The 144,179-nt window shown below is 42.5% G+C and overlaps 1 protein-coding gene across 2 annotated transcripts; it reads left to right on the plus strand.

The window, feature by feature from the left end:
• The first annotated feature begins 18,987 nt into the window (after positions 1-18,987).
• mrpl3 (mitochondrial ribosomal protein L3) lies at positions 18,988-96,129 on the plus strand. Of its 2 annotated transcripts, none has more exons than XM_068001841.1 (10): positions 18,988-19,081; positions 23,326-23,504; positions 36,287-36,378; positions 37,074-37,172; positions 44,722-44,821; positions 46,628-46,688; positions 61,264-61,375; positions 62,854-62,931; positions 64,048-64,125; positions 95,188-96,129. In XM_068001841.1, exons 2-10 carry the CDS (start codon positions 23,339-23,341, stop codon positions 95,335-95,337), a joined length of 936 nt encoding a protein of 311 aa, XP_067857942.1. In that variant the 5' UTR covers positions 18,988-19,081; positions 23,326-23,338; the 3' UTR covers positions 95,338-96,129. The 2 variants fall into 2 exon arrangements, with proteins under 2 accessions (XP_067857942.1, XP_067857941.1); XM_068001840.1 differs by lacking the exon at positions 18,988-19,081 and adding an exon at positions 19,273-19,413.
• Positions 96,130-144,179: the final 48,050 nt, after the last annotated feature.

Here is a 144,179-nt window from a genome sequence, read left to right on the forward strand (position 1 = left end):
ATTGAAATTTTATTATAGGAACATAGGGAGCTAAGAATAGGAGTAGGCCATTTAGCCCCTCAAGCCTGTTCCGCCATTCAATGAGATCATGGTTGATCTGTACCTAACTCCATGTACCCACCTTAGCCCCATATCCCTTAATACCTTTGGTTAACAAAAATCTATCAATCTCAGATTTAAAATTAACAATTGAGCTCACATCAACTGCCGTTTACAGAACTGTGTTCCAAACTTTTACCACCCTTTGCATGTAGAAGCATTTCCTAACTTCACTCCGGCAAGTCCTGGTTCTATTTTTTAAGCTATGTTCCCTGGTCCTAGTATTCAAGTATAGGAGACCTCTAAAAGCAGGTACATATGCATCAGCTGCCAGAAGCAATAATCCAGCAACTAACCTGTAAGTCCTGCATGCTCCCTTTAAATAGTGCTGATGGGGGGTGTCCTCCATGCCTTTTAAGACCTGTTCAGCTGCGTGAGGTTAAGACCGTGCGTTGGCTGGAGCATTGATTTCCAAAATCGTATCTGTCCCTTTAAACCAGCGTTGCACACTGATCTAACGCATATTCTCCTTACTTTACATGGTTACATGGTTTACCGGCATTCGTTATCTCCGCTAGAAGTGTGCGCACGCATTCCGGGTGCCATTTTGTATCCTTTGAAGGCCTCGTAGTGCCTACAAAACGGGCGCTACACGGCCCAATTTATAGCCTGAAATCTTTGCAGTTCATTTGGGGCAAACAATGCCACATGGGTGTAATCAATAAGCCCCCGCAACCTGGAGAATCTGGTCATTCTGAAAAATTTGATAGTCCTCTCAATCATCTATCTGGGAGCATTATCCAATTGTATAAATTTATCTGTGCTGGCAAAGAGGGCATTGGTGACTTGCCTTACAGAGGTGTGCAAATCAAATTGGCTGATGTGAGAAAAGTCTCCTGCAACTCACTGGAATGAGCCTGTGGCATTAAAGTCAAGATCTGTGGTCACTTTCTCTGCCACGGTCAGAGCTATGCGTGCTGTGAACTTTGGTTGCAGACCTGGCTGCAGCAAACTTCATGACTGAAGCGCAGCCTCCTTAAACGTAGCTGCTCGGGAAATTGCGCCTGGGTCCATATATCCTGATGGATGGTAATGTCAGGATGGTCTAACTCTCCTCTGGTGCAACCTGATTACTTTGGATTTCCATACAGCTTCCTGCTGATCCTCTTCCTCCAGCATATCATGTAAAGTGCGGTTCACATTGGAAGCCCATTGTGCAGCCCTTCGATCCGAGCTCAGTAATTGCCCTGAAATATAATGCTTCCAAAAGTGCTGTAGGGTAAAGCTTTCTGAATATGAGTGAAACATTTTTTCCAAAACCTGAAGTAAGTCCCAAGATATGGCCAAAATCTTTCACAAGCATTCTCAGTTAAGCAGTGTTCCTTTAACTATCAGCTATTTGTCCCCAAATTTACTCGGCCATTCAGAAACTCCACTGGGACCCAGATACGCAGGATTCCGGCCTTACACATGAATTTCCAGGGGCCTTGTTTCAGGGTGCAGCTTCTGCCCACTCCAAACGAGGCCACTCATGTAGAGGGATCTTGGCCAAAGATGAGAACTTCGTATGGTGGGAATTCCCGCTTCCTCGGCCACATTGGGAACTCGGCTTATGTTTGGAGGCTGGTGAGGTGGCGATAACTGGGGCAATAGAGAAGGCTTTAAACTAAATAGAGGAGGGGAGGGCTCAGGTGGGGCGAAGTTTAGATTGATAATGAGAAAAGACAAGGAAGTAGTACAGGAAAGTGATGGGGGTAATGATAAACAGAGTGTGTCAGGAAGGGACAGAGTGTACAAACATAAGAGTGCACGAGCAAATGGGGCCGGGGTAGGAAAGAATGGTAAAAAGAAAAAATTAAAGGTTCTTTATCTGAATGTGCGCAGCATTTGTAATAAGATAGATGAATTGACGGCACAAATAGAAACAAATGGGTATGATCTCGTGGCCATTACAGAGACGTGGCTGCAAGGTGACCAAGGTTGGGAGCTAAATATTTAGGGTTATTTGACATTTTGGAAGGATAGGAAAAAGGTAAAGGTGGTGGGGTAGTTCTGTTAATAAAGGATGAAATTGATATAATAGTGAGAAATGATCTTGGCTCAGAAGATCAAGATGTCGAATCATTTTGGGTGGAGGTAAGAAATAGCAAGGGAAAGAAATCACGGGTGGGAGTAGTATACAGGCCCCCTAATAGTAGCAACACTGTAGGGCAAAATATAAATCAGGAAATAAGAGGGGCTTGTAAAAAAGGTAATGCAATAATCATGGGCGATTTTAACTTTCACATAGACTGGACAAATCAAATTGGCAAAAATAGCCCCGAGGAGGAGTTCATAGTGTATTAGGGACTGTTTCTTAGACCAATATGTCAGGGAACCAACCAGGGAACAGACCATTTTGGATCTGGTAATGGGTAACGAAACAGGATTAATTAATGATCTCAAAGTAAAGGATCCCTTGGGAAGCAGTGATCATAACATGATAGAATTTCACATCCAGTTTGAGAGCAAGGATCTTGGGTCTGAAACCTAGTGTATTAAACTTAAATACGGGCAATTATAAAGGAATGAGGGCGGAATTGGCTAAAGTGGACTGGGTAAACAGATTAGATGGTATGATGGTGGAAAAGCAGTGTCAAACATTTAAAAAGATATTTTATGACTCGCAACAAAAATATATCCCTGTGAGGAGGAAAGACTCCACAAAAAGGGTGAACCAACCATGGCTAACTAAGGAAGACAAGGATGGTATCAGGTTAAAAGAAAAAGCATACAACATGGCAAAGATTACTGGTAAGTCCGAAGATTGGGAAAACTTTAAAAACCAGCAAAGGATGACTAAAAGAATAATAAAGAGGGAGAAAATAAATGATGAGAGTAAACTAGCAAGAAATATAAAAACTGACAGTAAAAGCTTCTATAAATATATAAAAAGGAAGAGGGTAGCTAAAGTAAACATTGGTCCCTTAGTGGATGAGACTGGGGAAATAATAATGGAAAACAAGGAAATGGCAGAGGAATTGAACAGATATTTTGGGGCCGATTTTTGGACGGCCGAGCAGGTGCATTGGGGGCGGGGGGGGGCTTGTAAAATGGGGGAATCCCGTAGCGGGTTCGAAGCCCGGCTCCAACCCGCCTACTTCCGGGTTCCCCAATGACACGTTTGGCTGCGCGCGCAGCTCCCGCATACGGGACTCCCACCTGCAATTAAAGCCGGCGGGATGACAATTTACATAGTTATTTAGATAGTTGAGGTCCTTGACAGACCTCACTGACTGGAGATTTTGGCAGGGGTGCAATTATCAAGTATCCTCAGCGTGTTTCCCGTGCTATGGGAAACACTCCCTGTTGAAGCAGACGTGTTTCAGCCAGCAGCCAGTGGGAGATGCAAAGGATTCTTTGACAGCTGGGGGGAAAACTTCATTTATTGCAGCAGGGCACCCTGTCATTGGGGAACCCGGAAGTAGGCGGGTTGGAGCCGGGCTTCGAACCCGCTACGGGATTCCCCCATTTTACAAGCCCCCCCCCGCCCCCAATGCACCTGCTCGGCCGTCCAAAAATCGGCCCCAAAATATCTGTTCAATTCCTCTGCCATTTCCTTGTTTTCCATTATTATTTGGCTGCAACACCTTTTGTCTTTCCACTCAAAATTATTAATTTATACCCTAAACTCTGCTGTGCATACACATTTGCCTACTTTGCAGACCCCCTCAAACTCACACCGTCAGGATGGGGGGCACCTAGTGCAAAGGAAGATGGTAGTGGTTGTTGGAGGCCAATCATCTCAGCCCCAGGGCATTGCTGCAGGAGTTCCTCAGGGCAGTGTCCTAGGCCCAACCATCTTCAGCTGCTTCATCAATGACCTTCCCTCCATCATAAGGTCAGAAATGGGGATGTTCGCTGATGACTGCACAGTGTTCAGTTCCATTCGCAACCCCTCAGATAATGAAGCAGTCCGAGCCTGCATGCAGCAAGACCTGGACAACATCCAGGCTTGGGCTCATAAGTGGCAAGTAACATTCGCGCCAGATAAGTGCCAGGCAATGACCATCTCCAACAAGAGAGAGTCTAACCACCTCCCCTTGATATTCAACGGCATTACCATCGCCGAATCCCCCACCATCAACATCCTGGGGGTCACCATTGACCAGAAACTTAACTGGACCAGCCATATAAATACTGTGGCTACGAGAGCAGGTCAGAGGCTGGGTATTCTGCGGCGAGTGACTCACCTCCTGACTCCCCAAAGCCTTTCCACCATCTACAAGGCACAAGTCAGGAGTGTGATGGAATACTCTCCACTTGCCTGGATGAGTGCAGCTCCAACAACACTCAAGAAGCTCGACACCATCCAAGATAAAGCAGCCCGCTTGATTGGCACCCCATCCACCACCCTAAACATTCACTCCCTTCACCACCGGCGCACTGTGGCTGCAGTGTGTACCATCCACAGGATGCACTGCAGCAACGCGCCAAGGCTTCTTCGACAGCACCTCCCAAACCCGCGACCTCTACCACCTAGAAGGACAAGGGCAGCAGGCGCATGGGAACAACACCACCTGCACGTTCCCCTCCAAGTCACACACCATCCCGACTTGGAAATATATCGCCGTTCCTTCATTGTCGCTGGGTCAAAATCCTGGAACTCCCTTCCTAACAGCACTGTGGGAGAACCGTCACCACACGGACTGCAGCGGTTCAAGAAGGCGGCTCACCACCACCTTCTCGAGGGCAATTAGGGATGGGCAATAAATGCCGGCCTCGCCAGCAACGCCCACATCCCGTGAACGAATAAAAAAAAAAAAAAAAGCTGCATTCATCACTTCATCCGAGGGCGAGCAACATGACCAGCCTCGCCAGGCACGCCGTCCACCTCCGCCACGTGGAGTTCCACAACACAGTGATGCGCCACACGCACCTGCGCAACAGCACAGAGGGCAGCAACAGAGAGAACGGCGTCGCAGGAGGCAGTACCCTCGCACAGGGTCTACAGACTGAGGCTCAGCTTCCTGGACCTCTCTGAGGAGCAGTGCATACGGAGGCTCAGAGTCAGTTGCCAGATAGTCGCGGACATCTGCAGTCTCCTTCATGCCGAGCTGGTCCCGGCTGGCCCGAGCAGCATCATCTTACTTGTCGCTGTCAAAGTCACTTCTGCCCTCAACTTCTTTGCCTCCGGATTCTTCCAGGATACCACCGGGGATATCGCTGGTGTCTCTTAGTCATCTGCCCACAAGTGCATAAGGCAGGTCACCGAAGGCTTGTTTTGCAGGGTCTCGCACTATATCAACTTTCCCATGGATGATCTCAGCCAGACGGAGAGGGCAGTGGGATTCCAAAAAATAGTTGTGCAACTACACCTAGAGTGACCCAATGGGTGGCATCAAGTGTGGGTGTTCATGGCTGGCTTTGGAGGGAACAGGTTTGATGGGAAGAATTGCCTACTCTTATTGCATATTTTTGTGTGTTCTCTCTTCTGCTTAACTTAATTAATTTTATGCTATTGCACACGTGCCCTATGGGAGACTGGCTTAGTGCTAATACAATCGCATGCCTGTACAGCCCAGTCGAAATAAATTTTGCATAAATATTTATTCAGAAAGAACATTTTAATTAAAATTTATGATTACAGTATATAACTACAATATCATCAGTCATGCAGCTTACAGTCTTGGGAGACAATGGAGGGCACAGAGTGACAACAATGAATCTTAAATTTTAATGATTAAAAAGACTTTAAAATGAAAAATCTGAAGTGAAGTACATTAAAGGATAACTAATATAACATAATACCACAGCTCTTTTTTTTTTGATCAGAGAATGTAATTTGCTTTGTGTTACACTGAAAATGACAGGGCCCTGTCCCTGTGGTGCAGTACCTATGTAGAGGATGCTGTGGGGCAGAGAATGCTCTGCAGAAATGGCATGACAATTGGAAAAAATACAACTTTGAAAGCATATCTGCTGTTCTTGACCAACTAAGAAATCCATAATTACTGGAAAAACAGATTACATAAACCAATGCAAAATGATACACAAGCTATTATAACGCAAGTGATTTAGAATATTTAACAAGAATATAGACAATTGGGTAGAAATTGGTTATAGTCTGTTTTCGGCACACTAAGAGCCCAAGGCCAGCCCGAAATTGGTCCTCGAGCCTCATTCTCATTATTTGGGTGAGCTGCCGCCACCTGATGCGCCTCCACAGGCAGCTCGCCCCTTTTCTAAACATGAACATTGAGCCGCTTGCCTTGCTGGCAGCGGTCCAAACACAGGCGCAGATTAGACGTAGTCTGTCCCACTGTTAAATTGGTCATCGATGTGCCCATTTTATGCCCGGGAAATGTGCACAATGCATACCAATTTTTACCCCAATGGTCTGGATTTTCCTTCATTGTACCGCCCCAAATTGGGTGGCATAGCAGTGGAAAATGTGGGAAAATTAGCCAGGGAAACCACCGCCTCTTTCTTGTCCTGATCTGAACTTTTCTCCCCCAGCTCCAGCAGAGAAAGCTACCGGTCACCCCTTCACTGTCCTGCTTACATATATATGATTTTAAAATTCTCAACCTGGTTTTCAAATCCCTCCATAGCCTCACCCCTCCCTTTTTCTGCAACCTTTCTGCCCTGAATTCCTGGCGAGACTAATTATAATATAGTGGCCGTTCTGTTGGTTGGCTCTGAGGCCTCCGATTGGACGCAGTCGTGACCCAGGAAATTGCTGCGCTGCTGCAAGCCTAAAAGGCCCATATCTGCTTAAAGGGCCTAGTGCACCTCGGGGCTTTGGGAGGATCTCTGGAGGCAATGCAATTTGTTGCGGCAAGATTATTGTCGGAAGTCTCGAACTTGCTGCGAAAAGTCAGAGAGCACTTTTGTTCATTTCATTCTGTCAGCAATACCAATTCAGTGATTTTAAGTGCCAAAGAGGAAGATTGGCTGAATTGATCCAACTCTCTGGAAGACATCACCATGTCGAACAGAAGGGCTCCCTGGTTGCACAAGAGTGCGCTGCTTTGATGGTGAGACAATTAAACAGCAACTGCAGGAAGTGGAGCAAAGTAGGGATGCCCTGTTTCCCCACCATAGAAGGAAGGCACTTAAGACTGTGGCATTTAGCATAGTCAGAAATGTAATTACCTCACCAAGAGGGGAAAGTAAGTGTGAAGCATTACGTATATAAAGCTGCTTGTGACCTCCTTGACAACAGCCTAGTGTATCCTATCACAAAATGTAATATCCTCCTTCAAGTTGGATAATGTATGTCCACGGAGTCTCCCGTCCACTTAGCAATATCTCCCCGATCAAAACCTACATGCCCTCCGCACACCTTCCTTAGAAAGATCTAATGCATGAAAGAACATTAATAAGCAGCAACTGCTACCTCACTGCAATTACTTACAAATGCATTGGTAGATGACTCAGTAAATGTCTCCCAATTCTGCTGTCGGAATGAAAGGCACATATATTTCTGCGGAAGAAGACAGCCTTTAACAGAAGACAGGCCACCACAGCTGGAGGAGGACCTGCTACAATCCTGGAAGTCTCCATTGTATCCCTGTCATGTGGATAATGCTGCTGGAGTTTATGGCCTCAGCCACCTCTTGCCATGCTCTGCATGTCACAGTCTTAAGTGTCGTCCCTTCATGGTGGGGAAACAGGACAACCCTCCTTTTCTCCACTTCCTGCAACAGCTGCAGTTTGAGGGAAGGGCTATAAGAGCGGCGGGGACAGAACTTGAGAGAGGTGGCAGGAGATGGTGAAGTAGGTGGGAAAGTCCTTACTGGGAGTTTGTAGTCCTTTTACATTCCCTTCCAAACTTAGTAATTATCACAGACTCTCTGATGATATTCCCTGGAAGATGAAAGTGATGATATAGGTAGATGAGTATGCCTTACGTTAATTCTGCATTTGTTCTGTTGTGACTGTACCTCTTTATGTCTTTACAGGAACATCATGGCAAGCAGACACCGGACGCTCCACAGAACCTGCAGGAAGCATCTGGCAATTCCAGCCCAGTTACAACCACCCGAGGCGGAATATAGAGAGCATGAGGGGAGCATTGAGATGGAATCACTGGACACAGGAGAGAGGAGGAGCAAGAGGTGTAGGGGGAAGAAGAAGAGGAAGTCTCTCTCATCAGAAGAGGAGAGCGCCTCCTTCAACTGCTGCACAGTGGACCCAGAACTCAATAGTCCTGTTTTCAAAACAAGAATGCTTTCAGAACATTATAGACTGTTGCAGTCATTGGGTGATGTGCCTTGCAACTTCCACAACATGGCAACAAATATAGAGGAGTCCACATCTCGCACATATGGTGTCATGGTGCATAGAATAGAAAGCATGCAGCTATGTTTGGATCGCAATTTCAGGACCATCTGTTACACAGCCTCTCACAGCTGAGGTTTTATTGTCAGTCTTAGGTTCTCTTGTGAATGCTCAGTCTGCTACAATACAGGCCTTCAGCTATACTGTGGCCTTCTCAATGGACAGGCTACAGAAGTAGTTGCTCATACCAGTAGGGAAATAGTGACCATCTTGCTCAATGTCATTTCTGCAATGGGGTCTGACAGGCCTCAGATCAGCAAGAAGAGTGACAGAGTGGCCAGGAGAAAAGACAGGCTGGAATAGTCAATGGACGTTGATGCTTTTTCTCTAGATGGCTCCAGCTATCAGCCTAGCTCCACTTGACTGCATTGGAGCCTGAAAGCAAGCAGGGCCAAGCAGTCCCCGCAGTGGCGGATGAGGTGCAGTCTGGTGTGTGAGCTCACAGAGTTCAAGAGCCATCTGGAGTCTCGGAGCCTGACTCTTGCACACAGCTGCCATCCTCCTGCCCTGCTCCTGCCTCAGGGGAGCGAGTTAGATGAAGCACCCGACTAGTTAGCTACACACAAAAGACATCCATTGTTAGAAAGGAGTTGTACTGTGGTGGAAACAATTAGTTTAATAGTAATAATTTGGCTATCTGTGTGTAAAGTCCTTTTGATGTTACTGGGAGTTGAGGCTTTTGCAGTAGGTGGAATGGAGGTAACAGGGACTATAGATAGATTCTGTGCAGGCAATTTGGTATAAAAACCCCAAAGCGTAACAGGGAATTAAAAAGTAATGACTGGAAATTTCTTTGGAGCTGCTCCCGTTCCGCTGGACTGCCGGTGAAATTATGGTGGCGTAGCGGGAGCAGCTCTGAGAAAATTCCCAGCCAATAATTCTCCCCATAATAGATTATGTGCTGCCACTAAGAGAAAGGAGTTTTCAAATGTAAAGAAAAATAATTAATTCCCAAGAGGCAGATAGAGATTAAGTTCCAATAAAATTGAGTAAATGTCCCTTTCTTTTTAGATGAAAAAAATCCAGTGCCCATGTTGTGTTTCTGGCTGGGGTGGAAATCACCTCGTACAAGAGGTAGGTATCCAGTAACATAAGTCAGAGTCAATGTCGTCTCCTACACTAGCTTCGATTGCCTAAATGGGCTGGATGGGAATTTTCCAGATTTTTTCCCCCAATTGGCCTGGGTTTTTATCTGTTTTTTAAAATGTTCCTGTCCAACACTTTCGTATGTTTGCATGTTGATTATACTTTCCAAAATGTTGGAAAATGCACTATATAAAGTCTCTAAAATCAATATTTTCTAGGAGGTATGCCTCCAGAACCCCCCCCCCACCTCCTCCCCTCCCCACCACAAGAAGGAAACTCTTGTGCCTTCAACATTTGTATTCTCCTTAAGGCTCTTGTGTAGTTAGGTTTTTGTTTCCTCCAGTAAAGGGAAAAAATAACAGCAGTTTAAATCATAAGCTTGTGTCCCATTGCATGCTCAGTGTAATTAGTTATTTTCAATTGCCATTGGTTTATATTTAGGGATATTTTTGAGTTGTCAGCTTTTTGGTGGCTGCCAGCTTTTCTGAAGCTGTTGGTCAGATTTTGCTAGTTTACTAGTTTGTTAGACAATACAAGACATTGACAAGCAAACCTGTCCAGCTTATTACTTGTATGTTACAATATAGGGCTGCATTTTTGCAGACATGTACTAGAGTATTCCTTTGATCTGGTAAAAACAGAAGTCTACAAGGGTGAACCTGAATTACAGCTTTTGAACAGAAATCAGCCAGCCTTCCTGGCACTCTCTTTACGTGCAATAGTCACTTCACCAACAGCAGATGTAGATGACTGCTGTCTCCTATTGGAAACTGCCATCTGCTGCCAACATAATCAACTTGTTTTACACACATCCCACGCATCTGCTGCTTGAACAATCCTGAAGAGAAAGACATTAAAATACCACAGACTGCGCCAGCATACACATGAAGTTTCACTTTGATAACAGCCTAACTGGGGTGTTTAAGAGTTAAATGATGTAGGGAAAACTTGGCTTCAAAGTAACCATAGCCTAACAGTCAAAGAAATGTTTTTCCTTAGGAAGAACACCAGAAAGCAGTCAGGAAATTACAGCTATACACTTGCCACTGTGTCAAATCCCAGAGAAGGTTTGATTCTTGCATCACTCATGCATACCTCTTAACACATTAGTTTAGAGTGGCATTATGATACTGTCTGTAGAGATGTTCTTGCCTCGAATGATTTCATTTCCATTGCCTTTGGGGAGTGGAAGTAATTTATTTTTTATTCACGCATGGGATGTGGACATCGCTGGCAAGGCCAGCATTTATTGTCCATCCCTAATTGCACTTGAGAAGGTGGTCATGAGCCGCCTTCTTGAACCGTTGCAGTCCGTGTGGTGAAGGTTCTCCCATAGTGCTGTTAGGTAGGGAGTTCCAGGATTTTGACCCAGCAACGATGAAGGAACGGCGATATATTTCCAAGTCAGGATGGTGTGTGACTTGGAGGAGAACGTGCAGTTGGTGGTGTTCCCATGTGTCTGCTGCCGTTGTCCTTCTAGGTGGTAGAGATCGCTGGTTTATGAGGTGCTGTCGAAGAAGCCTTGGCGAATTGCTGCAGTGCATCTTGTAGATGGTACACACTGCAGCCACTGTGCGCCAGTGGTGAAGGGAGTGAATGGTTAAGGTGGTGGATGGGGTGCCAATCAAGCGGGCTGCTTTGTCCTGGATGGTGACGAGCTTCTTGAGTGTTGTTGGAGCTGCACTCATCCAGGCAAGTGGAGAGTATTCCATCATACTCCTGACTTGTGCCTTGTAGATGGTGGAAAGGCTTTGGGGAGTCAGGAGGTGAGTCACTCACTGCAGAATACCCAGCTTCTCCCCAGCTCTTGTAGCCACAGTATTTATGTGGCTGGTCCAATTAAGTTTCTGGTCAATGGTGACCCCCAGGATGTTGATGATGGGGGGTTCAGTGATGGTAATGCCATTGAATGTCAAGTGGAGGTGGTTAGACTCTCTCTTGTTGGAGATGGTCACTGCCTGGCAGTTATCTGGCGTGAATGTTACTTGCCACTTATCAGCCCAAATCTGAATGTTAGCCAGGTCTTGCTGCATGCGGGCATGGACTGCTTCAGTATCTGAGGGGTTGCAAATGGAACTGAACACTGTGCAATCATCAGCGAACATCCCCACTTCTGACCTTATGATGGAGGGAAGGTCATTGATGAAGCAGCTGAAGATGGTTGGGCCAAGGTCACTGCCCTGAAGAACTCCTGCAGTGATGTCCTGGAGCTAAGATGATTGGCCTCCAACAACCATTACCATCTTCCTTTGTGCCATGTATGACTCCAGCCAATGGAGAGTTCTCCCCCTGATTCCCATTGATTTCAATTTTACTAGGGCTCCTTGATGCCGCACTTGGTCAAATGTTGCCTTGACTCTCACCTTACCTCTGGAATTCAGCTCTTTTGTCCATGTTTGGACCGAGGCTGTAATGAAGTCTGGAGCCGAGTGGTTCTGGCGGAACCCAAACTGAGCATCGGTGAGCAGGTTATTGGTGAGTAAGTGCCGCTTGATAGCACTGTCCATGACACCTTCCATCACTTTGCTGATGATTGAGAGTAGACTGATGGGGTGGTAATTGGCTGGATTGAATTTGTCCTGCTTTTTGTGGACAGGACATACCTGGGCAATTTTCCACATTGTCGGGTAGATGCCAGTGTTGTAGCTGTACTGGAACAGCTTGGCCAGAGGAGCAGCTAATTCTGGAGCACAAGTCTTCAGCACTACAGCCGGGATGTTGTCGGGGCCCGTAGCCTTTGCTGTATCCAGTGCACTCAGCCGTTTCTTGATATCACATGGAGTGAATTGAATTGACTGAAGACTGGCTTCATGAAGTGATGGTGGGGATCTCGGGAGGAGGCCGAGGTGGATCATCCACTCGGCACTTTTGGCTGCAGATGGTTGCAAATGCTTCAGCCTTTCTTTTGCACTCACGTGCTGGGCTCTGCCATCAAATGATGGGGTGGGGTAAATTACAACAAGAATGTTTTTGAATACTTGAATACTTCAAAAAAAATTAAATGCAGTACCCCTGAATGATTTATTTTGGAGCAGGAGAAACATCGAAATCCATTGTAGCGTCAGTTTTTAAAAAAATAAAAATTCATTTCCTGTTTCAAAAAGCATTCCATTGCAAGCAAAATCTGAAGTGACCTCAGTGACAAACAAACGAAGACCAATTAGTATGGAACAGGTAGTGAAGTATCATGGGAGCTGGTAGTGGGAAATCACAGAACTGGCACTATGAAATTGACAGTGAGATACCATGAATGGGTAATGAGAAACCATGGGACTTGCAGTTAGATATCATGGAACTGATGATGAAACAGTGAGGATAATCATTTTACAACTTCGAGAGGTACCCTGTGTATTGGAACTTGGCTTTCCCTGACATTGCTAGTCAATCAACAACAAGATTTAAATACTGGTAAATATAAATATTTTTGTATCTCACAATTAAAAAAACAGGTTTGTGCATGAAAATGTGCAGCAAAAATTGATATATAATTGTAAACTGATTGCTTTGTAGATTTCTTTATGTACACTGTGTTAGATATTATCACACATGGGCCCAATGGGCCCATAAGTTATGTTGCTTGAGTCCTCATTGAATCATTTTACATTCTAGATTTTCTGATATGGATACAATTTAAACCAAAATGGTTGTCTGCAGATGTGGGTGTGAGGGTCTGGGGTGAGTGGGCACAGAGCATTTGTCATGCAGCATGAACTGCCTGGGCATCCCTGCATAGGTCTTCATCTTCTTCACATCTGCACTAGCGGTGAAGATTATCATTGTCCTCAACTTTTATTCTACAGAGTCCTTCTAAGAATTGGTAGGAGGCATCACAGGAGTCAGCCACTTTGCAGTGCACTGCTTCATTAAGGACAAGACTTGGATTTCTACAGCACATCTTAGAAATGTCTCAAAATATTTTGTATACAATTAATGACTTTGAAGTTCAATGACTGTTGTTATCTAGGCAAAAGTGGCAGCCATTTTGCGCATGGTAAGTTCCCAAAAACAGCTTGAAAGAGCAGTTGATCCATTTTGTGCTGGTGTTGGGTGAGAAAGGAATTTGTCCAGGACACTGGGGGGACTCCCTGCTCTTCTTTGAAAAATGCCATGTGATCTTTAAAGTCTAACTGAACAGGCAGATATGACCTTGGTTTAACATCCCATCTGAAGGATGGCACTTCCAACAAGGTAGCACTCCTACAAAACTGAGTGGGGTGCAAGTCCACAACCTTCTGACTCAGAGATGAAAGTGCCATCAAATAGATAACTGAAGCCTTGTTTCACCACTTACATACACTTCAGCAATGATTAGCAGAAGCGGCAAATATTTACCAAATTGGCTCCCTGAGGGACAGGACATTATCGACATTACGTATGTAGCCATTCATATGCCAACCAAGAATCCTTTGTGACCACTGCCAGAAAATATTGCCTGTCAATGCACAGTTCTCGGGGCACTAGATAGCTTAATTCCGAGACATGTTAGAACTCTTTGAAGGAGAAGGAAAGATGGATGGCAGGCTTCTTGAAGGCAGAGGTAAATTTGTGGGATTCCATGCTGTTGGTGGAGCCTTCCTTGCAGGGGACAAGGATTGCAAAATCGTTTGAGAAGTACCTGCGATTTTCCATCCATTTCTGTGATTCCCACCAGCTGTGTGTGAAGTCCCACCAGCAGTATGGATCTCACAAAATTTACCCCATAGAATATATAATGCAACCGTGGCTGATTACACCTCTACACAACTTTCTATACTGAATAGGGAAAAGATTCAGCAAGCACATAGATGAACTGGTACCGTGATTGAGGGTACTAAATTAATACTTTAGATGTTTGCACTGATCAAAATGGCTTGCAATATGCCACAGAGAAGGGCAACAAAATTATAACAGTTTGATCCATTTGCACAATATTGTTGTGGATAGAATACGGAGCACCAGCAAGCAACTGAAGACTAGGAGGACTTTTCTGGACCTACCACCATTTCCTCACAGTAGTGGACTTTGAGTCATATGATCTATAATTTACTTTCATGCAGCTTGCCTCTGGGATATGCTTATAGCATGCCCTGCCAAATGGAAAAGCTCCTTCCATTTCTCTAGAGTCTGCAAGAATCTGTAAAGCCAGACTGGTGAAAAACACTTTATGAATTCTATGCTGAGTTTTCTTCTTAGTTTTGTGGGTTCCACAGCTGGATTCAGAATTTTTTCATCATTTATACCAGTTAAGTGGCCTGTTAGCTGCTTTTAAATGAGAAAGGCTTATTGGTGCATTGTGATTGACTGGTGTTCTGTAATAGAATTGTACGGCAGAGAAAAAGACCTTGTGGCTCATCATTCCTATTCCAGCTCTCTGAAGGAGCTTTCCATTCAGTCCCATTCCCCTGCTTTTTCCCCAAACCTTTAAACTTATCCATATCCCTTTTAAAAGCTATTATGGATTCTGCTCACACCACTGTTTCTGGTGGGGCATTCCATGTCTTAACAACCCCCTATGTAAAAAAAAAAATTGCCTGACCTCTCCCTTTGTTCCCTTGGTGATGATCTGATTAAATTTATGCCCTCTAGTTACTGATTCACCAACAAATGAAAATAGTTTTTCCTTACTTACCTTCTTTGTTCTAATGAAAATAGCCCCATTTTCCCTAGTTGCTCATAACAAAAACCTCTTAATCCCTGGTATTCATCTCAGTAAATCTCTTCTGTTTTCTCTCTGCCTTATTGGACGCAATATTATAACTGCGGCCTAATCAATGATTTGTGTATGTTTAGCGTTACCTCTTTGCTGTTGTAATCTATGTCTGTTCTTGCTTATTGTGTTGGATGAAATCTGCTGCAGCCAAATCATAATATCTGTTGCTACGATCTCTGACCCCGTGATGACCCCTGACCCCAACCCCCCTCGATGACTGAATACCCCTGATGACTGACCCCCCCCACAATCTGAGACTTACCCGATCACGTCCACTTCCTGGCTCTTCTCCCGTCCGACTGAGACCAGCCTGTCCGGGAAATCCGTACTTCTGGGTATCCAGTAAGGAATTCCACGCCCCCCCCACCACTCCATCCCCTTCCTGGCTCCAGACTAAAATCATGCCCATTAAGTTTGCTTTTGAATATGTCTTCAGTTTTACTTTAACTATACCTGAATCTCATGGTCAGCCAGTATTAGCAGCACTACTGAAACAGATTACTGTAAAAAGGCAGCTATGGTAACAAGTGGAAAAAAGGAGATTACAAGTCGATTTTCTGAAACTCAATGGGCTTGATTTTAGCCCGGAGCTGGGAAGGGGCGGGAAGGTGGAATTTCTGACAGAAAACCCGGAAGTACTGATTTCCCGGACCTCCTTACGATTTTGATGTAAGGACGTCGTTTTTTTCTTTTTTGCCGGTTCCAGCCGGCAGGTCAGCCTGATTGACAGGCTGGTCTCAGTCGGATGGGAGAAGAGCCAGGAAGTGGACGTGATCAGTAAGTGTTAGATGTGGGGGGGTGCGGGGGAGGTGGGCAGGGAGCACCGGGGGAAGTCGAGGGGGGGGGTCAGTCATTGGAAGTGTCAGTAATGGGGGGGGGAGGGTTGTCAGCCTCCTTAAAAGCTTTTAATGCCCGATCCACCTCCTAAGAGCGGTTTGGTTGTTCACTCCTCGTCCCGCCCCCGTGAAAACCAGAAATGGGTGGGTTGGAGGAGGGTTGGGGGCATGTTATAGATTTTTGCAATTGTTACTGCCCATCCGCCCCCCCGCCCCCAACTCACCCATTTTTCCAGGCTAAAATCATGCCCTAGGAGTCTCTTGAGATTCTGAATCTTTCAAAGTTCTGAATTAAATGTTTTGCATTAAATGAGTAAATGAACTTACTCAGGGATTGCTGCAAAATAAGAAATTATCCTTTATCAATATGTAATGATATTTTGTAAAATTAGAAACTCATGCCAATCTTTATTGCAGATAGGAATGGAAACCATCTTCCTTTTTAGAAACTGCAATGGACCATCATTAATCAAAGGGCTAAACAGAAGCTAAATAGACCAACCATTTTTATTGCAAAGACAATGACCTAGTTACCATTAAAAATAATACATATAACATATAAAGGTTTACACTCCAGATTACATTTTGATTGTTTATAGCCCATAAATGCTGATTTTTAACGTATCAAAGACTTCTGTTAAGATGGTAAACTACTCTTGGGTTATATGCAACATTCAATAGGACTCAATGATTTACAGGGAAATAAACCACACAGAAATGCTGGCCACAAATATCCAAAACGTGCAAGATTGTTACATAGGTTTGATGGGTAGCTTATTTTTCGATGAACTTCTATGAAGTATTTTGTTTATGTATGTCACATAATTTGTGGAAGTGGCAGATATTCTGTTGGTTTAAAACAAATACATTAAAAAAAAACTTTTGATAACATTTACTGTTACAGAGGCTAATAGGATCAAATGTGGCCACTTGAAACAGTCTTAGTCTAAGCAGAAGGAGACCATGGTGAGAATGAAATGAGAGAGATAGACAAGAGCCAGAAAGACAAGCAAATGGCAAATAGTCATTTACTACTACTATATTTGAAATTTGTTTTTCTAGTTTAACATTCTGCTGCTGGAAGTTGTTGGGTGTGTGTTGCAGCTGCTGTCCTTCTATGCACCACTTTTAGTGCACTGATTAATGCTTTTGCATCAAACTCTTGTGTGCATTATTTTAACAAAATCATTGATTTAACATTAAACATTTAACATTAAATTATTGAATCCATCACCCCCAACATCCACTCTCCTCCCCATAGCACCTTCCCATGCTAGCGCAGGAGTTGCAACATCTGCCCTTTCACCTCCTCCCTTCCCACCATCTAGGGCCCCAAACACTCTTTCCAGGTGAAACAGCGGTTTACTTGTACTTCTTTCAATTTAGTTTACTGTATTCGCTGCTCACAATGCAGCCTCCTCTAAATTAGGGAGACCAAACGCGGATTGGGTGATCACTTTGCTGAACACCTCCGCTCAGTCCACAAGCGTGATCCTGACCTGCCGGTCGCTTGCCCGTCCCACTCCCACTCTGACCTCTCTGTCCTCAGCGTCTTACACTGTTTCAATGAAGCTCAATGGAAGCTCAAGGAACAGCACCTCATCTTTCGTTTAGGCACTTTACAACCTTCCAGGCTTAACATTGATTTCAATAACTTCAGACCATAACCACTGCTCCCATTTTTTTTGTGGGACTGTGGCTGCTGGTAATGGTTCTGATGTTGCCATTTACGGCTCCTCTGGGCCCATCATTTGTTTCTTAACTTGTCCCATTACCACCCTCCTTGCTTTGCACTATCATCACTTTTGTCATTTAATCACTCTTGCCCTCTACCCTATCACAACCTTCCCTTTTGTTCTTTCCTCCCCCCTTCCTGGCTTTGTATTTGTTTAAAAACTGTTAACTCTTTACTATCTTCCAGTTCTGATAAAAGATCTTTGACCTGAAACATTAACTTTATTTCTTTCTCCACAAATGCTGCCTGACTTGCTGAGCTTTTCCAGCATTTTCTGTTTTTATTTTATATTAAATTATTTCAATTAGGTTAGTTCAAAATGTTCCCACATCTAGGGAAAGTATTGTCCGCTGTTTCCAAAAAAGGAATTAACTAATGTCAGAAATTCTCGTATCTGATGATGCAAACACCTTTGAAAGCAGCCCTGGCAAAAAAAATGAACAGGTACTTTCTCAGCATTGGCAAGTTAATTAGATAGATAAGAAAATGGTGGTTGAGTGATTCCTCTTTTTGACCTTCTTTGTCAAGCTACTGGAGAAAGAATTGGCGAATGGTCTTTTCTCCAATGATTTCTCTGGTATACCTGAGTAATACTTTGAGAAATGGGTAATGTCACTCTAAAGGAGTAATATTTTGACTTTGCATTGCTGGCTGGAAGCCTCACCTGCTGCTATCTATATATAGGTAAAAAAAGATAACACATGTAATGCGTGCAGCTATTGGACTATTAGCATAACATCACTACTAGGTGACTAAATGGAATCTATTCTAAGGGACAGGTTGTATATGTACTTATATACTAATAATTTTAAAATGCCAGCATAGATTTAGAAGGGAAATATCCTGTTGGACAAACACCCTTGACATCTTGAGGATACCACAGATAATGCAAATATCTATGGCCTGTGATATAGTTTATTTGAATTTTCAGAAAACTTTTTTAAAAATTCCACTGCACAAAGTAGTTTTAAATGCATTAGAAAGAGAATACAGCATCCTGGACTAGTGTTGATTGCCTCAGGGGGTCGAAGAGAAATTTCCCAGATTTTATCCCCGAATTGACCATCTATTATTTAATGAAGTTTTTTGCCTCATGATGGTTCAGGCATTAGGTCTGTGTGGGGCAGGCTCCATGGACCAGATGGCCTTTTCCTGCTCTTCATTTCCGTGCGTGATATGTTGGCAGAAACCTTTTATTCAATAAATGACGCAGACAGCAAAGCCTCTTTAAATATTACAGAGCTAAGTTTAAGGGAAAGACATCAAAAAAGACGCATTTTAAAAGCTCAAAAAAGAGGGAATCTCATTCCCAATGAGTAGCAATTATTCGGTGGAGCTCTGCTGATGGCCCTTGTGTGACCAGACCTGCAGGTATTTAATCTTTTTCATCTCTTTTGATCCTTTGGAGTTCTCGGAAATGAAGTGTTTACTTTGTGTATAAACGTCATAAATAAATAAATAAATATATGGACCTGGTTTACATTTCTCCGAAAGAAATAGGGAACGAAGGCTGGGGGGGGGGGAGAGAGTTGAGCGGGGGACCGGATGTTTGCGGGGGACACTGAGAGCGGTTGGACAAACGGCGATCGCTCGAGACCCGGGGACATGGCGGCGGCGGCGGCGGCGAGAGGCCGGGTGATGGGGGAGAGGCTGCTGCAGCTACAGGGGATCAATATACTCGGGAGAAGAGCCGGGCCTCAAAGGTTTGATCGCGATCAAGCGTGTGCTTGTTGTTAATATTGCGGCAGGACGTTTCGTGGGGCCGGGTCACACAGCCGCCTGCAGGTTTGAGCTGCAGGGAGTGAAACGAGTGAGAAAATCCGGGAGCAGGTCCGTGAGGGGGGTTTGTGCCAAAGCGATTGTCGGGAGGGAGGGAAGGCTCCGGCTTTCACCGACCTATCCTTTGAGTACCCTGGAGAGATTGTCGTTCCCGTGCTTGAGAAACCTCTTTGCCCAAGACCCTGACACGGGGACCTGGGTTAAACAGTTAAGGAGTGAGACTGGAGCCCGACACTTGGACTTGGATGCCTGGAACATTAAGGCACATGGCAGGCCTGTAGGTCCTTGCACCCCCCCAGAATACAGATACCAGCTCTGTAGTGGATGAGGAATCTCAACCTTGGGGCTGACAGACAGCTACCGGAAGGTGTTAACTTTGAGGCTGAGTATGAGAACACCGCCCCGGCTCATAGATCCAGTGTTCGGTGTCTCTGGTAACTGAGGTGCAGAGAGCTGTTGCTGCTGCTTCTCACCTTCAATTGGTGGAATCACCGTTCAGCGGAGTGTGGCCATGCGTAGTCAGAGAGTGGCAGCACACTCATTTTTAGTGAGTTACACAGCTTGGGAGGAGTTCCTGGACCAGCTATCTGTCTAGAATGGGCTCAAATCCATTCTTGTCAGTTGTCCAGTGATCAGATTAGTGACAGTGCTGCTTGGGTGGAGGTAAGTTAGTTCTCTGTAGGGTCAAAATAGCTCCAAGTTTTTGCATCTGGCGGTGCGGTTTTTGGAGCCAAATCGATCCTTTGTGGCAAACTTGTTAATATGATACCTGAGACAGGCAGGTTCATAGTACTTCAGGGCTCTGTTGATGATTTGAGTAGCCAGCATGGCTAATTGATGGGACCTAGAGGGATGTCATTGGTTTTGGAATTCTACCCACCTGACACCAGGAGGTAATCCTGCAGTTAAAAGCCCTAATGCGTAGGGTGGCCCTAGCTAGACAAACAGTGGAAGCTTATCAGTGATCTAACACTTCACTATTACTCTACCTTCCTATTCTCCTGCTGCCATCCCAGGCTTGAATCCCTCTTGAATAAGCTCACAGCTTCCCTGTCTCTCCCAGCATTCTCTGAAGGACCCATTGAGGCACTCATTGCTGACTCCTTATGACCAGCAACCCCAACTGCTCCATTCTCTTTTGCTGACCACCTTGCCTAACGGATTCCATCTTCACTCCCTCAAGTCCAAGCAGCACAGACCTGAATCTATTTGTCACACAACTGGTTGAACTGTTCTTTACCAGATCTGCGTGAATCACATCAAGCACTACCAGGCCCTCTTCACTATTCCAGGATCATCCTAGAATGTAAAGATAACTCCATAATTCTTCTTCATTACCAACTGTCTGCTTAAATCTCTCTTTCCCGCCACCCCCCTTCCTGCTCCACCCTCACCTTCAACAACAGGTGCAATGAGCTCTTGGACTTCTTTGTCACTAAGATTGAGACCATCCTTTCAGCTGCCTCTGCCGAGTCCCTCCCTTGCCCACCGAGCCAAACTTCCCCTAAGGTTCCCCCCTAGCCCTGAACCTGCAACTTTCTCTAGTTTCTCTCCTATCTCTCCTCATGCCCTTTCCGGGCTTATCATGTCCATGAGGCCCATCTCCTGCTCTCTCAACCCTATTCCCACTAAACTGCTGACCACCAGACTTCCCTTCGTGGCCCCCATGCTAGCTGACATTGTAAATATTTCCCTCTCCTCAGGCACTGTCTTCATCCCTTTCAAAACAGCCATCATCACCCCACTCCTCAAAAAAAAACTTGACACCTTCTGTCCTTGCTAGCGACTGACCCATCTTTAACCTCCGTTTCCTCTCCAAAGTCCTTAAACCTGTTTTGCCTCACACATGTTCATCTTTCGCACAACTCCACTTTTGAACCTCTCTAATCAGGTTTCCAGTCCGAGCACAACACTAAAAAACAGCCCTTATCAGTTACAAATGACATCCTTTGTGACTGTGATTATGGTGCACTATACCTCCTCATCCTTCTCGACCTCTCTGCAGCTTTTGACACGGTAGACCACACCATTCTCTTCCAATGCCTGTCCGTTGACCAGCTGAGTGAGACTGCCCTCACTTGGTTTCACTCTTATCCAGTCATAGCCAGAAAATCTCCTGCAGCGGCTCCTCTTCCAACCCCTGTCTGTTACCTCTCGAGTCCCCCAAGGATTCATCCTTGAACCCTTCCTATTCCTTATCTACTTGCTGCCCCTTGACAACATCATCTGAAGACATGGTGTCAGGTTCCACATGTACGCTGACGACACCCAGTTCTACCCCTCCACAGCCTCTCTCGACCCCTCCACAGCCTCCGTGTTGTCATGCTGCTTGTCCGATATCCAATCCTGGATGAGCCGCAATTTCCTCCAAATAAACGTTGGAAAGATCGAAGCAATTGTTTTCAGCACCCATACAAACTCTGTTCCCTTGCCACCAATTCCATGCCCCTCCCCGGCCATTCTCTCAGCCTAAATAGCTCATCCAAAACTCTGCTGCCCATATCCTAACTCGCACCAAGTCCCGTTCACCCATCGCCCCTGTGGTCACTGACCTACATTGGCTTCCGGTCCGGCAATACCTCGATTTTAAAATTCTTATCCTTGATCTCAAATCCCTCCATGGCCTCGTCCCTCCCTATCTCTAACCTCCTCCAGCCCTAAAATCTTCCGAGATCCCTGCTCTCCTATTCTTGCCTCTTGCGCGTCCCCAATTTTAATCACTCCATCGTCGGCAGCTATGCCTTCAACTGCCTAGGCCCTAAGCTCTGAAATTCCCTTCCTAAACCTCTCTACCTCTCTCTCCTTTAAAATGCTCCTTAAAACCTACTACTTTGACCAAGCTTTTGGTTACCTGTCCCAACATCTCCTTATGTTGCTCGGTGTCAAATTTTGTTTAATAATGCTCCTGTGAAGCGCCCTGGGACGTTTTACTATGTTAAAAGTGCTATATAAATGCAAGTCGTTGTTGGAAACTAGACTGTTCTCAACCTCAGTGTCCTATTTGACTCCCAGCTGAGCTTCCGGCCTCATATCTTCTCCATCACAAAGACCGTCTACTTCCACCTCCGTAACATTGCCTGGCTCCATCCCTGCCTCGGCCCATCTTCTGCTGAAGCTGTCATCCAAGTTTTGGCTTGGTGTCAATTTTTGACTGGTTATGATTCTGTGAAGCACCTTGGGGCGTTTTCGTCTATTAAAGATGCTAAAGTTGTGTCATTTTTCTGATTCACCCCGGCTCTACTCACGGTTCCATGCATCTCTACCCCTTCTGCAGGCCTGGGCTTCCAAAGTACTACACTTGCTTCTTCAAACCAGAGTTGCATGAGTTTTCCAACTCGTCTTTCCAAAGCCCCTGGCCTGCCTGCTCTGTTTTCTTTTGGTCTGCCTGCTGTATTCCTGCAGGCCTGGTGGGAGTGTGTAATTACACTGTGACAAGTTTATATAAATTCCATTATAAATCTGGACATAGGAATATATAATGAAAAAAGTTGACAGGAAGTCCCTGCATATGTAAGATTTTTAATATTTATAGATGCATAATATGGGGTTATTAAGTAGATACCAGGGAGCACAGTCAAGGTTAGAACTTAATCTTTTGGTTCAGCTATTAGCAAACCACTTGAAATTCACATTTATTTATGAAATCAGCTCAATCCATCAGTAGCAACCTCTCAACTTGCTCCCACATATTCATCGCTTATAAGGAAAGGTCGTGTGGTATTAGTAATATTTCTTTAAAAATTAGTAATATTTCTTCTGTTTTCAACACAATTTATTATACTTTAAATTGTATGAGTAAAATTGCATTCATTATTGCCCTGTTTTTGATCTGCTAGGAGTCCATTATTAATGTTTGTCAGAACAAACACAGAGAGCACTTGGTGGCATGAGCATCTCTCTGAAGAAAACTTTCATTATTTAAGAAAATTGGTTCCTGAAGAGTATAAATCTTTGACAACTAGCAAACTTTGTCCGCTAAAAGATGAGCCGTGGCCCAGGTTACCTTGGGAGCCAGGTTAGTCAAAATTACATCCAACTTTGTAAGAAACTAGTGTAAATATCTTCTGTCTGTGTATATTTTTTAAAAGGTATCTTTAAAATTTAGATTTAAGAATAAACTTCTCTATATCTTCACCATTAATAAAAGAACTCCAGGGTCAAGAACTTCAAATGTCCAATACTTATTCCTAGATGTGTTTTATATGTTGTCTTGTTTTAAATGTTTTTTTGAACAGTTTCTTGAGGACATTTTAGGCAATCATTTTTTTGTGGAATAAGATGTTGAACCAGATGTGTTCTCAGTTATGAATCTTCATAGTGATGGTGTGTTTGGTCTGTTCACAGACTGTTCAGGAGACTTTATTTTAACTGACAAAAGGTGACCAAGAGTGTATCTGGTTCACTCAGTAAATGGTGTAGTCAATAGTCCTTAAAATGAATTATTTTAAGAATGTAACAAAACATTCCCAAGCTGCTATATATAACAGAGCGTTGAGCTGTGCTTCCAAGTTATTTAAATTGCTACACTAAAAGCTGTACGGTACAGCAGTGCACATCCAAGATACTCTAAAAGCCAATGTGTGTATCGCAATGGTATAAAAGATCTGTGACTTTTTCATTGGATAGAGGAGCATCAGTTGGCTCATGTGTAGGTTTGTAGATCATAAAAATCTGCATGAAGGTATGACTTGTCCACCTGCCTTGCCAATACATCACCTGTTAGAATGTATGTTGTACAACATTAGTAAAGTCAAACCATTACACCCAGTTACTTAAACTGCTGTACCTTAAATGCCATACAACACAGGACACTGATGCAGGCTAGGTGTTGTAAACGTTCAAACTGCAAATTATACAGTTAGAAATAAGAACATTAGAAATATTAGCAGGAGTAGGCCGTACAGCCCCTCGAACCTGCTCCGCCCTTCAGTAAGATCATGGTTGATCTTCGACCTCAACTCCTCTTTCCCGCCCTATCCCCATATCCCTTGAATTTCTTAGAGTCCAAAAATCTATCGATCTCAGTGACTCAGTCTCCACAGCCCTCTAGGGTAGAGAATTCCAAATATTCATAACCCTCTGAGTGAAGAAATTCCTCCTCTTCTCAGTCCTAAATGGCTGACCCCTTATCCTGAGACTATGTTTTTTTTTATTCGTTCACGGGATGTGGGCGTCGCTGGCGAGGCCAGCATTTATTGCCCATCCCTAATTGCCCTCGAGAAGGTGGTGGTGAGCCGCCTTCTTGAACCGCTGCAGTCCGTGTGGTGACGGTTCTCCCACAGTGCTGTTAGGAAGGGAATTCCAGGATTTTGACCCAGCGACGATGAAGGAACGGCGATATATTTCCAAGTCAGGATGGTGTGTGACTTGGAGGGGAACGTGCAGGTGGTGTTGTTCCCATGTGCCTGCTGCTCTTGTCCTTCTAGGTGGTAGAGGTCGCGGGTTTGGGAGGTGCTGTCGAAGAAGCCTTGGCGAGTTGCTGCAGTGCATCCTGTGGATGGTACACACTGCAGCCACAGTGCGCCGGTGGTGAAGGGAGTGAATGTTTAGGGTGATGGATGGGGTGCCAATCAAGCGGGCTGCTTTATCTTGGATGGTGTCGAGCTTCTTGAGTGTTGTTGGAGCTGCACTCATCCAGGCAAGTGGAGAGTATTCCATCACACTCCTGACTTGTGCCTTGTAGATGGTGGAAAGGCTTTGGGGAGTCAGGAGGTGAGTCACTCGCCGCAGAACACCCAGCCTCTGACCTGCTCTCGTAGCCACAGTATTTATATGGCTGGTCCAGTTCAGTTTCTGGTCAATGGTGACCCCCAGGATGTTGATGGTGGGGGATTCGGCGATGGTAATGCCGTTGAATGTCAAGGGGAGGTGGTTAGACTTTCTCTTGTTGGAGATGGTCATTGCCTGGCACTTATCTGGCGCGAATGTTACTTGCCACTTATGAGCCCAAGCCTGGATGTTGTCCAGGTCTTGCTGCATGCAGGCTCGGACTGCTTCATTATCTGAGGGGTTGCGAATGGAACTGAACACTGTGCAGTCATCAGCGAACATCCCCATTTCTGACCTTATGATGGAGGGAAGGTCATTGATGAAGCAGCTGAAGATGTTTGGGCCTAGGATACTGCCCTGAGGAACTCCTGCAGCAATGCCCTGGGGCTGAGATGATTGGCCTCCAACAACCACTACCATCTTCCTTTGTGCGAGGTATGACTCCAGCCACTGGAGAGTTTTCCCCCTGATTCCCATGGACTTCAATTTTACTAGGGCTCCTTGGTGCCACACTCGGTCAAATGCTGCATTGATGTCAAGGGCAGTCACTCTCACCTCACCTCTGGAATTCAGCTCTTTTGTCCATGTTTGGACCAAGGCTGTAATGAGGTCTGGAGCCGAGTGGTCCTGGCGGAACGCAAACTGAGCATCGGTGAGCAGGTTATTGGTGAGTAAGTGCCGCTTGATAGCACTGTCGATGACACCTTCCATCACTTTGCTGATGATTGAGAGTAGACTGATGGGGCGGTAATTGGCCGGATTGGATTTGTCCTGCTTTTTGTGGACAGGACATACCTGGGCAATTTTCCACATTGTCGGGTAGATGCCAGTGTTGTAGCTGTACTGGAACAACTTGGCTAGAGGCGCAGCTAGTTCTGGAGCACAAGTCTTCAGCACTACAGCTGGGATGTTGTCGGGGCCCATAGCCTTTGCTGTATCCAGTGCACTCAGCCGTTTCTTGATATCACGTGGAGTGAATCGAATTGGCTGAAGACTGGCTTCCGTGATGGTGGGGATATCGGGAGGAGGCTGAGATGGATTATCCACTTGGCACTTCTGGCTGAAGATGTCCTATGTCCCCTAGTTCTAGACTCTACAGCCAGGGGAAACAGCATCTACCCTCTCAAGCCATCTTAGAATCTTAAATGTTTCAATGAGATTACCTCTCAGTCTTCTAAACTCCAGAGAGTATAGGCCCATTCTACTCAACCTCTCTTCATGGGACAACCCTCTCATCCCAGGAATCAATCCATTGAACCTTTGTTGCACCGCCTCTAAGGCAAATATATCCTTCCTTAGAGAAGGAGACCAAAACTGTACACCATATTCCAGGCGTGGTCTCACCAAAGCCCTGTACAGTTGCAGCAAGAGTTCCTTACTCTTATACTCCAACCCCCTTACAATAAAGGCCAACAAACCATTTGCCTTCCTAATTACTTGCTGTACCTGCATGTTAACTTTGTGTTTCGTGTATAAGGACACCCAAATGTTGAGATTTGACGATTTTCACAATTTAAATGTCTAGTGACAGTATTTTTTTTATTCGTTTATGTGATGTGGGAGTCGCTGGCGAGGCCGGCATTTATTGCCCATCCCTAATTGCCCTTGAGAAGGTGGTGGTGAGCCGCCTTCAAGAACCGCTGCAGTCCATGTGGTGAAGGTTCTCCCACAGTGCTGTTAGGTAGGGAGTTCCAGGATTTTGACCCAGCAACATGAAGGAACGGCGATATATTTACAAGTCGGGATGGTGTGTGACTTGGAGGGGAACATGCAGGAGGTGTTGTTCCCATGTGCCTGCTGCCCTTGTCCTTCTAGGTGGTAGAGGTCGCAGGTTTGGGAGGTGCTGTCGAAGAAGCCTTGGCGAGTTGCTGCAGTGCATCCTGTGGATGGTACACACTGCAGCCACAGTGCGCTGGTGGTGAAGGGAGTGAATGTTTAGAGTGGAGGATGGGGTGCCACTCAAGTGGGCTGCTTTGTCCTGGATGGTGTCGAGCTTCTTGAGTGTTGTTGGAGCTGTACTCGTCCAAGCAAGTGGAGAGTATTCCATCACACTCCTGACTTGTGCCTTGTAGATGGTGGAAAGGCTTTGGAGAGTCAGGAGGTGAGTCACTTGCTGCAGAGTACCCAGCCTCTGACCTGCTCTTGTAGCCACAGTATTTATATGGCTGGTCCAGATAAGTTTCTGGTCAATGGTGACCCCCTGGATGTTGATGGTGGGGAATTCGGCAATGGTAATGCCATTGAATGTCATGGGGAGGTGGTTAGACCCTCTCTTGTTGGAGATGGTCATTGCCTGGCACTTGTGTGGCGCGAATGTTACTTGCCACTTATCAGCTCAAGCCTGGATATTGTCCAGGTCTTGCTGCATGCGGGCTTGGACTGCTTCATTATCTGAGGGGTTGCGAATGGAACTGAACACTGTGCAATCATCAGCGAACATCCCCATTTCTGACCTTATGATGGAGGGAAGGTCATTGATGAAGCAGCTGAAGATGGTTGGGCCTAGGACACTGCCCTGAGGAACTCCTGCAGCAATGCCCTGGGGCTGAGATGATTGTCCTCCAACAACCACTACCATCTTCCTTTGTGCGAGGTATGACTCCAGCCACTGGAGAGTTTTCCCCCTGATTCCCATTGACTTCAATTTTACTAGGGCTCCTTGGTGCCACACTTGGTCAAATGCTGCCTTGATGTCAAGGCCAGTCACTTTCAACTCACCTCTGGAATTCAGCTCTTTTGTCCATGTTTGGACCAAGGCTGTAATGAGGTCTGGCTCCGAGTGGTCCTGGCGGAACCGAAACTGAGCATCGGTGAGTAAGTGCCGCTTGATAGCAGTGTCGACGACACCTTCCATCACTTTGCTGATGATTGAGGGTAGACTGATGGGGTGATAATTGGCCGGATTGGATTTGTCTTGGACATTTTAATATATCTATATATTTTTTAAAAATTGCATCTGTATACTGTCACCTTTTTGTGTTCATCCCTTTTTGGAGAACTCATTCGTCCAGAGAAATCACATGGCTGCAAAATCTTTTCCAAGAGGCGATTGATCTGTGAGAACCACCAACAATAATTTGCATTTATATAACGCCATTTACATAGAAAAATGTCCCAAGGTGTTTCACAAAAGTGTAATCTGACAGAAAAAGAAGCCAAGTCAAAGAAAGATATTAGGAAGAGTTACCAAGAGTCTGATCAACGAGATGGGTATTAAGAAGTCTTAAATTCGGAAAGGGAAATGGAAAGGCGGAGGGAATTCCAGAGTGGGCCTAGGCAGCTAAAGGCACGGTACCAATGGTGGCAAAGGGAGGTAGGATGCACAAGGCCAGAGTAAGAAGAGCGGAGAGTTTTGAGGGGTCAGTTGTAGGATTTGGAGGCGATTACAGGGATAGGAGGTGGAAGTAGGCGGTCTTGGTGATGGAGCTGCAATGTGATCGGAAGCTCATCTTAGGGTCAAATAGGACACCAAGGTTGCGAATGGCCTGGTTCAGCCACAGGCAGTGGCCAGGGCTGGAGTTGGTGACTAGGGAACGGAGTTTATGGCGGGACCAAAGACAATGGCTTCGGTCTTCCCAATATTTAGTTGGAGGAAATTTTTGCTCATCCAGTACTGGATGTAGGACAAGCAGTGTGACAAATGAGAGACAGTGGAGGGGTTGAGAGAGGTGGTGGTGGTGAGGTAGAGCTGGGTGTCATCAACGTACATGCAGAACTTGATGTGTTTTCGGCTGATGTCACCGAGGGGCAGCATGTAGATAAGAAATAGGAGAGGGCCAATGATAGATCCCTGGGGAACTCCAGAGGTAACGATGCGGGGGTGGGAAGAGAAGCCACTGCAGGTGATTCTCTGGCTACGACTGGATAGATAAGAATGGAATCAGGCGGGCGCTGTCCCACCCTGCTGGACGACGGAGGAGAGGCATTGGTGGAAGATGGTGCGGTCAAACATGTGAAAGGCTGCAGATAGATTGAGAAGGATGAGGAGGGATAGTTTACCACTGTCACAGCCACATAGGATGTTATTTGTGACCTTGATGAGGTTAGTTTCAGTACTGTGGCAGGGGCGGAAACCCGATTTTGGAGGGATCAAACATGGAGTTGCAGGGATTTGGGAGGCGACAACACGTTCAGGGACTTTGAAGAGGAAAGGGAGGTCGTAGAAGGGGCGTCAGTTTGCGAGGACCGAGGGATCAAGAGTGGGTTTTTGAGAAGGGGGATGAAGCCGGCAGATTTGAGGGGGAAGGGGAACAGTACCTGAGGAGAGAGAACTATTAACAGTATCAGCTAACGTGGGGGCCAGGAAGGGAAGTTGGGTGGTCAGCAGTTTGGTGGGAATAGAGTCGAGGGAGCAGGAAGTGGGTCTCATGGTCAAGATGAGCTCGGAGAGGGCATATGGGGAGATAGGAGAGAAAAATGCGAGTTCAGGGCTTGGGCGGGGGGATCTTTCGGGGAAGTTTGGCTTGGTGGGCATGGAGAAGGGAGGGAAGCGGCAAAGGTAGCTGAATGGATGGTCTCAATCTTAGTGACAAAGAAGTCCATGAGCTCCTCGCACTTGTTGGAGGTGAGGATGGAGGAGGCAGTGGAGAAGGGTTTAAGAAGACGGTTTGTGGTGAAGAGAACCCGGGGGTTTTCTTTGCATTCCAGGATGATCCTGGAATAGTGAGCAGTTTTGGCAGAGGAGAGCAGGATCTGATAGTGCTTTATGTGGTCCAGCCAGATCTGGCGATGAATGGCTAAACCAATTGTCTACCATAAACAGTCAAGTCTGCGTTCCTTGGACTTAAGGGAGTGGAGACGAGGGCCATACCAGGGGGAGAGAGAATAGATTGCTGAGATTGTGAACAGCCCGAGACATTGGCTGGGGAGGGGATGGAGTTGGTATCAATAGTATGGAGTTTGTAGGGGGGGGAACCGAAGACAATGGCTTCTCCCTTTCCAGTATTTAGCTGGAGGAAACTGTGGCACATCCAAAACTGGATGTTGGAGAAACAGTTTGACAGCACAGAGACGGTGGAGGGCCCAAAAGAGGTGGTGAAGTAGAGTTGGGTACCATCAGTGTACGTCTGGAATTTGATTTCATATCTGGGTGATGTCACCAAGGGGAAGCATGAAGAGGAGGGGGTCGAGGATAGATCCTTGGAGGAATCCAGGGGAACAAAGAGAAACCAGTGTTAGAAATGCTCTAGGTGTGAGTGCTCCAGTGCCACTGAGTTGAACAATGGAGGAGAGGTGTTGAGTAGGATGATGTGGTCAACCGTGTCAACGAGGATGAGGAGGGATAGTTCATCACCGTCACAGAGAATGTCATTTGTGAGTTTGGTTCAGGCTGTTTTGGTGCTGTGGCAGGGGTAGAAAGCTGTTTGGAGAGATTCTAACATATAGTGCGGGAAAGACGAGTACGTATTTGGTAGATGATGAGATGTATGAGAACTTTGGAGAGAAAAAGGAGGTTGGAGATGGGATGGTATTTTGCACAGGTCAACTCACTTTTGACACGGGGAACCAGTAGAGCCTGGAGTTGATGGGAGTGCAGGACTTTTTGTGGGTGAGGGTACTGGCAGCAGCGTGTTGATTGAGTTGAAGTTTGTAGAGTAGGGAGGCCAGTGAGGAAAAATCATGCCTTGAGGCGATGGTGTGAACTAGGGTTTTGGTACTTGGTGTTGAGGGGAATAGGTGGAATGTGCAGTTAAGTAAAGCCTTTAATTCATAAAAGAGGTTTTTAAGAGGCGAGGGCCAGATTGGGACACAGCTGGAATTGTAACAAGATATTTCTAGTGTAACATCTTTGTGCACAATGCAGAACAGTTTATTTCAGAAGGTGTGGAAGGGGAATACTCTGCATGCAACTTTGTATTGTTGGGTTTAAACATTTTTATTTGCAATATTTCACTGGATTCCCCCAGCTATTTCAAGAATAAAAAGAAACCTACAGTCAGCGTTATATTATGGTTGCTGTTTCCCAAATGTTCCCCTACTTTTAGGTTGCTTACTTGCTCTGTTTCATTACTTAGAATCAGGTCAAGCAACATGCAAATTGAGAAAAGGACCCTGAACACAAATTCCACTTTCTCACTACAAATGTTTACCCTATCCCAATCTATTTTTTGGATAATAAATCTACAATTATGACCCCATTGTTAATATATGCCCCATTAATTTATTACAAGTTTCATCCTTAATTTACTTTCCATTTTTGGTTAGTCTATAATATACTCCCATTAATGTAACCAGTCCCTTGCTATTCCTTGGCTCAATCCCAAAAGATTCGCTTTGGTTCTCTTCTATTTAAATTCCTGTGTTGTGATATTGTCTCAAATTAATCCTGCTGCCCACTGTCTTCCTTCTCTGCTTCTCCTCCCCCTGTCTTCCTTCCCTATTCCTTCTGAAAGTTTTATAACCCAGAATGTTTAATTGCCAATTCTGACCCACCCACAGACATATTTCAGTTATGCTGTTATTACATGATTTTCTATTTTAATCAATGATTCTAGTTCCCCAATTTTATTATACTCTGATTAATACACATAGCTGTTAATTTTGATTTTCTTGATTTTGGCTATTTTGCCTTCACATATCCTGATTTTGTTTTCTTCTTTACTACTTTGTCCTGCTTAACCTCTTTCAATCTTTCCACCACCTCATTACCTGTACACCTAGAGCTTTCTTTTCCTTCCAACCTGCCTATACTGTGGCTCCTTTCCCCTGCCCACTGCCATACTAGTTAAAACGCCCTCTTCACAACTCTAAATAAAATAATTCTAGTGAAGATATTAGTCTTGGTTTTGTTCAGTTGTAGGTTTCCCTTCTGTTCAGCTATTCAAGAACTGGCCCCAATGTCAGAAATTAGATTTTAAAAAAATAACTAAATTATTTATCATTTGGTTGTTTATTAGATAATCTACAGCTTTTTTTGTTGACTTCGGGCTGATGATGGTGGCAGATACCTTTAATCAACCCACAGGTACTCTAATCCAAATGAAGTATCTTGTATTGTAATTTAGGAAATTAAATTTGGATCGGTTAGTGGGATTATATTATCCTAGTGCCATATGGTGTCATGAGCCACAATTCTAATGCAAAGAAGCCTGTGCATTTAAAAGTGCTAAATAGTTTTATTTTAAAAAACTAATCGATTGTCAACTTGATTATCCATTTTGCCTGCTAATTTTGTGTTAATTTTATAGTGGCAGGACTTGCTTTCAAGAATTATTTTGGGGGTGAGGATAGGAGAGGAGAGGAATGTTTGATACGGTTGCACATAAAAAAACAGTCAAAACAGTGCTGGAGCTTCAATGAACTGCCAACAGTGGTAGTTACGACCTGATATCGTTATCGTTGAGGGGGAGGTGGGGAAGGAGCGTCCTGAAATCACGCGGTTGGGGTGGGCAACCTGAAATTGTGGGGGGCCTCAAAAGTTGAAGGGTGAGTGGGGAATGGGGCGGGGGGGGGTGGGGAAGAGATGCAGAATGGGGGCTGGGAGGTTAAGGGATCGGGGGGATGGGGTGGAGAGAGAGGCGCGGAATGGGGCACGGTGGTGGGAGGGAGAGAGGGGTGGGGGGGGGGAAGAGAGGGGTGGGGGGGGGAAGAGAGGCGGGGGGGTGGGGGGGGGGAGAGAGGTGGGGGGTGGGGAGGGAGAGAGGCGCGGGGTGGGGGGTGGGGGGGGGAGAGAGGCGCGGGGTGGGGGGTGGGGGGGGGAGAGAGGCGCGGGGTGGGGGGTGGGGGGGGGAGAGAGGCGCGGGGTGGGGGGTGGGGAGGGAGAGAGGTGGGGGGTGGGGGGTGGTGGGGGGGAGCGGGGCGCGGGGGGGGGGAGAGAGGCGCGCGGGGGGGAGAGAGGCGCGCGGGGGGGAGAGAGGCGCGGGGGGGAGAGAGAGGCGCGGAGTGGGGGCCGGGGTGGGGGCCGGGGTGGGGGGGGGAGAGAGGCGCGGAGTGGGGGCCGGGGTGGGGGGGGAGAGAGGCGCGGAGTGGGGGCCGGGGTGGGGGGGGGGGAAGAGAGGCGCGGAGTGGGGGCCGGGGTGGGGGGGGGGGAAGAGAGGCGCGGAGTGGGGGCCGGGGTGGGGGGGGGGGGGAGAGAGGCGCGGAGTGGGGGCCGGGGTGGGGGGGGAAGAGAGGCGCGGAGTGGGGGCCGGGGTGGGGGGGAAGAGAGGCGCGGAGTGGGGGCCGGGGTGGGGGGGGGGGGGAGAGCGGCGCGGAGTGGGGGCCGGGGTGGGGGGGGGGGGAGAGCGGCGCGGAGTGGGGGCCGGGGTGGGGGGGGGGGGAAAGAGGCGCGGAGTGGGGGCCGGGGTGGGGGGGGGGTGGAGAGGAAAGAGGCGCGGTGTGGGGGTAGGGGGGAGAGGAAAGGGGCGCGGAGTGTGGGGTGGGGGTGGGGGGGGGGGAGGAGAGGAAAGAGGCGCGGAGTGGGGGCCGGGGTGGGAGTGGGGGAGAGGAAAGAGGCGTGGCGTGGGGGCTGTGGTGGGAGTGGGGGAGAGGAAAGAGGCGTGGCGTGGGGGCTGTGGTGGGGGGGGGGGAAAAGAGAGGAGAGAGGCGCGGAGTGGGGGCCTTGGTGCGGGGGGGGGGGGAAGAGAGGAGAGAGGCGCGGTGGGGGGGGGGGTAGAGAGAGGAGAGAGGCGCGGGGGGGGTAGAGAGAGGAGAGAGGCGCGGGGTGGGGGCCGGGGTGGGCCGGGAGTGGAGAGAGGCGCGGGGTGGGGGCCGGGAGTGGAGAGAGGCGCGGGGTGGGGGGCGTGGAGTGGGTGCCTGGTGGGGTGGGGTGGGGGGAGAGGGGTGGGGACCGGGGGTAGTGGGGGCATGAGAACATCACGTGATCATGCCTCCAACCAGACTTGGCAACCCTACTCCACCAGTACATCAGGTACTGATGTGCTGCTAACAGCCCCCCACCAGCCTCCCAGCACATCAAACATTAGCAGCTGCAGCACATGGAGGGAGGGGGTCCCAGACACGGGTCTGCAAGATTTTAATTCACCCCAATTTGGCTGGGATCTCAGGCTCTCCGGCCCTACAGCAGCCACCTCGCCCTGTGCAGGCTGCCAGCGTAGCGGATCTCAGAATCAGGACATTCCTCCCTGAGTGGAAAAGGACCCCGGGGATGGCAATGAATTGGGAAACCCAACAAAGAGAAATGAACTGAAATCACATCCTGCTGGTAGGCTCCATAATTAGGCACGATCCCAGGTGACGGCGAAAAAAGAAGGAACGCTGCAGAAGATACAGCCAATCCCGCGATATTTGGATCATCTGGTTTACTGTACATACAATGACCATTTTGAAAATAGGGGCACCTGCAAATAAAGGACACCTGATGTAAGTCCCTTAGGTGTCTCTAATTTATAGGATTCACTACTGTTAAAGTCATACGCACTCATTATTGTTAAAGTGATGCACAGTATAAAGTAGTAAGGACGTGTAAGCAAATAAAGCTGACGAGTGGACAGGAGAAACGTAGAGCAGATGCTGGCCTATTCTGTAATAATGTTGTATAAGAATTGTACAAAATCTAAGTAATTGCACAAAATATGTGCTCTCGTAATATCTCTAATGGAGATATTGTGTTGGTTCTTACAGGAAATAGTAAAGTGCTCCATGCACCCTTGAGTATATTCAAGACTGAGATTGATAGATTTTCGGGCACTAAGGGGATCAAAGGATATGGGGATAGGGCGGGAAAGTGGAGTTGAGGTAGAAGATCAGCCATGATCTTATTGAATGGCGGAGCAGGCTCAAGGGGCCGTATTGCCTACTCCTGCTCCTCCTTCTTATGCCCTTCATAGTTTATGTGGTAGAAATGGATTCTCAACACAAAATAAAAATATATTTTGTTGTGTAAACAGAACTTATGGTGGGTACCTATACCATACAGCATTCTACATAAGGAAAATCATCTATAGCTAGTCAATCCAGTGGTGTGTGGCCTGTCCAGTGGGACATGATTAGTGTCTTGCCTAGCAATCTGTTGCTGCTTCCCTCCTCATTTCTAATAGGTCTCTTCTTGCCATATTTCCAATCTGCTGACTTCCCACCACCACAATCTCTCCACGCAGCAGTATGAACAATGCAGGAATTAAGGGAGGAAATATTTTAGCAATAATGGTAGAGTGGTCCAAACAGAAGAGAAAGAAAGGAGAGTAGGCAGAAGAGAAAGTGAGGAGAGGAAAGAGAAAATGTGAAGGAATGGCAAAGGAGAGAAGGATAAGCAGAAGAGTGTGAGAAGTGAAAGAGGACAGCAGGAATGTTGATTGAGCTTTGCAGATTTTCTTTTTGGTGAACTTGGCAATGTTTATAAGAACATAAGAAATAGGAGCAGGAGTAGGCCAATCGGCCCCTCGAGCCTGCTCCGCCATTCAATAAGATCATGGCTGATCTGATCCTAACCTCAAATCTAAATTCATGTCCAATTTCCTGCCCGCTCCCCGTAACCCCTAATTCCCTTTACTTCTAGGAAACTGTCGATTTCTGTTTTAAATTTATTTAATGATTGTAGGTAGTTGGGTGAAGAAGGCTGAGAATTAATTGGTAGGATCCTACCTGAAAATGTTTGAAATCATCTGAACGAGTTTTAATTAATTTATGTATTACCCAACCGATTAGTGTCTGAATCTTTAGTGACCAATGATTGAGAAATGTGTTATTTTATGGTTTTTAAGGGACACCTGAGAGATAATTTTACAAAATTGAGCTCCTGGTGGGGAGCCTTGGGAATGTTGGTACATGGTCCCACAATTTTCCATCGATTACTATTACAGATAAAATGATATGGGAAGTGTGTGTCAAAATGTCTGATGTAGTCCTGGTGGTCAAGGCACTCCTGTAGGAACACTATTTTATAAAATTACTCCTTTTAATAAAATCTATGCTTATCATGTTAAGGGTCATGGTATATCATTGTTACAGTGCTTTAATTTTATCTTTACACAATAAAAGAATTGCCCAAGTAATTGTCTGGCGTGGTTCTGTAAAGCAGATAAAGAAATTGTGAATAAGTGATTTCCCTGGTTAAAAGTGAATCATGCCTATCTTTCTCCCTTTTTGAAGGTACTCGTAGGGTCGGACTTGTTGCAGTGAAGCTAGGGATGATGCCTTTGTGGACCAAGGCGGGTGACAAACATGCAGTCACGTTACTTCAGGTAAAAGTATGGCATGAAAATAAGTTCCATTTTTAATCATAAAGCCAGTTTGGCTTTTGTGGTTTTGGAAGAAGAGGGTAGGGCATGTTAATAGGAATGGAGTATTGAAGCATAAATGGTTACAGAGCAATACTGTTCAATGTATAGACCGTTTGTCTCTCTAATGATCATTATAGGAAAAAAAATTGACATTTGCACAAATGTACTGCTTGGGTAAGCTGAAATTGTTTTTAAAAAATAGCTTCTGCTGCCTTTTCCTGTTCTTTTGATGGTAATTATGCCCAACCCCAGTTCATCCTCTTGTGTTTTTTTTATTGATGATTTCTAAGTCACCACTTTTGAAAAAAAGTGTAATGTGAGCATATGACCTTTTCATACAACACCTAGCTGTGAAAAGTACTGAACAATATAGTTATAGATTTTGTCCTTTCAAACTTGGGTTGAATCTGGAAAAAAACATTTTGCACTGTAACTTTACTCCAGTGTTGTAATGTGGTTTATAGTCTCTCGCAGGTGGTGGTAATAATTTGAAGTGATGAATTAAATGTATCACACGAAGCATAATGCACAATATTAATTCATATTGGACTACATGTGACTATTTTCACTATATAGTGAATTGGGACTAATAAATAAGTAAACCTAGTGACTACTACTATCAATAAAATTAATAACTTCATGTGTTTTTTTTCTAGGTGCAAGATTGCCATATTGTATCATGTACTCCTAAAGAGCAATATGATGGGAAGAAGCCTGCGCTGGTAGTGGGTGGAAAGAATACATCTTTGTTTAATGTAAGTAAGTGTTTATATGTATGCTTTATTATTTGGCTTGATTCATTAACAATTGAACCAATAAAATATTTATGTAAATATGCTAGGGTAGATTGCAAATTGTTTTAAGTATCTTCAGTTTATTTCTCCATTGCAGTGGTTTGCTAAGAAAATGCAGCTCACCCAAGCCTTTCTAAACCAAAAAATTGTTCCTTTTGGATCCAGCTTGTATTTTGAAGATGGCATTCTTTAACAATGCAAGTCCTGTGAGGAGCTTGTGCCAAAAAGGTTTTCATGCTCCGTGTTTGCTATCCATAAAATCATTTGTGTTGCAGGTATGCCAAATTTTTGTGAAAGTTTTTGCGGATAAGATGGATGTAGTGATCCAAACAATACAGCAAGAAAACAAACCACAGTGTATTATATATGCAAAAAATCCAAACAAATATGCCACAAAAACTGCAAATGTTGAAATTATTAATTTGAAAGTTACCCACCACTTGACATAGATGCTCCCATGTTCATGTAACAGTTCTGATCCAGAAGATCCAATAAGTATCAGGAATTACAGGTATCTGAAAAGATATGCTGGGTAGAGCTGATACCCACAGAAGCCGGCCTTTCCAACAGGATCTGAGGCAGGAGCTCACCGCAATACTAATGAGAGCCCCAAATTCTCTTTCAAAGGGAAGAGAAGACACCATATGGAAAAGGAAAGGGAAACCTTAAATGCTGGGTCTTATAAAAGGGATGTCCAAACAAGGCAAAAGATGTTTTTTCTAATTTAGCAATCAGGCTGAGGTGACAACACTCGGTGCTCCCGACCTATTCTAAATGTTTCCATAGGAAGTGCATGTTTGAAAACTGGTTTTGCCTTTTAAAAAATAAAATATTTTGTTGTTAGTGATAACAACATGCATTTATGTAGGAAACATTCCATGGCACTTTAAGGGGGAAGGATTCGGCGAGGGGTAGAAATATAGATAAAATAAACAAAGGAACAGACAATGAGCTAGAATGCAAGAGTTAGGGGTGACCGAAGGCTTGGTCAAATAGATGATTTTTATAGGCAGAGAGTTGTGCGGAGAAGCAGAGTGGACTGGAAAGAGATTTCCAGAGAGTACAGTTGAAGTGACTGAAGGAAGGGGTGATTCATAAAAAGCTGGAGTCAGAGGGCTGAAAGGTGCTGGGGGGGATGCAAGTTTGCCGAGAGGGTGGGGTGGGGCTGTCAAGGTATTTAAAGACACAGATGAGGATTTTAAATTCATTGTAGGTCAGCGAGGACTGGAGTGATGGGCAAATGGGAGTTGGTGTAGGATGGTGTATGCACAGCTGCATTTTGAATGAATTGGAATTTATAGAGGGTGGGAAGGCTGACATTGGAGAAATCCAGTCCAAAGCCGATAAAGTCATGGATAAGGGTTTCAGCGGCAGTGGGGTGAGTTAGAGGCGGAGACAGACGATGTTGTGGAAGTAAGTGCTTTTGATGATGTATGGGTTTTGGTGTTTGAAGCTTGGCTTAGGGTCCAAAAGGATACCAAGGTTTCACATGGCCTGGTTCAGTTTGAGCAAATGACTGAGGAGGGGGAATTGAGTTAGTGGCAAGGGAGTGTGGTTTATAGTGGGGAAGAAAAATCATTGGCCTTGGTTTTCCGCATTTTCAGTTGGAGGATATTCTGACTCATCCATGCCTTAATGTCAATCAAGCAGTCTGACAGTACAGAAGTAGTCATAGAGTCAAGGGAAGTGGAGAGATGGAGCTGGGTGTCATTAAGTACATATGGATGGTAATCCAGTGTCTGTGGAGGATGTCACTGAGCATGTAAATAAAGAAGAGAAGGGGGCCATGGATAGATTCTTGAGACACTTGGGAGATGATGTGCTGACTGCATTTGGACAGGTGTGGAACCGTGCAAAGTCAGTCCACAGAGCTGGACAACAGACAAGAGGCAATAGAGGAGGATGACGTGGTCTACCATATCAGATGTTGCAGAGAAATAGAGGAGATTTGATTACTACAGTGTACTTAGATTATTGGACTTCCTTGCTAACTATTCAGTGAATGAAGCAGCTAGCTAGGATATGTATGGAATCATGTCTTAAAAAATTAGTTGGTTTAGTAATGTCTGCTATAAATATATATGATAGCTGCAATTAAGAAGTTAAATGTTTAGTCCAACAAAAAAACTATTTGAAATTGAATCAGGTGATGTCTTGCATCAAGCTCTGTTAACATTCTATGATGTGCCCATTTCTTTTAAAAGTAGCGGAGATTTTCCTGGGTCTGCACTCGGACGCAATGGATGGCCTGGGCACAATGAATATTGGAAAGTTGGGCAGGTTAGAGCATATGTCTGTAAAGGAATCCACCTGACTTTCCTTCCATTAATTTAAATGGAAAGAAAATTGAGCAGGTTCCTTTAAAGAAGTGTGCTCTGATTTGCCCAATTTTCTGATATGCGTTGTGCCCAGGTGATCCAATGCGCCAGGGCACAGACCCAGGAAAATCTCCCTTTATAAGTTACCATAGTAAAATCAAGTATTTTCCAATTTACCTGCCCCTCTTTTTTGGAGGGAGGGAGTTGATGTGGTCAACACCCTCAATGCACGAAAATTTTCCCATAATACTAAATGGGCAATGTAAGGTATGTTTTGTAATTGATTGAAAAACATGTTGTGCACATGTAGACACTAGGCACTGTTTCATGCAAAATTAGACTCATTTTTGCCAGCAGCTTGAGTTATGGTTTCTTCATTATGAACGATTTGCTGTTAAGAAATATTGAAAATTCAGTACAGTTTTAGCTTATGTGCTATCTTTTAGACTGAAAATCCTGTTGTATCCTGAGTTTAAAATGTTACTTTACTGTAGTGTATTTCAGTATACTACAGTGATACATAAGTATTTTCTCATACATAATAGCTGCTGTACATTACCACTTTGAAATTGTTATAGAAATTATTAAAATTATGACATCTTTTTAAAATGGTTCATCAAGTAGCTCGAGGAAGTCTGTGATTCCCAGTTGAATGTGAGCAGTTAGCATCCAGATGACCTGTAATGGATTGAAAATGGGTTCTGGATTGGCCAAATTAATGGAAATAGCTCCATAATCTGTCTTAAGTAAGATGTAGTGAATTGTCACTCCTCAATCAATAAAACATTTTAAATGCCTTTGCTTCTGTTTCACAGTGATCAATTCATATTCTATGTGTTTTTTAATTTGGTTTTGCAGTAAGATCTTTGAGGGGCGTGGACGTAGACGTAGCAGTTACATAAACATGTGAAGAGGACATAAGGAATCTGCAAAGGGACATAGGTTAAGTGAGTGGGCAAAAATTTGGCAGATGGAGTATAATGTGAGAAAATGTGAACTTGTCCACTTTGGCAGGAGCAATAGGAAAGCAGTATATTTTTTAAGTCGAGAGAGATTGCAGAACTCTGAGGTACATGAATCACAGAAAGTTAGTATGCAGGTACAGCAAGTGATTAGGAAGGCAAATGGAATGTTGTCATTTATTGCAAGGGGAATGGAATATAAAAGTAGAGATGTTTGCTACAGTTGTACAGGGCATTGGTGAGACCGCATCTAGAATACTGTGTGCACTTTTGGTTTCCTTATTTAAGAAAGGACATAATTGCTTTAGAGGCAGTTCAGAGAAGGTTCATTCGACTAATTCCTAGGATGAGGGGGTTATCTTATGAGGAAAGGTTGGACAAGTTTGGCCTGTATACACTGGAGTTCAGAAGAATGAGAGGTGATCTTATTGAAACATGTAAGATCCTGAGGGGACTAGAAGGAGTAGATGCTGAGAGGATGTTTCCCCTTGTGGGAGAGACTAGAACTAGTGGACACAGTTTAAAAATAAGAGGTCTCCCATTTAAGATGAAGATGAGGAGAATTTTTTTCTGAGTGTCGTGAGCCTGTGGAACTCCCTTCCCCAGAGAGTGGTGGAGGCAGGGTCATTGAATATTTTTAAGGCTGAGTTAGATAGATTCCTGATTAACAAGGGAGTCAAAGGTTATAGTAGGTAGACAGGAAAGTCGGGTTGAAGTTACAATCAGATCAGCAGAGCAGGCTCGAGGGGCCGAATGGCCTACTCCTGCTCTTAATTTGTATGTATGTCCGTTTGTTTTATCAGGATTAGGACAAAGGTTATTTCGGTTGAAACATCATAGTATGAACATTGTCTTTTTAAAATTTTGAATAATTCTGTCTGCTCAAGTACCTACTGTTCTGTTTTAGATGAAAAGGGACTGACATGTAAAATATAGTCATTAGAAGCAATCAACCTTTAAGTGCAAATCAATTTGAGTACCTATGGTTAAAGAGATTATGCAAAAACTAACCATGAGACGTGATCTTATGGTACAGTGCATTAAGCCATGAACAACTACTAATAGGGATTTTTTAAAGTGCTACTTCGAATACTGATTTGCTGCCTTAAAGATGTTAAAGACAAGATTTAAAAACTCAGATTTCCATGTGAAAATTTGAAGATGCTGCTTCAGTAAATTAGTTGTCTTGTGAATGTGCTCCCTTTTTGGTGCAGAGGGGTTCCAACTTCTCAACAGCAGAACTTTGTCCCCTCCCATAATACATGCTGTCACGGAGTGTTCTGCTATGTGTCTCGACAGATAGAGTCAGGACCTGAGAACCTCTATCTCAAGTACCTCCCTGCTGACCGCTATCACTGGCGGACTTGACTGTATTTCACTAGTCAGGAAGAGGGGAGTCTTACCCTAGGCTCGAGTATGGTTAACCACACCAATAAATAGATTAGTCCAAAGAATTAATTGTTTGTTTAGTGTCAAGTTTCTCCTCATACATAAATCTCACTTCAGATGACTTAGTTCAGCAAAGATGGGCACATAACAGAACAGTTTACGTCCAACAGCAATATAGCCAAAAATATATCCGCTCACCAACAATCAATCTATTATCTGCAAAGCAGGCAGCTACAGACGATCAGCCTGGGGTCATCAGCAGCTAAGGTTCATCAGCCTAGTCCGCCTCAGGCATTCGGTTTATATTCCATTCTGATTCGCAGGTATGTCCTATCATGTCCTGCATTATTACATTCATCCAATCTTTTCAAAGTAAGCTGTGGGTTGCTTGCTTATTGGTTTAGCCTTGTTTTTTTCCTTTGCAAGTTTACTCCCTTTACCATCATTCAAAACCACCTACTGTCTGCTTCTATAATTTAACCAGGCTAGGATTGCATGTCCGTCATCTTGTTATTTATATTTTCTTCTTGTCAGTATGGTTTTGTCCACTTTCGTAGCACCTGGCTAATTTTAAGTGGAGGGCCCCATTTTGATTAAACAGTTGTCAGTTTCAACAGGAAATGGCTTTTCTCAAAAAATTTATTTTCCATAATGGTTTCAGATAGCTTCAGATTTAGTTCCTAAGCAGTTTTTGCTTTTTTTTTACATTTCTTTTTCACTCTGCAGTGAACCCTGGTTAAAAATATGGAAGCTTTATTTTGCGCATGTTGACTTCAGTATAAATTTGGGCACTTCACGTTGCAAAGAAAATGTAGTATACATTTTGTATGCTCCAAGTTATGCTCCACATTGGACTTTAAGGTTGAGAGAAATGCTCATCAGTCTTTATGAAGAAGAAACAAGATGTGGCATAAAACAATATAGTACAACCATAGAAACATCAGAAATTGATTTTGAGAATTCTTGGCTGCATGATAAAGGGGCTCTTGATAAATTTTACAATATGTGGAGAGTAGAGAAAAGTGAGTGATATATTGCATAAAGTGTACAAAGAAATTCTTCCAAAATATAAAGTTGGTGAGAGTAATGTTTTCAAAAACACTGGTCATTATGCAACTATTAGCATGGAAGTAGGCATGGAGATTGTCTTATTCCCTGCTTCCACTGAAACCCTAGATGGTTCAATGAGCAAGTCAAGGATGCATGAAAGAGCACAGCTATTAACTATTTCTGCTTATTTTCCTAATGTTTCTTTCTTTCTTTTCCCTTTCACTTCTAAAAGTGAAGATTCTTGCTGATGTTACTATTCAAACTTCTAGTCTTTTTTTATTTTGCTCTCATGGCAGAAGGATTGTTTCCTTAAGCAGATTAAGTCTGTGAATCCTTCTATGTATCATGACTGGGATAACATGCCACAGAACTAATAATTGCCTCTTAACCATGGTATATTGCAGCAGAGATCATGTGGGATACCCAGCAGGTTCTGGTGTCTACTCTGAAAGATTACCACACTGTTAGATTTTACATTCAGGCTGAAACTAATACATTTATTTACAGGTAAGATAATATGTTGCAGCAGTAAGGCACAGCAAGTTACTGATAAAAAAAATACTTAGAAAGCAATGAAGTCAGAATCAAATTGCAAGGCATTAAAATTATCCTCTTCAGAATATATTTCTTACCTAGTCCAATAACCTGAGATTTTGGGGATGAAATAGTTGTTTGTAGATGCAAAGTTTTTATGTGGAAACTGCTGCTCAGCACACAAAGCTCACTTTGTCATTTAGATTAAACTAAAAATTACAGAAAAAGCTCACAGCTCTGTACAATTTCTGGCTTTCATTCAAAATCAGAAATGCTATATTCTAATGAGCAATTTGACACACCATCTGGGTCTGTCATCTGTCAAACCCTTAAACAATGTACATTTTGAAATTCACCTCTTTATCTGCCCTCTCCTGTGGATGTAAAATATCCCATGGCATTTTGAAGAGGAGCAGGGAATTTAGCCCCGGTGCCCTGGCCAATATCTATCCTTTAAAATCAATATCACTAAAAGAGATGATCTGGTCATTATCACATTGCTGTTTGTGGGAGCTTGCTGTGTGCAAAATGGCTGCTGTTTATCCTACGTTGCAACAGTGACTGCACTTCAAAAGTACTTCATTGGCTGAAAGCGCTTTGGGACGTCTTGAGGTCGTGAATAAAAGTTTTTTCTCTTTTTAATTAGTAAATTAATCAGTTTGACCCTTTTTTGCCATTTTGAAATTTAGTAAGGAAAGACAGCTTCCATTTTAATTCTAGAAAATTTCCCAATTTAACACAGGATGAAAAGTGGTTTCATCACAGTGTGATATGATTCTATGGTTGCAAACAGTCTTCCAGTGTCATACCTAAGTAATCATTATTCATGAGTATGTTCTTTAAGTACAGGAGGAAATATTGTAATCCTTATTTCTTCTCTACATTCAAAGTAATCCAATCCCAGTGAACTGCATTTCTTTTATGATTGAGTTGGTGCTTGTTTACCAATTTAGTGGTACAGTTTGGTTTGACATTGAAACTAAAAGTATCCTTGTTGAATTAACCTAAATTCTTGCTATACCCAGCTTTTTCCAGTCAAAAAGTTATTCACATCTGTGTTACTTAATGTACCAATGAATTAAATGCAGCAAAAATAATGCAATCTAATACAAATTATAGCAAAATTATTCATTGGCAGACCAACAGTGAAGAATAATTTCACAATAGCCAAAACTTTGTATGGAATTGCAAACAAGAAATGTCCTCTGCAAGTCATATTTGCTTTATGTTTTATGAATGTTATTTTTTTCTCTTCAGAAACCAGAGTTCGTTATGGAAAAATACAGGCTTGCTGGGATACCCCCAAAACAGAAAATAACAATTTTCAGGGTGTCTGAAAATGCTATCATTAAACCAGGTAATGTCTCAAACAGAACTTGTCTTGTGCATTTGTTTTGGGATGGGTTAAGACAGAAAAACAATGTGAACATTTTGGTATTTATTGGGGGTATTATGCCTCATTAAAATATTTAAATTAGGGATCCATCTCCGGAGAGCAGGTTAGTCGCTCGCGCCCTCCAGCGCACCTCCATTAAAACCGGAAGTTGGGGTCGGGTTTTCCATTTTTGACAACTCCCCCGCCCCGCCTGTCCTGTTAGGTTAAACTTACCCCAGAAGTATAATTTTAAAAATCAGTGATTTACAAATAATTGCAAAAGTAACTGAAAATGGGGGTGGGGTAGAAATGTAAACATTTTTCGCTTTTAAATTCCATTCCAAAAGGTTGTTTTCTCTTCCCACTGGTGGGCACATTGGGATGGCTGGTTTGATTCATTGCCATCCTCAGTGGGGAGGGGACAAAGGCTGAAACGTCACTAGTGAGAGTAGGGAGGAAAGGCTGGCCTTTGTGGGAGGGAGGGAGGGTTGAAGTGCTGTCCAATGGAGGGAGACTCGAAATTATTCTCAGTCGGTGGGGTAGGGGGGCAGCAGGTGATGAAGGACAAATACTATAACTGGCCGAGTGGCTTTTCAGTGGGGGAGGATTTGAAAACGGGGGCCCAATTTCTTAATTGACCCGCCCGACTTGGACATTGCTCAACAGTACTGAATTTCCTTATTCAGTTTATTTGAACAAACTGGGCTAGCTCTAATTGGAAATACTACCTGTAAATGGGCAGTCGACTCAAATCGGGGGAGGGAAATTGAATGCTGCTGCAGGCCAAAATGGTGTACAACAATGCAGGTTCGCAGCAGGTTATGAGCCTTTGTGGGGGTGCTGTCAGAAGGGGTTGCCCTGTAATCTCTCAATCTGTTTCCTTAGGCACTCTTCTTTTTCGATGGGCGTCAGGTGGAAAATGACGTGGGAGGTGTTTATATATAATTGAAATCTCTTGCCTATTTTTGCTAACTCAGCATATGACAAAATTGAACATGGGACCTTCCTAGTCTCTCTTGCTCAGTTACGCACTGCTTTAACAGCTGAAGTATGCGAGGAGCCTACCGTGTAACGTAATAACTGCATTGAAAAAAGTAAGCAGAGTTTGAACAATGACGTACTAGCTCCCCTGATAGAGATAAAAGATGCCAAGGTTAATTTTCCACTGCTTAGCACCTTATCCATGCCAGGTTTGTTGTGCTAGGCATAAGAATATTAGTCTTTCAGCTCTCCGGTCTTGGGTTCGATTGCAGTCGGTACTGATCTCAGCCAGTATGGTAGTCCAGTCTCTATAGTTGGCCTCAGTGTCTCTGATTTAATAAGCCATGACTACCTGGGCAAGGTATTGGATTGTGATCAGAGGCCCTGGACAATTTCCTGGCTGGGGGTTAACACTTTCAGGAGGAGAAAATTAGTGACAGAAATCAGGAAAAAGTTGAATGTAAATATGATGTACAATGTAAATAATTATAAATGTAAGGAGTGTCTCAACACCAGGTTATAGTCCAACAGCTTTATTTGAAATCACAAGCTTTCGGAGCTTTGCTCCTTCGTCAGGCTCCGAAAGCTTGTGATTTCAAATAAAGCTGTTGGACAATAACCTGGTGTTGTGCGACTCCTTGCATTTGTCCATCCCAGTCCATCACCGGCATCTCCACATCATAAATAATTATAGTATGATCCATGCGACCCCTGTGCTTTATTCTTTAATAATCCAACAGTTGATGATTGAATCATTTGCAACGATTTGTGATTGGTGGCTTTAATTTGATTTTAAATTTGTTCAAGGTACTCCATTGTATGCTGCTCACTTTCGGCCAGGACAGTATGTTGATGTCACAGCAAAAACGTAAGTCCTATATACTAGAAAACCTGCTTGAAATTGGAGCAAAAAGCAGAACTTATAATCATTCATTAGGAGGTGTATCTTTGAATCCTTCAGCATCTTGTCCTGTGTGCTGAGCTTTTGACTTGCAGACTGGTCATTCCTTACTTGCATGTCTAGTCTATGAACTTGCATTGTAACATTGCATTTTAGAGAAAAGTTGATGATGCAACACACTAGTTTTAAATGTTGTACTACTATAAACAAAATTTTATCCATAAATACTCAAATATTATATTGTTTTAGAAATGCTTCATTTCCATAAGTTACATAAAATAATTGCAGTGCAGACAATACTTTGAAAAACCCTGTGCATTCCCTGGGGAAAAGAATCAGAAACATAACTATCTAATCCTGTAATATTACACAGTAATGCCAATCAACACCAGGTCTTTCATATCTTTTTGATTAGTTTACTTAGAAAAAAAGTTCCAACTTAATTTAATGAATATTATGGGAATATTATGAATGTTATCTTAAAGGAGCTGTGTGCCTTAATTTGTTTGGCAAATGGTAAAATGATTTAATATTGGGAGAATCATTTAATATTTTTTTCAACAAAAGTTTTTTTTTAAATGGAAATGGAGGAAAAAGGTTTAATAGTAATTGCATTACTTTGTCGTTCTTTTTAGAAACATTTGCTGTTAGTACTCTCTAACAGTATTTCTATGCACTTTGCCATCTGAGGCAATTCATTGCTAAAGCTGGTAGTTAGTTCTCTTATTTCTTTATATGATTTGCGCTGCATGCTTAAGTGCAACACTTCTTAAAAGCCCTGTTCTCACAGCTAATGCATTAACACTACCAGATCAGAATAAAAATGATTCTTCTATATCTGAGCAGCATGGTGAGGATTGTATTCACTGAAATTAATGAGTACTGACTTCTAAGCTTTTCAACAGAAGCTCATTGTATGGTGTGTTCTTCTTGAATCTGGTGGTCTATTTGCTAACTGATCACGCTATGCTTCTCATTTAGAAAGGCTTAATTATGAGTCACTATTTTTGGACAAACTTGAAGCTGTGTATGCCTGTCTTTATACCTAATTTATTAACCTTGGCTTCATAGTAGCACTCTCGCCTCTGAGTCAGAGGGTCGTGGGTTCAAGCCCCACTTTAGTGATTTGAGCTAGGCTGACACTTCAGGGCAGTAACTACACTTCAAAAGTATTTCATTGGCTGTGAAGTACTTTGGGACATCCTGAGGACAAGAAAGGTGTTTATATCATTGTAAGTTCTTTCTGTCTCTTGATGCATTTACTTTTCATCATGTTGAAGGCAGTTTTGCCTGCTCATTGAGAATTGGTGTAAATTGTAAGCCAATGAATTCATGCAATGATTGCATGAAATCACAAGAAGTACTGTGAATTCAGGTTTTATCTTTTGATTATACAGTGAAAGAGACTTTCAGTCATAAGGGACTGCTTTATATGATTGATCATTCACAAATACATCAAAATCCAGTAAAACACATTTTGATGATTTCATCTTCCATTTGATAAGAACAAAACTGTACTAAGCTGACTTGCTTGTCAGCAAAGTAAAATTCTAGGCACTTGTATTCCATTGTGTGCTGGTTAGATACAGAGAAGCCCACTTAAATCTGTAATGTGTACAAGTCTCTCCAATTTCTAATTCCCATGTGTAGCCAACTTGACTTGTATTTTTTTTATTTTGAATGGGGTATGACTTATTGTGTATAGTAGGGCTCGGGGACAATGTGAAATGGTATTAATGCCATCATGTCAGTGCGTTCTGCTTTAGCCCTGTATCTTCCTGCTTCAAATATTTTTCACTTTTCCTTTAAAAGATGCAGTGGTCTGTGCCTTAATAGGCTGCTTTTGCAAATTCGGATCTGCTGTAGATACCGTCTTGGGTTCATTGGTATCAGTCACTCCCATCTTACTTTCAATGGTAGATGACTCGCACAGCTTTATATCTACCTGTACAATAGCTCATGATCTGGACTGGATTTTCCCATCTTTCATGAGTTCTTAAATCTCACTAGAGGTAAACAGATTAAAGACGGTGAGAGGAGGCCTAATTAACAAGTTGCTTTTTTTCAAGGTAAGGTGAACATACAGATTGGCAATTATGATCAAACTCACTTGATTCAAACAGTACAACTTATCTTTCCATAATGATACAAAATAAGGAGCATAACACGCTCCCTCATATCAGTGGGTTGTCTTGCTTGACTTAAACAAGGTGGCTGTACCTGTTCTTCCAGCTTTTCTGACCTCCTAGTCTTTTCTGACCTAGTCTCTGCAAAAGCCCTTGCAGCTTTTTTTATATTAAAAAAAACTGATTACTTGTACAATATTCCCTTTCAAAAGGCATCTCTGCCAGCTTATGTCCCAGCCTCTATGTGTCTCTGCTCATGGCCAAAACAAAAGGATAAAAGATTTTCGGGCGCTGCTTGGCTTATTATGGCCCCAACATGGTGGACAGGGAGCGTGCGCACCTTTCCTGCTGTAAGTATTCTGCCCGCCACATTGGGTAAGGACAAAGAATATGCATCTTTTACCCAGGCCTGAAGCAGGCACTAGGCCCTTTGCTTATGCAAATAGTCTAATGCTTGTTTGAGGCCGCTTCTCCAAGATTGGTTTCCCCTGAGGCAGCCGGCGCCAGTGCCAGCTGCATCAGAAAACCAGGCCTAGGGATCACCTGCTAGGCTCAACCTAGAAGGTAAGTAACTTACCTGAATGTGGAGCCAGGAGGAGCAGGAATGTTCTTCCCAACCCCACATTAAAGGAACCGACCGTCTCTCCTCTTGGGACCGAGGGAGGTACTACTCCTATGTGGCATGGCAGATTGGTGTTTTAACACTGACCCAGATTTTGCTGTCAAAATAACGGTGAGGCTAATGCCATTATTTATGCGCAGATGGTACAGCAACTTCAGGCGAGGGGCAGATGCTCGTTTAAATTTGGATATCCAAAAGTTGCTGTCTGAGATGCGCTGCTCTGCTGTTAGCTTCACGTAAACAGCATTTCGCTGTCTGCCAATGAAATGCATTGAATGTCGTGAAGTTGCTGTATTTGTGCGGTAAATATGCACTAAACTCACCACAGAAAGTTAAGCCTTGTTCATTTTAATCTAAGTACCCTTTTAACGATATGATAAATGTTAATTACTGCTGGTCAACCTTTCTAGCACTGATCATTAACTATTACAAGTGTGGAGTCTCATTCCTTCAGGTTTTAATTGTTGCAGATTTAAAAAATGTAAAATGTTAAATTTTTATTTTCTGTTCCCTTCTGTCTCTTTCTCTCTCTCTCAATCCAATCTTTCTTTCCCTCTCTTTTTATTTCTCTTTCTGTACCTGATTTGACATTAAATTCACCCACTCTAATTTACACTTCCTTCTCAGTCCTTGCGCTGTTAATTTCACAATCCTTCAATCTGATTGGTTAAGGAGATACACAGTTGCTTGCCCTGTTCACTTAGGTCCCAGATATCCTGTTTCCCTTGCTGCTACGTTATCAGCTCACACTTTCAGCAACTTGCCACGTAAAAAATGTAAAAACCTAAAGATGCAAGGGCAAGTCTAACTAACGGCAGGTGCATTACTAATTAATGTGTCTTGATGTTAGTCAATTTTTTTTAAAGGTGTAATATATTTATATTTACACATTTCCTGTTATTTATTGATCACCCACTTGTACTAGATATATGCCTCTACTAATTTTGTAATAAATAGAAAGAAATGGTGAACCCGCACCTCCCAGTTTATATTCTATTTGTGATCCTGGTAACACATTTTTGAAGCATTTTGTTTTGTAACCCAAAAAAAAATCAATTGAAACTGTTGAGTGAAGTCACTTTGTCATTGTGATAAGATTGATTGTTTGCTATGTTCATATAGCTACAGTGACATGAGATTTTTCAGTCACATGCTTTATAAAATGCCAATGTTTAAAAGTGATACAGGAGGTTGCTAGAAAGCAGTAGTAATATTTGACAGTCAACTGATTAATATTAGTCAGTAAATCGATTTCAAAAGAGTCACTCAGCCCTTTTAGTCTATTAACACCCATATCTATGTGCTGTAACTGTCTTATGTTTTTTACTGTTAAAAGAATCCTGGCTTCTGAGATTACATTTTTCAACCATTAAATCCAACAGTTGCTCTGCAGATTAATTAAAGATGAAACAACGTGCCTGTGGTGTTAGTGACAGTGTCAGTCGTGTGTGATGGATCACCGAGTGCCATACCCAAAGTGATTAGAATAAAATCTGAAGACAAGTTGTATTGGCTGAATAATGACTGGAAAACATGCCAACTCTAGTCTTGTTTTGCATGTTGATTGTTTACTGAGGTGGTACTGATTTAATTTTTGCAAGGAGAATTCATGTGTTCAAACTACTCTTGCAGCAAGTACTACAATGATTGCATATTGCCAGAATTTAGGAAACGCTTCAACTTTTGCTAAATATGCTTTTTTTTAAAAAAAACAAGTAAAGCCATACCATGGATCTAAATTATTAAGCACAGTTGTCATCTTGAAATTCTATTTATTTATTCTTGGGATAATCAAAACTGACACTGATGAATTTTGGGGCCAAGCATAACCTATGACAGTATTTTAAGAAGCGATCAGTTGTCTTTGATTCTTAGTGGTATTGCATAAATGTTATATATTGGGTGCGTGCTTGTAAAATGGGTGTTTAATTCTGTGTTTTTGTATGAATGTTGAATATTAGATATAGTTCTCGTAGAATGAAATTTGAGATTTACGTGGTCAGTACTGGAAGAATTAAGATGTTTTTTGCTATTTTGTTTAACTGGGTGTGTTAATTATGCTTGAGCACATAGTCAGGGATCACATGTATTAAATGTTTAAAACCATATTAATAATGCAATTGCTCAATATATTAAATACATTTATGTTCTCAGCAAAGAGTGTAGTCTATATTGTCATGTAGATTTTTATGAATTTGGAGGCACATCCTGGTTTAGTGACTGAATACGGCAAGTTTCCTTTTTATCATGAGGGATTCTTACAGGTGCTTTGGAGATGAGATTCAGCAATTCTATCAGTTTATAATTAAGGTCACTAGTTAATGGTGACTGAATAAGTCAAATTCCTTATTACATGGATTCTGGGGATTTTTTTACCTGAGTTTTAGGGGTCACTTTTGGCCATTCCACCATTTTCCATGAAAACTCTAAACCAAAGCAGTTGGCCATGGTGTGATCTATGCACTTTTTTGCCAGTTATCACCTGCCCTAAAAACATCTTTCCCTTGAAGACTACATTTGGTCTTCACTCCCTGTGCGCAATGCCATGGGAGAACAGCTAATTACTATTTAATTCCAATTGCCTTAAGATAGACATTTTTTAAAAATTAATGAACCTCCAGTATGTGATTCTCATTAAATGCTTCAAGTAAAATTTGTGTTTTGTTCTGAAATTTGCTGCTCGGGTAGCTTTAAAATATCAACTTATATTTATATAGTGCACTCTAGGTGCAGGAAGACATCTCAGAACAGTTTACAATAGGGAGAAAAATTAAATTAGGAAAAGGGCGAAAAATGAAGTGGGAAACCAAAAACACGGTTGAAGAAGAGGGTTTTGAGAAGCAAAGGAGGCACGTGGCAAGATGGAAGGGAATTCGGGGGGCAGGAGAGTAACAGCTGAACAAGCAATTCATGACCGAGAGGAAGGGCGAGGCTAAGTCAGTTGTTACAGCAGCAGAGGATGCATGAGGGAATGCAAGATAGGAGATCATAAAGGTCGTAGAGTGGGGCAAAACTATGACCAGATTAGCAAACTGAACCAGAATTTTAGAATCGACACACCGGCACAGGTTGCTGGTGGAAGATGGGAATGTTGCACTTGTTGCATGTGAAGACATGGGTTGTATCACTTTAGATGAGCTGAAGCTTGTGAAAGATTGAGGGGGTGAGGTCAAGCTGAAGAATGTTAGGAAAAGTCAAGCTTCAAGGTGACTACAGTTTTGTCAGCAGAAGGGAAGTGTTGGACTTGAGGCAGATGAAAGTAACAGAACAAATGTGGGGGATAAGCTGAGCTGTGGATCGAGTGGGGTGTCAAGGTTACACACCTCTTAACTGAACTTGTTGGTAGCCAGGGAGGTGCTGACATGAGCCAAAGAGGATGGCCCCTCAGTTTTGCAGATTGTCATCCAGAGCAGAAGTTCCCAAACTGGGGGGACGTGATGGGGTTATCTGGGGCTTGAGAAGGATGCTGGTTGTAACTCACTAAACAGGTAGGGGGGGGGAAATTGGATAGGGCCTGTTTTTGGGCGGGGGTAGTGTGATCCACTATTGCCCCACGCCAAGTGGCCCCTGCGCAGGCAGGACGAGACTTTAGTCAGGCCTGAGGACTTACCTGCAATTCTGCGTTGGGACTCAGTGTTGAACGAGGATTCCATGCAATTTGCACTTTCCACCAGCAGGGGAAGTCCCAATCTCTTAAAGGCAGGCTGTCTCTTAAAAATCTCTCAAAGGTAGCTGGAACCTGTTTGCTGAAAATAACAGTCTGCTGTCTGCAGAGTCTGGACGGAGATCAGATATCGCACACGTAAAACACAGATGCAGATCCCGTCCCTATGTTTACAAACTGAGTTTTGTTAAAACATTGAATAAAGGTTGCACACTACTAAATCCCACGTCCTCCAATCTGCATGCCAGACCTCACTAATCTGTCGACCTGAGTTTGTACCAGGCCAGAGAGAGTGCATGCACCAAGGTTCTCTGCTGATGCACTGGACGCCTTGGGGCAAGAGGTGGACAGAAGGAGGGACATCCTATATCCATGGTGGGTGGGGGGGATGGGGCGGCGGCAAGAGGACCCCCCAGACATATATCCAAAAGGCAGTGGGAGACTAAGTCAATGGCAGGCACACAGCATCATGAACATAGATGCAGTGCAGGAAGAAGTTCATTGCTTTGACACCAGTGGTCAAGATGAGTGAGGTCAAGTGGCGTCTCCTACCAACTACACCACTAGCCGCATCCACTGCTCCACGCACTACACCCCCGTCGCCCACATACCAACAAACTCTTTCCATCAGTACTCAACTCTGCCAATCAGATGCTTCCTCTCCCTTACACATTTCCACTGTTGCAAGCTGCACACCCACAACTCACCGGCCACACACACTGGCAGCCATTCAACCATGACAGGCACATCACCCAGACACACGTCCCATTTTCTTGCAGGAGAAGTAGGCGCATATCAGGAGGTAGTAAGTGGCAGTGGCGTTTAGCCCCGCGAGCGTGTTCCACCATTCAACGAGATCATGGTTGATCTGTGACCTAACTCCATATACCCAGCTTAGCCCCATATCCCTTCATACTCTTGGTTCACAGAAATCTATCAATCTCAGATTTAGAATTCACAAGTGAGCTAACATCAACTGCCGTTTGTAGAAGAGCATTCCAAACTTCTCCCACCCTTTGCTGTAGACGCATTTCCTAACTTCACTCCTGCATGTCCTGGCTCTAAATATTAGGCTATGTCCCCTAGTCCTACTATTCAAGTATAGGAGACCTCCAAAAACAGTTACAAATGTCTTGGCTGTCAAACAATAATCCAGCCACTAACCTGTAAATCCTGCATGGTCCCTTTAAATAGTGCTGGTGGAGGTCCTCCAGGCACTCTAAGACACGTTCAGATGCTCGAGGTTAAGACTGTGCGTTGAGTTGAGCGTTAAGTCCCAAAATGATGTGTATCTCTTTAAATCAGCATTGCACACTGTATCCATTTTCTCCTTACTTTACGTGCTTCCAGCGTTCATTATCTATGCCTGCGCTAACTCCTGTACTAAGATGGCGTCCGGCGCACGTCACGCTGGAAACGTGCGTGCGCAGCCAAGACACCATCTTGGCACTTCGGGAGGCTGCGTAGTGCCAAAACAATGGGTGCTAGACGGCCCAATTTAGCGCCCGTAATGTCTGCAATACCTATTTTTTTTTCCATTGGTAGCACGTCCCTGAACTTTCTCAGGCTTATTCCCAACTCTGCTCTCTCCAAAACTCAGACATTCCCTGCAGACAGTTCCAGTTTACTGGTATTTCCAATAACTCTCAGTTTAAATGTATTTCTTTCAGTTAACAAAAAAGGTTGCTTGCTTTCTGATCTGTACCTCTGTGCAGCATAAGTTTCTTTTGGGAAGTGCTCATGAGCCCTGGAGCCCTTGCTGCCCTGGAGAAATAAATCAATAGCAGTTAGTCATTGCCCCCCACCCCCAACCCCAACTCTATTTCAAAAATATATTAAAAGGTTAATTGCCCTGAGTTGTGTGGAGCGTCTGCTTTTTTTTTGTTACTGCATCGACGTCTTCCAGTCCTCATGATGTTTAGATAGAATAGATAAATAGCCCTCCATTTAAAACTTGTCGTTGCCTCAGAAATTGCTTAGTTGCTTTATTGCTCAATGCTCTGTACCTTTCTGGAAAGTTTATTTTGTCCTGCTTGGATTTCGTGTTGCTGCTTGCTTGGCATCATCTTAAATTGAGAAATAAATTAATAATGGCAACCACACTTGTGGGTCCTCGATGGTTGCAGAAAATAATTAAACTTGTATGTTGCCACCTCGAGAGCAACCCAATAATTTATTACTCCCTGTTCCTCCCTCATTCCCCTCCCAAACAACCTGACCACAGATTCATTCTGGTTCTGTCCTCAGAGGATGTTTCATTGTGCACACGGCTCGTGTCCCCAACCTGAAGTGAGGAGAGGCTTGCAGTTTTTCTTTCAGTTAAGTTGCTTTAACTGTCATAGTGGCTGGAAAATTCTTTGCATTTGCTCATGCTTCGCTGTCGTTACTTCACCAGAAGTGCAGTGGATATACGGGATTTGCACCGCACTTCCGGCAACGTACCATCAGTGAAGGGGGAGCAAATCCCAGGAATTTCCGGCCAGTGAGTTCTCATGATATGATTGAACTTCATATTAAAACCAAATGTGTAAGGGAGCAGATGTAATACAACTGAAGTGACAAAACTTGCTGAAGTATTTCTGCGTTAGCAGCTATATCAACATTAAAATTAATTATTTAAAAATACTGTTTCTTAGAAAGAGGGGGGCATACATGGGATAGGAATCTCCGAGAAGGGGGTGGGGGTTGTTAAGCCGAAAACAAAATTGAAAATGTCTGATCTGGAGGAAGTTGTGGCACCTCCAGGCCTTGATCTCAGACAGGCAATATTAGAGTGTGGCAGAAATCCAAGTGGCAAAGTGAGGTAAGATTAGGTGTTGTCTGCATACATGAGGAAGCTGACCCTGTACTTCCAGATAATACTGCTAAAGTGTAGCATGAAGATAAGGAATAGGAGGAACTCGAGGAATCCTGTGGTACCCTGGAGATAACCATACTAGCAGAGGAGGAGAAGCTGTTGGCAGCAATAGAGAGCTTGTGTTGAGTCAGCTAAGAGTGAAACCAGAAGAGAACAGTGAGATGGAGTGCAGATGAGAGATGTTGAAGGACGATGGAATCACAATAGTGGCAGAGAGAATGAGAAGGTAAAGAGTTACACAGGATGTCAATTTTGACTTCGACCCATGCAGTCTCAGTACTTTAGACGGTGTAGAAACCAGATTGCAGGGACTTGAATAAGGAGTTGTGAGGGAGCTATGAGGCAACAATTAAAATCAAAGCTGAATAAAGAACGAACTTGCATTTATATAGCACCTTTCATGATAGTCACTTGGATAGCTCTTTCAAAGAGCCGGCACAGGCATGATGCGCCACAAGAACTCCTTCTGTGCTGTATGATTCTAAGAATATTTTTCCTTCTTCATAATCTTGAACTATACAATGTTATCAGTAGACTTATTTAACTTGCTGGTACATTATAGAAAAATATTGTAATGCTGTGCAAACACATTTCCAGTGAGAGTCCTAATTCTTCATCTCAAATTGCTCCCACTATAGTGTTACGCAGGTCCAATCTCCAATCACAAGTCTAGGGAGGATTAAATATATAATCATTTAAAATAAAACACAATTGAAGTGATTTACATAGATGTAATTATGGAATAAATGACATTAAAGTCATTTTTAATTTCACTTTTTAATTCTAGATACTTCACTGGACTGAATTAAAACACCCAATGTTAGGATTTCCAGACCAAATTTGTGAATAAAAAGGACAGAGTTATAAGAAATATGTGCAATACGTAACTGTGGTATTGAAACTGATTGAAGTAACTGATTGAAGGACACTCGATGCATTAAAGGAAAAAAGCAGTCGTTTGGCTGACAGTGATTTGTTTAATGGATTCTCTTTCTATATATATTTCCTTTTGAGTTACTTTGCCTTGACTCTCTCTCTGGAATGGGATCTTGTCTGCCAGAGATGCACATCAGGAAATTGTGCAAGCTGCCCATAATTTTCTGTCTATTAAAGTTAATGGGTAGAAAAGCAGGGGCTGCTGCATGTAATTTCCTTTTATGTACTTCTAGCAGGCGAGACTCGTGACAGGAGCACAGTAGTTAGAGAATTTACCCTCTTGTGCCTTCTGATAAAATTCATTGACCAGCTGGAACATTTTCCATGGGAAAAGAAAATTGGGTAGGGTGTAATGCGGGCTGTTGATTCACTATCGCTCATTTTGCTCTACCGCCGAAGACCAACTTCACCTCTGCCTCACAAGTATAAAGCATTTCCATTGAAACTTTTCTAACGGTCAACAAAACACCGGTGCAATAATTAGCTGGCATCAAAATTTATTTAGGTTTGTTTGAACATTGAAATAACATTACATGAAGAAAGAGACACTCTATCCCCTCACCTTTCCTCTTAGTTAGTCTCTCTCTTTGTAGAATACAAAACAAAGGCTACAACAGCTGTTTCTACACAGTGAACTAATTGTCACTTCCTTCTCTAACCTTCCAGTTGAGCTGACCTGCTCAAGTGAGGACTTGGATTATTATTATGCGATGGCACACAACAGCTGCATCTCTCTTAGGTTTGGCAGTGGCTGCAAATATTTTCAAATCTGCATGCTTTACTCTCTCTCTTTGTCCCCCCCCACCCCAAGAAATTCCATAGCGAGTGCTACAAGTACAGATTATATCTGAAATGTTTGATACATATAGTGATTCTAGAGCACAATATACTTTTACCTGCAAGTGCTTAGTCAGATTAAAAATGTCTCATTCGCAGGAGCTGTTTTTTAAAAAAGAGAATTTGAGTTGTTCACTTTATCCTTGATGAAAGTTTGGTGACCACTGGATGCTTAAGTTTTTATAAAAGTAATTTTGTGTTGTGTTCACACATTCTGAGATGGGCTTATTTTATCAGATCCACTATTTACTTGAAATATTTCCCTAAAGTGAAGGGAAAAGTGTTGAATTTTATTGGTTAAATAGCAGTCAGTATAAATATAGTTGTGTGCTACAATCTGATGTATGTTTGTAGTCTGCCTATTTACTATTATTGGTGTAACTTGGATGGGTAGTGTTCTCGTCTGTTGAATTTTTCCAGGAAGCCGCTGGTGGGAATAGGATTGAAGAGAATCGATAGAGACCAAAGTCAGAGGAATCAGTCCACTACTGAATCTGATTGCACGAGCAATAAAACACTTAAATAAACTGCTAGGCTTCACCAGAAGTTGTATTATGCATGTAGTATTTGCCTGTGTTGTCACTGTGAACATGCTGATAACCTGTGGGGTATGGTTTATATTCTTTGAGTAGTCTTGCATGGTAACTCAGGAACGATAGAACCACAAGTTAGTTGTGGCCACTGTCAGATATGAGAGCTAATATCCCAGGTGTATGTCTTTGGTTTAATAATTAAATACATTAAATTTTAATTGGATGAACTAGAAAAGAGCATTCAGTGCAATGCAAAGCTTCCAGCATGGTATTTGAGGTGATGGATCTATTTCTGTAGAAATTAGGCGTAAAGGAACCTTTGTGGGTCTTCAATTCAGTCTAACTTGCAATTAGCTTGAAACAAATTCAGTTGGATTTTAAAAAACGGTGAATCTTTACTCTTCTACCTCATTGTAGTCCAATTCATTGGCCACTACCCATATGTGGCTAGTTGGGAATCCAAATGTGGCTAATTTAATTTCTGATTAGTAAATAAAAAATGTCTAATAGGCACCTTCATTGGGCACATGATCTCAATACTCGTATTCGCATGCGCATGCTTGTGTATTTTAACCTTTTTGTTGCGGCTAGTCAGCGATTTTCAGTCGACAACACTGTTCTACCTCAGTTAAAATAAGCCTTTGTGCCTACATTGTTTTTAGTTAGAAAAATAATTCTTCTATGTATTTATGGCTTATAAAAACTCTCCATAAGCAATTTCATTTTTTTTGAATTTGGGTTAGTTCATAATTTTAGATGAGCAACCTTCTTTAACAATCTATTTGTTAAAACAGTTTTGAAAAATTATATTCAAATATACAGCACTTTTTTCAAATAAAGTTAGGAGACAGAATTCCATAAACAGATGCAGTATGACTACAGGTTATATGGAGTCATGCCAACACTATAGAATATCATCCAGGCTGCATCGAGAGGTCCCAGGTATAGTGCATTAAGACGATTTGGCTAAACTGCAAATGTTCTGATTGGTTTAAGAGCAAAACTATGGAGATTATCCATTTTTTTTTAATAGCAAAATAGGATTGAGTTTTCCATTTTTACAAGATTTTGTTTTTTGCGCTCGTGACTCGTGCCTTATCTACTTTCTGATCTTGCTTAAATTGTTGGGAGGAGGTGCCGAGAAGAAGTCGTCATGCATTTTACTACAGAAAGGGACGGATAAGCTACTCTGGGCAGGTTACAGAACAGCATTTGCAAACAATACAGAAACTGAAATGAGCATTTATAAAAAGCTATGCACATATGTAATTGAACAGTTTTGTCTGTGCACAGTGCCATATTAAAATCAGTGATGGAAAAATTATCTGGTTTTCAATGACCCAAAATTCACACATCTTGGATTTTCTAGTTCAAATACCAGTAAGCCAATTGCTTGTGCTCTTGGCTGAGGAATGCAGGCTGATCTGAGAAAAACCTAAAATAGAAACCGGTTGGAGAAAATACCCCCAAAAAATAAAAGAAAAATTTTCATAATGAAATATAAGGGGATGAAGTCAACTCAGAATGCAACAATTTAAAATTGAAAGCATTTTAACTTGGAATATTTCATCGTGTGGGGGTGTCATATTTAATAAGATGGATAGATTCTTTGGAAATTTTTAAAATATTGCAGTTTGATACAAAGAATAAATTATAGTGCAGTTCTCACCTCCACTTAATTATATCACATTGGGAATGGAGTCTTCCCCAATTAAGCTGTCTACCTATTAAATAATTGGGTTAATTAGTGCCATATCACTGTACAAATAATCATATTCTCACACTGTATTCGATGCAGTATTTCCAAAACAATGTTACAGCATAAGTGAAGTATTGAAACCTTGAAGTAATTAAATTCTTCATTGGTCTTACTCAGGATACACTCAATTGATTAATGACCAGAAAAATGAGGTATTTTTCAAAAGCAGACCCTGCTGGCACATGTAATGATGGTCCACAGCAAAATAGTGTTCAAACATGTTTGCATTCACAAAATAAATGTAACACACATAAGTTATACGTTGTTACAGACTACACATTGTTACGGATCAAAGAAAACTCTCTTCAAATTTCTCCCAATTTATACCAGTTGTTTTACCTTTTGAGCTGAGGTTTCCCAGGCTACAGCTCTTTCCTTAGTATCTTTAGTGACTTGAAGGGAAAGAAAATTGCAGGGCTATGGGAAAAAAGCAGGGGACTGAGACTAACTGGATTGCTCTTACAAAGAGCTGGCACGGGCTCGATGGGCTGAATGGCCTCCTTCTGTGCTGTTACCATTCTGTGATTCTATGGTTTCCAGGAAATTAGACCTTCTGGCTGACGGGGAAATTATCTACATTAATTGCTGATTACTTGGCTTGCAAATTTTTCAAGTGAGCACACTTTCCGGCATAATCATGTGGTGTTGCATGTAACCATCTAACCCCTCCTGCTTTTCTCAAACTGAGTAACACAAATGTAAATGTGCTAAAACTTAGTTCTTCCCTAACTGTGGAAGCAAAATGCCAACACCCAGAACCTGGAGATTTCCATGGTAATTTAACCTGTATAATTAGGCTACTCATAGATTAAACTTTACACAGAATATTCAATTGCCATATCAATAAAACTTCAACCACTACCCCATTATAACTCTCTGCAGAACTAACCAGTTCTTATCCAGGCAGAAGTAAATTTTGTTTCAAACACAGTGAAAACTCAATGAGAAAGAAATAACTTAGATAAAATGTAAACATCTCACCTACTATGCTATGGTGGTTGCTCAGTTTAGAATATCGTTTCCAATGATTTATGATTTTCTCCCAAAGCAGGACTACATATCTATTGCACATGTTCTAATTTTTCAAGACCTTTTATGTTTCAGCCTATTGTAAAAATATGGAGGAATACATTTGAATTCTGATGTGCAACTTTGAGACTGTCAGTGTTAAAATGGATGTTTTTTTTAATCCTATGAATCTCTTGCAGAATTGGCAAAGGTTTTCAGGGAGTTATGAAGAGGTGGGGATTTAAAGGCCAACCTGCAACTCACGGACAGACCAAAACCCATAGGAGACCAGGCGCTTCAGGCCCTGGTGGTGTAAGTATTATTTCTGTTGTTTGAGAAAGTAGCATTTCCAGCACTACTTTGCACCACCCAGTGCGTTGAATTGCCGCAAATGGTCAGCTTCAACAATTCAAGGCTGGAAGCTCTTTCATTCTGCCAGTGCTCTAGCGCATTTGAAACATTTTGCTATTGTGTTCAATTCACTTTGTAGTTGGTTTTGGTCCAGATCATTGCATTTTTTCTAGTTAGCAATAACTGTAATGACATTCACTAATATTTCTAATATGTATTATTTGCATTTTGAAAACACAATTTCAGAATTTGCAACCGAGTGAAACAGATTGTCTGTTATAAATAACTAGTGTCAGAGCTTCTGGTTGATTGCTTTATATGTTGAACAGATCAAATGTGGGATATGGTATGATCCTTGTCTGAGTTCAGGTGGCCCTTTCACATTTCACAGGCTCTGGTCATTTGTGCACTTTTGTGCCCAAACTCTAATCTAGATCTTAAATTTAATATGAATTTCTTTGTAGCTACAATTTAGACATTGAGTTTGTTTTCTTCATAAGGAGCTTGTGGAATATTAGAATTCTGTAATTAATACATTTATACAAATATATCTAAATAATACAAAAACTTTAGACTAGTGGGCTTAGCAAGTAGATTACAATCTTTAATACTGAAAAGGTACTATATGCAAGCCACTGTATTGTTGACTGGAGGTCACCGGTTACGGTTAGTGGCTTAGTACAAAGAGGAGAAGAGTCAATTCTCTCTTAACTCTCAATTCGCATTATTCACGCCGTTAGATCATATACATCTGGTTAGATATAGACATGCAGTTTGCACCAGGTTATACAGTTTTATACCCAAACTAGGATCTAAACGCACACCCACTAGGTTTCTCTGACACTCCGAGTGGTCACAGAATATAAAGGATAATACCCGAAAAGGAGAGCTGACGCTGGCCAGGCGTTCTGCGCGCGCTCTCTCTCTCTCTCTCGATGTCGACTCTACGTCCCTGACGTAGGTTCTTCCACTTCTGCGATGGTTGGTCTCCAGAGTCTTCGCTCTGGCTCCACGCCCCAGATTCTTCATTCTTATTCCGAATCTTATCTCTTCAAGCTGTGTTCTCTCTCTCTCTCCCATTGGTTTAGGCCTGCTCGCATAGCCTGTCTTCTCCTCATTGGCTCTGTCCCAAGGACTTAGGTAGCATTACCTCATTACTCCTTTTCTAAATAAGGACTTGTGTCTTATCACATCTCCTTTGTCTTTCACAAAACTTAGCTAATTCAAACCGGTTCCAGCCAGCTCAGGCCAGCGACTGTACTCAGGTTACTTCAGTTCAAAAGTTGCTCTTGCTTGTGTGTCAGCAGCTGATGTCTCAGGTTACTTTCTGCAGCCCCTGGCCAACAGTATGCAGAGCAAAACAATATGTAGTCTAAGGTCAAATAATGTGCTGTCAGATTCATTGTGTCTTAAGCCATTTCTTGTCACCTTGAATGCAGGACCCCGCTAGAGTCTTTCCTGGGAAGAAAATGCCTGGAAAAATGGGGAACATCTACAGAACAGCACGTGGACTAAAGGTTAGATTTACTAAGCGTATCCAGTTGTGATTAAACCTGGGGGGACGGGTCAGTGAGGGGGGGTGGGTGAAGAGAATTATTGTATTTCTTACATTTTGATTAAAAAACATTGAAACCTTTTTGTCAAGCTTGGAATGTCTGTTCTAACAGCTGCTTTATATGACTGAATCAAGATGACGGTCGCATTTAAAGGGGAAAAAAGTCTTCACACAACTATTTTCCACGTATTTTCTACGGTTGGAACTGCAGTGGACTGTTGGGCGTCATTTTGTAGTATTGAATCACATGCTATAAAGAAGGTTAGATGTTGAGGTGACTTTAAGAACATTGTCAGACCTTTTGCTCTTCATTCTGGAGACTTGAATTTCATGCCAGCCTTGGTACTTGAAGAATAGCTTTTACTTAAATAAATTTCAGGTAAAACACTGAACATTTTTTGCTTTGTCACACGTATTCTATTGTAAGTTTGATGCACATTTCACAATTTGTGAAAACATATTGCGGGACAGGTTGTTTGTGTCTATTGTACGTTCAGACTATCTGTAAATTTTGGCCATCAGTGGATTACTCAATTATAATTTAGCTGTACTTGCACTGTTCCATTTCCCTACATTCCAACACTGACTACACTTCAAAACAATTCATTGGCTGTGTAGCACTATGGGACATCTTGAAGTTTTGAAAGATGCTATATAAATGCAAGTTCTTTCTTTATACCTAATAGCAGCTCCTAATTAACAACTCTGAAATTCGTTGATAAATAAGGAAAACCAAATCATTTTGATGAGCTCAGACAGGATGTCAGTAGAATATAGTACTGTGCACAGCGCAAATTTCTTAAATTTATTAGGAGAGGGTTTTAAGAGCCTTAAAGGAGGTAGCAAGACGGAAATAATTAGATGGAAAATCATGCGCAATGCTCCTGCAATTTCTTGATCTGCGTGACTGACAGGTGTGGCTCCCTGTTGGCAGTGCAAACTTGGAAAACTGACCTGTATACATCTTGACAGAATATGTTTTTTTGTGTACATGTATACTGTGTGTAAGGGTTTTTTTTGCTTATCCCATTTCTGCTTCAAATACTGGTTTATTAAAATAGTATTTATGCATTCATAGGTATGGAGAGTGAATACAAAACAGAACATCCTTTATATTCATGGGTCTGTCCCAGGACACAAAAACTGTTTTGTTAAGGTAAGAGATTATGAACTACAATGTATTTCAATTAAGAATTGTTAACAATAGTGCTGTAGAAAATAAATAGTTTGTAATTGGTTAGAGGAGTGGGATAACTTGGGCGGACTGCTTTCAGTATAAAGTATTTCCTCATCTTTATCACACACAAAAATTAAGTAATTATTCCCTGCCTTACAGGGGTAAATGACTTTTTTTTTGTTATACGCCTTTTTATAAGCCCTAAGCTCTGGTATTCCCTCCTTAAACATCTCTCTCTCCCACTGCCTCTCTCTCCTTTTAAGACGCTCCTTAAAACCTACCTCTTTGACCAAGCATTTAGTCACCTGTCCTAATATCTCCTTATGTGGCTCGGTGTCAAATTTTATTTGGTAACACTCCTGTAAAGCGCCTTAGGATGTTTTACTTCATTGAAGGCACTATATAAATAAATTTCCGGTTTCTCAGTACTAGAGAACCACTTTGATGACTTGGGTTACAAATTAATTCCTGAGACTGTTCTACAGATTGACCTGGAGATTGCTACCTTGAGCTGACAGGGACTTTGAATCTGGAAATATTAATACCAGCAAGGTCATGCAATGCATTCGGTCATTACATTAGCTTTTACAGGCTATGGCACCTTCAGATTAACAGCTGTCCTAGATTGCAAGGACAGAGGGGTGGAGGGAGCTAATGGGAGCTTTGAAGAAAGGGGGAAGAGTGCTTGAGGAGTGGGAAATATATATATATAATGTCAGCTAGCATGGGAGCGAGGAAGGGAAGTTGGTAGTTTAGTGGTAATGGGGCAAGAGAGCAGGTGGGTCGTTTCATGGACGAGATGAGCTCGGAGAGGGCATGAGGGGAGATGGGAGAGTAAACTAGAGAATTGTTGGTTCAAGGCTATCAAAAGGTGGACCTAGTTTGGCTTGGTGGGCAAGGAGAATGGGGGAAGCAGCAGAATCAGCTGAATAGATGGTACAACTCTTAGTGACAAAAAAGTCCATGAGCTCTTTGCACTTATCATTAAAGGTGAGGGTGGAGGGGGCAGAGAGTGAGGTTTAATGTTGGTAGTACAGAAGAGAAGCTGGAGGTCATCTTTAGACTATCATAGAGGAGTGGCAGTGGAGAGTGAGACCCAGTAGAGCTTGATGTGGTGTAGCCAGGTATAGCAATGGATGACTAAGCCAGTTCTGTGCCGTTATATGCTTGTCTACGTCTTGGCCTTTTTTTTAATATTCATTCATGGGATGTGGGCGTTGCTGGCAAGGACAGCATTTATTGCCCTTGAGAAGGTGATGATGAGCCACCTTCTTGAACTGCTGCAGTCTGTGCGGTGAAGGTTCTCCCACAGTGCTGTTAGGTAGGGAGTTCTAGGATTTTGACCCAGCGACGATGAAGGAACGGCGATATATTTCCAAGTCGGGATGGTGTGTGACTTGGAGGGGAAGGTGCAGGTGGTGGTGTTCCCATGTGCCTGCTGCCCTTGTCCTTCTAGGTGGTAGAGGTCACGGGTTTGGGAAGTGCTGTTGAAGAAGCCTTGGCAAGTTGAACAGATTAATGTACAAAACTGGTCAGCAAACATACTACAGTTGATTTAACAAACAAAATATATTCATCATCTAATGAAGCGTTGATTCTCCAAAGGTTCTAGTTATTTTTACCATGACTAATCCTCACTTTCCTGGAGGTTTATGTGTCAGATTTTAGCCCTAAATAACCATGTAAATGCATTTATTATTAAAAGATATTTGTATTTAGACTTAAGGGTTAAATTTTCATTACTGGTCCTGTGTTCGGATAGTATTTTCTTTCCCTAATTCTTGTTCCCTCTAAAGGCATTTGAAGCTATTATATGTGAAAAGCTGTGAATTACAAAAGATTGCATTAGCATTAATTGCTGTTAGGAGCAGAGCAATTTGTTTGTTGCAATGAGGTACATGTGCTGTAACATTTAACATGCCTTTAATACTGAAGGCACCAAACCAGCAGCAGCAATTCTAAATTTTCAGCTGTGTTCACCTCTCTTTTAACACCTTTATTGCTGGCAAGTCTTGATTATTGGTTGAAAAGCATTATAAATGATGCAAAAATCACATGTCTTAATGTCTAAGCAACTAATTTGGAAAATTGTATTTAAATTTACACTTTTTCTATGTTAAAGGATAATGCACAGTTTTTTTGTACAAATCAAGTGAATTAACAGTACATACAATGTGTACCTTTTGCCACATAATTTGAATGTCTCTCAAATATCCTAGTTATTTGTAAAATGCTAACTTTTCAGCGTATTTATAGAAAACCCTGTGTGCATGGTCTCTGATTGGTAAATTCATCATTTAGAATCAGAGAGTCATACAAAGGTTACAGCACGGAGAAGGCCATTCGGCCCATCGAGTCCGCGCCGGCTCTATGCAAGAGCAATCCAGCTAGTCCCACTCCCCCGCCCTATCCCTATAGCTGTGCAATTTTTTTCCTTTCAAGTACTTATCCAGTTCCCTTTTGAAAGCCATGATTGAATCTGCCTCCACCACCCCCTCAGGCAGTGCATTCCAGATTCTAACCACTTGCTGTGTAAAAAAAAGTTTTTTCTCATGTCACCTTTGGTTCTTTTGCCCATCTGTGTCCTCTGGTTCTTGACCTTTCCACCAATGGGAACAGTTTCTCTTTATCTACTCTGTCTAGACCCTTCATGATTTTGAATACCTCTATCAAATATCCTCGCAACCTTCTCTGTTCCAAGGAGAACAACCCCAGCTTCTCCAGTCTATCCATGTAACTAAAGTCCCTTATCCCTGGAATCATTCTAATAAATCTCTTCTGCACCCTCTCTAAGGCCTCCACATCTTTCCTAATGTGCGGTGCCCAGAATTGGACACAATACTCCAGTTGTGGTTCATCATGACTTCCATACTTTTGTACTCTATGCCTCTGTTTATGAAGCCCAAGATCCCATATGCTTTTTAAACCATTTTCTCAACCTGCCCTGCCACCTTCAACGATTTGTTCATATAAATCCCCCAGCTCTCTCTGTTCCTTGTAGAGTTGTGCCCTCTAGTTTATATTGCCTCTCCTCGTTCTTCCTATCGAAATGTATCACTTCGCATTTTTCTGCGTTAAATTTCATCTGCCACATGTCTACCCTATATCCTCTTGAAGTCTATCACTATCCTCCTCACTGTCTATTACTCTTCCAAGTTTTGTGCCATCTGCAAATTTTGAAATTGTGCCTTGTACATCCAAGTCTAAGACAATATATATCAAGAAAAGCAGTGGTCCCAGCACTGACCCCTGGGAAACACCAATGTACACCTCCCTCCAGTCTGAAAAACAACCGTTCATCACTACTCTGTTTCCTGTCCCTTAGCCAATTCTGTATCCGTGTTGCTACTGCCCCCTTTATTCCATGGGCCACAATCTTGATAATGCGCCTACTGTGCAGCACTTTATCAAACACCTTTTGAAAGTCCATATACACGACATCAACTGCATTGCCCTCATCTACCCTCTCTGTTACCTCATCAAAAAATTCCATCAGGTTAGTTAAATACGATTTGCCTTTAACAAATCCGTGCTGGCTTTCCCTAATCAATCCACCCTCGTCCAAGTGACTGTTCTGTCCCGGATTATCGTTTCTAAAAAGTTTTCCCACCACGGAGGTTAAACTGACTGGCCTATAGTTGCTGGGTTTATCCTTACAGCCTTTTTTAAACAAAGGTGTAACATTTGTAATTCTCCAGTCCTCTGGCACCACCCCCGTATCTACGGATGTTTGGAAGATTATGGCCAGTACCTCCGTAATTTCCACCCTTACTTCCCTCAGCAACCTAGGATGCATCCCATCCAGACCGGGTGACTTATCTACTTTAAATACACCTAACCTTTCAAGTACCTCTTTATCAATTTTTTGCCCATCAAGTATCTCAACTATATCTCAGATAGGGGGATTCACTGCCTCCTCCAAATTCACGTTACTAGCTAAACATTATGGATATTAAAAAATGCATATGTTTCTAAACCATGGTAGTTTTATTATCTATTGCATTAATTCAACCCACCAATCTCTTAACCATTTTTTCTGCCATGCCCCTTATTCTGGTATACTTAATTTCTTTATCCAATTGTTCAAAAACTGAAATTATAAGCAGACGCCTAGTATCATGCTATAGATTTTTTTTCTACTTGGCGAGATCCCAGTGGAGAGCAGTGCTCATATGGAATTTGTAACCTCCACTTGCCACTCCAGATTGCTTTGCAATCTGCTGTTGCTCTTTAGAAAGGCCAGTAGGATCCCACTTTTCAACTTGGGGACCCATCGACAGCGCATGATTTAGACGTTTAATTGTGAATGCATCGTCGATAGCCTGATGTTCATTGTATTGAGGACGAGATGAAAGCGAACGGGGAAACTATCTACATCAGGGAGGGATGGTCAGACTTTTATCTAAGTTGGTGGGGGTGAGGGGGGGTGGGGGGGGGGAAGAGGAGGAAGGTGAACTGTCGTCCGCTAACCCCAGCAGTCTCTCCGTGGGTGGGTTTGTGGTGAGCTAAATATTCCTTTTACCCAGGCCCTGAAATTCTTGTCGGTGTGCTGAGCTAAATATTTTCTCCCTTCAAACACACAAAGTCCTGCCAGTGGGTGATGGGGGTTGTGATGAGCTACACCTTTCGTCTCCTGTGGTCCGTTAATTTCTTTCACAGGTGGAGGGTGGGGGGGCATACCTTCCTTTCCCACTGGGGAAATTCATCTATATGGTGGAATGGAGATAAACTACAGCTTCCTGCCATGACTGCAGGGTGGCGGGGTGAGATACACCTTCCCTTTTACTCTTTGAAAGTGGGATTTTGCTGAGGCACACCTTCCCTCCCAATGAGGTCCCCAAAGGGTTCTTGGTGCAAGTTCTCTTCCATTCAGGTCCTGTAATTATTGCTCAATAAGGTTGGGTGGTGGTTATTGGACCAGCAACGCTGCTCAGTGAAGGAGTGAAGATGGGGCTGAGGGGAAAATGCAGCTTAGTGGGGGAAGGTCAGGCCAATGATGCTGCTTATTGGGGTGGGAGGCTCAGCCAGCACCGCTGCTCGATGGCGGGAGGAATCGGTTCAACAGTGTTTCTGGGGAGGGAGGGGAATGGCAATACATGGCTGGAGAGGGGATAGGCCAGGATTAGCCTATGGGTCACAGGTACACGTGGACATTGCCGTCTCAAGTTGGGGTGTATATTTGGGGACGGGGGAGGAACAACGAGAAATGTAGTGAGGAAAGTTTTCGACACATGTCCAGGAACGTGGCTAAAGTGGAAACAGTACCTAGGGTGGTCATAACATTTTGGAAGTTTCAAGGGGATGATTGGCAGAGAGAATACATTCGGACCATTGTTTGAGAGTGTGCTTGACAGGCAGGAGTATGGACAAATGTGACAATAGAATTCAGTATTTTCTTAAAGTAGGGTTAAGTTATTTTTGTTTATAACATTTGACCAATTCTTTAAACAATTCTTTAATTATTACTAGTCTGCAAGCAACAGGCCAATTAATGCCACAGCAGAAAGCTACATGAGTTGATACACCACCATCCAATGGCCAGAGCCTGCAATTGCAAGCTGACTTAAATCACTGTATAGACATGGATAGCTAAGCTGTCACATAACGTTAGTTCAAAAAAAAGACACTTAATTATATTAGAAACCCTTATCACAGAGCCGCTTACAGATGTAACTGGTACTGACAGTTAATTTCAACAGGTTTTGCCAAAGACAAAGCCTGACATAGGAGTTTTCAATTCATTTTGAAAAGACATTTCAGTTATTTCTGTATTCTTTCCTACTCTGATTTCCTGGGTTTTTTTCTGATTATCTTGAAATGAATACCTAACATTAACTTCTGTGGCCACAAACCATAATAATTATTTTTTAACTGAAATGAAAATTCAAAGGAAAACTTTGATCATTCTTGGAAACTTTCACTCCCACATTCACTGGAAAGCTTTCTACCCTCTTGATGCCTTATAAATCTGACTGTCTAGAAGTATTTTTAAGAAAAAGCATAAAATGGAGAACAGCAATGAATTCTCATGTTTTTATTGATGTAGTTAAAGCTATGTCACATTAATGTGAGACTGACCTTGCTCGACTCCACTCTTACCTATATGATCTCCACATCCCCGCTCTCCCACCTCTGGAGTCTTCCAAGGATCCATCTTCGGCCGCCTCCTCCTCTTCATCTGATGCTGCTCCTTGGCAACATCATCCAAAGACATGGGGTCAGCTTGTACAGTAATGCGAATGGCAACCAATTCTACACCTCTACCATCTCTTTTGATCCCTCTAGTGCCTCTGTGCTTTCTAACTGCTTGTCCCACATCCAGTCTTGGATAAACCGTAACCTCCAGCCAAACATTTGAAAAGCTAAGACCATCATCTTTGGCCCCCTCACAAACTCTGTACCCATGCTCCTCCCTGGCCATTGTCGCAGACTGTTTGCAGCTATGGCGTCCAGTTCGAAGAAGAGCCGAGCTTTCAACCCTGTATCATTGTCATCACCTACTTCCACCTTCATAACGTTACTGCCTCTGCTCCTTCCTCAGTCCACCTGCCAGTGAAACTCGAATCCATGCCTTTGTAACCTTCCGACTTGACTACTTGAATGCTCTCCTGGTCAGCTTCCCACCTCTACCCTTCATAAACTTCAGCTCATCCATACCGCTGCCTGAATCCTAAAATGCACCGTCCTATTTGCCCATCACACCTATCTTCGCTGAACTACATTTAGTCCCGGTCCCCCAACGTATCAAATTTTAAATTTTTCTTTAAATACCTCCATGGTCTTGCCCCTCCCTATCTCTGTAACCTCCTGCAGCCCAACAACCCTTCCTGTCCCCCAACTGCCTCTTGTGCATCCCCTTCTCTTTGCCCCACCATTGATGGCATTCTTTCAGCTGTCTAAGTTTCACTCCCTGAACATCCCCTACTTCCCCACCTCCCTTTCCTCCTTTTAAAACCCTCCTTAAAACCCACCTCTTTGACTAAGCTTTTTGACACCCCTCCTAATCTCTCTTCCTTGCTCAGTACCCATTTTCCATATAACTTTGAAGTATTTTAAGATGTTTTCTAAGATAAAGGCTCAATATAAATGCAAGTTGTTGTAATGCTGTTTAACGTGTGTACAGGTTTTTCTAGAACCTGTTCCGGTAAGAATGAATAGAATAGTTCTTTCTAAGAAGTTTTAGAAATTGCATGTCTTAGTATTTTAGGTAGTGCTAATCAAATATTTATCCATCAAGCAAGGAAGGGAAGGTAGCAAAATGGAGCCTGCCTTGTTTGAACTGGATACGGGAGGAAGACATGGCCCTGTGTCCATTGTTTTGAAAGTGGAACTTTAATGTGTATTTACTGGAATTTTATGAGCTATTCTGATTTTTGTTGGACAGTGTCACAGAAGAGATGTGTAGAGTACTGTGTGGAAGATGCAGAAATATATTTTTCTGGAATCTGATCTCAGATTTCACAAAAATTGGTAACTTGATGTTTTGCCATTGTATTTGGGGAAATTTTAATAGGTTGTGGCTTTAACTTTTCTCCATATGATGGCAGAAATATTGGTGTATACTTAATAAGAATTTAAAAACAATAGCTTTTTCTAAACTACATATGAACTCTATAAACCCATACGAACAAGTGTTGGAATTCTGGTGCATGCACAAATATGTTTGATGATTGTAACATTTACAGTAATAGAATCTTACTGAAACCTAAATAGAATCTAGATATAACCAGTCCATAGTACTGGCCTAGCTTTGTAAAAATCGACTGCCTCAATAAAGTAGCGATTGACCGTCTCCTGTGTTGAATAGATCCAGAGATAAAGTGAGCTGAGGTGGATATATTTCTCTTTGTACTGCTGTCATTTTTTGTTTATGTTCAACAGTACTTCTTCCTGTTTGGCAGTCTGTGAATAAAATACACAAAAAAATCAATTCAGTTATAATATGGATATTAGCAAAAAAATTATCATCAAGTAGCTCTGATATTCACAAGAGTTCTCTCTGAATTGGCTAAAGAAAGAGTTGATTTCAGCATTCGAGTTTTGATTAGCTATTCATTGTGATTATCTGCATGAAGGTTGGGAACATTAGTGCTAAGATATTTTTCCTCTTGACCTACAGTTTTTGCACATACTAAGTAGCATATGAATAGATGCAGCATAAAGCTCTGTTATGCATCTTAACTGCTATCCCAATACTTCTCTGAACATACCTTTCTTGTTCCTTCTAAACTTCAAATACACAGTCTTGCACTCTCTTCCCCTGTACATCCTCACTGTTGAAATCAAAACATTTTGAATGGTTTCAAACAGTAACCTATTTACTCACGGGACCTCAAAACTGTGAAATGCTTTACTTCTTTCAGTGATTCCTTCCTCCTACAAACTATGGGCGTTTAAAATCCAAGCCTGACTTCACCATTTTCTGATGTACTTTTCCTCTCTTCCATCTTGGTATTTTTTTTTATTCGTTCATGGGATGTGGGCGTCGCTGGCAAGGCCAGCATTTATTGCCCATCCCTAATTGCCCTTGAGAAGGTGGTGGTGAGCCGCCTTCTTGAACCGCTGCAGTCCGTGTGGTGAAGGTTCTCCCACAGTGCTGTTAGGTAGGGAGTTCCAGGATTCACCCAGCGAAGGAACGGCGATATATTTCCAAGTCGGGATGGTGTGTGACTTGGAGGGGAACGTGCAGGTGCTGGTGTTCCCATGTGCCTGCTGCCCTTGTCCTTCTAGATGGTAGAGGTCACGGGTTTGGGAGGTGCTGTCGAAGAAGCCTTGGCGAGTTGCTGCAGTGCTTCCCGTGCATGGTACACACTGCAGCCACTGTGCGCCAGTGGTGGAGGGAGTGAATGTTTAGGGTGGTGGATGGGGTGCCAATGAAGCGGGCTGCTTTGTCCTGGATGGTGTCTAGCTTCTTGAGTGTTGTTGGAGCTGCACTCATCCAGGCAAGTGGAGAGTATTCCATCACACTCCTGACTTGTGCCTTGTAGATGGTGGAAAGGCTTTGGGGAGTCGGGAGGTGAGTCACTTGCCTCAGAATACCCAGCCTCTCACCTGCTCTTGTAGCCACGGTATTTATGTGGCTGGTCCAGTTAAGTTTCTGGTCAATGGTGACCCCCAGGATGTTGATGGTCGGGGATTCGGCGATGGTAATGCCGTTGAATGTCAAGGGGAGGTGGTTAGACTCTCTCTTGTTGGAGATGGTCATTGCCTGGCAGTTATCTGGCGCGAATGTTACTTGCCACTTATCAGCCCAAGCCTGGATGTTGCCCAGGTCTTGCTGCATGGGGCACAGACTGCTTCATTATCTGAGGGGTTGCGAATGGAACTGAACACTGTGCAATCATCAGCGAACATCCCCATTTCTGACCTTATGATGGAGGGAAGGTCATTGATGAAGCAGCTGAAGATGGTTGGGCCTAGGACACTGCCCTGTGGAACTCCTGCAGCATTGTCCTGCGGCTGAGATGATTGGCCTCCAACAACCACTACCATCTTCCTTTGTGCTAGGTATGACTCCAGCCACTGGAGAGTTTTCCTCCTGATTCCCATTGACTTCAATTTTACTGGGGCTCCTTGGTGCCACACTCGGTCAAATGCTGCCTTGATATCAAGGGCAGTCACTCTCACCCCACCTCTGGAATTCAGCTTTTTTGTCCATGTTTGGACCGAGGCTGTAATGAGGTCTCGAGCCGAGTGGTCCTAGCGGAACCCAAACTGAGCATCGGTGAGCAGGTTATTGGTGAGTAAGTGTCGCTTGATAGCACTGTCGACGACACCTTGCATCATTTTGCTGATGATTGAGAGTAGACAGATGGGGCGGTAATTGGCTGGATTGGATTTGTCTTGCTTTTTGTGGACAGGACATACCTGGCAATTTTCCACATTGTCGGGTAGATGCCAATGTTGAACATAGGAACAGGAGTAGGCCATTCAGCCCCTCGTGCCTGCTCCGTCATTTGATAGATCACAGATCAGCCATGATCTTAACACCATATACCTGCCTTTGGCCCATATCCCTTAATACTTTTGGTTGCTAAAAAGCTATCTATCTCAGATTTAAAATTAGCAATTGAGCTGGTATCAATTGCCGTTTGCGGAAGAGAGTTCCAAACCTCTACCACCCTTTGTGTGTAGAAATGTTTTCTAATCTCACACCTGAAAGGTCTGGCTCTAATTTTTAGACTGTGCCCCCTACTCCTAGAATCCCCAACCAGCGGAACTAGTTTCTCTCTATCCACCCTATCTGTTCCCCTTAATATCTTATGAACTTCGATCAGATCACCCCTTAACCTTCGAAACCCTAGAGAATACAACCCCAATTTGTGTAATCTCTCCTCGTAACTTAACCCTTGAAGTCCAGGTATAATTCTAGTAAACCTACGCTGCACTCCCTCCAAAGCCAATATGTCCTTCCGAAGGTGTGCCCAGAACTGCTCACAGTACTCCAGGTGCGGTCTAACCAGGGTTTTGTATAGCTGCAGCATAACTTCTGTCCCCTTGTACTCTAGTCCTCTAGATATAAAGGCCAGCATTCCATTAGCCTTATTGATTATTTTCTGCACCTGTTCATGACACGTCAATGATCTATGTACCTGAACCCCTAAGTCCCTTTGGACATCCACTGTTTTTAAACTTTTTACTGTTTAGAAAGTACCCTGTTCTATCCTTTTTTGATCCAAAGTGGATGACCTCACATTTGTCTACACTGAATTCCATTTGCCACAGTTTTGCCCATTCACCTAATCTATCAATATCGCTTTGTAATTTTATGTTCTCATCTACACTGCTTACAATGCCACCAATCTTTGTGTCATCGGCAAACTTAGATATGAGACTTTCTATGCCTTCATCTAAGTCGTTAATAAATATTGTGAATAATTGAGGCCCCAAGACAGATCCCTGCGGGACTCCACTAGTCACATCCTGCCAATGTGAGTACCTACCCATTATCCCTACTCTCTGTCACCTTTCGCTCAGCCAACTTCCTAACCAAGTCCGTACTTTTCCCTCGATTCCATGGGCTTCTATCTTAGCTAACAGTCTCTTATATGGGACTTTGTCAAATGCCTTCTGGAAGTCCATATAAATAACATCCATTGACATTCCCCTGTCCACTACTTTAGTCACCTCTTCAAAAAATTCAGTCAGGTTTGTCAGGCACAACCTACCTTTCACAAATCCATGCTGGCTCTCTCTGATTAACTGAAAATTCTCGAGGTGTTCAGTCACCCTATCCTTAATTATAGACTCCAGCATTTTGCCACAATGGATGTTAGGCTAACTGGTCTATAATTCCCTGGTTTCCCCCTCTCTCCTTTCTTAAAAAGCGGAGTGACATGTTCAATTTTCCAACCTAGAGGCTCAGTTCCTGAATCTAGAGAACTTTGAAAGATTATAGTTAGGGCATCTGCAATGTGCTCACCTACTTCCTTTAAAACTCTGGGATGGAAACCATCTGGTCCTGGGGATTTGTCACTCGTTAGTGCTGTTATTTTCTTCATTACTATTGCTTTACTTATGTTAATTTTATCGTGTCCCTGTCCCCGATTCTATATTAGTTTTCTTGGGATTTCCAGCATGCTATCCTCTCTTTCTACTGTAAATACTGACGCAAAGTAATTGTTCAACATGTCCGCCATTTCCCCATTGTCAATGACAATATCCCCACTTTCAGTTTTTAAGGGGCCAACACTGCTCCTGACCACCCTTTTTTTCCTAATATAACTATAAAAGTTCTTTGTATTGGTTTTGATATCACTTGCAAATTTCTTTTCATATTCTCTTTTTGTAGCTGTACTGGAACAGTTTGGCTAAAGGCGCAGCTAGTTCTGGAGCACAAGACTTCAACACTACAGCTGGGATGTTGTCGGGGCCCATAGCCTTTGCTGTATCCAGAGCACTCAGCCGTTTCTTGATATCACGTGGAGTGAATCGAATTGGCTGAAGACTGGCTTCTGTGATGGGGATATGGGGAGGAGGCGAGATGGATCATCCACTCGGCACTTCTGGCTGAAGATGGTTGCAAACGCTTCAGCCTTGTCTTTTGCACTCACATGCTGGACTCTGCCATCATTGAGGATGGGGATGTTTACAGAGTCTCCTCCGCCCGTTAGTTGTTTAACTGTCCACCACCATTCACGACTGGATGTGGCAGGACTGCAGAGCTTTGATCTGATCCATTGGTTGTGAAATTGCTTAGCTCTGTTCATAGCACATTGCTTCCGCTGTTTAGCATGCATGTAGTCCTGTGTTGTAGCTTCACCAGGTTGGCACCTCATTTTTAGTTATTCCTGGTGCTGCTCCTGGCATGCTCTTCTACACTCCTCATTGAACCAGGGTTGATCCCCTGGCTTGTTGGTAATGATAGAGTGAGGAATATGCCGGGCCATGAGGTTATAGATTGTGCTGGAATACAATTCTGCTGCTGATGGCCCACAGCGCCTCACGAATGCCCAGTTTTGAGCTGCTAGATCTGTTCTGAATCTAGTCCATTTAGCACGGTGGTAGCGCCACACAACACGTTGGATGGTGTCCTCAGTGCGAAGACGGGACTTTGTCTCCACGAGGACTGTGCGGTGGTCACTCCTACCAATACTGTCCTCGACAGATGCATCTGCGACAGGTAGATTGGTGAGGACGAGGTCAAGTATGTTTTTCCCCTCATGTTGGTTTGCTCACCCCCTGCCGCAGGCCCAGTCTGGCAGCTGTGTCCTTCAGGATTCGGTCAGTTGTGGCGCTACTGAGCCATTCTTGGTGATGGACATTGAAGTCCCCCACCCAGAGTACATTCTGTGCCCTTGCTACCCTTAGTGCACCCTCCAAGTGTGCTCAACATGGAGGACTGATTCATCAGCTGAGGGAGGGCGGTTGGTGGTAATCAGCAGGAGGTTTCCTTGCCCATGTTTGACCTGATGCCATGAGATTTCATGGGGTCCAGAGTCAATGTTGAGGACTCCCAGGGCCACTCCCTCCTGACTATATATCACTGTACCGCCACCTTTGGTGGCTCTGTCCTGCCAATGGGACGGGACGTATCCAGGGATGGTGATGGAAGAGTCTGGGACGTTGGCTGAAAGGTATGATTCTGTGAGTATGGCTATGTCAGGCTGTTGCTTGACTAGTCTGTGGGACAGCTCTCCCAATTTGGCACAAGTCCCCAGATGTTAGTGCGGAGGACTTTGCAGGGTCAACTGGGCTTGATTTGCCTTTGTCGTGTCCGATGCCGGGTGGTCCGTCCGGTTTTATTCTTATATTTCTTTTATTCTTGAACTGTAAACCATGGTCTTTATCTTGATCTCTCAAATTAGAAGAATAATTTAATGTCTGGTTATTTTATTAATTGAAAATAACAATTTGGTTTCTTTCAGTTGGATGTATTTGCTAAACCAGTGCTCACCTCGATAGTGCCACTTCAGTGAATACTGAAATCAAAAACACCATGGGCCTGTTCTGATAAAATTGCACAATCTCCCATCGTGTCTAGTTAATTTAATGAAATATGGAAGTTTACTTTTTAAGCAATGCTTCCTGAACAAATTAATATAATAGCCACTGTGTTAAATGGGAAAAAAAGCTGTAAAATCCAGTTTAACATTGAATAATATCTGATGTTTAAAGTTGCATCTTCAAATGTGTTTCTTCTCCCTCCCCCTTTGAATATAGGAGAGGAGTTTATGCAGCTTTGAAACTTAGAAGTTTTACTGAATGGAAAATCATAAGTTGCTCCCCTGTTTTATCACCACATGCAGTACTTTTGTTTACGGTCGATTGCATGTTTCAAGATGGGTTTGGAAATATAAGAAACAACCACGTTGCTATTTATTTCCACCAGTAAGTCAAAAGTTAAGGTGCCCACACCTGGACTTCGGCACAGCAGCTCATATAACAAACTAAATATAGCGAGCATTGCTTTGATCAATGTGAGGTATCTATCCTGGAATTGTATCAAACACTGTTTTGTTTCAACTTGGAATCTCCAGCTAGTTGCCCTGACAGATTTGCTCCTAATTATTTTAGCAAAAGTCAGCTAGATGAGTTCTTTTCTATTCCATGCAGTTGTGCTGACTAGTATAGCTTCAATGACTTTGTGAATGTCTTTGTTTTCTTACTAACTGGTCCCAAGACAGATTGAAGAACGTTATAAACAGGCATTGATGTAGAATCTGCTTGATCGTGACAGCTGGTTCTTTTAGGAAATAAAGGCTGGTTGCCAAAGGCTGTTGTTTTAAAAGCTTGTCCTGTTGAAAGGGAATAGAAAATCATAAAATTCTGCTGATGTATATGGTTCTTGCAACTGTACGTACTGTGTTCTCAAAAGCATCATATACCTCATATATAAGCACGGTTATATGGATCATTAAGTTGTCATGCATAATGCTTAACTTTATTTAATAGAGTCCTTGACTGTGCAGTGTCTGTAGGTTGGGCCATATATTAGATACAAAAGATTGGTTTACTGATCTGTAAAAAGCTATGAAAAGTAAAGTTGGAACATTTTGCTATAATTATCCGAGCTTTGTCTCCTGTAAGTCAGTGTACTGCATTGGGAAAATTAATTAGGAGATTTAATTAGCAGCTTCGCAAAAATTGCAGCATATAAACTGAATTTTTAAGAATGGTGCTGGAATATTGGAGCCACTAACAGTCAGTGCTATGGCTTGAGACAGACAGAGATTTGATCTCCACTCTGCTTAGTTTTAACTCTGCTGTATGATTGTTCAAGAGGTGAAAATGACCAGAAGAACAAGGCAGTGACAGATATGGTAGCTAAAACCATAATTGAATATTAGTAATACAATTCATCTGTACTTCAGAGAATTCTGGAACAGCAGGTCAGTTTGAGTTGCTCCACATATGATCTTAGCCTTCAGATCATTAAACATAGGTGTTTTCTCTCCTTCCTCTTTTTTCCTATTTCGATCTTATTTTTCTTCTTATCGTTCAACCTCATTCCCATTTGAAAATACATGCAGGAGCTTGCTCTCTAAATCTCTGTTAATGCTATTCTGAAAACGTCTGTTGGGAAGAAGTGCTGGAGAATGGACCATGGTGACTGGACCTCTGATTTAATTTCCCTCCCGTGTTCTACCCAGCATCTCCCCTCATTAGGATAGCTGAGATCAACAACTCAAGATGTGGAGAATTGTGGTAGAAATCTGTATCCTTCTTTGGTGGAGCACAGTGGAGCTGGAACTTTCAGGTGGCTGCCTTGAGATAGAGTGGATGTGTGCCTGTTGGTAGTGGGGAACTTAATATAGTGGGGTCGAAATCCAGGACTATTTTCAGGCAGGTTGTGTAGAAATCACCCTGAAGGGTGACCGACCAATTGGGGATACAGCAGTAAGCTGTAGTAGTGGTGTTGCAGTTCCTATTTTCTGATAATGCATTTAGTTAAGGTAGTGACTAGCAGTAGAAACAAATACCGAAAAAGTAGAATACTGAGTGGGACCCTGCATGTTTTAATTAGTTATATTGATCTGGAAATTGACCACTTAAAGCAAAGGTCAACTGGTGTGTGAGACATTATACTACATGTCAGCTACTGCCACACATTGCACTTTGTAACCAGGGCTGTGAGATTGGTCTATACGTGCCACAATTCTGATGGTGACAGAAGACACTGGGACATGAACCGCTAGCCCCAGGTTTCCAACATAGGCCATTTTTTTGGTGGTTTATCTGGAATTCTAGGAGCTAAAGAAAAAATGAAATAATTTTAATTTTGCAGTGACTAAAAATTAGAACAGTTGCAGCCAATCATAATTTCCAATGGAAGCCAGCAGCTGCTGCTGGGCAAATGTTATCCCCCTTCTCCGCCGCCCCCCCCCCCCCCCAAATTAAGTAACCATTTTTCATTGAGGAACTCAATTTCCTTTACTGCTATAATTTTTAAAATGTCCACTTATGCAGATCAAACATAAAAATAGGTCATTAATAAGAGAAAGTGAACTCTAAATTTGGGCATAATGGTTCTATTGATTAATATTTGGAGCATTGAGCATTTGGAGGTATTACCAAGACATGAGATTAAGATGCTAATTGGGGATATAGGCACTAAAGAATAGGAAGGAATGAATGAAGGACACAAACGTAAAGAGTGATAAATACCTGGACAACAGGAGGCAATAAAGTGACCAAGAAATAAGATGCGAGAAAAGCAGGCCATTTTTTTCTCTCCTAAAAATGTATCAAATAGTACCTGCATTTAGATTGAGTGAATTAAGAATTAATGATTTTGTTGGAGTTACTTTAAATTGGAATTAAATCTGTGATGCTATAAATTTGAAATCGATGGCCATTAATCAAAACCACAAAAATTAGTTTGCAGCCCTGATAATAAATGTACCTTAGTAGCAAAATGTGGATAAAATGAGCTTTTATCTATTGGTAATGTACGTTAAAACTCAACTCTGATTGTGGGTGTAATTGTAGCTGATAATGTGACATAAAATGACAAAAAAATTGACATTTTAGGAATTATTTAAAACCAGACTTTCAGTTTCCCCTCAAAACCCAGAACAAATAGGTTTACTGCACAGAAGCCCTTTGGCCTATTGTGCCTGTGCCGATTCCACTGCTGTGCTCTTTCCACATAGCCCTGATTTTTCCTCTGCTTGAAGTGCTTATCTACTCTTTCCTAAAAGTTACAGTGCTGTCTATATCAACTACTTCCTATGGTAACATTTAGATAAAATAAATCTAAACACCTGATGTATGCAGTAAGCTGTACTCAACATATTAACTACTCTCCTGGGCCAAGAACTTTTTATGCTGTTTCAGACACTGAATCTATATTTGACCCTTGGTGTTCTATCCCTTGAGACATAAAAGTGCAGCACTGGCCTTGAGTTCAGGGTCTAATTGAGAGGTTCTTTGTTACTGTGTTGATATGTGACCATAACACTGCATTGATCTTTATTAATCTTGTGTGTAAGTGTTGTGAATGGTGCCATACTTTTTAGTTATCAACAGAATTACAAATAAAAAGTAAAAAACTGCAAATTCTGGAAATCTGGAACTAAACAGAAATGCTGGAATCACACAGCAGGTCAGTCAGTATTTCTGAAGAGAATAGACAAGTTAATGTTTCAGGTGACAAAAGGTTACAACCAAAATGTTAATTTATCTGTTATCTCCATAGATGCTGACTGACCTGCTGCGTGTTGCCAGTATTTTTCACTTTTGTTATCACTAGAACTCGCATTGTCGCAGTCACAGATAACTAGGATTTAAAGTCAGATATGGAATAAATGGGGGAAAAATCTTTAAAATTGCCCCTGGCAGATAATTTTTATTACTACATTATATTTTCTTTGTCTTAATTGAGATGAGGACATTCCTACACATGGCTTTATGCTTATTGATTGGGAGCTGACAGTATTGCTGCTAGACTAGTACAACAGTCCATAATTACACAGCTGGATTCACACCAAAATTTGGATGCAAGTACTCTGATGCTGCTTTTTCCATTTTGCTCTCATCCATCATGCAGGTGTTCTTGTAAAGTGCTCTGATTTTTACAGCTTCCAAGTGCAAACTGAGCCAAGCTTAACATTACTTATCAGTCCAAAAAATAATCAAATAGTATTTTGTGTGTTTATATATGGATGTGTGATGATCTTAACCTCCAACATCCAAATACATTAAAACCTTTTTGTACACAACCCATTGTGTGAAATATTGGCTGGGATAAACATAGTTAGGGAAGAAATATTAAGGGGATTAGCATTTTTGGAAGTAGATAAATCACCAGGCCCAGATGAAATGTAACCCAGGCTGTTGAGAGAAGCAAGGGAGGAAATAACGGAGGCTCTAACCATCATTTTCCAATCCTCTCTGGCTACGGGCAGTGTAGTACTGGAGGACTGCTAACATTGTACCGTTGTTTAAACAAGGAAGAAAGGGATAGACTGAGTAATTACAGGCCAGTCAGCCTAACCTTGGTGGTGGGCAAATTATTGGAAACAACTCTGAGGGACAGCATTAATCGGCATTTAGAAAGGCACGGATTAATCAAGGACTGTTGGCATGGATTTGTTACGGAAAGGTCGTGTCTGACGAACTTGATTGAATTTGTTGAGGAGATAACAAGTGGTGTCGATAAGGGTAGCGCATTTGATATAGTCTACATGGATTTAGCAAGGCTTTTGACAAGGTCCCACATTGCAGACTGGTCAGAAAAGTAAAAGCCCATAAGATCCAAGGGAAAGTGGCAAGTTGGATCCAAAATTGACTCAGTGGCAGGAAACAAAGGGAAATGGTCAACGGGTGTTTTTGTGACTGGAAGGCTGTTTCCATTGGGGTTCCGCAGGGCTCAGTACTAGGTCCCTTGCTTTTTGTGGTATATATCAATGATTTAGACTTAAATGTAGGGGGCATGATTAAGAAGTTTGCAGGTGATACAAAAATTGGCTATGTGGTTGATAGTAAGGAGGAAATCTATAGACTGCAGGAAGATATCAATGGACTAGTCAGGTGGGCAGAAAAGTGGCAAATGAAATTCTATCCGGAGAAGTGTGAGGTAATGCATTTGGTGAAGGCAAACAAAGAAAGGGAGTACAGAATAAGTGGGAGGATACTGAGAGGTGTAAAGGAACAGAGGGTCCTCGGAGTGCATATCCGTAGATCCCTGAAGGTAGCAGGACAGGTAGATAAGGCGGTTAAGAATGCATATGAGGCATAGAATATAAGAGCAGGGAGGTTATGCTAGAACTGTATAAAACACTGGTTTAGCCACAATTAGAGTACTGCATACAGTTCTGGTCACCACATTACAGGAAAGATGTGATTGCACTACAGAGGGTACAGAGGAGATTTACAAGGATGTTGCCAGGGCTGGAGAATTTTAGCTACGGGGAAAGGTTGGATAGGCACGGGTTGTTTTCTTTGGAACAAAGGAGGCTGAGGGGAGATTTAATTGAGGTGTATAAAATTACGAGGGGCCTCGATAGAGTGGATAGGAAGAACCTATTTCCCTTAGCAGAGGGGTCAATAACCAGGGGACATAGATTTAAAGTAATTGGTAGAAGGATTAGAGGGGAGCTTAGGGAATTTTTTTTCACCCAGAGAGTGTTATGGGTCTGGAACTCACTGCCTGGAAGGGTGTTAGAGACAGAAATCTTCATTGCATTTAAAAGGTGCTTGAATGTGCACTTGAAGTGCCGCAACCTACAAGGCTACGGACCGAGAGCTGGAAAGTGGGATTAGGATGGATGGCTCTTTTTCAGCCGGCACAGACACGATTGGCCAAATGGCCGCCTCCTGTGCTGTGAATTTCTATGATTTTATGAGTAGATTATGATTTGTCGTGGTTTCTCGTTGCTCTTGGATTTGAACGCCACTTCTTCAGCATACTCCAGGGAACTCTTTCAATGTGATCCATACCTACTTTACTTGCAAAGTAATTTGCAGCAAAACATTGAACTGAATATATGGAGCACCTGGTAGACTCTTTATATACCAGTAAGTTCTGTTTGTGTAAATTTGAAGTGGAGCCTGGGGTGTTCATCTAAAACTGACCTATTTTAGGTCATACAAACTGTTAAATAAGTAGCCTGTTCTTTCTGCCTTTATAGGAACAGGAGTAGGCCATTCAGCCCCTCGTGCCTGCTCCGCCATTTGATAAGATCAAACTCCATGTACCCGCCTTTGACCCATATCCCTTAATACCTTTGATTGCCAAAAAGCTATCTATCTCAGATTTAAATTTAGCAAATGAGCTAGTTTGCGGAAGAGTTCCAAATTTCTACCACCCTTTGTGTGCAGAAATGTTTTCTAATCTTGCTGCTGAAAGGTCTGGCTCTAATTTTTAGACTGTGCCCCCTACTCCTAGAATCCCCAACCAGCTGAAATAGTTTCTCTCTATCCACCCTATCCGTTTCCCTTAATATCTTATAAACTTCGATCAGATCACCCCTTAACCTTCGAAACTCCAGAGAATACAACCCCAATTTGTGTAATCTCTCCTCGTGACTTAACCCTTGAAGTCCGGGTATCATTCTAGTAAATCTACGCTGCACTCCCTCCAAAGCCAATATGTCCTTCCGAAGGTGTGGTGCCCAGAACTGCTCACATTACTCCAGGTGCGGTCTAACCAGGGTTTTGTATAGCTGCAGCATAACTTCAGCCCTCTTGTACTCTAGTCCTCTAGATATAAAGGCCAGCATTCCACTAGCCTTATTGATTATTTCCTGCACCTGTTCATGACACTTCAATGATCTATGTACCTGAACCCCCAAGTCCCTTTGGACATCCACTGTTTTTAACTTTTTACTGTTTAGAAAGTACCCTGTTCTATCCTTTTTTGATCCAAAGTGGATGACCTCACATTTGTCTACATTGAATTCCATTTGCCACAGTTTTGCCCATTTGCCACAGTTTTGCCCATTCACCTAATCTATCAATATCGCTTTGTAATTTTATGTTCTCATCTACACTGCTTACAATGCCAGCAATCTTTGTGTCATTGGCAAACTTAGATATGAGACTTTCTATGCCTTCATCTAAGGCGTTAATAAATATTGTGAATAATTGAGGCCCCAAGACAGATCCCTGCGGGACGTCACTAGTCACATCCTGCCAATGTGAGTACCTACCCATTATCCCTACTCTCTGTCGCCTTTCGCTCAGCCAACTTCCTAACCAAGTCCGTACTTTTCCATCGATTCCATGGGCTTCTATCTTAGCTAACAGTCTCTTATGTGGGACTTTATCAAATGCCTTCTGGAAGTCCATATAAATAACATCCATTGACATTCCCCTGTCCACTACTTTACTTTAGTCACCTCTTCAAAAAATTCAGTCAGGTTTGTCAGGCACGACCTACCTTTCACAAATTCATGCTGCTCTCTCTGATTAACTGAAAATTCTCGAGGTGTTCAGTCACCCTATCCTTAATTATAGATTCCAGCATTTTCCCCACAACAGATGTTAGGCTAACTGGTCTATGATTCCCTGGTTTCCCTCTCTCCTTTCTTAAAAAGCGAAGTGATATGTGCAATTTTTCAATCCAGAGGGACAGTTCCTGAATCTAGAGAACTTTGAAAGATTATAGTTAGGGCATCTGCAATGTGCTCACCTACTTCCTTTAAAACCCTGGGATGGAAACCATCTGGTCATGAGGATTTGTCACTCTTTAGTGCTATTATTTTCTTCATTACTATTGCTTTACTTATACTAATTTTATCGAGTCCCTGTCCCCGATTCAATATTAGTTTTCTTGGGATTTCCGGCATGGGGCTATCCTCTTTTTCTACTGTGAATACTGACGCAAAGTAATTGTTCAACATGTCCGCCATTTCCCCATTGTCAATGACCATATCCCCACTTTCAGTTTTTAAGGGGCCAACACTGCTCCTGACCACCCTCTTTTTCCTAATATAACTATAAAAGTTCTTTGTATTGGTTTTGATATCCCTTGCAAGTTTCTTTTCATACTCTCTTTTTGTTGCTCTTACTATCTGTTTTGTGACCCTTTGTTGATCTTTGTATCTTTCCCATTCGCCAGGATCTGTGCCATTTTTTGCCTTTTTGTATGCCCTTTCCTTATGTCTTATACTGTCCCTTACCTCTTTAGTTGTCCATGGCTGTTTTTTATGACAAGTAGAGTTCTTGCCCCGCGGGTTGGTATAAACTGATTCTGTATCACGTTAAATGTTTCTTTAAACATTTCCCACTGATCATCAGTCGATTTGCCCAGTTTACTGTGGACAGTCTCTGTCTCATCCCATTGAAGTCAGCCTTACTCAAGTCTAGAATCTTAGCAGCTGACTCACTTTTTTTCCCTTTCAAACACTACATTGAACTCGATCATGTTATGATCGCTATTGGATAGATGTTCGCGTACAGTTAAGCCGTTAACTAAATCTGGTCCATTACTCATTACTAAATCTAGTATGGCTTGCCCCCTTGTTGCCTCCAGGACATACTGCTATCCCGAACACACTCAACAAATTCACTACCTTTCTGACAGTTGCTAGTCTGCTTTTCCCAATCTATGTGAAGGTTAAAGTCCCCCATTAAGATCACTATGCCTTTCTTACACACTTGTCTAATCTCTGCATTTATACAATCTAGCACTTCAGAGCTGCTGCCAGGGGTCCTAAACACAACTCCCACTATAGTCTTAGATCCTTTCCTATTTCTCAATTCAACCCATAAGGTCTCTGTTGGCTGCTTACCTCTCATTATATCTTCCTTTTAACATTGAAGTGATTTCATCTCTAATCATTAAGGCTACTCTTCCCCCTCTTCCATTTTCCCTGTCTCTCCTGTAGACCTTATAACCCGGTATATTTAGTTCCCAATCCTGACCATCCTGCAGCTATGTCTCAGTGATAGCTGTAAGGAATCTTACAACACCAGGTTATAGTCCAACAATTTTATTTTAAAATCACAAGCTTTCGGAGATTATCCCCTTCGTCAGGTGACGAAGGGGATAATCTCCGAAAGCTTGTGATTTTAAAATAAAATTGTTGGACTATAACCTGGTCTTGTAAGATTCCTTACATTTGTCCACCCCAGTCCATCACCGGCATCTCCACATCAGTGATAGCTATCATGTCATACCCTCCAATTTGAATTTGAACCTGTAGTTCATTTAATTTATTCCTTATACTCCGTGCATTTGTATATAGAACTCTTAGTTGGGCCACACACCCTAGCCTGACCTTCAGCTTTGATGCTGGGTTAATTGCCTTACACCTTCTAGTATTCACTTTATCTGTAGTGTCTAAAGTACACTTTCTGCTGCTGTACGCTTTTACCTTTCACTTGTTCATGAACAACTGTTTGTACTATTTGTATTGTAAATTTCCCCGGGTCTTCCCCTCTCTTGCTGCTCTCAACTTTACTCCCTTCTGACCCATCTCTCAGGTTCCCATCCCCCTGCTGCTCTGGTTTAAACCTTCCCCAACAGCACTAGCAAACACCCCCGCGAGGACATTGGTCCCGGTCCTGCTCGGGTGTAACCGATTGTACAGGTCCCACCTTCCCCAGAACCGGTCCCAATGTCCCAGGAATCTAAATCCCTCCCTCCTACACCATCCCTGCAGCCACGCATTCATCCGGTCTATTTTCCTGTTCCTATACTCACTAGCACGTGACACTGGTAGTAATCCTGAGATCACTACCTTTGAAGTCCTGCTTTTTAATTTATCTCCTAACTCCTTAAATTCACCTTGCAGAACTTCATCCCTTTTTTTTAAACCTATGTCATTGGTACCGATATGGACCACAACCACTGGCTGTTTCCACTCAGTATTGCAGACGGGGAAATTTATTACTAAGTTTTTGATCTCAAGTGAAGTTTATAGTACCGTCAGCCTGAAATTGTGCTCCAAGGCTTGGTTTTGCTTTTCTTAATAATGTGAAACTAGTACTGACTGGAAAAAGACCACGTATTCAGGTTTTGAATAATCCTGACCTCTGTTCGTGTCGTTTCCCATTGGAGAAGGCGTGATTATAAAAATAAAATCTTCGTAATCACTGGAAAGTTAGTAGAGTGAATGACTTAGGTTTGAATTATTGATTTCAGTGGTGCTAACATCTGAGACTAAGTGGAAAAAATTATCCGCAGATCACAGTTTTGTGTCTGTGGGTGGCCAGTTTAAAGTTGCATTGGTGGTGGCCTTGGAGCAGGTTGTCTACCCATCTTATCAGTTATAGATAGGACATGGGTTGGGAGGACCAAGAACACTAGAGAAAATTGAGTGATTTGTATCCTTACCTCAAAAAAGCATAATTTGTGACAAACGCAGTCCTAGTGGTGCTCCACAAATCTGAAAAATCAATGCATCTTGAGCACCACGGGACCAAACAAGATCCACTGTCAAGGTTGAATTGCCCTGCTTTATTGGATGGATTGATACCTGAAATTTATTCATGTTATTACAAATGCCACACACAGTCGTGACTTAAATGAAAAATGTGGAATATAAATCATTTGTTTGAATGATTTGTTCACTGAGTCAGAAATATCCTTCACTACTGTAGAATAAATAAAATTTGAGCCATGTTTTTTTTAAAAAGCAGCAAGGTATTTAGTGTGTTTATCAATACATTTTCTTTAAAAAAAGGAAGGCAGGTAATTGGTGAAGTTGTTTCATAGTGGCTTTGTTATGTACATCCTCTCAATATTAAACAGATTTGGAAATAAATAACTTTTTTGGCTACAGCAATATCCTGTTATATGTAGATTTATTAGCTGGTGCAGGTTTATTTTGGCTATTAATTAATTTATAACTAATATAATTTTAAAAATTTGACCTGTGGCTGCTTTTCTGTAATTTATATTTTTACAGGAAATGAGCAACAACTTGCATTGATATAACACCTTTAACGTAGAAAAACGTCCCAAGGGAATGGTCTAACCACTAAATGGACATTCACTTCTGCACTGCTGAGTCTGTTGGCCAGAGTTGTCATTGTGCTTATTTACCAGATGCTCTATGCACAGTACTTCCTAATTTCCACAGAATGTTTTTATTCATAAAGATCAAAGGAGATGGGTGTGATACAATTCAATCTGTCTCTCGATTCTCTTTATGTTCTCAGCAAAAAAATAGTTTTCATCAGCACACCCACATCTGTTACAATCTGAAACTTACAACCTTGTGCTTGTTATGACTGGGATAATGTGGCAAAGATATAATTACCCTTTTACCACTGTGTTAAGCACAAGAGACCCAGTTGGGTTGCCCACCACACACTCCTATCCACTCCGCAAGGTGAAAAAGGGAGAGAGGTCAAATTCATCCCAACATCTAGGCTCAGCTTTGCCGTTATAAATTAATCTGCACCTAGGTCAGTAGGCCCCAACCCTGAGTCAACTCTTGACCCATTGCTGATATATGTGGATATCTGACAATATAAACTGGCAGTTTAACTCACCACCTCATTCTTTGTAGCTCATTCCCTCTTAGCAGTGCACTCTCCCATCTCCTGAGGGTGAAAAAGAAAATGTATAAGTGATATTCCATACTGGAGCATCACCATACTTGGGTACTTCCCAAGTTAAACAAGGCACATTGTACAGAGAGGGGAGCTATTGTGCATTATTGTCGCAGGCTCCTAGCAGCTATTTTCAGAACAGTATTAGTAGTTGCTAGTGAACAAATTGCCTGTTTTCCCTTTCAGCAATCATTGTTCTTGTTGGACAGGAAAATCAATACAAAGAGAAATGAGGAGAATATTCTTTATGGGAGAGCGCTCTCCTCAGAAAATCAAAAGAAAGTGTTTTTAAAAAAATCTACGCTTAATGTACATATATAGCAACACTGCTTGATTATGAATGCAGTTTTAATTATTAAAAGAAACAGGCATGTGTCAGGACAATGGATGGGAGGGTGAAAGCATACACGGATTTCCACATACTCCATGGAAGTTGCCCAGCTGTGTAAATAGGAACATCAGTAAATCGGGGACCAGTGTGTTTGAATCCTGTGGCTGGATTATGGCACCAGGTCGCATTTTAAAATTACTACATAATGGGTTCTTATAGGGTTTTGGTTTTCAATTTCTGGTTTACCAGGGATGGGGGGGGGGGGGGTCTTCAAAGTCATCAGATTTCTGAATTTTCATATTTGTTGTTTTTTAAAAAAAATGCCAAACCAAAGTAGGCGATACTGGGAGGGGTGACTAAACGCTTCATCAAACAGATGGGTTTTAAAGGAGGTGAGAGATCCTGGAGTAATGGGTGATTTTGGCAGATCAGAGTTGGGCCTGATGGTGCTTGATATAGTCCAGCCAGATCTTGTGATGGATGGCTAAAGCAGTTGTATGCCAGATACACTCAAGTCTGAGCGCCTTAGATTTGAGGACGTGAAGATGGAGGCCATACTGCAGGAATGATCGGGATGAGAGAGTAAATGTTTTGCTGGGAGAAGGGCATCAAAAGTGGAGGTAATGGAACACATTTTCTGGAATGATACTATTCTGCTATTTTTTTTTGGAAGTTGGGATCAGGTACTCTTGGGTTATGTCAATATTTGCAATGGGTCTAAAGGAGTGTGCCAGCATTTATAATGGTTGCCCACACCAAAAAGTTTACACAATAAAGCAAAAGGGTCAGGCAGCATCTGTGGAGAGAGGAAGATAGGGTTAACACTTCAGATTGATGTCCTTTTGTCAGAACCCTGGGTTATGTTTTAAGAACATAAGAACATAAGAAATTGGAGCAGGAGTAGGCCAATCGGCCCCTCGAGCCTGCTCCGCCATTTAATAAGATCATGGCTGATCTGATCCCAACCACAAATCTAAAGAACACAAGAAGTCGGAGCAGGACCCGGCCACATAGCCCCTGGGCCCTCTCCGCCACCCACAGGGCATTGACCGATCCGAACTCAGCTTCATGTCCAATTTCCTGCCCGCTCCCCATAACCCCTAATTCCCTTTACTTCGAGGAAACTGTCTATTTCTGTTTTAAATTTATCTAATGATGTAGCTTCCACAGCTTCCTGGGGCAGCATATTCCACAGACCTACCACCCTCTGAGTGAAGAAGTTTCTCCTCATCTCAGTTTTGAAAGAGCAGCCCCTTATTCTAAGATTATGCCCCCTAGTTCTAGTTTCACCCATCTTTGGGAACATCCTTACTGCATCCACCCGATCAAGACCCCTCACAATCTTATATGTTTCAATAAGATCGCCTCTCATTCTTCTGAACTCCAATGAGTAGAGTCCCAATCTACTCAACCTCTCCTCATATGTGCGCCCCCTCATCCCCGGGATTAACCGAGTGAACCTTCTTTGTACTGCCTCGAGAGCAAGTATGTCTTTTCTTAAGTATGGAGACCAAAACTGTATGCAGTATTCCAGGTGCGGTCTCACCAATACCTTATATAACTGCAGCAATACCTCCCTGTTTTTATATTCTATCCCCCTAGCAATAAAAGCCAACATTCCGTTGGCTTTCTTGATCACCTGCTGCACCTGCATACCAACTTTTTGATTTTCTTGCACTAGGACCCCCAGATCCCTTTGTACTGCAGTACTTTCCAGTCTCTCGCCATTAAGAAAATAACTTGCTCTCTGATTTTTCCTGCCAAAGTGCATAACCTCACATTTTCCAATATTATATTGCATCTGCCAAATCTCCGCCCACTCACCCAGCCTGTCTATATCCCCTTGCAGGTTTTTTATGTCCTCCTCACTCTCTACTTTCCCTCCCATCTTTGTATCATCTGCAAATTTTGATATGTTGCACTCGGTCCCCTCCTCCAAATCGTTAATATAGATTGTAAAGAGTTGGGGACCCAGCACCGACCCCTGTGGAACACCACTGGTTACTGGTTGCCAGTCCGAAAATGAACCATTTATCCCAACTCTCTGCTTCCTGTTTGATAACCAATCCTCCACCCATGCCAGAATATTACCCCCAATCCCGTGATTTTTTATCTTAAGTAATAATCTTTCATGTGGCACCTTGTCGAATGCCTTCTGGAAGTCTAAATACACTACGTCCACTGGTTCCCCTTTATCCACCCTATACGTTATATCCTCGAAGAACTCAAGCAAATTTGTCAGACATGACTTCCCCTTCATGAAGCCATGCTGACTTTGTCCTATTAAATTATGCTTATCTAAATGTTCCGTTACTGTCTCCTTAATAATAGACTCCAAAATTTTACCCACCACAGATGTTAAGCTAACTGGCCTATAATTTCCAGCCTTCTGCCTACTACCCTTTTTAAATAACGGTGTTACATTAGCAGTTTTCCAATCTGCCGGGACCTCTCCTGAGTCCAGGGAATTTTGGAAAACTATCACCAAAGCATCCACAATCCCTACTGCCACTTCCCTCAAGACCCTAGGATGGAAGCCATCAGGTCCAGGGGATTTATCCGCCTTGAGTCCCATTATTTTACTGAGTACCATCTCCTGAGTGATTTTAATCGTATTTAGCTCCTCCCCCCCGAGAGTCCCCTGTTTGTCCAGTGTTGGGATATTCTTAGTGTCCTCTACTGTAAAGACTGAAACAAAATATTTGTTCAGCATTTTTGCCATCTCCATGTTTCCCACCATTAATTTCCCGGTCTCATCCTCTAAGGGACCTATGTTTGCCTTAGCCACCCTTTTTCTTTTTATATAACTATAGAAACTCTTGCTATCTGTTTTTATATTTTTTGCTAATTTCTTTTCATAATCTAACTTCCCTTTCTTAATCAATCCTTTAGTTACTTTTTGCTGTCTTTTGAAGAATTCCCAATCTTCTATCCTCCCACTAAGTTTGGCTACCTTATATGTCCTTGTTTTTAGTCGGATACTATCCTTGATTTCTTTACTTAGCCACGGGTGGCTGTCATTTCTTTTACACCCTTTTTTCCTCAGTGGAATATATTTATTTTGAAAGTTGTAAAATAACTCCCTAAATGAACACCACTGCTCATGTACCGTCTTACCCTTTAATCTATTTTCCCAGTCCACTTTAATCAATTCCGCTCTCATACCATCATAGTCTCCTTTATTCAAGCTCAGTACGCTTGTTTGAGAATCAACCTTCTCACCCTCTAATTGGATATGGAATTCAACCATGTTGTGGTCGCTCGTTCCAAGGGGATCCTTAACTAGGACATTATTAATTAATCCTGACTCATTACACAGGACCAGGTCCAAGGTTGCCTGCCCCCTTGTAGGATCAGTTATATACTGCTCAAGAAATCCATCCCTGATGCACTCAATGAACTCGTCCTCAAGGCTGCTCTGCCCAATTTGATTTGTCCAGTTAATATGATAATTAAAATCCCCCATAATTATGGCTGTTCCCTTATTACATGCCCCGACTATCTCCTGATTAATACTTCTTCCAGCAGAGTTGCAACTATTAGGAGGCCTATATACTACGCCCACTAATGTTTTTTTTCCCTTATTATTCCTTATCTCCACCCAAACTGTTTCATTATCTTGATGCTTTGTCCCAATATCATTTCTCTGTATTACAGTGATTCCTTCCTTTATTAACATAGCCACCCCACCTCCCCTTCCTTCCTGCCTGTCCTTCCTGATTGTTAAATACCCTGGCATATTTAATTCCCAGTCGTTGTCACCCTGCAGCCATGTTTCTGTAATGGCCACAAGATCATACCCATACGTAGTTATTTGTGCCGTTAACTCGTCCATTTTATTACGAATGCTACGTGCATTCAGATAAAGAACTTTCAAATCTGTTTTGTGACGCTTAGTTCCTGCTTTTTCCTTTTTTAACACTTTACCTATTACTCCATACCTTCTGTCCCTTCCTGTTACGCTTTCCTCTCTCTCCCTGCTCAGGTTCCCAACCCCCTGCCACTTTAGTTTAAACCCTCCCCAACAGCACTAGCAAACACTCCTCCTAGGACAGCGGTCCCGGCCCTGCCCAGGTGCAGACCGTCCGGTTTGTACTGGTCCCACCTCCCCCAGAACCGTTTCCAGTGTCCCAGGAATTTGAATCCCTCCCCCTTGCACCATTCCTCTAGCCACGTATTCATTTGAAATATCCTCCTATTTCTACTCTGACTAGCACGTGGCACTGGCAGCAATCCTGAGATTACTACCTTTGAGGTCCTATTTTTTAATTTACCTCCTAACTCCCTATATTCTGCTTTTAGGACCTCATCCCCTTTTTTACCTATATCGTTGGTGCCTATGTGCACCACGACAGCTGGCTGTTCGCCCTCCCCCTCCAAAATGTTCTGTAGCCGCTCCGAGACATCCTTGATCCTTGCACCAGGGAGGCAACACACCATCCTGGAGTCTCGGTTGCGGCCACAGAAACGCCTGTCTATTCCCCTTACAATTGAGTCCCCTATCACTATAGCTCTGCCACTCTTTTTCCTCCCAGCCTGTGCAGCAGAGCTACCCGTGGTGCCAGGAAGTTGGCTGCTGCTGCCTTCCCCTGATAAGTCATCCCCCCCAACAGCATCCAAAGTGGCATATCTGTTTGAGAGGGGGATGGCCACAGGGGACCCCTGCACTACCTGCCTGCATCTCTTACTCTTCCTGGTGGTCACCCATTCACTTCCTGCCTGTATACCCTTTACCTGCGGTGTGACCAACTCGCTAAACGTGCTATCCACGAGTTTCTCTGCATCGCGGATGCTCCACAGTGAGTCCACCCGCAGCTCCAGCTCCGAGATACGATCGGTCAGTAGCTGCAGGTGGACACACTTCCCGCACACATGGTCGGCAGGGACACTGGTAGTGTCCATGACTTCCCACATCTTGCAGGAGGAGCATATCACGGGTGCGAGGTCTGCTGCCATGACTTGCCTTAGCTGAGTTACCCCTTTTAAATTACGTTGAAATTAGAAAATGTTAACTATACTAGGGACCTAGGTTCACTAAAAAAAACACTATCTGCTATAAAACCTGCAGATCTTCCCTTTCTTATTACTTTACTTACAGTAAAATGGTAGAAATACTCACCTGAACCTACTCACCAATCAGCTGCCTCCCCTGTGCCGCGTCACTTTCTGACTGGTGACGTCACCCCGAACTGCCGCTGGTCTCAGAGTCTCGCTCTCAGAGTAAGCTCTGGTCTCGCTCTCTCCGCGCTGTTTATATCCCCGCTCTGGTCTCGCTCTCTCCCGCCGCTCACCGCTCTCAGGTCCACTACCGCTCTGCAAGAAAAGCAAGGCAAAGCAGCACCTCCTTCCCCCACTTCACCTAACTCCCACACGTACCGAACTCTCAGCACACTGTGTAATATCCGCACACCGTGCAGTCCGCACTGACAGGCCCCTGTATTTCTACAGTTGAGACTCAGATGAGTCAGGCCTGCCCCACCTTCAGGTGATTAGCTGTTGTGGCCAAGTCATTATAAGATTTGTGAGGGATAGCATGTGTTCTGCATCAAGCTGTAAATATGAAAAAGGTAAAATTGAACTATTACAAGTGGAAACCTCAAAGGTTTCTCCAAATTAGAATTTTCCCCAGAAATTGGTTTTATCAATTTGGAATGATGTGTATTCTTTGGAATAGTTGGTTTAACACATTAAATGCAGAAATCATACCGACTGATTTAAGATTAAAGTGTATTTTTACAATCGTTATTGTATTTTTGTACCAGGTCAATGACACCACTTTACCTACTCATCAAGAAGACAATAAGAATCCACCATTTCCAACTTACTTTGCTGATGGAAATGAAGAGCTGCCAGAAGACCTGTTTGATGATGAAATGTTCCAATTCACTGAGCCTTCTGTCATTTTCTCCTAACGTGGACACTTTCAAGTTGTTCTGATGCCAGCTACTCACACCTCACATAACCTGGCTCACGTTTGTTTCATCCAGAGCTGATTTTCATGTATTGGCTCGTGCTGCTGGTCTATTCTGCAAGAACTGAAGCAAAAATAAAATAAATTCATGGAGTGAAGAGTTATGATGCAATGACAGTAAAATATTCAGAGGCTATTTGTAGTGCAAGCTTTGAGCATGGACTGGTCTAATTTGACGACCCAGAATATGCCATGATTTTGCATTATGAATTTGTTACAGAAGGCTACTTGGATGCATTCTGAAAAGAAAAAAAATAATACTGCAAAATTCTGAAGGTTTTATTCATTGGAACCGTGTTATGACTGCAGAATTTGCAACTTTAAGTTGATTAAATACACAGTGGAAGTTATTGTTTCTTTTAAAATACCGATACTGGGTGGGGGGGGGGTGGCAGAAAATATACATGAAATAAAATATTAATAGAAAATGATTTCCAAATATTTTGGTCTGAGTAATTTAAATTATTTTAAAATTAATGCAATATAATGGTGATTTGTTAACTTAACTGCCACGTACTATGCTGTGTGAAACAAAATCAAACATCAGGGACATCTCGTTCAGTCCCTGGTCTTTGCTGAGTTAGCTAATCTCAAAAGGGCAATGGTATTGAATCTACAGTTGGCTTCAGCTGCACTGTACAATATGCAAAGCTGCAACAATTATACCATACATAGTAACATGCCATCAAAACTGTTATCTCCAATATTAAACAATGCACTAATTCTGTGAAAACACTGAACAAATTTGTTTGATAACTAAACTTCCATCCACTGCTAACTGGGCACGTACAGATAAAACATATTACACAACTAAACATGATGGATTTGTTTCCATTTCAGCATAGTGAAAAAAAATTGAAATTCAGTGTACTTTGAAGAGTAACGTGTCAAGAAAAGTTGGAGGTTTTCCTTCTGAATTCTAGACTTCTTCAACAATACCAACTACTGTCACTCTCTCTATTCTGGTTTAAATTTTGCAACCATTTTAGCTTCTATCTTGTCACAAGTAGTTTGCCCTTGTCAATGTCTACCTAGTAGTTAACTTGCTCTATAAGTCAAGTTATCAGAGATTCGACGGGCACTCATTAAAGTGTGATGGATGTGTATTCCTACTGTCCTTCATGTAGTGAGGGCAAAAACTTTTTTAGCTGCCATGTAGCAGTTCTGAATGGTTTAAGCCTTGTATCATAGGATCTGAAGGTATATTACATTAATGCTACATTATTACCAGGCTGTTTTTCATAGTCCAGTAGAGGACATTCAGCATCTTCTGTATATATGTATTTGTATTTGAATTGTACCTCAAATTGAACCTGATTGAGTTATTTGAAGTATCAGAGAGGGTTGATGAAGGTAGTGCAGTAGATGTATATATGCACTTTCAAAAGCCATTTGATAAAGTACCACTTAACAGACTTATTCAGAAAATAGAAGCAAATGGGATTAAAGGGACGGTGGTGGTAACTTGGATACATAATTAGCTAAGGGATAGGAGGCAAAGAGTAGTGGTGAACAGATGTTTTTCTGACTGGAGAGAAGTATGCAGTGGGGTCCCCCAGGGATCAGTATTGGGACCAATGCTTTTCTTATTAAATATAAATGACCTGGACTTTGGAATAGGGAGTACAATTTCTAAGTTTGCGGATGATACAAAACTTGGCAACGTAGTAAATAGTTAGCAGGATAGTAGCAGACTTCAGGAGGACATAGACTGATGAAATTGGCAGACAAAAAGCGGATGCAATTTAAAGATGGTAAGTGTGAAGTGATACACTTTGTGGAGAACAACATGGAGCAGCAGTATATTCTAAATGGTACTATTTTGAGGGGGATACAAGAGGGTGCATATTCACAAATCTTTGAAGGTGGCAGGGCAAGCTGATAAGCGTATGGAATACTTGGCTTTGTAAATAGGGGCATTGAATACAAAAACAAGGAAGTCATGCTAAACCTTTACAAATCACTGGTTAGGCTTCGGCCGGAGTATTCTGTACAATTCTGGGCACTACACTTTAGAAAGGATGTCAAGGCCTTAGGGTACAGAAGAGGTTTACCAGGATGTTACCAGGGATGAGGGATTTCAGTGATGAGAAGTTGGGATTGTTTCCCTTTAGAGCAGAGAAGGTTAAGGGGAGACCTAATAACAGGTATTCAAAATATTGAGGGGTTTTGATAGATCAAATAGGGAGAAACTGTTTCTTCTGGCAAGTGGGTCAGTAATCAGTAGTAAGAGTTAAAATAATTGGCAAAAGAACCAGAGGGGAAATGAGAAATTTTTTCACACATTTGTTAGGATCTGGATCACACTACGTGAAAGGGTGATGGAATCAGATTCCATAGGAACGTTCAAAAGGCAAGTTTGAACATGTACTTGAAGAGGACGAATTTACAGGGTTATGGGGAAAAAGCTGGGGTGTAGGACTAATTTGGCAGCTCTTTCAAAGAACTGGCATGGGGAGGACCGGCCAAATGGCCTCCAATGCTGCAAGATTCTATGATTCTAAATTACTTTGTCAGTTGAATATATTAAGTTACAGTTTTGCCTATTGCATTTGAAACTTATTTTTATTAATGAAGCAAGATACCTAGAAACCCTCATCAATGCATTTTGTTACCTCCAGATATGACTCTTCCAGTGCTTTCCTGGCTGACCTCCCATCTTCCACCCTCCATAAATTTGAGCTCATCCAAAATTCTGTTGCTCGTATCCTAACCCGCACCAAGTCCTGCTCACCCATCACCCCTGTGTTTGGAAACCTGTTGTCCTTACCCGGTCTGTCCCTATATATCACTCCAGATCCACACCAATGTGGTTGACTCTTTAATGCCTGCTTGAGTGTTGTTGTAGCTGAGTACCATGCAATGGACTATCTCCAACAAAAAAAGGCCAAGCCATCACCCCTGACCTTCAGTGGCACCACCATTACAGAGACCCCCACCATCAATATTGTATGAATCACCATTGACCAGTAGATTAACTTTTTAAAAATTCGTTCATGGGATGTGGGCGTCGCTGGCAAGGCCAGCATTTATTGCCCATCCCTAATTGCCCTTGAGAAGGTGAGCCGCCGCCTTGAACCGCTGCAGTCCGTGTGGTGAAGGTTCTCCCACAGTGCTGTTAGGAAGGGAGTTCCAGGACTTTGACCCAGCGATGATGAAGGAACGGCGATATATTTCCAAGTCGGAATGGTGTGTGACTTGGAGGGGAACGTGCAGGTGGTGGTGTTCCCACGTGCCTGCTGCTCTTGTCCTTCTAGGTGGTAGAGGTCGCGGGTTTGGGAGGTGCTGTCGAAGAAGCCTTGGCGAGTTGCTGCAGTGCACCTGTGGATGGTACTGTAGCCCCAGTGCACCGTTGGTGAAGGGAGTGAATGTTTAGGGTGGTGGATGGGGTGCCAAATGGACCAGTTAGATCAACAATGTGGTTAGAAGAACAGAACAAAGGCTGGGTGTGGCTGACCTTTAATGCTCACTTCAGGAGTGTGGCAGAATACTCGCCTTTCACCTGGATGGGTGCAGCTGCAACAGAGCTCAAGAAGCCTGATACCAGCCAGGACAAAGCACTTCGCTTGATCAGCGTCCCTGCCACTGGACTCAATAACCGCCCTCTCGACCACTGCAGCACTGTGGCTGCGGTATGTATGATCTCCAGGATGCACTGCAAAAACTCACTAAGGTTACCTCAATAGCACCTCCCTTCCCTCTACCACTGAGAGGGATGAGAGCAGCAAAGTTGTGGTAACACCATCTCCCCCAAGTCACACACCGATCTGACTTGGATATATAAAATCATAGAATGGTTACAGCACAGAAAGAGGCCGTTTAGCCAATCAAACCCATGCTGGCATTTTGTAAAAGCAATCCAGTTAGTCCCATTCCCCTGCTTTTCCCCGTAGCCCTGCAAATTTTTTCCTTTCAAGTATATTCCTTTATGTAAGCCACCATTGAATCTGCTTCCACCACCCTTTCGCTGTTTTTTCATCACTGGGTCAGAATCCTGCAATTCCCTACCTAACACCATTGTGGAAGCACTATCACCACAAGGACTGCAGCGGTTCAAGGAGTAGGCTGGCCAGCACCTCGGAGCAACCAGGGATGGGTAATAAATGCAGCCATGCCAGCGTTACCCACATTCCAAGAGCAAAGTTTTTAAAAAGTTATAAGCATGCACAATTGTCATAGAATTACGCAGTCAGAGTCCCTGGAGGAGTGTTCATCTCCAAATTGCTCATATAAAGTTTTGGAAGTGTGTAATTTGCAAACAGAAAAGTAGTACTTCAGTGAAATTATTTCATCGCACTCTTTAATATATTTACACAATTAAGACTTTGTAGGAAACAAAGGATATGACAAAAATGAAGTATTTTTGTCTGATTTAGCCTTCATTATTTCTGTTGTGGTACATAACGTCTAAAAACTAGTTTCACTTGAAAATCATGTTCCAGCTTAACTTGATACAAGCCATTCAATTCAAATACAAGCAACTTCTGGAATTTTATTAAATATTTGGCAGATTTTTTTGTATTGAACAGTTATTTAAATCTGCTTGGTGCCAATCATTTTTTAAAAACTTATCAACCTGTCTTGTTCAAACCAGAGTATTGGTCTGAAACCTTCAAAAAGAGATAATTGGACCAGATAGCTTCCATAGGTAGTGTGAAAAAGAAAGGAACTGCTATGTAAGAATATTGCTTCTATCATAACTTAGCACAGCAGTCAAAATTATTTTCTATTACTTGAGCTAGCTAAGCTTAAGTAAAATATGTTGTGGTGCTGTTACTATCTGCTTGCTGTACTGTTTAATTAATTTGTTTGGCAGTTGAAGCCTAAGTCAAAGTTTAGTATTGTTATTTTTCTGCCTTCCAAAGACCAGAAGGATCATGAAATAAAACCAGTGACTGAATAAACTGAAGAGTGTCCCTCCCAAAAGGATGAAGGAAAGGTTTGTACTATTACTTTTTCCCATGCGGCTGTTGTAACATGCAGCTTTAGTGCCTTGTTGATCTGTTTTTCAGTAAACCTTTTACAAAAATATTGTGCTCTACAAAATGTGCTCTACATATCACTAATTGAAAATGGACTCTACTACACCCAGTATACAGCTTCAATGGACTAAATTGACGTCTGCTCACCCAAAAATGGCTTGTCACTAAAATTTCTGTTGAAAATATAACAGAGTAAATTGTTCTTTATCCCCTGGTTTGCATTCTGCATTTGGTGCCCAAATGTGGAGGGCAATAATCAAGTCCCAGTTTTAATTGGACTACAGTAAAAAAAAATTCAGACAAAAGTCAGTCTTGATTTCCCCTAAAACAGTTTGCATGTTGAGCTTTCAAATATCGCTATCAATCGCACACATATCAAACAAGCCTGACATCTTTTTACAGAGTAAAATTAGAATAATGAACATGAATGTTCTGTGGTTTAAATGGTAGATTACTACTTTCATAACAAATTAACTGATTTTAAAAGCAGCAACAAATGTTGTAAGTTTAACAGCATCTAAAGGTGCATCCTAACTATTTTACTGCTGAAGGACCTATTTTAGCTTCCAACCTTTGCTTTTTTTTTCTATTACAGAACATTTTGCAACAAGGAATTTCCATAGCTTTCTAATAAAATTTTAAATTAGGGAAATGTGCAGAACTCTGGATTGATTGCAAATTCACAGCATGCTTAAATAAAACTACCGTTGTTTTAGTGCACCAGTACTGCTGCTGTTTTCAAAGAGTTAATCTGCTTGATTGTAACAGGTATATTGAATCACATTTTCTGGTATGTTGATGTACTGAAGGGGGAGTCAAAGGTAACAAAGTGATGAACTGTGAACAGCTTTTATATATACTTTCCTAAGGATACAATCAGCCTTGGGTCATTCTGGATTTACATCGATAAAGTTTCAAGTGTTCTTTCATCAAGCTTTAAGTGCAAGTTTCCAGAGACACAGTCGCTGTTCCTCACTCCATGCATGAAGAATTACCTTTTGAAATCACTCAAGGGCAGTAATCTTATGTCATTGTGCTTCTGTATGTAGTCGGCTTGCAGAATTTTATGGAAATTTTGCACTGCGTTCTGAGGCAGCTGCATGGCCTCCTTCAGTGTGATGTGGGGACACTGCAGCTGAACACCTGTCAACTGACCTATTCCCACCATAGGGAGTAGATGAGTTTTACATTATAAGAGTGGTGCGATAGCCTCAGCTCCCAGTAGCATTTCCTGGCACTCAATGCAACAGCAGGAGCAAGCTAATGTTTATGAAACCAGTCTGGACACGGGTGGCAGATTGAGCAGGATATAGGTGGGATCAGGCAGGAAAGAAAGGAATGCAGATCAGTTTGAGGGTAAGAGGAAGCAGCTTGGATGGGAGGGGAACAGAGACTAGCACTTAACTGGATTCCCATAGATTTTTTTTGTCTTCATTTTCTTTCCCATATCTGAGGTCAAAACCTTATAAAATACCAGAATCATTTGGTTAAGATGAGAGTGTCATTTAATTTATGAAAAAAGCATTCTAGGAATGCCATTTAAACATTAATAAACGTACATTTTTATAGAACCCTTCAAATCCAACAGCCTCAAAGTACCTTTAATGGGGAAGATTAATGGGCGGGGGGTACCAAAATCAAATAAATATTTTTGTCTTTACAAAAAAGTTGCTTTGCAACGCATCATTAAGATTCTTGCATTTGATTTGATTGTAACTAAAAATAATGCATAACTGCTGGTTGTTCTCCTTCGTTATACAAGAAAAAGTTTGCCAAAAACACTTCATTAAAGCAGATTTATTAAAATGCTGCTAAGGTTTGCAGTTTAAGCAATAACTGACTGTGCAGTTAGTCTGAAGACATTGTTCATTCAGAATTGGACAGAATGACAACACGTTATGTTCCAGGGAGGGGTCATGCTTTTAATTGGCAGACAACATTGAAATCATCAATCTTGTAGATGCGCAAACTGGATTGATTTCTCTGCTAAGAACACATATGCCTAAAAGGGTCCCTGGTAATACTATTTAATTTAGAATGGTGAACATGTTTAGCATTATGCCTTTGGAAAAGCTGGTAATCAGTTGGAAATGTCATTGGAGGCTTTGGGGAATTGACGTTCGATGAATTTATTTTTGGCAGTCTGAGGCAGAGTAAATTAAAGTGCCTGCACAAACTCACAATAAAAAGTTAGATTAATATTGCAGTCCATTAATTAAAATGCATAATTTTTTTAGTTGGCCTTAAATCTAGCAAAAAAAAAGGAATGTATACCATCACTTTTCCAAGTAAAACTGAATTGGTAATTGCAGAGGGGAAGGTCTGTAATGTCCAGGGAGAGGGAATGTGAGTTGACATTTGAGTTAGACAGCCTTTGTTAGAGCACAGCACTGGCACTGGTCTGAGTCTATTTTCTCTTGCAATTAACAGATCTGCTGTGCTTTGCTTGCATTTTCTGTTTTAATTTCATATTTGCTGCCAACTGCAGCTTTTTTCCCTCAGTTTTCATTATTTCTTATACTTTTCCTGTACATGGATTTTTCTTACGTTTTTGAACCCTCAACCCTGCCATTTGCACATTTTTGCTCCATCTATATGTTTGTAATATCTCTCTCATTATCTTTTATATCGACAAACGTAGCTTATGTAGCAGTTTGCAGGTCATTTAACACATTAACTACTAGTCTCTGTGATTGGTGTATACGTTTGTTGTCTTCCCCCACTCTTTTTTTCTCTCTTTTTCCAACTTTACTAAAGTGTCTGTTTATCTCTGAGGATTTCACACACAAAATGTCATAACCTGTCTTTTCTTTTCACAGATGCTGAGTGACCTGTGTATTTCCAGCAGTTTTGTTTGAAATCAATAACTGTTCAGCCTATGGATTGATTTCATTAATATTTTCTTCCAAAAATATGTGCAACAATGCTAGAGGTCATTTTATGAATTTATACTAGTGCAGAGCTTTGGAATGGAGGAAAATTGTGCCCAAATTACCGATATGAGCCTGGTGGGTGAAGCAGTACACCGGGAACGCAAATTCGTAAAATTAACCTTATTGTGTTCTATACAAATCATCACAAGGGCTCACATTTTTCAAGGTTGCAGTTCATGTTATTAAAAATTTCAGAATTTGGAATTATTATAAAAAAAATATCATTAAGTGCAGTAAAAAGGAATTGGGTAGTATAGTAACATAATGTTGCCAGATTTCAGGATTTTTGACCATTTTTCGACAGGATTTGAAAAAGAGTTGCATTTAAATGTTGGGTTTTTAAAGCAAAGTGTATTCGCATACATTTTTTTTTAAATCACTGAGACAAAATGTAATTACAATTCCAGAGACCTAGGCCTTGAAATTTTTTCTCCGAAGACTTAAGTCAATAAGCAATTCATTAGCCTATCTTTGTAATTGATAAACACTTCCTACCTGTTGTGTGGGAAGTTCCTGGGCACTTGGCAGGGGTTGTTTGGTGTAGTCTCTCTCCTCTGGTTATGAACACAGGGAGATAAAAATAGGGCCAAAAACACATTCTGACAGATTTTTAAACAGAAAGCTGCTAAGACAGGCTTTCGGCAGGCTTCAACGGTCAGGATGCAGGAGAATTATTAGAAGTTAATTTGTTTAAGTCAAGCAAAATAACACAATAATATGGGGAAGCATAGCATTTTCAAGATTTAGATTACATTTTCATTAGATTTTGGGCAGTTTTGGGCACACCTCTCAGACCATTTATAGGAGTGACCAGCAGTGCTGTACCCTAGAGACTATCTAAGGCAGACCTGAAACTTGCAACAGCTGTAGTAATGTAATACAGCGCTAAAAACATGGAAAATTTAACTGCTGTTGTGGGTCAGGTGACCGTATTACATTTCCTCAATAATGACTTAATGGGTATATGATAGTCAGTTTGCCCACGATCGGACTGCCACTGCAGCCTGTTCTCAATCACTCCTTTTTCCAAGATGCAGCACTAAGTTTGTTTGCTCCTCTGAGAAAACCAAGTGCCAAGAAGTATGTGTTTTGCTGTAAGGTTAACAAACTGCTGTATACACGCCAAATGTAATACTGGCACTTTCTAGTATCGCTACCAAGCTCTCTGTAAAAAAAAACCTATGTAAAAGCCAAGAAGTAGAACAATGAGGTAGCTTCACATATGCACTTTCCTGCAAGAACTGCCGATATCGAGCCTTAGCTAGGCTGTAGAATACGAGGCTGAGTGGTCTGATGCTCTGCATTAGATGGAGAGGGTGTAGAAAGCATTGACGTCGTCAGTGAGGTGCGTTGGGCTTTTGGGAAGCTGGAGTTGGAGTGATTGGAAAGTACAATGGTAAGGTTTTTTAATATAAATTTTATTTTCATAAAAGGTACATCATAGGATAGGTGGGGAACTGTCATGATGGTAGCTGTGTCTCTGAAAATATCTTCGCTGCATTGTGATTGGAACAGGCCTGATGGACCAGCTGGTCTTTTCCTGCCCTTCGTTTTCACATGTTCACATGTAACTGGGGAGAAATTTGGGAGGAAGTAGAAAGATATTGTGCAATATGATCATGGCCACTAATTTGTGGTTTTCACTGAAAAATGGGTTACATCGAGTTATGTCAAAACTACAGCATGGAAACAGGCCATTTGGCCCAACTGGTCTTTGCCAGCATTTATGCTCCACCCGAGCCTCCTCCCTCCTTCATCTAACCCTATCAGGATACTCTACTATTCCTTTCTCCCTCATGTGCTTATCTAGCTTCCCCTTAAATGTATCTATGCTATTTATTTCAACTACTCCTTGTGGTAGCGCGTTCCACTTTCTTACCACCCTTTGGGTAAAGGAGTTTCTCCTGAATTCACTATTGGATTTATTAGTGACTATCTTGTATTTATGACTTCTAGTTTTGGACTCCCCTACAAGTGGAAACATTTTCTTTGTCTATCCTATCAAACCATATCATTATCTTAAAGACCTCTATCAGGTCACCCCTCGGCCTTTTCTATAGAAAAGAGCCCCAGCCTAATCAGCCTTATCAGCCTTTCTTGATAAGGATTGCCTCTCAGTTCTGATATCATCCTTGTGAATCTTATTTGCACCCTCTCCAATGCCTCTATCCTTTATATGGAGACCAGAACTGTGCATAATACTCCAAGTGTGGTTTAACCAAGGTGCAAACGTTTAACATAACTTCTTTACTTTTTAATTCTATCCCTCTAGAAATTAACCCTATTGCTTAATTTGCCTTTTTATATGGCCTTATTAACCCACGTCGCTACTTTTAGTGATTTGTATATCTGTAACCCTAGATCCCTTTGCTCCTCTATCCCATTTAGCCTCTAATTATCCAAGCAGAAGGTGGCATCCTTATTCTTGCTACCAAAATGCACCACCTCACACTTATCTATATTGAAATTCATTTGCCAATTACACGCCCATTCTGCATGTTTATTATCGTCTTCTTGCTATTTGACGCATTCTTCCTTTATATTAACTACATCCCCTAATTTGGTGTTGTCCGCAAATTTTGAAATTGTACTTCCGATTCCCAAATACAAATCGTTAATGTAAATTGTGAACAACAGTGGTCCTAGCACCGATCCCTGTGGAACACCACTTCCCACCTTTTGCCAGCCTGAGTAGCAACCCCTAATCCCTACTCTTTTTTTCTGTTTTGTAGCCAAATTGGTGGGTCGTGGGTATTATCCCCAAAAGCAATGGTACAAATCCTGGAATCCCATGTCATAAAAAATGGAATTTAACTTAGTCACTGTAAAGCAATGAAAGTGATTGATGAAAATATAAAGTAACCAGTTAGAAGAACAGAGAAACCACCCACTTTGCGAGGAAGAGGAAAATTGACAGCCAGTCACATTTTTTACAGATACTAAATTATCTATTATATAAGATAGATATAAAGTAACAGAGCTCAAACACCAATTAAAAACAGAAAATGTTGGAAATACACAGCAGGTCCAGAATCTGAAAAGAGGAGGCCTTTCTACTGGGCTCCTGTAGAATTGATTCCTAGTCACACTGAATGAAATAACTTGAAGCCTCTGATGTAATTGGAGGGGGAGGAATCGTAACATGTCAGAAACTGCTGGTAACGGTATTGCTGTGCTTCAGTTAGAGAATAGGCAATGGCGAACTGTATCTGAGAGATTTATATTGTACCTGCAGGAAGAAAAAAATGTGAATGCCTGTCAATTTTCCTCTTCCTGGTAAGTGTATGGTTTCTCTGTTTTTCTAGCTGGTTACCATGGCCATAGTAAGAGCTGCAAAAAGGGAGTATGAAAACAAACTTCCAAGGGATATCAAAATCAACACAAACATTTTTTATAATATATTGGGAAAAAGAGGGTGGTCAAGAACAATGTGAGCTTTTAAAGGAAGTAGGTGTGAACATTGCAGAAGCCCTAACTATAATCTTCCAAAGTTCTCTTGATTCAGGGACCACTCCTTCGGATTGGAAAATTGCACGTGTCACTCCGCTACATAAGGTGAGAGGCAAACCAGGGAATTATAGACCAGTTGGCCTAACGTCTGTTGTCGGGAAATTACTAGTGTCTATAATTAAGGATAGAGTGACTGAACACCTTGAAAATTTTCAGCTGATTAGAGAGCCAGCATGGATTTGTAAAGGGTAGGTCATGCCTGACGGACCTGATTGAATTTTTTGAAGAGGTGACTAAAGTAGTGGACAGGGGAATGTCTATGGATGTTGTTTATATGGACTTCCAGAAGGCGTTCGATAAATCCCTCATAAGAGATTGTTAGCTAAAGTTGAAACTCATGGAATTGAGGGCAAATTATTGACCTGGTTAGTAAATTGGCTGAGTGGCAGGAGACAGAGAGTAGGGATAATGGGCAGGTACTCAAATTGGCAGGATGTGACTAGTGGTGTCCCACAGGGATCTGTTTGGGGTCTCAACTATTTACTGTATTTATTAACGACTTAGATGATGGGATAGAGAGCCACATATCCAAGTTTGCCAGTGACACAAAGATAGGCAGCATTGTAAGCTGTATAGATGGAAGCATAAAATTACAGAGATATATTAATAAATTAAGTGAATGGGCAAAACTGTGGCAAATGGATTTCAATGTAGGCCAGTGTGAGGTCATCCACTTTGGACCAAAAAAGAATAGATCAGAGTATCTTATAAATGGTGAAAAGCTCGAAACAGTGGAGGTCCAAAGAGACTTAGGGGTCCATTTTCATAGATCATTAAAATGTCATGGGTAGGTGCAGGAAATAATCAAAAAGGCTAATGGAATGCAGGCCTTTATATCCAGAGGACTAGAATACAAGGGGGTTGAAGTTATGCTACAATTATGCAAAGCCCTGGTTAGACCACACCTGGAAAACCGTGTTCAGTTCTGGGCACTGCACCTTAGGAAGGTTATATTGGCCTTGGAAGGGAGTGCAGCGTAGATTTACTAGAATGATACCTGGACTCCAAGGGTTAAATTACAAGGAGAGATTACACAAACTAGATTTGTATTCCCTGGAAATTAGAAGATTAAGGAGTGATTTATTCGACGTTTTCAAGGCATTACAGGGAACTGAAAGGGTAGATAGAGAGAAACTATTTCCACTGGTTGGGGAGTCGAGGACCAGGGGACTTAGCCTAAAAATTAGAGCCAGGAGTGAAGTTAGGAAACACTTCTACACGCAAAGGGTGGTAGAAGTTTGGAACTCTCTTCCACAAACGGCAGTTGATGCTAGCTCAACTGTTGATTTTAAATCTGAGATTGTTTGATTTTTATTAATCAAAAGTAATTAAGGGATATGGGGCTAAGGTGGGTATATGGAGTTAAGTCACAGATCAGCCATGATCTTATTGAATGGTAGTCATGATGTGGAGATGCCGGTGATGGACTGGGGTTGACAATTGTAAACAATTTTACAACACCAAGTTATAGTCCAGCAATTTTATTTTAAATTCACAAGCTTTCGGAGGCTTCCTCCTTCGTCAGGTAAATGTTCAGGAGCTCCTTGAAGCCTACGCATTTATACATATAGAACAATACATGGTGTTTACAGACTGCCCCTGCAACTGCCCGTTGCCAAGGCAATCACCGTGTTCAGACAGAGAGGTGTCACCTGCAGAACCCCCGAATACACATTCAACAAAAAAACAAACAGGAAAAAAAAACAGAGAGAGGCAGAGACATCCGGAAGGCAGAGAAAGCCAGCAAATGACCCATTATATTAAAAACAGATAACATTTGTTCGCTGGTGGGGTAACGTGTAGCGTGACATGAACCCAAGATCCCGGTTGAGGCCGTCCTCATGGGTGCGGAACTTGGCTATCAATTTCTGCTCGACGATTTTGCGTTGTCGTGTGTCTCGAAGGCCGCCTTGGAGTACGCTTACCCGAAGGTCGGTGGATGAATGTCCATGACTGCTGAAGTGTTCCCCGACTGGAAGGGAACCCTCCTGTTTGGCGATTGTTGCGCGGTGTCCGTTCATCCGTTGTCGCAGCGTCTGCATGGTCTCGCCAATGTACCATGCTCTGGGGCATCCTTTCCTGCAACGTATGAGGTAGACAACGTTGGCCGAGTCACAGGAGTATGAACCATGCACCTGGTGGGTGGTGTCCTCTCGTGTGATGGTGGTATCTGTGTCGATGATCTGGCATGTCTTGCAGAGGTTACCGTGGCAGGGTTGTGTGGTGTCGTGGACGCTGTTCTCTTGAAAGCTATGTAATTTGCTGCGAACGATGGTCTGTTTGAGGTTGGGTGGCTGTTTAAAGGCGAGTAGTGGAGGTGTGGGGATGGCCATAGCGAGGTGTTTGTCCTCATTGATGACATGTTGAAGGCTGCGGAGAACATGGCGTAGTTTCTCCGCTCCGGGGAAGTACTGGACGACAAAGGGTACTCTGTTGGTTGCGTCCCGTGTTGGTCTCCTGAGGAGGTCTATGCGATTTTTTGCTGTGGCCCGTCGGAACTGTTGATCGATGAGTCGAGCGTCATATCCCGTTCTTACTAGGGCGTCTTTCAGCGTCTGTAGGTGTCCATCGTGTTCCTCCTCGTCTGAGCAGACCCTGTGTATTCGCAGGGCCTGTCCATAGGGGATGGCCTCTTTGACGTGGTTAGGGTGGAAGCTGGAAAAGTGGAGCATCGTGAGGTTGTCCGTGGGCTTGCGGTAGAGTGAGGTGCTGAGGTGCCCGTCTTTGATGGAGATTCGTGTGTCCAAGAAAGAAACTGATTCTGAGGAGTAGTCCATGGTGAGCTTGATGGTGGGATGGAACTTGTTGATGTTATCGTGTAGTCTCTTTAGTGATTCCTTGCCGTGGGTCCATAGAAAGAAAATGTCGTCGATGTATCTGGTGTATAGTGTTGGTTGGAGGTCTTGTGCAGTGAAGAAGTCCTGCTCGAACTTGTGCATGAAAATGTTGGCGTATTGGGGTGCGAATTTGGTCCCCATGGCTGTTCCGTGTGTTTGGGTAAAGAACTGGTTATCAAAGGTGAAGACATTGTGATCCAGGATGAAGCGGATGAGTTGTAGGATGGCTTCCGGAGATTGGCTGTTGTTGGTGTTGAGTATTGATGCTGTCGCAGCGATGCCGTCATCGTGGGCACTCTCATCCCACGTAATCCCCGCGTGGGAGACTTCTACTGCCTCCCAAAGATACACAAAGCCAACACACCCGGACGTCCCATCGTATCAGGCAACGGAACCCTGTGTGAGAACCTCTCTGGATACATCGAGGGCATCCTGAAACCCATCGTACAGGGAACCCCCAGCTTCTGTCGCGACACTACAGACTTCCTACAAAAACTCAGTACCCACGGACCAGTTGAACCAGGAACACTTCTCACCACGATGGACGTCTCGGCACTATACACCAGTATCCCCCACGATGACGGCATCGCTGCGACAGCATCAATACTCAACACCAACAAAAGCCAATCTCCGGAAGCCATCCTACAACTCATCCGCTTCATCCTGGATCACAATGTCTTCACCTTTGATAACCAGTTCTTTACCCAAACACACAGAACAGCCATGGGGACCAAATTCGCACCCCAATACGCCAACATTTTCATGCACAAGTTCGAGCAGGACTTCTTCACTGCACAAGACCTCCAACCAACACTATACACCAGATACATCGACGACATTTTCTTTCTATGGACCCACGGCAAGGAATCACTAAAGAGACTACACGATAACATCAACAAGTTCCATCCCACCATCAAGCTCACCATGGACTACTCCTCAGAATCAGTTTCTTTCTTGGACACACGAATCTCCATCAAAGACGGGCACCTCAGCACCTCACTCTACCGCAAGCCCACGGACAACCTCACGATGCTCCACTTTTACAGCTTCCACCCTAACCACGTCAAAGAGGCCATCCCCTATGGACAGGCCCTGCGAATACACAGGGTCTGCTCAGACGAGGAGGAACGCGATGGACACCTACAGACGCTGAAAGACGCCCTAGTAAGAACGGGATATGACGCTCGACTCATCGATCGACAGTTCCGACGGGCCACAGCAAAAAATCGCATAGACCTCCTCAGGAGACCAACACGGGACGCAACCAACAGAGTACCCTTTGTCGTCCAGTACTTCCCCGGAGCGGAGAAACTACACCATGTTCTCCGCAGCCTTCAACATGTCATCAATGAGGACAAACACCTCGCTATGGCCATCCCCACACCTCCACTACTCGCCTTTAAACAGCCACCCAACCTCAAACAGACCATCGTTCGCAGCAAATTACATAGCTTTCAAGAGAACAGCGTCCACGACACCACACAACCCTGCCACGGTAACCTCTGCAAGACATGCCAGATCATCGACACAGATACCACCATCACACGAGAGGACACCACCCACCAGGTGCATGGTTTATAATCCTGTGACTCGGCCAACGTTGTCTACCTCATACGTTGCAGGAAAGGATGCCCCAGAGCATGGTACATTGGCGAGACCATGCAGACGCTGCGACAACGGATGAACGGACACCGCGCAACAATCGCCAAACAGGAGGGTTCCCTCCCAGTCGGGGAACACTTCAGCAGTCATGGACATTCATCCACCGACCTTCGGGTAAGCGTACTCCAAGGCGGCCTTCGAGACACACGACAACGCAAAATCGTCGAGCAGAAATTGATAGCCAAGTTCCGCACCCATGAGGACAGCCTCAACCGGGATCTTGGGTTCATGTCACGCTACACGTTACCCCACCAGCGAACAAATGTTATCTGTTTTTAATATAATGGGTCATTTGCTGGCTTTCTCTGCCTTCCGGATGTCTCTGCCTCTCTCTTTTTTTTTCCTGTTTGTTTTTTTGTTGAATGTGTATTCGGGGGTTCTGCAGGTGACACCTCTCTGTCTGAACACGGTGATTGCCTTGGCAACGGGCAGTTGCAGGGGCAGTCTGTAAACACCATGTATTGTTCTATATGTATAAATGCGTAGGCTTCAAGGAGCTCCTGAACATTTACCTGACGAAGGAGGAAGCCTCCGAAAGCTTGTGAATTTAAAATAAAATTGCTGGACTATAACTTGGTGTTGTAAAATTGTTTACAATTATTGAATGGTGGAATAGACACAAGGGGCTAAATGGCCTACTCCTGTTCTTATGTTCCCATGCACAAATCCCTTCTTTCTTCCAGGTAAGAAAAGCAGCATAGCAATAAACAGCATCCCTATCAGATGATCATCCAGTAAAAAGGGATTCCTTTTGGCATGTTGTCAGATTGTTACCAACTAGAGGCATGTTCCTTTTCAAAACAAATTTGACAATGGGTTTAAGTTGCCCAGATGGGCTTTGGGTGCACCATCTGGAACATTACTGCTGTCACTTTCACTTCTTTCCTTCACTTGTGTTGGCATAAGAGATAGAGAACTGTTAATATGAGGGGAATTGGCTTGTCTACATGGGCAACAGACCCAGGAAAAAATAAACACTGGTAAACAAAAAACAGAATGGACAACAGGACTTCAAAAGAGATCGTGGGGCAGAAACAACCAAGTGGGGGAGGAGCAAGGCTGGGAAAACTCACCTGCAGGGAGCTATTTGACCCCCAACTACACTAGCATTTGGGACTTGGAGGACCAAAGCTGGGGTTGGTTCTAATCCACTTAGCCAATTAGGGAGAAATAGAAGAGATCGCATTGAAAATAGATTTTTTTTAAGCGTGACATCCAGGCATGACAGAAAATATCATGAAGGAAATACATATGACAGTTAAAGAAAGTTAACAGTAAATATGAAAAATGCTCAACTTTTTATCCAGGGTTTCTGCTTCTGCCTTTCACCAGCCCAAAATTTTCCATCTATTAAAGTAAATGGCAGGAAAATTGTGGGCTGCCAATCACAAAAAATGAAAACCTCAGTCATTGTGCATTTAGTCAGTCTCCTGCAGAATTACACAGGGGGAGTTGTGACCTGTACAGTATTGAAAAATGTCATTTTGATGTTCCCAACGAATTTGATGCAATACACACTAAAACAGTGGACAATGGAACCTGCTACTGTAATAGCATGGGGATTAAAACTTAACAGAAATTATCTAGGGAATTTAAAATACAACAGAATAATTACAACAGGAAACCTCAACTCATAAACCAACACAAACCACATACGTCACCATTCACTGACAATAACAGGTTACTGATGAACTTTGCAGCACAGCTAAACAAGCACCACTGAATTACTACATTAACAGAGCACTGGTCACCGGTGAATCAATAAAGTCATAGAGAGGCAGGCCACAGCAAACTATGAAATCAATACAGTGGTGGGTACAGTAACAAACTTTAAAAAAAACAGTAAAGCAGCGGCAGGCACACAAACTAATCAATAAATAATGGTAAACAATTTTACAACACCAAGTTATAGTCCAGCAATTTTATTTTAAATTCACAAGCTTTCGGAGACTTCCTCCTTCCCCAGTCCATCACCGGCATCTCCACATAATAAATAATGGAGCAGCAACCACCAATGAATCAACGTTCCATTATACCTATACCACCATTGCCTCCTGCCCCTGCAGCCACCAGCTGACCTTTATCCATTTCATCAACAGTTTATTTTTCAAAGGACTTTAATTAATTGCACACTGTAAAAGTAATTTTTTTTTAAAACTGAAAGCCTCTAATATTTTAGTTAGAAAAGGCTTTTGGTTGTTTAAACATAAATGCTATATATATGTAAAATATAATGTGTTTCCAAGTTTGTACAGGTTTACCATTCTTTAAAAAATCAGCAGTGGCTTCGGGATTGGCAGTGTGTGGAATCACAGAGAGTCAGAGGTCTTAATATTGAGGGGGAGGGTGCAAATTTGCTGGTGGTTGGCTGGAGACCATCCACTAACCACCAGGGACAATAAATGGGGTGGATAGGGCAACGCCTGACACTGGGCAGTTAACCATTACCGTAAGAGTGGATGGGAGGTAGGTAATCCGAGGCTTGAAATTAGGTGGCTACAAGTTGGTCGGGCAGCGGGGGGGGGGGGGGGGAATGCAGGGGTTTGGGGGGAGGTCGATATGGACATAGGGCTGTTTTTCAGGTGGAAAACCTTCTAATCTGTGTAATTTATATGTTTTTTTGGTGTACCTCCTCCGGTGGATTTATAGAATTTGCCGAAGATGCAGTTAGTTTATTTGTTTAATCTTCCCTTGTCTCTCGTCAAACCTTGCCTTTTTCAGTTATCTACATGATTCTGAGAGATTTTTCTCCATTTACTTCCCATGACTGTTCACCCAAAGGGTAGTGGAAATCTGGAACTCTCTCCCCCAGAAAGCTGTTAAGTCTAGGGGTCAATTGAAAATGTCAAAACTAAGATTGATAGATATTTGTTAGACAAGGGTATTAAGGGTTACGGAACCAAGGCGGATAGATGGAGTTAAGATACAGATCAGCCATGATCTAATTGAATGGCAGAACAGGCTCGAGGGGCTGAATGGCCTACTCCTGTTCCTATGATGGATTTGCAGTTCTTGCTGAAGCTGTCATTAGTGTCATATTGCACCAGGGAAGCTTTTCTCCCAATTACCAGCATCTTGAACAGGTAGTCATGCACTGTAATGCAGGCCTGCTTGATCCTGGCTGTAGTGCATCAAGTAAACATCAAAGGGCCTCACAGGCATCTCCCTCTGACACCCGTGCACACATCAGTGCCATTCAGCAGCGTAAAAATATCTTGTCCAAAATAACAACCGTTAGTTCAGATATTTATTTGTGGCCTTCAATTGTATTTTTAAAAAAAAACACTCTATATTTTTGATTTTTTTTCCCCCCCTCCCCACATCTACGAAGACTTTAAGTTTGCTGCCTGGTTGTCATGTGACATGGTTGTAGTGCACTCTGGGTATTGTAGTTCAACAGGAGCAGAATAAAAACCACAACTTTCATGTTGTACATTTTTTGTGCGCACACATTTATCAACAGGAGATGGAAACTCCCAATATCTAAAGCCCAGGTCAAATTTCCACGGTCTGACACTGAAACTGACATCAGCAGGCAAACCTGTGCAGGAGATACTTCATGCAAGCATTTCTTACATTAGTTGACTAATTTTGTTGGTAACTTTTAATGTTTCTTTTCAGAAACGTATAAATTTGACGTCTTTTATGACTCTTATTTTTAGATGTTGTAACTGATATAAATAAACATAATAACCTAATATAATTTGGGGAAAAAAACATTTGAGCAATTTGATTAGGGCATAGTGCAGTTGCTGCTGTTAGCATGCCGGAGGTAAAAAGTAAATGAGTAACTTAATTGGGTAGTTTGGTGGTGCTTGGTAACTGTCTGTCTCATCAATGGAAGTGGTTTTTGGTTGCTTCGCCTTTAGTTCAATGGGATATTTCAGCCAATCACTATTTTCTGCCGTAGACACACTTTGCAATGTGACACACTGTGAAGTGTGACATCCGAGAGAAGCACACAATGCGCAAGACTTTTATAATGTGGAGATGCCGGTGATGGACTGGGGTTGACAATTGTAAACAATTTTACAACACCAAGTTATAGTCCAGCAATTTTATTTTAAATTCACAAGCTTTCGGAGATTTTCTCCTTCCTCAGGCAAATGTTTCAAGATCTCCTTGAAGCCTACGCATTTATACATATTGAACAATAATAAATGGTGTTTACAGACTGCCCCTGCAACTGCCCGTTGCCAAGGCAATCACCGTGTTCAGACAGAGAGGTGTTACCTGCAGAACCTCCGAATACACATTCAATAAAAAAACAAACAGGGAAAAAAAAACAGAGAAAAAAAAACACAGAGAGAGGCAGAAACATCCGGAAGGCAGAGAGAGCCAGCAAATGACCCATTATATTAAAAACAGATAACATTTGTTCGCTGGTGGGGTAACGTGTAGCGTGACATGAACCCAAGATCCCGGTTGAGGCCGTCCTCATGGGTGCGGAACTTGGCTATCAATTTCTGCTCGACGATTTTGCGTTGTCGTGTGTCTCGTTGTCGTGTGTCGGGAATTCTACCACAAACCCCAAGATTTCAGCAGCGAACCCAATGAGACAATCGACGATCCGGAACAGCAGACAGAGGGATCCGCGGTACAGCAACCGAAGAGGAAAGAGTCAAACTGGACTCCTCCGGAGGGTCGCTGCTCTCAGCTGGACATGTATGCTCAAGCTGTCAGGAAATGCGTCAATGCCAGATTCATCAGCCGCACTCAGAAGACAGTCCAGAATGTCACCCGAGCACAACGCAACGCCATCAACGCTCTCAAGACCAACCGCAACATCGTCATCAAACCAGCGGACAAAGGAGGAGCCATAGTCATACAGAACAGAACAGACTATTGCAAAGAAGCATACCGACAACTGGACAACCAGGAACACTACAGACGGTTACCCGCAGATCCGACCAAAGAACACACCCACCAGCTCAACAAACTGATCAAGACCTTCGATCCAGACCTTCAAAGCATCCTACGCATTCTCATCCCACGTAATCCCCGCGTGGGAGACTTCTACTGCCTCCCAAAGATACACAAAGCCAACACACCCGGACGTCCCATCGTATCAGGCAACGGAACCCTGTGTGAGAACCTCTCTGGATACATCGAGGGCATCCTGAAACCCATCGTACAGGGAACCCCCAGCTTCTGTCGTGACACTACAGACTTCCTACAAAAACTCAGTACCCACGGACCAGTTGAACCAGGAACACTTCTCACCACGATGGACGTCTCGGCACTATACACCAGTATCCCCCACGATGACGGCATCGCTGCGACAGCATCAATACTCAACACCAACAACAGCCAATCTCCGGAAGCCATCCTACAACTCATCCGCTTCATCCTGGATCACAATGTCTTCACCTTTGATAACCAGTTCTTTACCCAAACACACGGAACAGCCATGGGGACCAAATTCGCACCCCAATACGCCAACATTTTCATGCACAAGTTCGAGCAGGACTTCTTCACTGCACAAGACCTCCAACCAACACTATACACCAGATACATCGACGACATTTTCTTTCTATGGACCCACGGCAAGGAATCACTAAAGAGACTACACGATAACATCAACAAGTTCCATCCCACCATCAAGCTCACCATGGACTACTCCTCAGAATCAGTTTCTTTCTTGGACACACGAATCTCCATCAAAGACGGGCACCTCAGCACCTCACTCTACCGCAAGCCCACGGACAACCTCACGATGCTCCACTTTTCCAGCTTCCACCCTAACCACGTCAAAGAGGCCATCCCCTATGGACAGGCCCTGCGAATACACAGGGTCTGCTCAGACGAGGAGGAACGCGATGGACACCTACAGACGCTGAAAGACGCCCTAGTAAGAACGGGATATGACGCTCGACTCATCGATCGACAGTTCCGACGGGCCACAGCAAAAAATCGCATAGACCTCCTCAGGAGACTAACACGGAACGCAACCAACAGAGTACCCTTTGTCGTCCAGTACTTCCCCGGAGCGGAGAAACTACGCCATGTTCTCCGCAGCCTTCAACATGTCATCAATGAGGACAAACACCTCGCTATGGCCATCCCCACACCTCCACTACTCGCCTTTAAACAGCCACCCAACCTCAAACAGACCATCGTTCGCAGCAAACTACCTAGCTTTCAAGAGAACAGCGTCCACGACGCCACACAACCCTGCCACGGTAACCTCTGCAAGACATGCCAGATCATCGACACAGATACCACCATCACACGAGATGACACCACCCACCAGGTGCATGGTTCATACTCCTGTGACTCAGCCAACGTTGTCTACCTCATACGTTGCAGGAAAGGATGCCCCAGAGCATGGTACATTGGCGAGACCATGCAGACGCTGCGACAACGGATGAACGGACACCGCGCAACAATCGCCAAACAGGAGGGTTCCCTCCCAGTCGGGGAACACTTCAGCAGTCATGGACATTCATCCACCGACCTTCGGGTAAGCGTACTCCAAGGCGGCCTTCGAGACACACGACAACGCAAAATCGTCGAGCAGAAATTGATAGCCAAGTTCCGCACCCATGAGGACGGCCTCAACCGGGATCTTGGGTTCATGTCACGCTACACGTTACCCCACCAGCGAACAAATGTTATCTGTTTTTAATATAATGGGTCATTTGCTGGCTCTCTCTGCCTTCCGGATGTTTCTGCCTCTCTCTGTGTTTTTTTTTCTCTGTTTTTTTTTCCCTGTTCGTTTTTTTATTGAATGTGTATTCGGAGGTTCTGCAGGTAACACCTCTCTGTCTGAACACGGTGATTGCCTTGGCAACGGGCAGTTGCAGGGGCAGTCTGTAAACACCATTTATTATTGTTCAATATGTATAAATGCGTAGGCTTCAAGGAGATCTTGAAACATTTGCCTGAGGAAGGAGAAAATCTCCGAAAGCTTGTGAATTTAAAATAAAATTGCTGGACTATAACTTGGTGTTGTAAAATTGTTTACAAGACTTTTATAGGTAGATATTGCCATTTGAAATATGTTTATTGTTTGGGAAAGAATTATTGCATTAGTCTCGGGTTATATTGTTTGTGTTTTTGGAACCATATCTGCCAGGCAGGTTGGGTTTGAGGTTTCTGTGACAACTGCTTATTATTTTCGTCCAATGATTTGTTTAAAGCTACTAGAGTCCGCTACCTGTCCAGACAACAGCAATAATTTGAGCTATTTAATTTAATGTGAACATTATGTTGTGTGATTAAGAAACACATTTGGTAGGTTAAGTGTTTTAAAATTTATTTATTGTTTAAAGTTTTAACTTAACTGGTGTGTGTTATTAATGAACACTTCTAGAAAAAGTATTACCGGTCTATTCAGCCATTTATCAAAATGACGCTCTTACAAATACTGTAGTAAACTGCCTTATTAATTCCACTGAGCTTCTTCAGGTGCTACATTGTCTTATTGAAATCAGCCTCACAGTAAATTAGATTCCCATGATAACATGCTTTTTGGACATGCTCAGTTTAATGGAAATGAGACTGGTTGGTCAGATTCATTAGAAACTCCGAAAGAAAGCACACATTTTATTTTATGATGAGAGAATGACTTTCGTTTGGATTTATCGTCTGTGGGCTGAATGTATGTATGGAATATACCTACACAACATGACCAAACAAGCTCATTTACATTACAGTGAAAATAATTTTGACAACTGTCTCTAATGTCATCCGTAGCTGTGAAGAGCTGATGGAGAACAGCGGTGGAAAAGAAGGCAAGCTGTTGGGGAGTAAAAAATAGCAAAACATTGTCGCTGGTTTTTAAAAAAAATGTTTACAAGATAAATTGAGATGCTCAGTAAAGAAAATAAAGTTTACCTCTTAAAGAAGCAGAACATAGGAAGGCCAGGAATAGGATTCAGTCCTTTGAGCCTGTACCGCTGCCATTCAATCAGATCATGTCTGATCTGTACCTCAACTTCATTTACCTGCCTTTGATCCAAATCCCTCGATACTCTTACCTAACAATAATCTATTGATCTCGGTCTTTTCAATTTCAATATATCCCTGAATTTTTTAGTTATAATTTTAAACTAGAAGCAATTTACTCCTTTTGAAAAATATTTTAAAATTGAATTTTATTAAACTCTGGCAACAATTATGGAGCTCCACCCTGAAATCTCAGGAACAATGACCAATATTATTTTCAGTATCCTGCTGAATGCTCTACTAACACGCAGAATTACTGAAGTAGTTAAGTATTGTCCTCCAGAGAACAGGTTTTCTTTTGATGCAAAGTGTTACAAGCACCACTATCTTCTGCATGTTGCGTACTTTGTATTCTGAGTGCCAGTATAATGTCAATAAAGAAAGCCATATAAAATACTCTACTACATCTCTGAAACATCCTCTCATTTATCATGACTTATGATATACCAAGAAAGAATTGCATTTATATAGCACCTTTCATGATCTCAGGATGACCCGCAGCCAATGAAGTGTTTTGTTTTAATAGTAGTCACTGTTGTAGGTAAACATGGCAGTCAACTTGCATACAGCTAGGTCCCAGAAACAGCAATGAGATAAATGACCAAATAATCTATTTTAATTATGTTGGTTGAGGGATAATTATTGGCCAAGACATTGGGAGAATTCCCCTGCTCTTTGAGTAGTGCCATGGGATCTTTTATATCCACCTGTCCTGACAGTGCCTCAGTTTAACGTTTCATCTGCAAGATGCAGCCCTCTCTCAGTACTGCAATGAAGTGCCAGCCTAGATTATGTGCCCAAATCTATGGGGTGGGGGTTGAACCTATGCCCCTTTGACTCAGGCGAGAGGGCTATCACTGAGCCAAGGCTGTCACCTACAAATGTCACTTACAGCTGCCTCATAGAAAAAACATGTATCAGAGAATTTTACAGTGAAAGACATATCATTAGATTGAAATTATTTTATAACGGTAGATTATTAGAGTATAATTGCAGCATAATTACTGCAATGCCAACCTGGATATAAGTTGGACACAACTTCATGAAAATGTTGTATAATACAGTCCTACTGTATGCTATCTTTCCACACCAGCTACCCTTATAGTCTCTCTGAATGAGAGTGCCATTTCATGCCAAATTATGGATCTCTGCTGTCAGTTTGAGTCCAGTGGTATGTAGATTGAGGCTACGTAAACTCATTTTACAAGGAGCCCTTATAGCTGAACAAGACCAACAGCAGCACAGTCAGGCTAGCTGCTTTGTGAAGAGGCTGACCTGGTTTTACTACTTTCAATCTGCATTCATATTAACCTAGAAAACTAGCAAAAGCTGACCAATAGCCCCCAAACAACTGACACCTCAGGTCTCCTCCCTTCCCCCCTGCTCCCACCCCGCTCACCCACCACTGCAGCCCCAAACCAGGAATATAAGCCTATGACCTAAAACTAGAACGACACTGCAAATGTAAGTTGACACAAATTTATAACTTACTCTAGTATTGGAGGAAATAAACCAGAAGAACATGCATGTCTGAAGAGGGATACAACATTGAAGAATCAAGATTTATTTTACATTAAGTGTCCATGGGCAGGCCTCCCATAGAAAATTCTGATTTCCCACACTTCCTTTCACAAGAATTTCTGAAGTGTGTTCAGGAGAACTTTCTTGATCAGTACGTTTCCAGCCCAACAAGGAAGGAGACACTGCTGGATCTTGTTCTGAGGAATGAGGTGGGTCAAGTGGAGCAAGTGTCAGTGGGGAACATTTAGGAAATAGTGATCATAGAAGCATAAGGTTTAGAGTGGCTTTGGAAAAGGACACAGAGCAATCTAGAGTAAAAATACTTAATTGGAGGAGGGCCAATTTCAGTGGGTTGAGAACGGTTCTGGCTTGAGTAAATTGGAATCACAGATTGGCAGGCAAAACCGTAATTGAAAAATGGGTGGCCTTTGAAGAGGAAATGGTTCAGGTACAGTCTAGCTACATTCCCACGAGGTGGAAAGGTAGGACAACCAAAACCAGAGCTCCCTGGATGACGAACGAGATAGAGAGTAAGATGAAGCAGAAAAAGGGGACGTATGACATATGTCAGGTTGTTGATACAAGTGAGAGCCAGGCTGAGTATGTAAAGTTCAGAGGACAAGTAAAAAAGGAAATAAGAGGGACAGAGAGAGAGTATGAGAATAGACTGGCAGCTAACATAAAAGGAAATCCAAAAGTCTTCTATAGGCATATAAATAGCATACAGGTAGTAAGAGGAGAGTTGGGCCGATTAGGGACCTAAAAGGGGATATAAGCTAGGAGGCAGAGGGCATGGCTGAGGTACTAAATGAGTACTTTGCATCTGTCTTTACCAAGGAAGAAGATACGGATAAAGCCACAGTAAAAGAGGAGGTAGTTGCGACACTGTATGGGATAAAAATTGATAAAGAGGATGTACTAGAAAGGCTGGCTGTACTTAAAATAGGTAAGTGACCAGGTCTGGATGGGATGAATCCTAGGTTGCTGAGGGAAGTAAGGGTGGAAATTGCAGAAATACTGGCCATAATCTTCCAAACCTTCTTAGATACGGGGGTGGTGCCAGAGGACTGGAGAATTGCAAATGCTACACCCTTGTTCAAAAAAGGATATGAAGATAAACCCAGCAATTAGAGGCCAGTCAGTTTAACCTCGGTGGTGGGACAGCTTTTAGAAACAATAATCCGGGACAAAATTAATAGTTACGTGGACAAGTATGGATTAACAAGGGAAAGCTAACACAGATTTGTTAAAGGCAAATCGTGTTTGACTAACTTGATGAAGTAACAGAGGGTTAATGAGGGCAATGCAGTTGATGTGTATATGGACTTCCAAAAGGCTTTTGATGAAGTGCCACATGATAGGCTTTTCTGAACAAGGGTGTAACATTTGCAATTCTCCAGTCCTCTGGCACCGCTCCCGTATCTAAGAAGGATTGGAGGATTATGGCCAGCACCTCTGCAACTTCCTTCAGCAACCTAGGATGCACCTCATCCAGACCGGGTGACTTATCTACTTTAAGTACAGCCAGCCTTTCTAGTACCTTCTCTTGATCAATTTTTAGCCCATCCAGTATCTCAACTACATCCTCTTTTACTGTGATTTTGACAGCATCTTCTTCCTTGGTAAAGACAAATGCAAAGTACTCATTTAGTACCTCAGCCATGCCCTCTGCCTCCGTGCGTAGATCTCCTTTTTGGTCCCTAATCGGTCCCACCCCTCTTACTACCCGTTTACTATTTCTATGCCTATAAAAGACTTTTTGATTTCCTTTTATGTTAGCCGCCAGTCTATTCTCATACTCTTTGCCCCTCGTATTTCCTTTTTCACTTCTCCACTACTTTTTATATTCAGCCTGGTTCTCACTTGTATTATCAACCTGACATCTGTCATACGCCCCTTTTTTCTGCTTCATCTTACTCTCTATCTCTTTCACCATCTAGGGAGCTCTGGCTTTGGTTGGCCTACCTTTCCCCCTCATGGGAATGTACATAGACTGTAGACGAACCATCTCTTTAAAGGCTGCCCATTGTTAGATTACAGTTTTGCCTGCCAATCATTGATTCCAACTTACCCGGGCCAGATCCGTTCTCAACCCATTAAAACTGGCCCTTCTCCAATTAAGTATTTTTACTCTAGATTGCTCCTTGTCCTTTTCAATAACTAATCAAGGTTGATCCTGGCTCTTTCCTGGTTTGTGTGGCTCATTCCACATTTAACAACTGAGGCACTGGGGAGCAGTTTATCTTCATAAATTTATAATAAGTAAACATTGAAAAGGTATGACCTGCTGCAGGTGTAGTGTTGTCTACAATATGATCTTGCCATATGTGACAAATGTGGCACAATAGCAAATCTTTCACGGTAGGCTGTTCTTATAATAGGCCTGCCTGAAAACTGTCAATTGAAGTTATAACATTCCATTAAAGTACCTTTTTTTGCTAAAGCAATAGTACCAAAAATTGAAAAGATCAATTCCGTAATGTTTTAGCTGGCAACTTGTGTTTTCCTTGTTTACTGGTGTTGCATACTGACCCAGCGATTATTCAAAGCGCTTACTAACTCAGCGTTTATTCAGTGTGCATACACAAGTCAGGAGTGTGATGGAATACTCTCCACTTGCCTGGATGAGTGCAGCTCCAACAACACTCAAGAAGCTCAGCACCATCCAGGCCAAAGCAGCCCGCTTGATTGGCATCCCATCCACCATCCTAAACATTCATTCCTTTCACCACTGGCACACCGTGGCTGCAGTGTGTACTGTCTACAGGATGCACTGTAGCAACTCGCCAAGACTTCTTCGACAGCACCTCCCTAACCCACGACCTCTACCACCTAGAAGGACAAGGGCAGCAGGCACATGGGAACAACAACACCTGCACGTTCCCCTCCAAGTCACACACCATCCCGACTTGGAAATATATCGCCGATCCTACATCGTCACTGGGTCAAAATCCTGGAACTCCATACCTAACAGCACTGTGGGAGAACCTTCACCACACGGATTGCAGCAGTTCAAGAAGACAGCTTATCACCACCTTCTCAAGGGCAATTAGGGATGGGCAATAAATGCTGGTCTTGCCAACGACGCCCACATCCCATGAACGCATAAAAAAAATACTAACCCAGTGATCATTCAAAGTGCTTACTAACTTGGCGATTACTCAGTGTGCATATGGACCCAGCTATTATTCGGTGTGCATACTGACCCAGCGATTATCTAAAGTGCATGCTAACTCAGTGATCTTTCAATTAGGAATATCATCCTGAAACCTATTAGCAATGAGAATTGTATGGTCAGCTAAACTGAATGGCTTAGTGAAGTCAATCAAAAGGCACTGAACTGCTTTGTATTGATATGCCTCATCAAAATCAGCTCAAGAACCTGTGCTGTGATCTCTCTTGTTTTCCACATACATAAATGATATGGATGTGGGTATAGAGTGAGTAGTATCAGAATTTGCTTATGATATCGAATTAGGAGACATGGCAAACGGAGAAAGAATGTAAGAGTCCGCAGACGGACAGGGAGATGTTAGTTGAGTGGATGAATAAGCGGCAGATAGAATTCACTGAAGGCAATTGTGAGTAGTACATATTGGAGGGAGAAAAAGAGAATGGTAAGTGGTAATATTCGCGGTGGAGCGGAGGAATAGAGATATCTAAGGATACAGATACAAAGATCATTAGAAGCAGAATCGTAGACGGAAAAAGCCTTAAAAAGAGTAAATTGAATTCTGGTTTTATATTTTGGAGTATCAAATTCAAATGCACATTATGAAAAATGTAGTAATCACACATTTTGTAATGAGCAAATTAATTAATTGGCAATTTCTTGAAAAATTCATTCTTTTTTCCCTGATATTTTATGTATCCATATATTGCTAATGGACTGGCAACATGATAATTTCCAAAAATACAATCAATCACTTCTTGGTATCTCCTAATTGTCTCCTTTTCAAAGCATTTTACATATAATTACATTCTATGTGTAATATGCAAAAAGCATGGAAACAGGCCATTCAGCCCAACAGGTCCATGCCAGTGTTTATGCTCCACATGAGCTTCCTCCCTCCCTACTTCATCTAACCCTATCAGCATATCCTTCTATTCCTTTCTCCCTATGTTTATCTAGTTTCCCCTTAAATGCATCAGTGCTAGTCGCCTCAACTACTCCTTGTTCCACATTCTAACCATTCTTTGGGTAAAGAAGTTTCTCCTGAATTCCCATTGGATTTATTAATGACTATCTTATATTTATGGCCCCTAGTTCTGGTCTCCTCTGCAAGTGGAAACATCTTCTCTACGTCTACCCTATCAAACCCTTTCATAATCGTAAAGACCTCTATCTGGTCACCCCTCAGTCTTCTCTTTTCTAGAGAAAAGAGCCCCAGCCTGTTCAATCTTTCCTGATAGGTATAACCTCTCAGTTCTGGTATCATCCTAGTAAATTTATAAATCCATATTTAATTATACAGTTACTATTTAACCTGCTCTCATCCAGAAGTTTCAGTAATTTTCATTCTTTACCATTAGATTCCACAGCTATTTTGGCCTGGGAGAAGAACATCTGACTTAGTAACATTTGGAGATAATACTTTCATGCAATAGGTTGAAAATTCAGGGTTCAGGCAACGAGTCGTCCTTTATTGTGATAATTTTGAAAGTGTGTTAGACTAATGCCAAAGTTTTAACCTCGGTCTTTTTAATTAAATATTAATTAATTAATTATGCTAATCTTTCCCACTTCTAATCCATCATCCGTTAAACACAGTGGGGTAGACCTTGACTTTGTGTGACAGTGTAAAACGGGCGATAGCGAATCAGCAGCCCATTTTACATCTCTCCCAATTTTTATTTCCATTGACTTCATTCGTCATCCCCCATTTTACACTGTCACACAAAGTCAAGATCTACCCCAACGACTGTGTCAAAAACTGTTGATTGCACTGGTTAGCACATAGCTGACGGTCTTTTACAGAATAAATTTATTCCATACTACACTAATGATGTTTAGCTAAAAGCAATATGTCTTGATTCTATTAAATACATATTTCAGCTTCTCAAAGTGCAACATGAAAGGAACAAGTCAATAACTCAATATATTTTCATTTGTTTCACCTTCCCAAGTTTTCAGCAAGATTTCTATTAGGGGCAATCTTTTTTCTACACCAATTCAGCAATAAAGGTGGATTAGGTACATTTTTCTCCAAATTTGTCAGATTACAACACGAAAGAACAGTTATCATTATGAAAGATGAGAATTCTGCCATTATCATCAACTTTGATAGAACTTATTTATACTCTCGATAAGTCAAAGTTTTGTCAAAATAATAGGTTGCACTAAAAATTGTGGAAAGTACAATAAGGGTGATAGACAAGACTACATAAATTTGAATGGCTACTTTTAACTATTCTATTTCTCCAAACATTTCTCTGTGTATCTTATGAAACAAGCATGTGATGATTCTGTTCAAAATTCAAAGCGGTGTGCTATCACTTTCATTTTTTTGAATTAATTAGAGTTGAATTTAAATTACCTCATTGGTATAAGATTGTGATCTTTTTGGCAGGATTTACACATAGGTTACAAGGCAATTGATGTGCTCCAGACTTGCCCTGAATTTTGTTCATGAATGAACTAACATCATGAAGTTGCGCCTTGCTTGTTACTGAAAACTGAGTTTCCTTTTACGCAATGCTATTGACATTTTTATGGCTGCATATAGGGACACCACTATTCCCAGCCAGAATGGAGATGAATTCCCCCATCAGTCACGCCTCGAGACCGCACTGCTGTAAGTGACTGGGATTGATTTTACATTTGTTGCAGTTTGTGGAGACTCTTCTTAAATAGACTGTAAATAAACTTTGCTGTTTGCTGTAAATTTTACTGTTTGGCTGCAAGTCCTGCCTGCCATAAGTCCCGCCCTGTCTCCAACACATTGGTGTCAATAGATACGTTGCATTTTTATTGGTCTAAATCGCTTTCACTTATGCTTCATATACGTAGACAATGGCAGCAATGTTATAAAAGCAAGAATACAAATTAAATTCCAACAATTGTTGTAAGGGCTATCCCATCTCAGAGGGAGGCGGAGGCATTTTTAAATCCGAGCACAATGAATTAAAGCATTCAAGTGATTAATGTCAATGTCCTCTCTCTTTCTGTCACATTTTACTTTCTACCCTTCCTGTTTTCCCTTCTTGTAGGTTGCTATCTTGAATGTGTACATGCACCAATGATGTTCGCATAGTTTGCGCCATCAGTATCTCTACGACTTACATTAATGGGGCTGTATAATAAGTCTACAAGAAGTGCAATTTAGTGGGACAAGTTAGACAGTGAGTTTTTCCCTCTGCTCTCTTCCCCAATATTAAATAGTTCACTATCATTAGAATTATATGTATTTTCAGTGCCAGAGAGGTTGATTGGCAGTAATTAACACTTAGCACATCGTTAAAAGGGTACTTTGACTGGAATGGACAAGACTTAACTTTCTGTGGTGAGTTTAGTTCGTATGTACTGCACAAATTCAGGAACTTCACGACATTCAATGCACTTCAATGGTGAGGCAGACAGATGCCTTTTTTGCAACGACGGAGTGGCGCATCTTGGACAGCAGCTTTTGGATATTTACGTTTAACCGTGCATTTGCCCCTCGCCTGAATTTGCTGTGCCAATTGCACATAAATAACAGCGAGCGACATTAGCCTCACTGTTATTGTGATAGCAAAATCTGGGCCATTTTACCTTATGGAATCTGGTCTGTTTAATACTATAGGGACGAATTTTACCCAGCCAGCCTGGCGGGTACAGGGCATGCAGGGAGTTAAAATCGGGTCTGGGGGCTCCCTGCACCCTTCCTGCTCTGTTCCATGCCCCCCACCGCCACCCCCCCCCCACCACCTTAACTCCAGTTTTTCGCAGTGTGTCAGACGCCTGCCTCAAAGTGCTTTGCAGCCAATTAAGTACCTTTGAAGTGTAGTCACTGTAGTAATGTAGAGAAACAGAAGATCCCACAAAGAGAAATGAGATAATGACCAGATAACCTGTTTTAGTGATGTTGGTTGAAAGATAAATGTTGGCCAGGGCACGGGGAGAACTCTGGAGTGGGGCTTGAAACAACAAACTTCTGACTCAATGCTACCACTGAGCCACGACTGACACCCCATATACAAGGAGGGAGTTATATCAAGGGGCACACTACAGACAGGAACTTCACGACATTCAATGCATTTCAATGGTGAGGCGGACAGATGCCTTTTTTGCAACGGCGGAGTGGCGCATCTTGGACAGCAGCTTTTGGATATTTACGTTTAACCGTGCATTTGCCCCTCGCCTGAATTTGCTGTGCCAATTGCACATAAATAACAGCGAGCGACATTAGCCTCACTGTTATTGTGATAGCAAAATCTGGGCCATTTTACCTTATGGAATCTGGTCTGTTTAATAACAAACAGACAGTGTTGTTATATCAACCAGTGTGCTCTCAAGGCTATAGACAAGAAAGTGTGGTATAACAACAGTGTTATTGTAAAGGATGTGATATAATGAGGATGTTCTCAACAGAGGAGTTTTGGCATTGGAAGGATGATGTTATTAGAGGGATTATAATATAGAGAGAACTACAGTGTAGTTTATGGTGTTTATGGTAGAGGAAGTTGTATGGGATAGTAAAGGTTTTATAGCAAGAGATGTGGTATTTGATGCTTATGATGAGGCACAGAATATAGCAAGCGGTGTTGTATAGGAAAGGATAGGGACGTGTAGTATAGTTATGCATATCTATGTTTTTGTGTTTTATGCTAAGTGGCTGATGCAAGATGTGTTCACTGAGGATGTGAGCTAGGAGCAAAAGGCCAATAGTGTACACAGTATATTTTAGATTTTTAAACGGAAGCATGTCCTGAATCCTTTGTTCGCTACAGAAAGATATGGCATTTGGAGGGTATTACAGTCACTATATGCAGTATAGAAGGGAATGATATTGCATGAATTGTGTTATGATAGAGAGTATGATGTGATGTAGTAAGGAAGTAGTTGGATATAAGGCGAATTGGGCTACAGGAGGTTGTTACAGAAAAATATGTAGTATTGCAGTGGGTGCTATTGTGGAAGAGATGTAGAATAAGGAGAGCAAGATTCTCAACTTTCACGAAAGGCCTGGAAGGGGATGGTACATGGATAATGAGAGCAAAGGGCAAATCTACAAAGCTTTAGTAGGATCTCCACGAATTGTCCAAGAAATCTTGCAACATTATTTCTACATATGGTACAATCTGAGGGTAAAACAACCTTTGATGCCCTTAGTGCATCTCATTTTATATAATGGGCCTGATCCAGTATCCTGGCACTTGACGCAGGCTATATTTAGCAAAAGTTATCAAAATAACTTTTCAGCCTCATTTGCAGCCAGCCCACTTCTAAAGGGAGTGTGGTGAAACCAGGAGGAAAGTCGGAGTTGATTACCTCCTTGAACCCCAAGGAGCCACAGTCGTTTCTATTGGAGTTCCTGCCAAGAAATAATCTGCCTGCCTTATTTATTTAATTGTAAACAATTTTACAACACCAAGTTATAGTCCAACAATTTTATATGAAAATCACAAGCTTTTGGAGGCTTCCTCCTTCCTCAGGTGAATGTCAAGAAATCCTCGAACCTTTCGCATTTATAAATCACAGAACAATACCTGGTGATTACAGATAATCTTTCCAACTGCCCGTTGCCAAGGCAATCAAAGTGTTCAGACAGAGAGGTGATACGTACAGGACCACCAAATATACAAACAACCAAAAAAAGAGAGGCAGAAACATAGAAACATCCAGAAGGAAGAGAAAGACAGCAAATGACCCGTTATATTAAAAACAGATAACTTTTGTTCGCTGGTGGGGTTACGTGTAGCGTGACATGAACCCAAGATCCCGGTTGAGGCCGTCCTCATGGGTGCGGAACTTGGCTATCAATTTCTGCTCGACGATTTTGCGTTGTCGTGTGTCTTGAAGGCCGACTTGTCATCAACATGTCATCAATGACGACGAACACCTCGCTATGGCCATCCCCACACCTCCACTACTCGCCTTTAAACAGCCACCCAACCTCAAACAGACCATCGTTCGCAGCAAATTACCCAGCTTTCAGGAGAACAGCATCCACGACACCACACAACCCTGCCACGGTAACCTCTGCAAGACATGCCAGATCATCGACACAGATACCACCATCACACGAGAGGACACCACCCACCAGGTACATGGTTCATACTCCTGTGACTCGGCCTTCGTTGTCTACCTCATACGTTGCAGGAAAGGATGCCCCAGAGCATGGTACATTGGCGAGACCATGCAGACACTGCGACAACGGATGAACGGACACCGCGCAACAATCGCCAGACAGGAGGGTTCCCTCCCAGTCGGGGAACACTTCAGCAGTCAAGGACATTCAGCCACCGACCTTCGGGTAAGCGTACTCCAAGGCGGCCTTCGAGACACACGACAACGCAAAATCGTCGAGCAGAAATTGATAGCCAAGTTCCGCACCCATGAGGACGGCCTCAACCGGGATCTTGGGTTCATGTCACGCAACACGTAACCCCACCAGCGAACAAAAGTTATCTGTTTTTAATATAACGGGTCATTTGCTGTCTTTCTCTTCCTTCCGGATGTTTCTATGTTTCTGCCTCTCTCTGTTTTTTTTTGGTTGTTTGTATATTCGGTGGTCCTGTAGGTAACACCTCTCTGTCTGAACACTTTGATTGCCTTGGCAACGGGCAGTTGGAAAGATTATCTGTAATCACCAGGTATTGTTCTGTGATTTATAAATGCGAAAGGTTCGAGGATTTCTTGACATTCATCTGAGGAAGGAGGAAGCCTCCGAAAGCTTGTGATTTTCAAATAAAATTGTTGGACTATAACTTGGTGTTGTAAAATTGTTTACAATTGTCAACCCCAGTCCATCACCGGCATCTCAACATCATGGCTACCATCGACACCACAAACTGCTGGCTCACAGTGGAAAGGATATCCATGAAGATCGCGCATATAGACACAGACATCAAGTTTTTACAGAGCTGCAAGAAAGTAGACAAGATCCCCTACAGATCATGAACCCACTCAAGTCCACATACAACTCGGATTACGCTGAGAGACTCGGCCGTCGTACCTCTCGCACACTCCGCAACCATCTCGTACACCAACTCTACAGCAGACGCCGCAACCTCGAAACTAAGATAGAGTCCATACTCTCAACCTGTACTCAGGACACAGCAGACCAGACTACGAGATACCGCCAAACAGACGAGGCAACGGAACTACGTTGCCTACATGAAAACCAAGAGCAGGAAGCTTGAGAAACTCGGCATCACCACCAGCATCGACCAAGCTTCCCCTGGTTCCACGGTTGCAACCACAGGGAACTCTATCGTCAATTTGTCTGACCACACCCTTCAACCAGACGAAATCGAAGTTCTCAGCTGAGGGCTCAATTTCTGCCCCACTACCAAAATGGACCCCACTAGTCTTGCGGCGGACACAGAGGAATTCATCGGGAGAATGAGGCTCCGGGAATTCTTCCACAAACCCCAAGATTTCAGCAGCGAACCCAATGACACAATCAACGATCCGGAACAGCAGACAGAGGGATCCGCGGTACAGCAACTGAAGAGGAAAGAGTCAAACTAGACTCCTCCGGAGGGTCGCTGCCCTCAGCTTGACATGTATGCTCAAGCTGTCAGGAAATGCGTCAATGCCAGATTCATCAGCCACACTCACAAGACAGTCCAGAATGTCACCCAAGCACAACGCAATGCCATCAACGCTCTCAAGACCAACCGCAACATCGTCATCAAACCAGCGGACAAAGGAGGAGCCATCGTCATACAGAACAGAACGGACTATTGCAAAGAAGCATACCGACAACTGGACAACCAGGAACACTACAGACGGTTACCCGCAGATCAGACCAAAGAACACACCCACCAGCTCAACAATCTGATCAACACCTTCGATCCAGACCTACAAAGCATCCTATGCGCTCTCATCCCACGTACTCCCCGCGTGGGAGACTTCTACTGCCTCCCAAAGATACACAAAGCCAACACACCCGGATGTCCTATCGTATCAGGCAACGGAACCCTGTGTGAGAACCTCTCTGGATACATCGAGGGCATCCTGAAACCCATCGTACAGGGAACCCCCAGCTTCTGTCGCGACACTACAGACTTCCTACAAAAACTCAGTACCCACGGACCAGTTGAACCAGGAACACTTCTCACCACGATGGACGTCTCGGCACTCTACACCAGTATCCCCCACGATGACGGCATCGCTGCAACAGCATCAATACTCAACACCAACAACAGCCAATCTCCAGACGCCATCCTACAACTCATCCACTTCATCCTGGATCACAATGTCTTCACCTTCGATAATCAGTTCTTTACCCAAACACACGGAACAGCCATGGGGACCAAATTCGCACCCCAATACGCCAACATTTTCATGCACAAGTTCGAGCAGGACTTCTTCACTGCACAGGACCTCCAACCAATGCTATACACCAGATATATCGATGACATTTTCTTTCTATGGACCCACGGCGAGGAATCACTAAAGAGACTACACGATAACATCAACAAGTTCCATCCCACCATCAAGCTCACCATGGACTACTCCTCAGAATCAGTTTCTTTCTTGGACACACGAATCTCCATCAAAGACGGGCACCTCAGCACCTCACTCTACCGCAAGCCCACGGACAACCTCACGATGCTCCACTTTTCCAGCTTCCACCCTAACCACGTCAAAGAGGCCATCCCCTATGGACAGGCCCTGCGAATACACAGGGTCTGCTCAGACGAGGAGGAACGCGATGGACACCTACAGACGCTGAAAGATGCCCTCGTAAGAACGGGATATGACGCTCGACTCATCGATCGACAGTTCCGTCGGGCCACAGCGAAAAATCGCATAGACCTCCTCAGAAGACTAACACGGGACGCAACCAACAGAATACCCTTCGTCGTCCAGTACTTCCACGGAGCGGAGAAACTACGCCATGTTCTCCGCAGCCTTCAACATGTCATCAATGAAGACGAACACCTCGCTATGGCCATCCCCACACCTCCACTACTCGCCTTTAAACAGCCACCCAACCTCAAACAGACCATCGTTCGCAGCAAATTACCCAGCTTTCAGGAGAACAGCGTCCACGACACCACACAACCCTGCCACGGTAACCTCTGCAAGACATGCCAGATCATCGACACAGATACCACCATCACACGAGAGGACACCACCCACCAGGTACATGATTCATACTCCTGTGACTCGGCCAACGTTGTCTACCTCATACGTTGCAGGAAAGGATGCCCCAGAGCATGGTACATTGGCGAGACCATGCAGACGCTGCGACAACGGATGAACGGACACCGCACAACAATCGCCAGACAGGAGGGTTCCCTCCCAGTCGGGGAACACTTCAGCAGTCAAGGACATTCAGCCACCGACCTTCGGGTAAGCGTACTCCAAGGCGGCCTTCGAGACACACGACAACGCAAAATCATCGAGCAGAAATTGATAGCCAAGTTCCGCACCCGTGAGGACGGCCTCAACCGGGATCTTGGGTTCATGTCACGCAACACGTAACCCCACCAGCGAACAAAAGTTATCTGTTTTTAATATAACGTGTCATTTGCTGTCTTTCTCTTCCTTCTGGTTTTCTTTGGTTGTTTGTATATTCGGTGGTCCTGTAGGTAACACCTCTCTGTCTGAACACTTTGATTGCCTTGGCAACGGGCAGTTGGAAAGATTATCTGTAATCACCAGGTATTGTTCTGTGATTTATAAATGCGAAAGGTTCGAGGATTTCTTGACATTCACCTGAGGAAGGAGGAAGCCTCCGAAAGCTTGTGATTTTCAAATAAAATTGTTGGACTATAACTTGGTGTTGTAAAATTGTTTACAATTGTCAACCCCAGTCCATCATCGGCATCTCCACATTATTTATTTAAAGGGACGTTTTAGAAGGGTTTTTACAAATTATAAGCACATTATAAACAGAAGTACATTATAAACACAATATAAACAAATTATAAACACAAAGCTGCAAGACCAATATATTTAAACTGGTATCCCCTTAAAATACTGAAGAACGCTCCAAATCTTTAAAAACCTCCAAATCTTTTTAAAGAAAACATCAAAACTTTAAATGTCTCCAAATCTTTAAAAACAATCAAATCTTTAAAAGCCTCCAAATCTTTAACAACCAATCTAAAACACACTCACCTAGATGGCAAACAGTCTATGCAGCAACAGCGAGGAGAAGCCCAACTACCAGTGACCACGTGCTACAAGTGAATGGGAAATTGAGAATCCATGTGCCCAATTAAAAGGCTTCAACCAAGCAGCGCTTCCCGCCAAAATGGAATAAAAATCAGGAGAGATGTATAATAGGCAGCTGATTCAATATCACTCGTTTTACACGGCTGCCCAAAATCAAAATCACTCCCGGGTGTCTGATGTAGGAAGTAATGTGGTATATGGAGAGGTACAATATAAAGAGGAGTCCAGTATAAGGATAGTGTAGGGATGGATATGGTATACAGAGGGATCTGGTGTAGGAAAGGGTGTTACCATAGTGCAGATCAGTTTCTGCGGCCCAGAGGATAATAATCAGTCTTGCCTTTACTTTTGCCTGAAGGCTAAGTGTGATTTTTTTTAAAAATATACAATAATTAGTTGCTGCTTTAAAAACCCATTTGATAAAAAACAATAATAATAAATGCCGCATTAGTGAAATACTGGTGCCTCAGTTTCAAATAAATCTAATTTGAATTATTAAAGGGATTAGTTTGTTTCTCTAAATGTTCTCAGAAGGGCGTACTTTTTAATGAGTACTTGAGGGTCAGATGGTGTATGGGTTTTTAACAGCAGTTAATAACAGGAAGAAGGGAACCACATAGGAGTTTAAACAGTATGGTGCTGTACCCTCCCCTGCAGCTCAGCGGATAGCTAGATGTGAGCAGAAAAGCAAGGCAGCTATCCAAACTACTCAAATACAGCTAAACGGATTATTTAAAAGTGTGGCAGTCCAGCGCAGCATTCAGAAGAATTTGGTATTTCTTGATTATTTATTACATCTATTGTAAATGAGTCAGTGTCCCCTGGTATCCAGTTAATTTGAGAAGTGCTTAAGGTTTATTTTTGTTCTGATCAGCAAGTAATGGAGTAGGCGGAAATCATGAATATGAGTGTCTGAGTACATAAAGCGTGACCTTTATCTTGGCATACTGAATAAATGATGGCATCAATATTGTATGAGGGTGCTCTGTCTGATTACAAGTTATTATAACAGATACAAGAATTGGCAATTTTTAAAAAACCCTCCCTTCGATTTAATGGTAAAAGACTGATTAAACTGATGAGGAGCAGTACATTTATTCAGTAGCTTTTAACCAGGATTTATTAACAACAGATAAACATGGCCTTTTTTATTAATTGTCCCAATTTTTTTTCATTCCCTTCCTCCTTCCTCTCCTTACTTGTTTGGAGATGGAAAAATAGGTCTCGGACATGCTATGACAGCTGCTGTTACTGCTAATAACACATTGTACTTCATTTATAATCGACTGAATTTTTTTGTATCTTCCAAGTTGCAAGGTTTTACCTCCAAAAGGCATTATGTATGCAAGGACTCTTAGACCAGTGTGTTGACACTACTTTCACCTCTGGACACTGGATTTAAAACCGAGCTATTCTGCGATGAGTTTTGACTCTCACCCTTTCTTTTTTGGATGTGTATGTGACATTTTGAGAGGTCACCATAAATGTTGGTGTTTGATGAAACTCAAACAGGGCTGATTTTCCTTTCCATTGCACCCAGGGAATGTTCCGTTCCTAGGCACAAAGGAAGGGAAAAATGGGAGAGACCTGTGAAGCCAGGTGCAGAGTGCTTGCAGGAGGCACAAGCAAAAACGAATGAGGTGGGAGGAAGTGAAACCAGCCCTCGTGCCTCATTTTCCTTCCCCAGTGCCGGAAGGTCACCCATTTTGAGGGGTGCCCTGTAGAAATGGGCCTGCCCCTAGCCCCTCTCTGAATGATGAAGGTTCAGGGAAGGGCAAGCAGCAAAGATCAGGGGACCAATAAAGTAAGTCCCTTTTTCTTTCAGGGACAATGAGCCAGTAATCGGAGCTGGATGCCTTCTGGCCACTGTTTTTGGACAAGGGGCAAAGGAAAAAGGAAGAAAATTGACCTTAAGATGTCTGAGATTAAAAAAAACTGACAAATGTGTAAATGGGAGAGAAATGGACATGTTAAGGTCAATTTTCTTCTTCCCTTGCAATTATCTTACAATAATTTTCTGATAATTTTACAACAGATCATTTGGATTGTGCATAAAAAGATGGGGGGAGATTTTGATCTTCACCTGGGCGGTAATCTGGTAAGAGTGGACTGCCCACCCTTTATTTTATTGATTTTCAATGGAATGTATATCAGGTGGGTTCTATAAAGCCCGTGTGATCTGCCCTGTCAGTTTACTGCCCAGGCAATGAAGGTGAAAACCTACCTATGACGCGGGCAGACCTTCAACTAGTTTTCAGGAAACAATGCATCCATCATATTCTGCCCGTTCAGCACATCATTCAGCACAGTGACACTAAAATGTTTACTGGTGCCAAGATAAAGGTCACGTTTTATGTACTCAGACACACATATTTATGATTTCCACTCACTCTATTACTTCTTGATCAGAACAAAAATAAGCCTTAAGCTCTTTCAGATTAACAGGATACCAGGGGACACTGACTCGCTTTGAATTGATGTAATATATAATCCAGTCAGAATTCATCTATAGTAATCTGAAATAAGACTTTTAACTACCACACATAAACCACCTGAGCTATGAAAATGTATTTCTGTTTTCCATTCTATACACGTGGGAAAGAATAGAAAAAGGTGTTGAGCGCAGACATACAGCTTAAACTTGCAAAGGGAAAAACAAGAAGCTGTTCATGGTCTTCAATCTGACAAAGGCCTTTGACACTAGAGGCAGACAGGGACTGTGGTGGTTGATGGCCAAATTCAGCTGAACTGACAAGTTTATGAATGTGATTCAACTGCTACATGATGGGCTGTTTGGAAGAGCGTATACTACTGGGATGGTGTCTGATGTTTGCTCCATCAACAGCGCAGTCAAACAAGGATGCGAGCTGCACCCACACAGTCTGGCTTGTTCTCTGTCACACAGAAATAACCAATGTAGGAACTCCGGGAAAGATGGAAAGTTGTTCAACATACACAGATGATGAGCAAAAATCAAAATGGAAGAAGTCACTGTTCATGAGATCCTGTTTGCAGATGGCTGTGTTCTGTTGGCCCCTGCATTTAGGAAGCCTCCAAACCATTATCAATTCTTCATCTGCAATCAAGAACTGTGGGCAATGCATCATTCTGAAAAGATAGAGCTTATGTTCTGCCCGACACCTTGTTTACAATACAAACCACCCATCATTGTTCATTGAGGGAAAACAACTGAATTATTTATCTACCTGGGCAATATCTTATCGTCAGATACCTCTCTGGATGGAGAAGTGACTTATCAATTGAGCACAGCCTGCTCAGATTTTGCCTGTTTTAGGAAGCACATGTGGGATGAAAATGGACTGAAAATCATCCCTGAGCTTAAAGTGTATAAGACAGTGGTCCTGTATGAGATTTGGAAAGTCTACAGATACCACAGCAATGACCTTGAAAACTTCTGTCTCTGCACTTCCATGAAAATGAAAGGGCGAGACAAAATTCCAAACACTGAGGACTTTGTTCACGCTGACCTGTCGGGGCCATGCTCGTTAAGGCTCAGCTAAAATGGTCTGGGCAAATATTGAGGTTGTCTGATGACAGGTTACTCAAGATTATTTTTACTTCCTGAAAAATAGTAAATGGGTGAAAATTGGACCGCATTGCACCCATTTTTCATGCGTGAAACCGGGGCAAAAAGGGCACATAGTAACTTAGGAAAAGGATTAGGCCATTCAACCCCTGGAGCATTCTGGCTTTCAATTAGATCATGGCTGATCTGTACCTCAACTCCATTTACCTACCCTCGTTCCATATCCTTTGATACCCTTAGCTAACAAAAATCTATCGATCTCAGTCTTGAAAATTTTAATTGACCCAACATCCACAGCCTTTTGGGTGACAGAATTCTAGATCTCTATGTGGAAAAAGTGCTTTCTGATTTCACTCCTGAATGGCTTAGCTCTAATTTTAAGATTGCGCCTCGTTGAACTGGATTCATTTGCCAAAGGAAGTAGTTTCTCTCTATCTACCCTATCAAATCCCGTTATCATTTTAAAGACTTGATTAGATCATCCTTCAACCTTCTGGGTACATCAGAAAGGAACCTAAAGAACTGTAAGTGTAGAATCCTGGACGCAACTTGCAGCGGACAGAATTCTCTTTAATAAGACAGATATCACTTTGAAAGACATGATGAAACTGTACATGAGGAATGGAAGCAGAAAGACAAACCGACAATTAGACAGCATGTTGAAAATCTGGTTGCATCTGCTTCTTATATATTGGACCCTAACTCTCCAGGCTATGACCTGATCACTATGCCTTTGTTGTTCTAATGAACAGCCTTCAAAATGTTACGATTTATTTCTATGTATAAAATGCCAAATCTAAACAGTGGCAGCCAGCAACATGGTTGGTGCATTGTAGCCAAAAAAGTCAAAAGAGGGAGCTTTCACTCTGCCCGATTGGCAGGAGTGAGGGAGCAGTTATCATGGAGGGGCTCCAATTCGCACTCTGGTTCCACCGATCTACGATTTTAATGCTACTGGTTTGAGTGGCAGATGAGCCTCCTGCCTCATTAATAAATGTAAATCGGGGTTCCACGATGTAGATGGGACCCAAGTGGCACTTTAACCCACTTCTGAGCGGGGTCCGCATGCCATGGCTGCCCCGCCAGGAAAAGCTGTCAGGAAGCCAGCGAGGCCCAACCGCGACACCCTCATACCATCCCTCCTCCCCGAACATACCTTGCTGCCAGTGGCCTTCTTCTGAGGTCAGTGGGTGGCCTCCTGGCCGCCGATTTTCAGCCTCCCTCGACGGCCAGCTGCCACTTTCCGCTGGAAACGGCCGAGCAGCTGGCCGTTGGGATTCAAATGAGAGCCGACAGTTAAAATCTGGTGGCCGACCGATGCACGCTCCCGCGTGGGATTGCCGACCACATCCCGTCAGGAATTGAAATCAGCCCGAACATTTCTGAACGAGAGGACTAGAGGAAGGTTAGCGGTAAATGGCTAACACAAAGGCAAAACTCAACTAAAGGCCAAGGAGAAGGAAGAATTACAAGTGCTCAAATATTTCATCTCATGGAGCAAGGGCCGGACTCGTCCTCCGACTCCAATGACGCTGGTAACTTTTTCATTATTTTATGAAATCAGATCAATTATTTCACATGCAACAGGTTCAGCTCTTTTATATTATGTATATGTAGAATGTATACTGTATTAATATCGAAGTCTTTCAAACCATATAAAATCTTGGTGGTTCATAATCAGTTTTTTTCCAAAAATCCCAAACCTTTTTAATGTTAAGATGTTGTGCAAAATGTTACCATTACTATGGTCTTTTTCATGGACATGGTGGAGGGAGGGAGGGAGGGATATGCACATGTCTGCTACATAACCCCACAGCGCCTCCTGCAAACCACAGTTCTGAGCATTTAGGAGACGGATGGGCAAATTTAGTACTTTGATGACATGGAGGGTAATATTCACTTTGGGTGATAGTGTAAAACGGGTAATATTGATTCAGCCGCCCGTTATACATCTCTCTGGATTTTCATTTCCATTGACTTCAAAATCAGGAGAGATGTATCAATATCGGCCAAAGTTAAAATTACCCGCATGGACTTTTGAAGAAGATATCAGAAAACGAATAAGGTTATTTAGTGAAGTAGTAACCATTACACCTAATGTTGGAAACAGACAGATTCCTGCCCCTACGTGGAAAAGAGGAAGGAGGATAACCGGTTGCAAGCTCTGCTGGCGTCTGTAAATTGTGGTCCTGAGGATCCTGATGGACAAACTTTATACAAACTTTGTCCGGTTGTTTTCTGGCAGGAAGGTATACCTGGCAGGAAGGGGAAGGCATCCAGAGTCCAGAATGTTCAGTGGGAGCTGATTGTTTTAGCAAATTCAGGAGAAAGTTGAATCAGTGCCTGGCTAAAAAAATTAATAGAGGGGGATGAGAGGTGTTGTTGGATATATTTCTTAAGACACTGGAGCCAGCAGGTTGGACCACAATTACCTTTTCCAAACCTGTATGTTCCTATGTACACAAACTGAAGCATTATACTTTCATAACAAAATTTAATGTGCCTGTCAACTACATCAGGACCCTTGATGCTTTCTTTCAATTTGCTTCTTCCTCGTTGGTTAAATCCCGAATTTCCCTTCTAATTGGTAATTTGCTACTGTACTATTTTAACAATCATATTACACAACATTTTCCTTTCCAATTTTAGCTTTTGTCCCCAGTCAAATGCTACCCAAAAAAATGTCACTGTCACTTTGAATGTTCAGAGGCCCAGTAGGGTGCATCGATTTTTAAATTATTTCTGTATTTGTTAGGAAATAAATTTTATTTTTAGGGGTTATAGTGGAGTGGGTGAAGAACTGTCACAGCAGCTATATCACAGAATTTCTTTTGCTGGAAAGTGACAGTGAAATTTTTTTGGGTAGCATTTGATTGGGGACAAAAGTTAAAATTGGAAAGGAAAATGTTGTGTAATATGATTGTTAAAATCATATTTGCCGTTCCTTGAGTACTTGATAGTCAAACACAGAGTCATAAATGAATTAAGCTAAACCTTTTCTTATATCTCCACAATTGGTTGATTCACATTTTCATCCTCTAATTCGTAGTGAAAAAAACCTACCATAATCTCAGGAAGGAGGTGGCCTCTGCCCAGAACAAGTGAATTGGTGTAGCTGGGAAAGGAATGGAAGACCTGTAAAGAAATCCATGTGGGGAGCAGATTCTTGAGTTTATATAGTCCAACAGCAAGATATGTTTTCTATAAGGCCAAAGGAGGGACATAGAAGTAAGAGGTCCATGTCCATCACAGTTTGCATATGTGCCACTTTCATTCCCCCGTCACAGTAGGCATTAGGGAAATATCAGCTCTATATATAAAAGACTCGATGCATTGTTGAAATTGAGCAGCAGCAATTTGCTGAGGGAGACAAGTACATTGGTTGTTCCAAAATATTGTCACTTTGGTGATATACCAGTCCTCCTCCTTTCTGTACTGGATGCCACCATTGTGTCAGCAGAGAGCTATCGAGGGAAATGTTGTGCCATTCTATCCTCAGGATGACCCCATGGAACAATCTCCACTGAGCATTCCTCTCAAAGCTCTCCAGACGGTGAGGTACCAAATAGACTAAAATATATATAGTGGTTGCAATGTGATATAACGGGCCGTTCGCAATCCAATTTCTAGGCCACAATTTTATTTTCTGTTAGTGTTTCTACTGAAGGATGTGATAAATTGAGTTGTCACAGACTCAACCTGGTTCATATAGAACACAAAATAGTATTGGCACTAATTGTGTAGCACTAATCCTGGGAGAGGCTCAGGATTGATGGTGTGGAGAATTAAAATGTCATAAGGGTGCAGTTGGAAGTATTGTTTTGAGGTTTAGATGTAGTGATCAGAAATGGGTGAGAGAAAAAAAAAGAAAGTTTTTTTTCTCTTCTATCCCCTCAACATTAATCAGCACTGATAAGCGAAGGAGAATCAGAACTGACAATATGCATAACTGTGACTGGGTCCATTTGAGGTTTAAGTCCAACTATGGAAGAAAAAAAACAAGAGCTACATTGCAAAACAAAATATAATAGCTGTCTTTCCTAACAATTTACAGCAATGTAAAAATAAAATTCTGGAAAAATCATATATCAAGTGAAATCTTTGGAGACGTGGTCTAGATAATCTTGTGCGGTGAGGTTTGTGCTTATTAAGGTTGGATATATTCAGTGCTGGGAAATGGAATATTTTTTTGCACTCGGTGTCAGCATCAAGCACTACAGGTCAGGTATAGTGCATAGCAAAGCTTTCTGTATCCAATAATATGCTTTAACTCCACTCTCTGAAGAGCTCTTGTGGAATCAGTGTGACATTTTCATTCCCTACTGTGGTATCTTTGGGTAAAATTACTAGTGTAGTGCTAGTTGTGCTGATTTACAGGTGGTTTGGTATTATGTATATATACATATGTAGTAAATTATGTGATGTAATCAGCAGAGGAGAGCTCGTTATGGAAGTAATGTTGTCAAACATTGGCTAAACTCATGACTGTGGTGTGGACACTCAATGAGTTAAATATGGCTGTATAAAACCAAGGAATAGAGACAAAGACACTAATTTTGTAAATTGAGTAGTTCCTTTTCAATTTTATTTAGAACCAAGTTCCATACGGAAGAACTTATCTAATGTAGTAATCTTGCAGCTGACATAGAGAGAACACTTTTACCTCACGTCAGGTCTGAATTCCGACCAAGGTCCCAGAGATGTTGTCAGATTTTCTTGCCTCCTCGGATATGGTTCCACAGGCAAATATCTGGTATTTCCAGGGCCATCGACATTGGAAGATCCTAAATTTGAGATTTTCAGTCATTAGCCATATGGCAGAGATGTCAACTCACAACAAAAACATAAACACGGTTAAAAGCAACAAGCTCCATCAGTTGCAAGGGTCAGACCAAAGAGCCAAGTAGCAAGCTGCATCTTTCATATGGGCTATCGGGGATGGCTGAGTAGCATTAATGTATTCTTTTTGTCTCTCTTTCCTATCTTTCTGTTATACTCTCATCTTTCTGATTACTTTTTCACTTAGCCTACCTATCTGTGAGATTTGTGAGTGTTTTTCTCACAGTGAGGGAAAGGAAGAAAAGTGTTGCAAATTACCAGCACAGTCCTTATATGGGTGAGATCATGACCGTGAGCCAGGAGATCACTATCCCATGGATGAGAGTTGGTAGGTAAGGATACCTCACTCAAATGGTCATTCTTCATTTGTAAGTCTAATTGATGAGTGTCAGCAGATTATTTTATGAGGCCCTCATTCCAGAAAGAATCACTGGATACTGATTATGAGTAGGAATCCTGAGTATTTTTTAATCTCCCTAAGAACGCAGTAATCTGAATCAATGACCTGGTTTAGAAAGTCAGAAGTTTTCACAATCATGTCTTTTCAGAGAACAAACAGCAAAACTTTGTTGGAGGAGGACATGGAATCTTCCAACATCAGAGATCCAACATTCAAGGGCATTACACAGTCAGAAAAAAAATTCAAGGAGGCAGTCATGTCTAACCCATGATTCTCTATAGGACCACTCCAAAGAGCCAATAAAAACACTTAGAAAGTGACACAAAACACAAGGATCAAGAGTTCTAAATCAATTCCCAAAGATACAAGGCCCGGGATTTATTAGGGATTCTATGCAATACCTCTTACAATAGTGTAACATTCTTGCTTCAGAGCACGCAAAGTTGCCCACACAGTTAATCAAACAGCTTGACTTAACAGTCATCCTGCTGATTGGCGCACTGTCAGTGCCACCCTTCAGACAGCTCAGGAGAGTTATCAACTGGACCTACTCTGAGTGCCCTTATAGCCAAGTATGGTAAGATTGTGGGGACATCTTTGAGTAGCGTTTTGCCACGAGGTTCCAGGCCTTCCTCTCTGGATGTTCCTTCCACAGATTTTAACACTTTCTCACTTGATACCATATGCATTTTTATTTCACTATTTATCGTTCATTAGTGAAATAAATCAGTATTTTTATTTTCTTATTTCACTGTAAATGAAATGTTATTTTCTTATTTAATTTTCTTTAATGATATGTTAAATAAAAACTTAAATAAAAATCTCTTCTACACCTGGTCCCTTATACTTTGATGCAGGCCAGCAGTTATATCCATGTATAACAAAATAGGATCATACTGCAAGATGACTCTCTATCCAGTATGTTCATTTTCTGGAGCACTGTGGCACACCGCGTGCTCATTATCTTCTGGGTCCTGACTTTCTTAAATGTATATTGAAGGCAGCTTGGCATTTTCAAATTAACTTGTTATACAACATTACATAGTGGGAAATATCATATTATGTTAAAATTGTAATTGTCCCTTTGAGTACAATGTCTTATATAATGTAAATGGAGTTGCAATTTTAAAAAAGGTCAATTGTTAATCAAATTACATTAGAAAGCAGATCATAGCGAAGGTTAAGTAACCCCTAACGTTGTATGACTCATAGCAGATTCATATTTAGGCCGGAAAATGAGCAAGTACTAGTGTGGAGAGTGGGGAG

Source organism: Heptranchias perlo, chromosome 2, assembly GCF_035084215.1.
Source record: "Heptranchias perlo isolate sHepPer1 chromosome 2, sHepPer1.hap1, whole genome shotgun sequence".
Classification (NCBI taxonomy): Eukaryota; Metazoa; Chordata; class Chondrichthyes; order Hexanchiformes; family Hexanchidae; genus Heptranchias; species Heptranchias perlo.

What these genes read in the sequence shown, in the direction of transcription:
- mrpl3 (XM_068001840.1), top strand. Translation starts at nt 19,316, where the DNA reads ATGGCGGCGGCGGCGGCGGCGAGAGGCCGGGTGATGGGGGAGAGGCTG. An exon ending in CAGGTTACCTTGGGAGCCAG is followed by an intron (nt 23,505 to 36,286) that starts GTTAGTCAAAAT and finishes CCCTTTTTGAAG; the next exon opens with GTACTCGTAGGGTCGGACTT. An exon ending in ATGCAGTCACGTTACTTCAG is followed by an intron (nt 36,379 to 37,073) that starts GTAAAAGTATGG and finishes TTTTTTTTCTAG; the next exon opens with GTGCAAGATTGCCATATTGT.